The sequence below is a fragment of the Sciurus vulgaris genome, assembly GCF_902686455.1.
Source record: "Sciurus vulgaris genome assembly, chromosome: 1".
NCBI lineage: Eukaryota > Metazoa > Chordata > Mammalia > Rodentia > Sciuridae > Sciurus > Sciurus vulgaris.
Genome location: NC_136461.1, coordinates 70,867,854 through 71,012,032, shown reverse-complemented (window position 1 = coordinate 71,012,032; position 144,179 = coordinate 70,867,854).

Here is a 144,179-nt window from a genome sequence, read left to right as displayed (position 1 = left end):
TAGTACACAATTACTAACTGGGCGAGGCATGCGGCATAGAGAGGACCCCCTGTGGACTTAGCTTTGAACACATCACAGCCAGTTAAAGTTCATAAAGTGATTGAAAGGTCCTGGCTTTTGCTTAGATGTACATATTAGTTTATAGGCATAATGTTTAAATAGTCATGAAAAAAAGCTACATAAATTATTACTCTGAAAATATAATTTAAGTTTAAAATATCAGCTACCTATCTTAACATGATTATCAACAGATTTCAATGTATTCACAAACCATCAAAAATCTCAAGAAAGTTGCAAAAAAAAAAAAAAAAACTTTTATCTCAAATAGAGTGGATACTGATGATTAGAGAAGATGATTCTATCCCACAGGCCAAGGCGATTTCTCACAACCATTAAAAATCTCTATAGATCCCAAGGGACCTAGATAGAAGCAGCCAGACATCTTGGCATCCATGCAAAATTAGGTATGACAATTCATTAGAAGTGTCTTTTTGAGACGACCGATGGTTCCATTACATTTGAGGTAACGAAACCACAAAAAAGCTGAATCCTAAAATCATGTTTAACTGCATGATATTCCTTTTTAAAAAAAATAAAGGATTTAAAGTGTCACAACACAATACGTATTGTCAAACCTAACATCAGTGTGTATGAATAGGAAATAAGTGGAGATGAACACAGTGTGAAGCAGGGTACAGATCTATCTCATGAAGCGGTACACATTTGCAAATTCTCCTGGCCCTGCACTTTGCCTTCCTGGTAATAATAATCTCTGGAATTTAAGACTGTTTGTTTATAATTTAGGAATATAGTGTTTCATTTTTCCTGAAACGAATGGGACTTATTAGTAATGGCATCATCTTATTGTGAACACACACATTTCTCAATAAATTCACAGCTTGGTGCTTTGGATAAAAGAAAATACCACTTAAAGGACAGAGCCTGCAAACCGAAATATGAGGCAGAGAAACAGCAGTGAGGAAATTATTGAAAATGAAACTCATCCCGCTACGAGTTGAGTCAAGCAGCATTATTGAACCAATCAAGATTGCAATTTGGGGGCTAATTTCACCTGCTAATGAGGAACCATCTCACAGGCACTAAGGTTTTGAACTCAGAGTTCTTATGTTTTATAAAGTTACAAGGTAAAGCAAAGAGTTGTCTGCTCTTCCCCACTCCTTTCTGAATCCTTAATTTATGCAAAACCTTTGTTAGGCAGACCAGGCGGCAGTCTTAAGTATTTTAGCTCTCCACTGCTAGATAAAGTCAAATTGCCATGAAGTGATAATTGCTCAGAAATTGAACTATAGGCAGCTCTGTCCATACTGAGAAGCATCAGACAAATATTTCAAAGAGAATATTGAAACTTTGAGAAGCAAAAATGATCTTGGCTGTGGAAGTCTTAGGATTTCAATTTCAATCAAAGGGAATAGGACCTGCTTTAAAAATAGTCATCTCCACACACATGCAGCCTGAAGTTAGAGCGGCATAATCATAGACAGTCCCTGTCAAGTCCACGGAAGGCTCCCCTTAAAGCAGGAATGCACACATGGCTGGCGAGGCAGCACATTTGGATGATTTGTGGCAAGGATCAGAAATTGCTTCAACTTATTTGAAAGGAAAGAGCAACATACTTTAGAAAAGAACACAAAATCCCTTGTGATCTCGATTCTTGGAAACACCTATTTTCTTAGTAAATGTAAAGTATGGAGGAGTGCATCTTGTATTATTTATTCCTGACCAGGAGTAGATGTCAGACTGGAAGGGCTGTTTTGTGCTGGCATACGGGATTGGACTGAGACAAACGGAGCAACACAAATATTCCATTGTTTGCTTCTGTAGATGGAGGGGCTGGAGACAAAGGCGCTAGAATGCTGGAAAAGCATTTTTGTAGAAATACTGGTGAGACGCATCAAAAACTACCCCCTCCTTTTCCCCAGCTTGATTTTATTTCTCCGGAGCTGAGACAAAGTAATACAAATTACAAAATATACTAAATACAATTTTGTTTTACAGAGTAATACAAATAGTAATACAAAGGTGATGTGCTCAGTTACAGATATAAACCAGAAGACCATTGTTATAACAGTTGCAAAATTGAGAACCTACTTGGGTCCCCCCCTCATCACCATGCATACACCCTCAATTAAAACAATGCCCCTGATAGCAGGCAGTATAATCTGCATTTTATTTCACTCATGAGCAAAATAACAAGTTACTCAGGCCTGCGGCACTCATGAGTGATATGGGGCGTGTAATATCCTTTCCATTGAGTTTCCTATTATTAAGCTTGAAATAAGGAGTTCAGAATTAACTGTGACAATGATTTTATCTAGTGTTGGCATCACCATTAGCTTTTGCAGTTTACTGCTAATAAAACTTTAAATTTGCTATTACTTCTAATAACCTTCTTGCCACCTTAGCTGTAGAAATTAGACAAAGAACCCTGCTGACATGTGGCTAGTGACATTTTCTGGAAGTGTGGAAAACTCTGATGACAACAGTGACTGTTATTTACCAAAGTATAATAAAGCCAGGCCCTGCTGGCCTTGGGCAGCCTAATCTAAAGCACCTGTTCCTGGGGGTTTGAAGAGACCCATAAAAGAACAAAGCATAAAATGTTGCTTTCTGTTACTGTTGTTCCAAGCACCAGAGTTTTATTTCATAGCAGTCCAGTAGATTCTAAAGTAGGAGAAATAATTTGTGACAAGGCCTACAAGAGTGAATGAAATGTCTAAGTTAGTCATTGTCTGGTTAGCACAGAAACTTATACTCACTGAAAGCATTAAAAAAAAAAAAAAAAAAAAAAAAAACCTTGATAGACACAACTGTGAACTTTGTCACTTTCTAAAGAATCTCTCATGCTGTTCACCCCTTCCTTGGTGATATTAGACCTTGCCTTCCCCAATGCATGCCCCTAATTTTGAGGATCTGAGTACTCTCACTTTCCTACACCATGAACAGAATTAATGTATGGGTGGACATGATGACTTCTGGTCATAGTGCAAATCTACCTGTTGACTTTGTCCCAAAAAAATGTCCCCAAATAATAAAATGAGACAGTAAGTTTCGGAACACAAAGAAATATACAAGTGAGTCATAAAGTATTTTTAAAGTATTTGCTTTTAATCATAGAGAAAGGAATTAGTCCTCAGACTTTGATTTGGGGGACCGTGTGTCACCTCCAATCAAGATTACGTCTGGCATGTCAAATCCTCATTGCACATGTTTTCATCCCAGGACGTGCTGCAGCCCTGGAAGTTTTGCTGTTTCCTCTCACTGGGCAGGGTGGTTGTTTGCTGAAAAAGCTTGAATTCCTCCAAATGTGGGAATCCAAGTGAAATTTGTCAGCCAGTTACCCTGTCACCCTTTTGCAATGATTTCTTTCTCTTAGGACTTAGTTACTCAACTCTCTTCTCATTTTGCATAATTAAATTTTATTAAGCACTTTGCAGCCAAGATGGAGAGAAGTCCCCCTACTCATGCCTGCTGGTCATTTCAACCAAGATATTCTCTTTGCCAGCAAGTGAGATGTCAGCACTTCTAGCAATGCTCTGAGCAAGACCGACTTTGTGTGGCCATAGAGAATCTAGCACACTCTTGAGTATTTCAGATCTGTGAATGAGTTGTTTTTAGTTGGAGGAACAAGCCCCAACCTTTTGAACCCTTCCAGAGTTGATAATGACTGCAGCATATTGCGGCATTTTCTTTCTCATGTAACTGCAGGGGTGATTCTCTACCCCTGGAGGACTGTAATCCTGAGTGAATGTCAGGTACCTACCCATTTCCCCTTCTCCTTCATTATTCTTTCTTCTGAGTTCAACACTCACTAAAGCTAGAGATTCTGCTGCTGCTTTAACTGGAGCATATTTTTTAGACCAGATAAGGGGCACATGGGTGCCAACACTGGGCATAACTGGGACTCTGGAATTGGGGTTTGGGGAGGATGATTGGAGGACAAGTGCTAAGGAAGCACATGGAACTGAGCAGGAATCAAGTGGTAATTTCTTGTTATGACTTCCTTGGTGACCCAGGAAGTATTCCTTATGGCTTTGTTTAAGTTTCTCAACTCCCTCTCAACCCTAGGAAATGCTCTTTTGGCACTCTGAGCCAGAAAATAATGGTATCTTTCCTTTAATGAGCCAGGACTTCATTCCCTGTGAATGTGAACTATTCTTCTCACATCTGGGATTCATCTGTTCAACCACAAAATGTCAGTTAAGAAAGAAAGAATTCAATAGAGAAAGTGATATTCAAGACCGGCCCATCTGAGTTGGCTGGAAAATTGTTTTGAAGAGATAGAAAATGTCTGAAGATCAGGTGAAAGCTACTGAAGGCTTATAATGAAAAAGGAAGCACATAGCTCCCGACCCTTATTGCTCACTGTTTTAGTGATTTTTTTCCTCCACTGCTGTGACCAAAAGACCTGACAAGTACAACTAGAGGAGGAAAAGTTCATTTTGGGGTTCACAATTTTCAAAGGTCTCAGTCCACAGATGGCCAACTCCATTCCTCAGGGCCTGAGAGGAGGCAGAACATCATGGCAGAAGAGTGTGGTGGAGGAAAGTGGCTGAGGACATGATGATCAGAAAGCAGAGAGAAAGAGCTTTCTTCACCAGGACAAAATATAAACCCCAAAGCCATGTCCCCAGGGACCCATCTTCTCTAGCCACACCCTGTCTGCTTATAGTTAATTACCATTAGGGGATTAATCCACTGATTAGGTTAAGGCTGTCATAACCCAATCATTTTACCTCTAAACTTTCTTGCATTGTCTCACACATGAGCTTTTGGGGGGTGACTCATCCCACACTTGCATTTAATTCTTCCTCCTTCTAGAGCCCCATCCCAAGTCCCTGTTTTGGTTTAAGTACCAAACTTCATTTTAAGAAACTTCATTTTAGTCCTATATTTGTTTTTTAATTTTTTTGGTGGTGCTGGGGATTGAACCTAGGGTCATGTACATGCCAGGTCCATTTCACTCCTTTAAGGTGTACACATGAGGTATGAGGAAGAAAGAGGAAGAGGATCTCCTACTCTAGCATGAAGGGTGCTTGCTCTTGACATGCATCCTCTGAGAGGTGTGAAAGAATGATTGCAATTTCCAAAGGATCTTCATTTAAAAGTTGTACTAGCATGCAGTCAGAACCATTAAAAGTTAGGTTGTCATCAGATATGGTATTGTTAATACAAAATAATCTATTTTGTGTTTCAAAAGTACCTCCTTTCCTCAGAGCTTTGGAAAATCAATTGATTCATAAATTGTTTTTGTAAAAATACTGATTGTGCTAATTTTTATAGATAGTCTTGGATTTTATTACCTTTGGATTACTATGAATGTTCTGTGTTTGTTGAAATCCTTCTTTCTTATTATTAAATTGTTAAAAAGTTTTCTGAAGTCATTATTTGCTCCATAAAACAGTACTAAAATTGTATTTGTCCCCAAACTGTTTTCTATTCTAGTTGTTACTGTCCTCTTAAACTATTCATCTCAATTGCTGAACCACAACAACAAAACAAAAGGTATTTTTGTTATATACAATCAGCCTTCAGTCTGCTAATTAGGGCTAATGAGAGGGCAATTGAACTTTACTCTTCCTGTGTTGTTTTCTCTTTAGACTTTAGTATTTTGCAGACTAATAGAATGAGCAGCCTTCCTAAGCCTAGTGCTATTTCCACTATGTTACTGGCACTGCACACTTCTTGTCAGCTTAGGTATACAGAAACTCTAGGAGTGCTTCCTACAGAAATCACTCATTTAAAGGTGATTTGCTGGATGGATGTTGACTGGTTCTAAAGAAAATCTTCAGGGTAGGATAGAAAAACAGATGGGATTAAGTAATCCCCTAGGATTCACTTGTTCTCTGTTACTTAGAGATAGTTTTCTCTCCTAAAAGTAAAGATACAAGACTTTTCTATTACTGTGTCCTATAACTAACATGGTTTCTCTTGCTCCTTTTATAAACCCTGTGGGATAGATAGTTTCTAGACCCATCTCTCTGAGAAACAGTGGCCTGGAGCATTACATAAAGAAGGAATACAAGATAGAGGGTTCTGGAAGTTGGACAGCCATAATTAAATGGACTATAGGGAAGTGATAGAAACCACAGGAAGCAGGGCCTGGTTGGAGGAAGTAGGTCACCGGGGACATGCCCCGGAGGGTTTATCTTGTCCCCAGCTGTCTTTCTTGCGCTGTCTGCTTAATGGTCAGTGGGAGGTGTGTGGCTCTCCTTTGCCACGCTCTCTATCATGATGCTCTGCCTCATCACAGGCCCATAGCAATGGAGCTATGGACTCCAGCTGGCCTTGGACTGAAACCTCTGAACTGTGAGCCAAAATAAATCATTCATCCTTTAAATCCCACCCCCGCCCCCACACCAGGTATTTTGAGAAGCTCACTAACATTGTAACAAAACCACAAGACCATGGAATAGCACCGTCCTAGAGATGATCTGTATGGAGACTACAGGAGGACAGAGGTGCAGACTCAGCTTGGGGGAATTGAGGAAGCCATCCTGGGGAAAGTGATAATGTCAGTGAGACTTGAAAGAAGGAACCAGTTAGCAAAATCAAATGATGAGTGAAGTTAGGGCAACAATACTTAGGAAGCAAATTCGTACTGGTAAGTGTGTGTAAAGGGAATTCAGGGAATTATATAAGTTGTGGATGAGAACACAGGATTCCTCGTAGTAACCGGAGAAGTAATTGATAGGGTTACGGTTAGGGTAGGTTTAAGATAATAATTAAGAAAGGGTAGAATCAAATTTAAATACTGATTTTCTGATATCAAATCTTATCCTTTGTCATTAAAGTTCTATACCAGCTTCGCACATGTGCGCACACACGTGTGTGTGTGTGTGTGTGTGTGTGTGTGTGTGTGTGTGTGTGTATCTGTCTGTCTGTCTGTATACTCAGATGCTTTACAAATGTATTTGTCACTTTAAAGCTGGGTTTTTTCTTTACAACCAGTATGTGTATGTACTTATAATATGGTTCTAATTGAACTGAAATGTCAACATATTTTGAGAAGTCTTCAGTCATATTTTACCTAGTATTACTGGTACTTTAGTAAAGAAAAAAACCCCAAAAAGACAGAACCATTCAAGTCACTGGAAGCTGTTTGGGAAATTCTCAAACTTTGAAAAGTTGTCTCTGGTAAGATAGTGTTCAAGCACAGAAGGAAGGCAAAGCGTACTTGGGCAGCATATGGTTATCATTTTATTCGAAGTGAGAACCAACCATCCTAATGGACTTGAAGAGCTGTAAATATTTCTCCAGTGACTAGCAATTTGTAGAGAGAATTCTGCAAGCAAGCGACTTTTTTTTCCCCCTTGAATTACTGTACATTTAGCTTCAGAAATAGATTGATAATGGACAGATAGACAATTTACCTATGTATAGAAGAAATTGTTAGTTTTTCTTTAAAATCACAATTAGTATGTGTAACATAAGACCTGTATTATGTGTAGAATGTAAATTTTCTCACTAAAGGCATTACTTTCTCAATGACAATAAGTAAATTTGTCTATTTTAAGTGAGATCTGGTGCTATTCTAATTCTTCAACACAAACCATTTGATTGCAGAAGCCACAATGAAACACTTATGAATAAAAAAAAACACAAAATAAAAATAATCTAACCCATACCTAGTACCTAAAAGATTTAAATATTTACAATAAATGGCCTTCTTACAAGGGTGTGATTTAGAAAAAATAGCCTAGAGTTCATAAACTTTTTAATCTTGTTCTGGAAAACACATGACTCTGATATTTCTCTCTTTATGAATATAATGCTTTATTTTTAAAATACGGTTTATGAGCAAATGTCTTTAAAGCAAATTCTAGTTTCCCATTGTTTTTCTTATAAATTATAGGACATATTTCCGCAGTCTGAATTAAAGATTTATTTATTTATTTATTTTTGTGGGAGGGAAGGGAAATGGAGGAGGTAAGGAAGAGGTTAGTCATTCCCATATCTCTTGGGAATGTTATCATAGTATTTGCAGTTACTGATGTTGTATTTGCTGAAAGTAGAAGGCAGAGGTTAACAGATTCCCATCTTTTTTCGAATACTTTGTTTAATCTTGCTTAACTTCTGTTTCTCAAGGTCTTGACAATTTCTGTGACACTTAGAGATATTATTATTTTGTATTCATACTTCTCTTAAACTTGGTCAAGGAATGTCACATGTGGGGCAAAAAGTTGTATTTTCTGTTAATTGTCTTCTTCCTGTAGTTGAAAAACTGCAATTATAATACTAATTCTATGAGCATAGAGCATATATCTAAAGTACATATGACTATATTTAACCCTAATGACAGGGTATATTCCAGTTTTCCCTTTTAGATTATTCTGGAGCTTCCTTTCACTGCTTTTCTATATCCCAGGATGTTGACATGAAGGGATTGTGAATCTAGGAGTCTTTTCTTTCACTTTCAGTCTGGTAGGAATGTGAAGGATATGAGGAAAGAAAAGTTGGGGTATTGGTTACTGTGAACCCTCCTGTCCCCCTGGTTCATGGGTGGGCAGTGCCTGAATTCTTCCAACAACCATAGCTCCTGTTGGGTGGCAAGACTAGACCCCCTGGGCTCTCTAAACATTCTCTCACTTGTGGTCTCAGACTTGGTGCTGGCTGGGGGACATCAAAAATGCTTGCTTCACCCTGCTTGGTTGGTTTCCCTTAACCCTGCATATTCTTTGTGCCTTGGCTAAAATGCTTTCTAATCATGTCTTTTGAATGTGCCATCTATTTCTTGCCAGGATTCTGACACAACTTCCTAAAGCCAAAAATGAAGAAAACAGTGGAAACAAATGCCAAATTTGGGCACAGAATAAGCTGAAATTCGTTTTCCTGCATCTCAGCATACTGTGTATGAATATAAAGCACATGATCTCTGTAAAAAGAGTTCTAGTTAGGAATCATAAATTATTAGTATCATGCCCTTGTTCGAACTTACTATACATCGATAATGCAAAAAATAGTACCAATTTGCACTGGAAAGCAAACTGCTTTTCTTCTGACCTGAAAAGCTAACTTAAAAAAAAATGTCCAATTCTTTTTTTATGCAAAGAGATGTAGAAAAAATGGAATTGCAGATGAATTCCAAGTCATTGTATGGAGTGTTTTATGGTTTCTTCAAATCTTATCTTAGTAGTAAGACCCTGCCCATGAATGGACCTGAACTTATGAATGAGACAAACTTCATCATGTAATGACTAACTACTAACTCCATTAACACAATTTGGGAGGTTTTGTTTTGTTTCATTTCGTGGCTCATTTCTTACTCCACACTTCCTTGGTCTCCAGTGCTGCTTTCCACCATAAGTTAGAAATGAATTTTTTAAAATAAGCACTTGTACTTTGAACCATAAAACAAAATCTGAAGCTGAAATCAAAGGAAGAAGGTAAATTACTTTTAGTGTTCTGCAAAGAAACTTTCACTTGGCTATTTCCTGTTGTTTTGAAACTCTGAAAATCAATACAGAAACATATCATATTCTGAAGGCAGGTCATCTGTGCACTAGGTGTTTTTAACAGTTGGCTTTGAAGGGGATACTTATGCCCCCTTGACATGAATCTACAGTTCTTTGCACTAAGTGTCCCCATGAAACTACATTTTTGCTCGGGCTATCCATCTCGATGGTTATTACTTTTTACTGTTCCAGTCTCCCATCTTCTATTATAGATTCACTGATAGATCAATATGACAGAGGCAAGATAAAAGTCAGTTAGCTGTACATGTCTATTATGAGCTTGAAAATTCAGACACACATTTCTCCTGACAGAAGCCAGGCACGTAACTGAGCCGTTACGTGTCTGGGTGGTTTTCTAGTCCTTTCTGTACAAACTCACATTTCTGGACATCTTTCTTAATTTTGAGGTCCTCATGGCCTGTCAGGGAGTTAGGAGTGAGTGTTTCCCTAGGGGAGAGAGTGATTTTAAAATACAATCTTCACTTCTGAAAGGAGAGAACAAAACACATTTGCTGCTACACCGAGGCAGTAAAAAGGAATGCTGACATGCTCAGTTTCCAAACCACAGGCAAGTGGACTGTAAACCAAGTGATGGTTCAAAGTCAAGGGAAAAATCTTTGTAGTGCTCTAGTGGGTAACAGGAATGAGGAAACTGGCTTTGGGTTGGTTGGAAAACTCAGGTTCCCACTGGGATTGATCACTTTAGCTATTAATCAGCAACCATTTTGAGAAAGAAATAAAAATCTGTCAAATGTTTAAGTTGCTGTCTACTAGATGGTCTTCAATATCTAGAATCAGTAGGAAAAGAATGCTTGAGGGATGTTTTGGGGGAGGAAGAAATGCACAGAGAAAGAGGTTGAGATTTGAATGTTCATGTTTTAAGATTTCTATCCTTATTGCAAGTTCTCATCATTAGATTCCTGACAAGAGATTTGAAACTTGAAAAGTTTACCAGAGGTCATTACAAAGTCAACTAAAATTTAGCCCTTTTCCTTTTTCATTTGTTGCCTTATGCATGGATTTAATAATAATTTATTGAGTTATTTCTGTGTATCAAATGCTGTCCAAGTTGTTAAGGTTGAGAAAAGACTAAGTTCTTGCTGTGTTAGTCAACTTGCTGTTGCTATGACAAAATACCTGAGATAAATAGCTTAATGAATTAAACAACTTAACTTGGTTCCTGCTTTCAGTGGTTTCAGACCTCAAATGTTTGACCCTGTGTCTTTGGGCCTGTGGCAAGGCAGCACATCATGGTGGGGATCATGTGGTAAAGAAAAGCTGTTCACCTCATGATATCTGGGAAGCAAGCAGAGTGAAAGAGGACAAGGTTGCAGTATTGCTTTCAATTGTGTGCTCCCAGTAACTTAATTTCTTCTCATTATGCCCTAAAAGATTCCACCAGCTCTCAATAGTACAATCAGCCAGGGATCTAACCTTCAACAGTAAGTCTCTGGAGGTTACTTAAGATCGAAACCATAACAGCTGCTCTCACATAACTTTATGATCCAGTTGCAGAAAAAGATAGTTGTATAGGCAATTAGATAGATAATATGTACAGACACGACAATGACATTTTCCTAAAGATTTGTCACAAATCAAGAATGTATACAGGGACTGGGGAGATAGCTCAGTCAGTAAAGTGCTTGCCTTGCAAGCACAAGGCCATGGGTTCAATTCCCAGCACCACAAAAAAAAAAAAAAAAAAAAATAGAATGCATATATATTTAAGGGTAAATCTAAAGATCTGATGCACAACATGAGGACAATTGGTTTACAAAAACTGTATTTAAGATTATGCTAAATGAGTAGATTTTAGGTGCTCTTGTCATGAAGCACAACAAAAATATAGGTAACCGTGTAATATGATGGATAATTTATTTCATTGTAGTAAACTTTCTACTATCTATAGAACTCAGATCATCATGTTTTAGTTCTTAAATATACACAATAAAGTTATTTTTTTAAAGAATACTGTACAGTGGATGTTATATGTGAGAGAAGGAAGAATGGCAAGAATTAATAAAGGGCATGCTGAGGACTGATAATAATCTGCTATAAGTTAACATTAAAAAGTAGAAAACAAAACCTAGAAATTAAAATGCTGTGTGATATGTGCATGCTATGCTGCTGGCAATTCAGAGGAGTGGATTGTGGAGTTGAGGAAATGTAGCTTATGATCTAGTATTTTATGATCTCATATCTTATAATATGAGACCATTTGAATCTCAGGTATTAAAAAGGCCTCCTTCCAGCAAAGTAGGCACACACGTTTCAGAGTTCAAGAGGGGCATGTCAGGTGAAGAGAAGTCTCTGAAGGTGAATCTATATAAGTATTCATGTACTTATCTCTTTTTTATTATGGTAAAATGTGCATAACAAGACATCTACTCTCAACAAATTTTTAGGTGGAAACTATAGAATTTGAGCGCTAAGCACATTGTTGAACAGCAGGTCTGTGGAACTTTTCATCACAAATGACTAATACTTTTTATGCATTGAGCAGCAGCTATCCATTTTCCCCCTCTCCAGTGTATTTAATTTATCTTTAATTTTAATCTCTTTCCCTCCACCACCCATAAAGACAAGGGAGCACTTACTGAAGGCCTTGTAGGAGAATGGCACATTGTTTATTACATCCAAAGGGCAAGGGGTTGTGAGACTGGTGTGGTTGTCAGATCATAAAAGGCCCTACCAGTAACATTGAGGACTTTTGATTGTATCTGGAGTGATGAGAAGCCAATGGAGTTATGTGCAAAAGGCATGAAATAATCAGTATATCCATTTCATAACCCTACCATGGGGGCAATTAGGAGAGGGCATTGGAAGAGGTGACATCAGAAGCAAGTCACCCATCCTAGGAAAATGCAGTAATTTAGACTCCCCACCCCCAACAATCAAACAAATAAAAAAAAACAACGAGGCTCTGGACAGAAAGTGTGGTGAGGAATGGAAGTGCAATGGTCGAAGGGAAGGATACCAGAAGAGGCAGGGCATGTGATAGCCTGGAGATTGTCCTTTTACTCAGTTTCATGTGACCAGGCAAGTTCAACTTCAAACCTGCAGCTTGAGAAGGGGCGGTGAAAGTTAAATCATGGGCTGCTCCAAGTGCCCCTTGTGCCGCTGTTGACACACTGAAGCTGGCCTCCATGTGCGTACCTAAGAAATGGTAAGTGCTGCCCTTTCCTTTAAACAGATCAATTTCAAGAGCAAGCAGAGCATGAGTGAGTATCACAGAAAGCAAGATAAGGAAAGACAGCTGGAGCCCTGTGAAAAATCAGTGCCTGGGACTGAATGCCAAAGATTCTCCGTCATTTCACTTTTTAATGTGTCGAATATAGTAAATAAGCATGCAGCTCCAAAGAAATAATAGCAAGAGTTTAGTTTTCTCTAAAAAGCTCTTCCAATCAATACCCACATTTCTGTGAGCTAAAGAAAGAATAACCAAGGTCCAGAAATTTGAAAGAGAAGAATAAAAGGGAGACTAAAATAAAGATAAGCCATACTTTGGTCAGAAGATGAAGCATAAGTGTTTCTGTATATTTTTAACAGATTTATTGAGATATAATTCACACACACACACACACACACACACACACACACACACATATATATATTTCTAATGGGTGGTCACAAAAATCAACCATTTAATATTGACAATTAAATGAGTCTTAGTATACTCGAGGAGTTGGGTCAACCACCTCATGATCTAATTTTATTTTTTTTGTCACCAGCAAGGAAACCCTTTGATTCATTAACAGTCATTTGCCATAACCTCCTCCATCCCCTCAGTTCTAGGCAATGATCAATCTATTTCCTTTCTCAATTGGTTTGACTATTCTGGGCATTTTATATAAACAATCATGCAGTATTGGGTCTTCAGTGACTGACTTATTTCACTTACTACAATGTTTTCAAGATTCAAAAATTGTCATACACATCATTCTACTGTTGCATACTTCATTGTATGGTTATGCCGGGTTTTGTTTATACACTTATCAGTTAATTGATAATTGAGCTCTTTCTTTTTATTGGATCTTTGTGTAACAGTTATTTGAACAGTCTTGTACAAGTTTTTGTATGGGCTTGGTTTTCATTTCTTTTGGGCACATGCCCAGGAATAGAATTGCTGTGTTTAACATTTTCAGAGTCTGATAAACTGTTTTCCAAAGTGGTTGCATCATTTTGCATTCCCACCAGCAATGCATAAGCGCTCCAGTTTCTCCACATCCTCGCTAACATCTGCCATTGTCTGTCTTTGATTATAGTTATTCTCGTGGTTATGAAGTATTATCTCATTGTGGCTTGATTTGTGCATTCTTATATGTTCATATTTCAAGTCTGGTGAATTAATGAATAAATTTTTTCATTAGTTATGGAGTATATTTTTCTTCCTTTTTTAATCTCATAAAACTTTGTAAAAACTCTGTAGTCATCTGTTAATAGACATCTCAAAATTCAGGGGGTTAAAACAGGTAACATCTATTAACCCTCTGTGAGAGGGTGATCTGGGCTCAGCTAGGTGGTTCTGATCTGAGGTCACTCAGCTGTCTGGAGTTTGGTTATGTGTGGACTGATCTATCTTGGCCTTGACAAAACAACCTGGATCTCTTCCACTTCTGCCATCAGTGTGCAAAGTCAGAAATATTTTACCCAGTGTCTGAGTAGCATACACAGGTGTGGCAATGTACAAACCTCTCTCTGCATCTACTTCAAGCACTATAGCTTGTGTCCCATAGCAAATCATATGACCAAACTCAGACTGAGCAAGGAACATACTCCACAGTGTGAAGAACAGCCATCTCAGGACAGAGGACATGGATATCATGAGGTATGCAGTGCTGGGGTCATGCATGGTATCAACCTACACATAGGATGTACTGTCGTTCATAGGACCAAGGATTTAGACTGGTGGATCTGCAACCATTAATTCATTGACTTCCTTCACTAAAGCCACATTGTTCTGAGGTTTGCCTGTATGAAAAACAGATCCATTAGGTACCCTCTAGGGTTGAATATTCTCCTAGAAATAACTCTTCTATTTTTTAAAAAAGAGGAAAGGTACTTGGGTGGCAAATGAGCATTCTATTGTTTGAAAACATCTCCACTGCCATAATGAGAATGCAGGACAATCTGATCAAACAGCAGCAGGTATTCTGAAACTTTCTGGGAAGTGTTTAAACCTGGGATATGCGACATTATTTAAGTATTTATAAATGTCATCTCATCTGTTTTAGGAAAAGCTAATAGAAAGTCTTGCAGACATTTCAGGTCCAAAAATTGCTTCTGTAATCTCTTTCTATAGAATCGGCAAATGTGGAAGCAGACGTATTATGGGTCAATACCAGTGAAAGGACGCTCTGCACAGACATAGGATTCACAGTCCATTAAGCATCAGGTCTGCCCTGATGCGGATTCCTCTGATATATTACTATTATATCCTATTTTTGTTGACTCAGTTACTATGTCAGCAAAACCAAACATTTTGGCTTGTGGCCCAGCCTCGAGCTGTCTATGGAGGATATGTTTTTGCCTTTACCACCATGACAGTAATGAGCAACTGGCATTAGTTTGATTTGCATAATTGTGTGCTTCCAACTTAGACTCTGTGTCAGTAGGAGACAACTTATTGTGATGATACCCACAGCATATTATCTGTTTTGTGCTATCAGCATTTATTTATGTAAATTCCATCATTACAAGGGGTCATTTTCCAACCTTCTACCATGAAATCACATTCTCTGCCAATAAGAAAGAAGAAAACAAGAGAGGAGAAGAGCTGGGCATATTTTGTCATTCACAGCTGTTGGTCAAGGAGTTGGAAAAGGTGTTTGTGGCAGTTACTTGCTTGTTTGCTTTTCTAGGTGAGTTTGCTTTAAGAACTGACAGGCAAGATGACAGTCTGGTAGTCTGTCTATCTGATTTAAAACTAATGCCATCAAGCAGACACGCTCCCTTTGTCTCTCACAAACACATATGCATACACCACAAAGGGTGCCCGACTCATCTAAGATTTTCTTTAAGAATAATTTATGGTGTAAAAAAATATTTTGTGTTCCCTAGATGATGAGTGAATGTTTTCTTTGATAAGAAGCAGAGCCCTGTAATTTATTCATACAAGAGATAAAAAGATAGAATACCTAACTAGGATATTCTACTTGTAAAATACCTGAAAAAGCAGGCAAGAACCATGTGGAACCTGAGATTTCATAGACCAAACTTCACAACTGTTGAGAAAAATATAGCCCAGGTCGATTGTACATCTATCTTGTCATTAAAGGCAGATGAGCCTGTTGAGCTTAGTGTAACTGGAGCTGTAATTTATGCATTTCTTTGATAGTTATCTCTAGTTAAGCACAAAGGGATGTCAGCATTTAACCCTACTTCAAGACATGACAATGTGGAAAAAAGCAAAAGAAAGAAAAAAACCCAGCAGCCAACCACTTAAATCTAGTTGACACCTGTCAAGAAGAACCCTTACTAAGAGGCGAATAATTAGGATATTATTCTGTGGCCAGCTTGCAGCTCTTTCTGGTCTATATTACTCTTCCGGCTGGTTGGAGAAGAGAAAGAGTGGAGAAAAATAAAAACGAATAAAAGAAAAAAGCCACAAGGAATCACATTTCTTGTTGTGATCACACATGAGCAAATGCATGCTTATGAGTTGTCTTTGCAGAGGCTCTTTGCAGAAACCTCACTGGTCATTCAGCTCAAAAGGAATTTGGAAATGCTCTTCTCAGAACTAAACCCCATGTTTGAGGAAGTTTGTATAGAAGAACATACACGGGCTTTTCATAGACACCTTTTCAAGTCTTAGTGCTAAATCAGAATACAACAGAAAGCTTTCCCTGGAACCCAAACTCTTCAGTGCAATTATCCTTTGAAAGAGCACCTTGTTAGGTGTGCAGATTTTGTGCTTGTTCCATTTTAAAAATTCCATTGAGTTTTTGCACTTTGGCATGTAGAGTGGCATGGATTCCCAGGTATACAATAGATAACAAAAGCATGGGACATGCTTTCCTTTGAGAACTCAGAACTGAATTATGTTTCTCACAATTTTTTCCCATTATCTCTTTTTCAAATGCCTTTCTCAATAATATTATCATTGAGTTTGTGTTTTATGAATGAAATGTCTCTCTATAAAACATATGCAATTTGCTGCCACTTTTACTTCTATTTAGAACACTTAATGGCAAGTGAAACTGGGTCAGGAAGCAGTGCTCAAATGGGAGATACTGTGATGTGCTGAACAAAGCATGTGATTAGGAGTTAGTAGACAAATTTAATTCCCAGCCGCTTTCTAGTACATAGGTAACACAGGCCAGCCTTTTAACATGTTGAGTCCTCAGTTTCCTCACTCATAAAATGCAATCAAGAGCTATTATGGCCCTGCTAAGGCGATCTTTGAAAGAGCCCTGTGTTTCTGTTACCATTTGCTCTCCTGTTTGCATTTGGAATAGAACTAGAAATGGTAAAGTTAGGTCTACTGATGTTATTCCTCACATAGGACAAGTTCTCAAAGGGAGAGAAGGAAGTGCTCAAAGAAACACAAAGCCAGGCAATCAGAACACATGTTCCCTTAGGATACCCACTAACAAAGAGTTCAAATGAGTGACAGAGGAAAAAGGAAGCGCTGGCCATGGAAGAAAGGCTAGCAGAAGCAAAGGTCTGGCCATTGCTTCATCTACACTGGGGGAGTTACACCACACGCATATGTCAAAGGGAAAAAGCAGCGTTTCTGAAGAGCCCACTGTGTATTTAGAGAAGTGTAAGGTTGAAAGTCAATGTGAAATGTTACCTAAAAGCCAGAGGGGCAGAACAGTAATGCTGGGAAAAAGAATACCAACCCCCAAATGGGGGCAAGACAACTGAAGGCTGTAGTTTAAGGAACTGGGGGAGACCCATGTGAGGCAGCTGAGGAAGAAGGACTGGAGGAAATGACAGTAGCAGTCAGAAGAAAGTTAATATGTTTGACCACAGGGACTGACAGAGGCATCTGGAAACAATGAAAAGCAGAATTTATTTTTCTTGAGAAGTTTTCTTTGAAAATAACTCTCCAGTGAAACAGAAACCATAATAACAATATCCTGAACATTTCACTTCTTATATTTTAAAAACTGATCTAAGAAACAAACACAAAACTCTGGCTTTGTTAATTAAGGGAAATTATGAGTTACAAAACAATCTTTTGTAGCCCTTCTGATTTCATGAGGTCTAACTTGTCTTGGAAGAAGCCTGGGGCATAAGAGGATAACTTAATGAATGCTTTTTCTATATTCCCTGTAGCCACCCTTGACTCTGCTCACCCTCTTTTGGACATATGGAAACATAATGCAAGAAATGAACAAAAGACTCAAGGATGTCTTTTCTTGGCTAATAACAAAGAAAAAACCCATGCTGATCATTGATAATATGTAATGTACTCATATCAAAGATAACATAATCAGAGGAGAGTGGGTTACAAACTACCCAATTGACTCAGCAGGTATCACCAAAATATTTGCAGGTTGCTTGGTAACCCAATTAAAAGTCTCTATTTAAATCCCAGATCATTAGTGACTGAAAATCACTATCATTTGATGGCTCATCTCAGTCCAGTTCTTAGGGGAGATTTTCCTACATCAAAAACCCACCAACATATTTGGCACTAATTGGCTCCCTTGGTGGCAATCTCAGCCTATAGGCCAGGAATTGAGTGGACCTGGGAGGATAGACTATTCCCCAACCTGAGAGTTGGTGCTTCTCAGCACAGGCTGAAGGACACTGGTGGGTTATGATGAGATTTTTACACAGATATTACCTGTCTTTGGATAAATTGAGATGTTCTATTTGGAAGAATATTACATTGGTGGCAAGTACTTTTTTTTTTTTTTTTTTTTAAATATGTTCTATGTAGGACTTTCTTATTAAAATATTTCTGTTTTCCCTCTTTCTCCTTCTCCAGGTCCTCCCCCAAGCTTGAAATGTTTAACAGGAATAATATTAAATTTTGTCATCTTAAAATTAGGAATCTTAATTAAGACACTTGATGTAATCTGAAAGATAAGCCTAGAGTAAAAGAGAAATTGTTTTTCCATTTAAATTAGCTGGTTGATAAACTTGCTACTTTATTGGCTGTGAGAACTTCTGTAGAGACAGACAGATTTATAGAGTATTCATGTAAATTTATAGGTGCCTTAGTATTATTTGAGAACTTTTCTGTTGCAAATTGGTCTGAGATTAATCTTAGAGGTAATGGATTTCCTACACATATATGGCACTGAAAATAATAGTCAAATTCAAAGTTATCAGTGAGGAGACATAAACATGGAAAATATGAGAGAACTCTATGTTTGAATCTAGAAATGATATTTGAAAAAAACAATTTTGGATATTTGACCACTTGATATTTGGCTGTAGCATGATAGTACTATAAAATAAATTCATCATATTTATAGTTTAACATTTCACATGCACACAGAAAATAATGAGGGCTGTAGATAATAAAACAAAGTTACGAAAAACAAAATCTAATACAAGAGAACTGGGATAAGATACAGAATGGGCTCCAGTCACATTACTGTCACCATTTTGATCCTACTTTTATTTATTTTTTTAACCTGTGAAAGAAATAAGGAGATAGAAGACCACTTTTTAGTTCAGGAATTGTGAGATTGCTTAACGAGATTTCTGTATAATATTTTTTTCTAGATGTCTACTTTTGGTGTACTAGGGTTGTGAAGAATCAATTATATTTTACCTTTAAGTTTTTTAATAAAAATTCTAAATGACAAAACCTGCTGAAATTATTGGACTGCAGCATTTTCTAAAATGAACCACAGAATCTATATGAGAAAAATTTTAATATAAGATAGTTTTAGTTTCATTTGGTGACAGGGTCATATAAGAAGACAGATCTATAGATTTGCATTTGAAGAAATAATAGGGAAAGTCTCTAATATTTTTATAAAAATTAACTTCTTAACACAGAAGTCAAGATGACACTAAAGATGTAGTCTGAGTTGATCAATTTTACTAACTTCCAATCACTTACAAATCAGAAAGCTGGAGATTATTTCCTGAATTATTAACTAAGAGTAACAAACAATGTACTGGTAAAATCACAATGATTTTTTTGTTGTTGGTTTTCCACTTCTATTGTAAATAGTTTTTGTTGGATTTAGGACTAGTATTCTGCAATGTATTTAAGGCTGACAATCTTTCATTCAATTACTTGTATTTCAAGGAGGCAAAGTCCTGAGCACTATTCTTTCCCTTGTTTCTATGTGAATGTATATGATCCACTTAAGTCTCATAGCATTCAAATAGACAAAACTCATTTTCTAAGGCTTCTGTGTACATGCTTGGCTCATAGTGGCCAAGATAATCCAGTTCTAAGAAGGCACCCAAATGTGTCCTGAAATCATGAAAGAGACTGCAGTGGTTATCTCAAACCACTCTCTGATGTATGAATTCCCCATAAAACACAGCAGTTTACCCAGTAAAATTTGTAAAACACCAGTCGCAAGGGTATCTAAATGAAAAAAACTAAAGTTTAGTGTTCAATTAATTTAGAAAATTTTGCATGCGGTATCCTTGCTTTAGAAAACACAGAACCATAATAAAATCTCCAAGAAATCTTGCAGTGGGAGGAAAACCCTGTTAAATTACTTAACCTAGAGTTTCTTACACAAATTTAATCATAAATTAATTTTCAATTTAATTCTTACTTCCTTGTATTCTAAATAATAAAGTCTCCAATAAAGTGGTTAGCTACCCTTCGTATGAAAACCCAGAGATTTTTGCAGAATTTTATTTTACAGAGTTCTTCCATGTACTTATTTGTGTCTTCACTTATTCATTGTTACCATGAATCCTAAAACCACATAATGACTTTTGACCTTGTGGCAATACTGCAAACATTTCAAGTGGAGAAAATAACTAATTTTGTTCCCATGACTCCTCTACTGCACATTAAACATTCACAGATCCTTCAGACATTTCTTCTGTGCCCCAGTTTTAAGAACACTCTGTCTTCGAATATGCTCCAATTTGCTACTGCCCCTCTTAACAATAGCACTGGAGAGTGATACTGTGTTCCCAGGAGCTAGGATGGAGCAGAGCAGGGAAAGACTTGCTTCCCTGTGAACACATCAGTAGTTTATCATTTCATCAGGGATCATTTGCTCTACAAGTGCCAAAGACAACTTGTGACAATGTCCACTGAGGTAGGCAGAATTCTAAGATGGCGCCTGAGGTTTCCCACCCACTGTGTTCATTATAGGTACAGTCCCTGGGGAATGAATATGACAAATTTTATTACCTCGACTATGTTATGGCATAGTTGATCTTAAGAGAGAGTGGGCCTTATATAACCACACAAGCTTCTTAGAAGTATAATTTCCTCTGCTTGCTCACAGACAAATAAATCAGATTCAAAGCAAGAAAAGAACTCAAAGTGCCAGTGCTGGGTTGAAGATGGAGGGGGTCACATGACATGAGATGAGGTGACTTTTAGATGCTGAGAGTAGCCACTGGCTTATAGGAAGGAAATAGAGATCCCAGTCCTAGGATCATAAGACATTGAATTTGGCCAAAATTTTGAATGATTTTGGAAAAAGAACCTTTTTTAGTGTATTAGGATGAAAATCCAGTTTAAGACCTTTATTTTCACATTGAGATCTTGAGAAATTAACCTAACAATAGTAGCAACACTGAGATTTCTGAGCTATAGAACTCTGAACATATAGGTGTTGTATGCATGTGTGTGTGTGTGTGTGTGTGTGTGTGTGTGTGTGTTTGGAGGGGAGTAATTCATTGTTGGTGGTAATTCATTGCATTGCAATAGAAAACCAATAAATCTAGATAACCAAAGCTTACCATCTTACCATATTTTGTTTTTATATGTGCTTTGTGATATATGTCAGTAATGCATTTTCCATTTTCTCTGGCTGAACAGCTTTAAGTATCCCACATAAATAAATATTACTTGCATGCCTTCTTTTCTTTGCTTCCAATAAGATGCTGCCAGTTTGCAGCCATTCTCTGATTCATGGATTTTCCTACAAATTTATATTTCATGGACATACAAATCTATCTCACTTTATATACTTGCTGTGGACTTTTTTTTTTTTTTTAAGTTATACCCTTTCAATTCTGGATTTTAAGCTTGAGGCACTCTACATAACTGATTAAATATTCATAATAAATATTTACCTTTTTCTATTAAGATTGTAAATTTGCTCTGTTGATTACCCAAACACTAGAATTATTATGTTGATTGACCTCAAGGATTGATTATGATATCTTTTCTCATTTTCTTTTCCTTATAAATTATAAGGCATAGTCTTTCTGACTCATATTTTTTGCCCTTTGTGGTGACTGGTAAAAGAACATATTCGATTTATTCTCTTGCTTTTTAATCTTCAGCTTAAATATTTCTTGACAACTTAAATAGTCTTCGACAACTATCTTAATCCATCATTGCAATATCTTGAGGCAAGTGCTAAGACACCTCTGTGTGTTCTATGTCACCCTGGACATAGATAGCTATTTCCTGCATATAACCTCATTTCTATTCTAGAATTCCAGCCTTAAAATGAAAGATAAGGTGAAGTTTTTAATTGTCTGGGGGCCCAGATCCTTCTGTATTATATCTGTGAAGATGCTTATTAGTTTTCTTCTGTTGTTTTTTCCTTGTCCTGCATGAATAAGGAGCTATAAATAGATTCTGGTACGCCCCAGAAGTCCATTGCATTTCATCAACCCTCTTCAGAAAGTAGCCAGTTCCTGAATGGACAAGTCATCGTTGAAAACTCCTAATTCTATTTGTGGAAAATCTAGCCATTTGTTCTCAGTCTCCTTTGTTGGCTCTTCTTCCTCCCTTGGTTCTTGCTAGGGGCTCAGTTGGGCTTGAATTTAGACTTGACTGTGAAGTGAAAGACAGAATACTTTGGATCTCATGTATATTCTTGGCTGACAACACTAATCTTTAATGAAATGTCCCTCAACCTTTTGTACTTTTATGGCTTCTCCAGTATCCTGAAAATATGATTCTGACTACCTAATTTTAAAAAGTTTCATCATCTATACTACTAAGTATCAGAGATTACTATCTAATGTAATTTACCTTAAACTGCCACAGGACTCATAGAACTTGGGAGAGTAAAGGGTTTGTCCGATTCTCTAGATAATGAACTTCAGAGTAAGTTTTCTCTCTATTCTTGCTCTCCCGAGTTCAAGAGACTCCAACAGTTTCTATCTCTTTATTTTTTATTTGTTCTAATTAGTTATTCATTTTGATACATCATGCATAGGTGGAGTATAATTTCTCACTCTTCTGGTTGAGCATGATGTAGAATCCCACCGGTCATATATTTATATATGTACATAGGGAATGATGTCTGATTCATTCTACTATCTTTCCTACCCCCCATGTCCCCTCCCCTCCTTTCACTCCTCTCTATCTAATCTAAAATAATCTATTCTTCCTTGGCCTTCCCCTCCCTTATTGTGAATTAGAATCCACATATCAGAGAAAATATTCGGCCTTTGTTTTTTTGGGATTATCATATTTCATTTAGCATGATGTTCTCCATCTCCATTCATTCACTGGCAAATGCCATATTTTTATTCTCCTTTAAGGTTGAGTAATATTTCACATTTTCTTTATCCATTCATCTGTTGAAGGGCACCTAGGATGGTTCCATAGTTTAGCTATTGTGAGTTGAGCTGCTATAAACATTGATGTGGCTGTGTCACTGTAGTATGCTGATTCTAAATCCTTTGGTGATAAACCAAGGAGTGGGGTAGCTGGGTCAAATGGTGGTTCCATTCCAAATTTTCTGAAGAATCTCCATTTGCTTTCCATAATGGTGGCACTGATTTGCATTCCCACTAGCAACATCTTGTCAGTACTATTATTTTAATTGTTCATTTACTTTACTTCTGAAAACATTATTAATTGGTGGGTGGATGTGGTGTGTGCAAATGTGTACCAGGTGGTTCTCTTTGATAATCATGTTTCCTCAAGTATTTTTCTAAGCTTTCTAGTTTTAAGCATTTATTCTTAAACTTATAATGATTATTTTGCTTTTCCCCTCCCCTACAAAGATAGTAAATGCACTTGATTTAGTTTTAGAAATTGTTCAATTAATCGTATGTCCCTAATTAGCTCAGCATCTACTAATGCCTACTCTTACTGTCTGTCCTTCAGTTTCAATTCCAAAACACAAGGTCTGAAATTATTTCTTCAACCAATACAAATTTGATAACAATAAGCAAAACTTATCTGAATATATATACACACATAAATATAGTATTTTTTACTGCTTTTACTTTCCTGTATGGTCCTTAACAATAATACAATGGTAAATTCTATATGTACTTAAATTTTAATGCAATATTGTGACAAATTAAAAGTAAATTAAACTCTGAACTTAACATGAGAAGAAAATTATATTTACATTATATATTTTTTATGTATATAATAAATGAACAAATGTGTGTGTATATATATGTATAGATGTTAGTTTCTCAGATATATATATATATTTTTGTATATTTTTATATATATTCAGAGAAATGACATGTTGAAGACTAGAAAACCTATTCTTTCCTTTAGCATTGGAACAGATTGTGTTTCCTTGGTAGAGTGTCAGACAAAATAGTTGGAGAAGAATTTAAGTATAATATTGTAATGAAAATAAATATTGTTAGATGATAGAATTGCTCTCCATTTGATGATAAGCAATGACTGAATGGAGAGCCAAGTCATGTGTTCAACCTCTTGCCTGATGGGGTTTTTATGCTCCACTAGTGAAATGGTGGGAAGAATATTCTGGAATTACTGAATTGTTCTTTCTCACTTTCTCTGGTTTGCTTAACTCTCCTTTTTTTCAAAATACAGTTGAGTTTACTAAGTTTAATGTGTGAATCAAATGAACAAACAGTTCTTCTAGATAATGTATTATTATGTTAGCTCTTTGGTTTTTAGTTGACTAACCTTAGAATGATGCGACAAACTAAAATATTCTTTATTTTACTTTCATAGTATAAATATTCAGTTTTGTTTTGCTGTCTGGAAATGAGCAAATGTAATAGGAAGAGGCAAAAGTAGAAAATTGAAATTTATTGAACAGGTATCATATGTCCACAATTCTCCATGCATCATGTAATAAAATCCTTAATTTCATGTAAATGCATTATTTCAAGGGTAAGAGAAGAAGTCCAGGCAGGATCCTTTGCTAGACCATACATCTAGCCTGCGTAGATGCTACTCTGCTAGGAAATACGGTAATAATAGTCAAAGCCATGTCTAACTCCAGAAAGCCACTCATCTGCCTGTCATCTGTTTTTATTCCCACAGTAAGACAAAGGGTTTGGGGGAGCAGGTTGAGGTTACCTGGGCCTTGGTAACTGACCCCATGGTCTAAGTGCAAGAGTTTTTATCCCATTTTCAACAAACAGGAAATTTACTCTTTGGGATTCTGATTCATTTATACTCTGCTCACAGAGAGATCTAGTGTTTTATTGAGAGTTATTTGATCTGAAAGCCAGAGGACTTTTTTTTAGTGTTACTGGAAGTAAAATGTTGTTGGTATAAACAAAAAGGAAGTACCTCAAACTGGAGGATTAAAAGCAAAAACTTAAATCCCTAAGTTTATGCTCACAATGATGTGCTGTAAACTTAGCAAAATATATTTAATTGTTTATATTTTGATTGTTTAAACTTGTCATCATAAACACAAAGTGTGTTTTCTTCCCCTTAGTGCTTATCAGATGTGAGTGTGTGTGCATGTCTAGATCTACCATTTTCTCTTGAACACTGGTAGAAAGCCTTCTTTTAAAGGCTACCAACCTCTCTATGTGCATTTCCTATGCAAATCAGTGTAGTACATAGGCTTAGAATTGAAGCTTTACTGCGTAAATAAGGCCAATAATTTCATGCAAATTTAGATATGCTAGTTTTTAATCATAAGAAGTCTGGTAGTTCAAAAACATTAAAAGTGAACTTCCTAATCTCCTTAAGAATAGTTGAGATTGTGGAGAAACAAAAATGGGTTGGAACTTAGTGAACTGAGGAAATAAATCCCACTCTGTAGATTGACTTCCTAATGTCACAAGTCAATTTAAAAATTATGCACAAGATAAATCTCTTTCCTCTCATTGCACCAATGTATTTAGCTTAATCACGAGCATCGCTGGAGACAGATTGAAAAATAAATTGTTCACTGTCTCCAAGACAAACTTCAAATAAGAAACTTGATATTCTGCATAAACTCTGTCTCTGAAATATGCTTTTGAAATGGCATGGTATAATTATGTGTAGCATTATAGAGATTCTTGTGTTTATAAATATTTTCAAAAGGCTTTGAGATTGTTTGTAAATCCAAAGTTTATAAATGACTTATGAAATCCACAAATTTACTAAATATGTTTCTGTGTTTTTGTATTATGCTCTGTGATTTTTCTTTCTATGTGGTGTAAGTCAAAGAAAATGATATACAATAGGGCTAGATGGGACTAAAATTTCCAAACAAAAGAAGCATCTGTTTTTCTAATTTAGTTGTTGAATTTATGTTGGTTTCACAATTGGTTACACTGCAAACAATGTGGTTCAAATGACAAAGACATTGATTACAATTCCGCTTTGCACTGAGTGCTTTTTATCCAAGATTGTCAACTCCCTTAACTAACAATAACTAAGCCTTTCAGCACCTCTGCACCTTGGGTATTGTTTTACCCAATGTGAGGCAGATTGAACTGTAACTGCAGAAGGCTGACACAGTTTTCAGGAAGCCAGAGATGCCTAGAATGTTAAAGTCACTGGGATGCAATATCTTATCTTTTCATTTTAAAATTTTGGTGCAAGTTAGCTTATGAGGGTGATTCCTCCACTATACTCTCTTACTAGTACTTTGAAATGATTACAACATCAGGGACCATGAGGCAGGTGAGTTTTGCTTCACAATAATTTTTATTTTCTATCTATTTTTATGCAGTGTGCCTGTACCTCCTCTTTTTGCCAATCTCATCCTGCCCTAGAGAACTTTGATTCCTGAAGGAGTTCCATCAATTGTTCTAGTTCAAAGTTTCACCTTGAAGGTCATTTAAATATTCATGTCTGCACATTGATTTCTTAAAAGTCTTTTTATGATATACTGTATCCAAAAAGACTGAGTTTTTTAAGACAGAGAAATTTCCATCCCCTGTGTCTTCATTCATTCATTTCCTTCTTCAGGAAATATTTATTGAGCACCTGCCATATGAAAGACAATGTGCCAGGTGCAGGGACAACTGCACTTGTTTTCCTTAAGACAGTGATTGTTTCCATGAGGCAGGAACCCCACTGGAGACCGAGTTGACCGATGTGTTCTTCTGACATGTTTTCATAATACTGTTATTGCCTATAGTATTATGCCCAAGATATAATATTGGAAGATCCATACTTTAATTTTTACAGTTTCAATGCCTGTCCTGAAGACTATTCCCGTTTTCCCTGTTGAGTGGGAATCCTACTCTCCTATGAACTGGAAATGGAAACTTTTGAATCATCTTCCAAATATTTTGCTTTTGCTTTGGCACCTCGAGTGATTTCATTGGTGGCTACTTGAGCATTAAATACAAATTTTTGTCTTATAAGTCAGATAAATTTAACTTTTAAGAGATATGAATAAGATATTTTAACAAGGTATTAAATGGAAATTATTTCTCAATAATGAAACCAAAGTAGGTTAAATATCTGCTTTATCAAAGGGTATAGTGAAGAAATTTTCAGCTGAAATATTTAACTATGACTTCACTGAGGGAATCAAAAATGGCCTATTACCTGATTCCTTTTATGATGCTGTTTTTTGACGTTAAACAGCCATGTATACTTTGCTTGAACTTCCTGATAATAGGATAGATAAGTAACCTGTTTCCAGAAGTAGGTAATTATGGGTATAAAACTTGCTTTTAGTTCTCAAAAACTGTATAGTCGTGGAGAAATAATTTTGGTACATGTAAAACTCAGTTTTGCTATCTGCAAAATGGAATAATATAAGTATTTTCATATCAAATATGCCAGATTTATTGGAACAGATAAATCAAGTCACACAGGATCACTGATAAATTAAAAAGTTATTATTTACTGGTTAGGAAGAAATTGATCATTTTGGTGATTCTTTGCTTAACCTTATTAAGCCTAATTTCCACACATTTTTTAAGTGATTACAGGATCAGTCACTAACTTTAAGAGACGTATAGTTATCACAACATCACAATAGCACTTAAAGGCAGGTAATGTACCCATTTCACAAGTTTGAAAACTGAGAGTCAGTAAGAGAAAATCATTTTTCAGTATTAATTGTAAAGAGGTCAGGACTTGACTACAGCTATCTTTACTGTATGTTACATGCTTTCCAATAATTCTAATTGGCATTATTTAAATGTGAGTAGCAATTATTTCTGTTGAGTGTTTCAAATTTTCAGTTTATCAAGATGGTGAAATAGAGGATGTCACATTCCTGGCTGCTCCATGGAGTGAAAACAAGAAAACTGACAGGCAGCTTTTCAGCAAGATGGGTGAACAATAAGAACAACAAAAAGCTGGGAGAATTTAAAACTGGACATTCAAAGCAGATCAGGGACTCTGGAGTTTGGATATAATAAAGTAAGGAAGAAATCCCCAGTGACACAGTCACTGCCACAGCCAGGCTGGGTGCTCCAGCCAGAGAGATCCCTCCATGAACATAATGAAATGATAAGGGAATTAAAGGAGCCCACATTTTGGGGAGACCCAAGGTGTGTCTGGGTATGGAGCGTTTAGAGATCAATGACATTGCCCAACAAACCTGAAAGATGCAAGTCACAATATTGCTGTGTGGGGAAAGAAGCAGCCATCTCTCCATGTGGCATGCAAAGGACAAAGGAAGGAACCACTTTGCAGTGACTGTGCAGGGGGCTAGCAGCTGAGGGGGCTGATTCCTGGCAAACCTGAGTTTGGCTCAAAAATACAGATCCGGTAAACACACACTGCATGACGGAATGTGTTTAAGTGACCAGGAGAAAATCAAATGTGGAGAGAGTCTTACACAGGGGACAACTGGTTTCTGAAACCTACCTGGCTCCACCCCACCACCTCCAATCTGACTGCTTGCGTTACTGGCTGGGAGAGACATATCTGACTGGGAACTGAGAAGGGCCTGGGTGGGAGAAATTGTTTGGAGACTGAACCCAAGACCAGAAGATGTGGGGTCTGCAGGTGATGGAGGAAACTAAGAATTGGCTCCCCGACTACATGAGCGGAACCCAGAGGAGATCCCTGGAATTAAGTCTTCCAGTGTGGATCAGTAAGTATTGGGCACTGGAGGTGCCCTAATTTTAAATCTCCAGACCAATTAGCATTCAGCTAAGAGCCAGGAGCCCATCTAAGACTAACCCTGCCTCCAGGAACTCCGCCTACAGAATTACCTCTCTCACTCCAGCAATAAAGAGGGTGGAGCATCACACTCCAGAAGACCCCACCTAAAATTGCTGAGAAGAGGTGCTGAGAATATTTTGAAATCCAACAGAAAGAATTCTTTAACTTTTCAGCTATATTTTTTTCCTTTTCTATTTTTTCTTTTTCACTAATTGTGACCTTAATGTTACATGGACATTTATACAGTCTCCTATTTTTTTTCTTCTAATCTCTAGCATTTTTGAAGTCAGTTATGGATTAGTTTTTTGTGAACTAGGATGTATGACTAGTATACTTTAGTTTTGTGTTCTTTCATTTTTATTTTAAGTTTTTAAAAAGTTGTTGCTTTATATGTATATTTTTCTCCTGTTTCCTTTGATTCTCTCTTTTCTTATGCTAACAGCTAATCTCTATTGTTCTTTCTTTCACTCTTCCTTTGTTTACTTCTGTCTTCTTCCTTTTCCCCCATAATCATCACATCATATATCACTTCTGTTCACTCCCTCTCCATCATTTGAAAATGTAAACCCTTTTGCAAACTTGCTGTCTTTATTATAGGCAATAACTGATCATATCATTTCTGTTTACTGTGATAATTAACATTGTAGACATCACAGTAGGAATTATTTGGCTTAATGTTGTAAGTTGTTTGCATTGGTTGTTATTATCTCACCCTAAACAGTGGGGTACTGGACACTATAAGTCCACAGGATAGAAACTCTACTGCCTCAGTACTTTTAGATGGGTAGACACACAAACAACATGAAAAAGCAAGGGAACAAAACACCCCAAGAAAACCAAGATACTCTAATAACAGAATTCACTGACACCACAGTGGAAGAAATGTCAGAGGAGTTTAGAATATACATATTTAAACTGATCTGTGAAGTAAATCATGATGTAAGAGTGCAAATACAGGTAGTAAAACATCACTCCAATAGAGATAGAAATTCTGGGAAAAAAATCCTTGAAATGAAGGAAACAATAAACCAAATTAAAAATGCAATAGAAAGCAGCACCAACAGACTAGACCACTTGGAAGGGAGAATCTCAGGGGATGAATACAAAATATATAATCTTGAAAACAGAATTGACCATGGAGAGATGCTGTTAAGAAATCATGAACAGAACTTCCAAGAATTATGGGATAACGTAAAAAGAACAAATTTAAGATTTATCAGGATAGATTAAGATGTGGAGATACAAACAAAAGGAATGCACAATCTTTTCAATGAAATAATATCAGAAAATTTCCCAAATCTAAAGAATGTAATGGAAAATCAGATAGAAGAGACCCACAAGATCCCAAATGTGCAAAATTTTAACAGACCCACATGGAGGCACATTATAATGAAAATGCCTACCATATAGAACAAGTATAGAATTTTAAAGGTTTCAGAAGAAAAATATCAGATTACATATGGGGGAAAATCAATATGGATATCAACTGACTTCTCAACCCAGACGCTCAAAGCTAGGAGGTACTGGAATAACTTATATCAAGCTCTGAAAGAAAATGGTGTCAACCAAGTATCCTATATCCAGCAAAATTAAGCTTCAAATTTGAAGATGAAATAAAAACTTTCCATGATAAATAAAAATTTAAAAAATTGCAACCAGAAAGCCTGCACTTCAGAATATTCTCAACAAAATATTCCATGAAGATGAAATGAAAAAAAAAAAAAAGTGAAAACCAGCAAAGGGAGAAACTACACTAAAGGAACAGTCATTCAAAGGAGAAACTAATTCAAATTAAAAACTAGGAATAAACCAAAATGACCAGGAACACATATCTTATTTCAATAATAAACCTTGAACATTAATGACCTAAACTCATCAATCAAAAGACATAGACTGGCAGATTGGATTAAAAAACAAGACCCAACAAGAAGCTATCTCCAAGAGACTCACCTCATAGGCACAGACATTCACAGACTAAAAGTGAAAGGATGGGAGAAAACATATCACTCACATGGATTTTGTAAACAAGTAGGGATCTATCCTCATAGGAAATAAAGTGGACTTTAAAGTTAATTGGAAGAGACAAAGAAGGATTATAGTGCTTAAGGGAATTATACATCAACAAGACGTAACAATCATAAATATTTGTGCCCTATACAATGGAGTATCTACATATATCAAACAAACCCTTCTCTACTTCAGGAATCAAATAGCCACAACACAATAATACTGGTTGACTTTAACACACCTCTTTCACTACTGCGTAGATCTTTCAAACAAAAACTAAACAAAGAAACTATAGAACTAAATAATACAATCAATAATTTAGACTTAACAGACACATATAGAATATTTCATCCATCAATGACTAAATACACTTTCCTCTCAGTAGCACATGAATTATTCTCTAATATAGACCATGTTATGTAAGCTATCACATATGTTGGCATACAATTGTAATGTTACCTTAATATATTTTTAGCTTCTGTAGCATTATTTTATTTATTTATTTTAATTTTTAAAAATTTTTACAAACTGCATTTTGATTCATTGTACATCTTGTTTCTATGGTTGTGCATGATATAGATTCATACCATTCATGGAATCATACATGTACATAGGGTACCCAAAAAACCAAAGGCTGAATGTTTTCCCTGATAAGTGGATGATATATAATGGGGGTGAGGAGTGGGGGGTGAGAGAAGAAAATAAGAACTTTAGATTACATAGAGGGAAATGAGAGGGAGGGGGGTATGAAAAATGGTGGAATGAAATAGACATTATTACCCTATGTAGTGTTATTTCGATAGCTCCCTTTCCAATGATATTAATTTTTATGTTCCCACTTTTTTCTTGATTACACTTTTTTGATTTGTATCAAATTTTAGCCCTATTATTTCTTCTCTATTGCTTATATTTCTTCTCCTAATATTATGTTTTCCTTCCTACTAAATTTAAAAATAATTTGTTAGTCTAGTTTCTTTCTGATATAAGTACCTTAATTTATAAATGTTCATCTGAGTACTGTTTAATCCCAGAGATTCTGATATTTTAAGCTTTTATTATCACTTAGTTCAATGCACTTTTTTTTTTTATTGTAAACAAATGGGATACATGTTGTTTCTCTGTTTGTACATGGCGTAAAGGCATACCATTTGTGTAATCATAAATTTACATAGAGTAATGTTGTTTGATTCATTCTGTTATTTTTTCCCTTCCCCCCACCCCTCCCACCCCTCTTTACCCTCTATACAGTACTTCCTTCCTCCATACTTGCCCCCCTCCCTAACCCTAACTCTAACCCTAACACTAACCCTTCCCTCCCCCCCATTATGTGTCATCCTCCACTTATTAGCGATATCATTCGTCCTTTGGCTTTTTGAGGTTGGCTTATCTCACTTAGCATGATATTCTCCAATTTCATCCATTTGCCTGCAAATGCCATAATTTTATCATTCTTTATGGCTGAGTAATATTCCATTGTATATATATACCACAGTTTCTTTATCCACTCATCAATTGAAGGGCATCTAGGTTGGTTCCACAGTCTGGCTATTGTGAATTGAGCAGCTATGAACATTGATGTGGCTGTATCTCTGTAGTATGCTGATTTTAAGTCCTTTGGGTATAGGCCAAGATATAACAATCATAACCATCTATGCCCCAAACAGTGGCTCATCCATGTATGTCAAACAAATCCTTCTCAATTTCAGAAACCAAATAGACCATAACACAATAATACTAGGTGATTTTAACACGCCTCTCTCACCACTGGACAGATCTTCCAGACAAAAATTGAACAAAGAAACCATAGATCTCAATAACACAATCAATAATTTAGACTTAACGGACATTTATAGAATATACCATCCAACCAAGAGCGAATACACTTTCTTCTCAGCAGCACATGGATCCTTCTCTAAAATAGACCATATATTAGGCCACAAAGCTAATGTTAGCAAATACAAGAAGATAGAGACACTAGCATGTATTCTATCAGATCATAATGGATTGAAGTTAGAAATAAATGAAAGAGTAAAACACAGAAACTATTCCAACATCTGGAGATTAAACAATATGCTATTATATGATGAATGGATAACAGAAGATATTAGGAAGGAAATTAAAAAATTCTTAGAGGTAAATGAGAACAAAGAAACATCATATCAAAATCTCTGGGACACTATGAAAGCAGTACTTAGAGGGAAATTTATTTCATGGAGCGCATTTAATAAAAGAAGTAAAACTCAACAAATAAACGACCTAACACTACAGCTCAAAGCCCTAGAAAAAGAAGAACAGAACAGCACCAAAAGTAGTAGAAGACAGGAAATAGTTAAACTCAGAGCTGAAATCAATGAAATTGAAACAAAAGAAACAATACAAAAAATTGACAAAATAAATAGTTGGTTCTTCGAAAAAATAAACAAAATTGATAAACCTTTAGCCACACTAACAAAGAGAAGACGAGAGAAAACCCAAATCACTAAAATTCGGAATGAACAAGGAAATATCACAACAGACAGGATTGAAATACAAAACATAATTAGAAGCTATTTTGAAAATCTATACTCCAACAAGATAGAAAATTTCTAAGACATCAACAGGTTTCTAGAGACATATGAATTGCCTAAACTGAACGAGGAGGACATAAACAATTTAAATAGACCAATTTCAATGCACTTTTGATTTACTTTTCTTGTGCCTTCTTCCTTGACCTCAGAGATATTTATATGTGCACCATTTAATTTTGAAATAGTTGATGTGAGGGTGGGGTTCTATATATCTTAAGGTGATTGAATTCTAATGTAATATATCATGTAGGAAATGCCATCTGCATGATTTAAATTTTTTTTTAAAAGTAATGGAAAGGTTTTTATATAGATTGTATTGGTTGCATACATGTCAAAACTGATCAAATTGCATACTTCAAATATATACATTTTATTATATTTCAACTGTACCTCAATAAAGTTATGAAAAAAAGAGAATCAAATCTTCAGTGATGATTTAATAATATTTAATGTCTATTATATGCCAAATATTATGCAATGGTCTATAATGAATATTTTAATAGCCTAGTCCTTTAGTCATTATCCCTATACTTACTAGGAAGAAACTCTGCCACTGTGCTAGCTACAAGGGCTGCACCAAAGAAGACACATTTCCAGACTCAAAAACTTTTTTATTTTATTTCTTATAAAAGACTTTATTCTTTAGACCACTATGAGGTTCATGGGAAAATTAAGATGGTGGTACAGAGATTTCCCATGTATTCCCCTGCATATATATGCATAGCTTCACACATTATGGACCACACCCACTACAATGGTATCCTTGTTATACTGTCATCATATGGAATCCATGATTTACATCAGGGTTTACTCTTGTGTTGTACATTTTTTTAGGTTTGGATAAATATATAATAATATGTATCTACCATTATAGAACCATGCAGAGTACTTTCACTGTCCCCAAAATTCTTTGTTCTCCTACTGTTCGACCCTCTGCCATCTCCTACCCCAAACCCTGACAATCACTACTATCTTTAGTGTTTCTATAATGTTGCCTTTTCCAGAATGTCATATAGCCGGAGTCATACAGCATGTAGCCTTTACAAATTGACTTCTTTCACTTAGCAACATGTATTAAAGCATTTTTCCACATCTTCAGGATTTGATAGGGCCTTTAGTTTTAGCACTGAATAATATTTTATTGTCTGGATGTACCACAGTTTATCCATTCACCTATGGAAGTTCAGCTTGGTTGCCTCCAAGTTTGGTCAATTATGAAAAGAGATGCTAGAGACATCTGAGTACAGAGAAATTTTTGTGGACATAAATCTTTAGCTCCTCTGGTTAAATACAAAGAAGAGGTATTACTGAATTGTGTGACAAGAATGTGTTCAGTTTAGTGAAAAACTGCCAGATTGTCTTTCAAAATGACTGTAACACTTTTGTAGCAATGGATGGGAGTTCCAGTTGCTCCACACTCTCCCCAGCTTGTGGTGGTGTCAGTGTTCTGGATTTGGTCATTTTAATAGACCTATAAAGACTTCCTGTGTTATTTCAACTTGCATTTTCCTGTTGACATGTGTTGTGGAGCATCTTCCCAAATGCTTATTCTTCACTTCTATATTTTCTTTGATGAAATCTCTGCTAAAGTCTCTCTCTGTCCTATTTTTGAAAGGAGTCGTATTATTTCTTTTTGTTCATCTCTGAGTTACACTTTACATAGCAGTCCTTTACTAGAAGCATCTTTTGCACATATTCTCTGTCAGCCCATGGCTTATCGTTTAGTTCTCTTGATGTTGTCTTTTGCAGAGCAGAAGCTTTTCGTTTAAATAAAGTCAATTTATCAATCTCTTTCCTGAATTAGTTTGCATTGAAGAAATTGTCGCCAAACCCAATCACCTCAATTTTTTTCTGTCATCTTCTAGCAGTTTGTTTTGTGTTTTTTATTTAGATCCGTGATTCATTTTGAATTAATTTTTGTGAAAGTATACAGAAAATGGTTGTCCAGTTTTTCTAGCACCATTTGTTGAAAAGATTATATTTTCTCCATTATATTGCCTTTGATTCTTTATCAGAGATCAGTTCTTTTGCCCATGCAATACTATTTTGGTTACTGTCTCTTCATAGTAAATTTTAAAGTTGAGTAGTCTCAGTGCTCCAACTTTGCTCTTCTTCTTCAATATTGTGTTGGTTCTTCTGGGGGTTTTGCCTCTTAATATAAACTTTGGAGCAGTTTGTTGATGTTCAAAAAACAACTTGCAGGGATTTTGATTGATATTGCATTAAATCTACAGATCAAGTAGAAAGAACTGACTTCTTAACAATATTGAAATTTCCTATCTGTGAATATGAAATATATCTTCATTTATTTAGCTCATTGATTTATTTCATCAAAGTTTTATGGCTACTTTATAGAGATCTTGTACCTTTATTTTAATTGTATACCTACACATTTATTTTAGGGGATGCTAATGTGGATGTATTATCATTTTAATATCAATTTCAAATTCCACTTGTTTACTGTTGGCATAGAGGAAAGAAGTTGACTTTTATGTATTCACTTTGCATCATGTAACATTGCTATAATGGCTTATTAATTTAAAGAAAAAAAAGTTTTAATGGTTCTGGAGATTTAACCCAGGGCCTTCCACATGCTAAGCAAGCACTGTACTGCTGACTTGCACCTATACCCTTGAGATTTTTTAATTGATTTTGTATTTCCTATATAGACAACCCTATTATCTGCAAAGAAAGAGTTTTATTTCTTCCATTTTGATCAGTACACTCTTTGTTTCTAATGCTTATCGTCTTGCATTAACTAGGATTTCCAATGTGAAAAGGAGTGGTAAGAGTGGGCATCTTTGTCTTGTTTCTAATCATAGTGAGACTACTTCTTACCATAATGTATGATTTCTCAGTGTAGGGTTTCCTTTTACAGATGTTATTCATGAGATTAAGGAAGTTTCCTTCTTAATTCCTGGTTTACCTAGAGTTTTTGTCATGACTGGGTATTAATCATATTGGAGTGTGCCAAATTCTTTTCCTGTAACTTCATGTGATTTTTCTTTAACATCCTATTGATGGGATGGATTACATTAATTGATTTTCAAATGTTGAGCCTGTCTTTCATAGTTGGGATAAGTACCACTTGATCATGTTGTATACTTCTTTATATATGTATGTATATGTGTGTGTGCACATATATATTATATATATAAAGAAGTGTGAGAGTGTGTGTGTGTGTGTGTGTGTATATATATTTATGTATAACCTCACTTTATTTTTACTTATATATTGTTGGATTCAATTTGCTAATTTTTTTTTTGCATCTATGTTCATGACAGAACTTGATCTGTACTTTTCTTTTATTGTAACATCTTTGGTTTGGGTATTAGGGTAATATTGGTCCCATGAGGATGAGTTAGGAAGTATTCCTTCCTACTTTGTTCAGAATTCATATGATTTCTTCCTTAAATGTTTTATAGAAATCCTCAGTGAATCCACCAGGGCCTGATTCTTTCTGTTTTGAAAGATAATCAAACATTGATTCAATTTATTGTATAAATATAGGTCTATTTGAGTGCTCTATTTTTTTAATCAGTTTTGGCTAATATGTGTTTTAAGGAAGTAATCCATTTCTTCCTAGAAAATATGTGGGCATAGAGTTGTTCATAGTATTTCTTTATTATTCTTTAAATGTCGATTGTGTCTGAAGTGATGTCCCCTCTTTCAGTTCTGATATTAGTCAGCTGTGTTTTGTCATTGTGAAATGACACACTTTGTTCCTGGTAACTTTCCTTGGTCTGTACTGAGTTCTTTGTGAAACAAATTAAAATTAAAGCTTATTGGTGTTAGCTGTTTTAGCTTTCTCCATGCATTGTTATATATATATGTAACTATACTTTTTGGAGTTGTCTCACAGTCCTAGATTTTTTTCCTGTTTTTGTTCCCATTGCTTTTCCATTTTGGTAGTTTCTACTGAGGTGTTCTCAAACTAAGACCTATCCTTCAGCTATTCTAGCCTACAAATAAGTCTGTTAAAATCATTCTTCATTTCTGTTATAATGGTTTTGCTCTCTAGTATTTTTTCTTAGAATTTCCATTTCTTTTCCACATCACCCACCTTCTCTTTCTTTCTCTCTCCTTTATCTATCATAGCCTTTTGTGTATTAATCACTCTTGTTTTAAATTCCCTGCTTGATAATTCTAACATCCTTTCCATAGCTGGTTCTGATGTCTGCTTTGTTTCCTCAAATAGTACTTTTGCCCTTTCAATATTCTCTGTAAATTTTTTCTTGACACACAGACATGATGTATTACTTAGAAGAACTGCTGTAAATAAGCCTATAATAATATGCTGTTATGTGTGGGAGAAGTGTTCTCTAGTCCTGTGGCGGGGCTCAGTCTCTTAGTGTACTTCTGAGTCTGGACTGAACTTCACATGTGCTTCTCAGCTTCTTTCTCATCTTCTACATGGGACAAGATGACTAGAGTGGGCTGGACTTTGTTATTTCCCTTCTCCCATATGGAAGATTAGAGATGACAGGTGTCAAATATTTACTTTCCTTCAGACTAGTCTCTGGTAACATACCATTAAATTAGGAGCTGGGTAACTAGCTTCTTCTCAGGGAAGGTCTTCTAAGAACAGAGTGTTTTTATGTATTGCAAAATGATTCCTTTTGTTTCACCCCTTCTGGAGGCATGAGGGAATTTTTCTTCAATATTTACTGCAAGAACCTTGTCAAGCTCCTTGAGGCAAATATGACAAAAGTGTGGGAGGGTTATAACTGGGTTCTCCTGGAGTTTTGAATTCTCACACTATTCACACTGAGCCTCCCAGCAATTCATCAATTATACTTTAGGTTTTTCTACCCCAGCACTGGTTCCTGCAATATTTTACTCTCACATATCTCTCCTGAAGTAAGTCATGACTCCCTGTGTTTTCCTGTCTCTCTCTCCAATCTTGGGGCTATGGTTGTGTGTGTGTGTGTGAGTGTGTGTGTGTGTGTGTGTGTGTGTGTGTGTGTGTCTATCTTCACCTTTCTTACAGATACAAGAAGAGTTGTTGATTTTCCAATCTCTGGTATTTTACTTATTGTTAGGATAAAACAGTGACTTCTAACCTAACATGTAGAGCCAAGCCATGGAAGTCCAATGAGCTTAACAACGTCATAAGGGGAAAACAAATATAATCGGATTATTTGAGAAAAATATTGTGTTGCCACAAAGGATTTTTATCTCATTATTTTCAAACTCTAGATGAAGAAACTGAAGGTTAGTGAGAAATATAAGTAGCTGTAGGACCAAAACAAACTTGAGGAATTTCCTGGATTCAAAATCAAATCGACTTATCACTTTTCCTTTTGAAGGTTTTTTTTTAATATGCCATATATATATATATATATATATATATATAGTCATTGTCAGTGATGAATATAAGATGTTTAGAGACAGTTCTTTGCATCTTGAATGGGTATAGTTCTAGATTTGATTTGCTCTGACCTGAGGGAATGTCCTGTGATGTAGAATAAGGACAGAATGTAATAAATGGTGTTGTTTGCTTATTACTAATATTTTCCACCTTCTTCTTCTACATTAACAAAAGCACCATTTCTTTTAGATATGTCATATATGTGAATTTCTGTGATTGGACAGTAGAGCCAGGAAAAGCCTATTCTCCTTAGCAATTTGGTTTGGTCCTGCCATGCGATTCTGGCCAATAAACTGAGAAGAGACATTTGCTAAGAGCCAATGTCTTGCTAAGAGCTTCATCTGAATAAAGTACAGTAAAGAAACATAAAGAACGAAAGACTTTATTTTGTGCTTTCCTACATTTGTAACCAACTTAAAAGGAAAAGAACTTCATTGAGAATGATATATTGTAAACACAGAAAATACTTAGGTCACTGGTGATGTCATTATGCCACTGAAATATTCCATTCTTAATTGTCTCTACCGACAAACTTCTTAATATGTGAAATAATAAACTTTACTTGTTGGCTGTTCTGATCCTTTCAGGAGAAAGGTATAATTTTTTTGGAGCATTTCTTACACAAGATCCTAAAAGATGTTTCATTTTTCTTTGATTTTTCTCATGTTTTCCTCCTTCCCAACACCATAATATTTTAGTGGCCATAGTCATATTGTATGCTATTAGTCATATTTATGTCATAGTGTATGCTATTCAACTTTCTATTACTGTAACAAACACCTGAGACAATCAAGTTAAAAAGAATAAGGGTTTCTCTTGGTTCAATTTTGGTGACTGTAGCCAATAACTGGTTAGCCCCATTGTTTGTGGTTCTGTGGCAAGGCAGCGCATGAAAACTAAAAGTGCACAGTGGAGCAAAATCATTCACCTCATGGTCAGGATGTGAAAAGGAAAAAAAAGTGAACAGATCTGAAGTCTTACTGTCCCCCTTAAGGATATGCCATGGTGAACACATGACCTCACACTAGATCTTACCTCTTAATGTTTTCACCACCTACCAATAGTTCCAAACTAGGACTAAACTTTTAACACATGGGCAACTGGGGCACATTTAAGATCCAAACTATAGCATATTGGAAGGTCTACATTAAAGTTTAAATTTACTTACTGTGTCCAACAGTCAGTATCTGGCATTAACTTGTGGGGGAAAAAAATGTAGGTACTAGGCAAATACAAGGCATTTAGAGACACTTACAGACTATTTAGCTCCAAAGACAACCTTTCTCGAAAAGTATCTGACTGTCAAAGCACAGAAGAGGAGCAGGGGAGGAGTCAGTGACAATAAAATCATTTGTCATATACAAACTTGGATGGCAAATCAATATAAAATCCTTTTTTTTCCAATTGTTTTGTAGGCATAGAAGGATAATGGAAATAAACTAGGAAGAAATAAACAGCAAAGAGAATGAATAGTTGGCTAGGTCAATGTGCTAAACTGTATTGTTCTAATATTTAGTCAGCATTTAGCTGTACAAAAGAGGTTATAAAAAACATATTTTGTTATCATTGTTTGCCTAGCACTGTAACAGATGCTTAATATATAAGAAGAGGACTGCAGCATAATCTTGCCCACCGTGGCTATTACATGGAGAGAACAATTGGCAGACAAGTAGCTGAACAGTTACAATGTGCAGTCATAAGAGCTAACTAGAGATGTGCCAGGCCGTACGTCAAGGGATGCCTAACTGTCTGAAAAGTGATGGTAGTGGATTGTGAGTGGGTGAGAGCAAAGATGTTCCACAGAGGAGACTCTTGATCTGAATCTTAAAGAAGGTACTCAAGTCGCTGCAAATAGCTTAGAGTAGCTGGAATTTACTCTCCTTGTGGAAGCGTGGCAATATAGTAACTATTTGACTCATGGAATGTATTAATCCAAACTGGAATAATTATTTGAATGAAAGAGACTATTTTAGGTGAACTAGAATTCACAGTCACCCTAATCAAGTTGGAATAATTGAGGAACTCTATATTTGATCAAATCTACAGCATTTAGTGGGTGGTCGATCTCTCCTGATCTGGTAAGCAAGGATCAAGAGCCCAGAAACATTCTCAGTCTTCTGATGTAGGCAAGATTGACAGTTGTCATGTTCTCTGTAATAATAAACATGGGAAAAAGAACATCTTGCATGGAGATAAAATGAGTTATACTTTAGATATGTTGAGTCTGAGATGCTTGTCAGAAATCTTAAGTTGTGACATCTATAGAAATCTGAAATGTAGATTAAGAAATCGAGAGTAAGGTGTTCGGTACTAAAACAAAAGTTTGGAAATCATTGAAGTAAAGAGGAGTTCCAGGTTGCAGGAGGGTTATGTTTTCTTTCTTATCTAACTATTCTAACTTTCTTATCTAACTCAAAAAAGAATTATCAGCAATAACATCAATGTCATGTTAAAATCAGAGAAGTACTGGGGGAAATTTGGAAAAAGTCATTAAAGATAGAAAACAAAGTAGATAGAAAGAAAAGATGAGAATTAAAAGATGAATGCTGGATAATTTTACTTGTCTACCAGAGTCCCATTCCTATAAAAATTTTATCCCCACCACCAACCTATACATACAGCCAAGATAAAGATTAAAGGATACCAAGACTATGGCTAAAAGAAGCCATGGCCTAGAAATGCTCTTCATCTCAAATCAATAGGAATATTCTTGGCTTATGCTCCTGTTGTGGGTAAATTATTATTATCCCTTTCATTCAAGGTTATTTTGGTTAGAATGATAAATTATATTGTCACCTAAGTGTTGTTCATGCGTTGACTTCTTGGCTATTTACATGTCTAAAGCCACAATTCTCAGTTCCCCCACCCATCCAGTACCTGTCATTTTAGCTAAATCAGTTTTCTCACACTTCATCAATGCATCACAATCTCATATTTGTGGCTTTATAGATTATATTCTTTCGGTAGCTATCTTTATCACTTTCCTTTCTAAGTTAATCCTATGCATTTTTTAACCTCCAGCAAATGAGTGATCTTTCCAGAGCCTAACCCAGCCTCCTGCCTGGCTCATGTCTGTCTCTGTTCTCCTGCTGCAACCAGTACCTCTGTGGACTTCCATAGCTTTAATTTGTTGGTTTGTTATGTGGTCCTGGTCTCTATCATGAAACTTTGCATTTAAGTTGCATTTGTCTTTGTTTTCACAGGACTGAGACCATCTGCCTTCAACAGCATGATGTTCAACAAATGCTTTCTGAATAAATGAAAAATTCAATTAGTATAGAATCTTCGTCCAAGAAAATTTGATGTGAAAGAAATGAATGTAGATTGAAAATATAATAATTTGTGTTAACATTAATTAAGCTCCTCTTCTGTTGAGGTCCTTTTTTATGAACATTCATTGAATCTTTAACACAATCACTTAATGTGATTACAATGATTATCTCCAGTTGACTGATGAGGAAACTAAAGAAAAGGAAAGTTAAGTAACTTTCCCTGATAATACAATTAGTAAGTGCCAGAACAGAATTTAGTTCCAGGTAAAGTGGCATCTTACCCATTACTTTGTACTTCCCTTCTTGAACATGAGAAACAAGGTGTAAAGTCCATTTTTAAAACAATTTTTAATTCAAATGCTTATTGCTATAAATAAAAAGCCCAACAGGTTATTTGAGATTTCTTTCCCAGCTAGTTGTTCTTTTTTTTCTTTTTTCTTTTGCACGTATGCTATCTAAATAGCTTATTTGTACTTTAGTGAGCTTAGATTTTAAGCTGTTGATTATTTATAAGACTAAAAAAACCTTTTGTATTATGTCTGACATATAAGAAAATGCCAAAATAAATCAGCTTATAACTCAGGCAAATATTGCCATAAACACTGGTTTAAATTTAGTGATTTTTTAAAAAAAAAATGTCATATAAACATTTTTGACAGTGATTACATAGACATTTTTGGTAAATGTAGCACTGTTGTTTCCTCAGACATAAGTAACCTTAGCTACATTAACTGGCTAATGCCTACTTTGTCTAAACTTTTGATTAAATAGCTACAATAACAAGTTTCATTCTGAAACTTTCTCCCCCAAGTTCATAGGTTGAAATACTAACTCCAAAGTTGGTGATATCAGGGTGTGGTATCTTTGAGAAGCAGTTGGGTAATGCGGGTAGAAGTCTCATGAATGGAATTAATACCCTTATAAAAGGGTCCCAAGGAATCTACTTCATTTATTCACCATAGGAGGACACATTGAGAAGGTGTTATCTATGAATCTGAAAGCAGGTCTCACAACACTGAATCTGCCAGAACCCTGCAGGTGGATCTCTCTGCCTTCAGAACTGTGAGAAATAAATTTCTGTTGTTTATAAACTACCCACTTTATTGTATTTTGTTGCAGTAGCCTGAACTGACTTAGATAGTCCATATAATTTTAAATTAAACTAAACTGATTAGCAGCAAATTAATTTGAATTTACTGACTGAGTTGACTAGTTGCTGTCCTGTGGAGAACCTTAATTTATTTTCTGAATTTATCAACCTTCAAAAATCTATCTACTCTTAACATTGATTTTAATAACATCTTGAACTATTCTTTTTAAATCTCTCTCAAATTGCAAAAGAAATATACAATCATTGCCAAAAATTATGAAACAAATAAAAATTGGCATTTTGAAATATTTTACACTAATTTTTAATTTTGTAAACTTCAAGATTATAGATACATTGATAGATGAGCATACTTAGACACAGACATAGATGGACTGAATGAATATATTTTTAGATATCTTCATTTTTTACTTAAAACAAATTTTTCCATATTATTAAATACTTTTTAAAAATGAGAACATTTCATGGGCATATCTCAATTAATTAAACTTGTCCCTTCTTGCTGTACATTTACATGATTTTCAGGATTTATTATTATACCCAGAAAATGATAAAATCTCTGTGCATAAATCTTTGTCCATATTTATGATTATTTCTTGGTGATTATTTTTCGTAAATAGAACTGTAGGGCCAAAAGAGGTATAGGTTTTTAAACTTTATTGATATATAATTTAAAATTGATTTTCAGAATTACTGTCTCACCAGAGGGTTATGAGAATGTCCTTTTCATACTCCTGCCCATGATGAGAAATACGAGAATAAATCATTTACTGATTTGGATAGTACAATTTTTTATAATACTTAGAATTTAATTTTCATTTCTTTATTCGTGAGTTCAATTTTTCACCAATTTATTGACTGTTTTATTCTATAACTTATATACTGATTATATCACTTGTATTTGTTGTAGTATCTACATGTATTATTTATCATTATTAACACTGTGTTCATTCTTTTTGACTGTTTTTATGAAGTTATTTTAATTTCATGTATGTATTTTGTGTGGTTTTTTAAAATTTTCTCATGTCAAAATTTTAGCTATCATGATAACCTGTCTGAGTTATATCACCAAAATTTTGCCAATAATATCTCAAATAATCTTTGATCCTTGATAAATAACTGGATAACTAATTAAATATTTAATTTCTTATTTGTAAGATCAGCATGTTAAGTCCTCACTTTAATGTTTAAAAATTCAAGTATTTTAAAACTTATGTAATGAACAAATATTGATATAAAGTAAGGGAATTCAACAAGAGCCCCCTTTATTCATTATGTATTGAAAACATTCTACAGTCCAAGTCCAGACAAGAAAACAGCATCTGGCCTTCAGTTTTCTGTTTCTATTATTCATTTTCCTTAGAGGAAACTTCTAAGCAGTTAAGATGCTTATCAGTCGCAGGATGCATATCAGCAAACCTCATGGCCAATTATTTTGCTTTTTATTTAAGGACATGGTCTGTTTTCAAAGAGACTCACACTTATGAGAACATTGGCAAATTTCTTACCTTGAGCCAAGAGAGATAATTTTCAAAACTGAAAAATACAGGTTTTTCAAAAAAGTTTGGAAGGAATTAATTTGGTGGTATAAGCTATTAAAATTGCATTCTAAACTGGGCAATAATTTAATTAGCCTTAGAAAAAGAAAATTTAATAAAATAAATGATAAAATTTGACTGACAGCTTTAACATGAGTATTATAAAAATGTCTTCCATTGAATTTCTTTAAGGATGATCCTGAAGAGGTGCTTGAAAAGATATTGTATAGAGGGATTTTTTTTTTCTCCCTATTATGATGAAGAAAAGAACATTGCGTTATTTCAGGATCTACTTGCACAAAATTGCCTACCAATACTGACTTGATCAAAAGCAGGGTGATCATAACATTTATTTCTCAAACTGGGGCACTTTTGATAGAAAAAGTGGATGACAGCATAATTTAAATGGTAGAATTTAAAAACAATAGTAGCTGGTAGCACATCCTTATAATCCCAACAACTTGGGAGATTGAGGCAGGAGGATCACAGGTTAGAAGCCAGCCTCAGCAATTTAGCAATGCTCTAAGCAACTTAGCAAACCCTATCTCAAAATGAAAAATAAAAACAAAAAGGGCTTGGGATATTGCTCAGTGGTTAAGCACACATGGGTGCAATACCTGGTACCAAAAAATAAAAATAAAAATAAATAAAAACAGTAGTAACTAGAGTTATATTGGTGAGATTATTAAATTAGTTCTTATAAAATTATTATTTGGATACTACTAACATTACGCACAGCTTGTTGTCATTTTATCACAGAATTTCTCATTTTCATTATATAATGGTATATAATATAAATAAATTAAAAATAGAAGACTTTCAAAATTATTACTGAATGTTTAGATTATTTCAGTCTTTTTACAGACATTAAGAATTGTTTTCTATGCCACTTCCTTTCATCAGCTGATCAATTTATTCTTCGCTTATTAAGTGATTTTAATATCTTGATGCAATTAGGTTTATATTCTGTAAATGTAATTTGGGTAAGCTTCAATAGTTGAAACATTGCACTTGAAAATTTCCAAATAATGTTGAAAAACATGATCAGAATTGTGAGGGCTCTCTTACAAAATACTTTAGTACTTTGGTAGGATAAGTAAATTTACAAAGAAGTTTTTCAAAGGCCTAATTATTTTTAAGTTTTAATTGATCATGGGCAGCTAAAAGACCAAGTGCATATTACCATGCTAAAGTAATTTTAAAAATTAATTTAGCCAGGCACAGTGGCTCATGCCTGTAATCCTAGCAACTCAGGAGACTGAGGCAGGAGGATCAAGAGTTCAAAGCAGTCTCAGCAAAAGCGAGGTGCTAAGCAACTCAGTGAAAGCCTGTGTCTAAATAAAATAAGAAATTGGGCTGGGAATATGGCTTTGTGGTCAAGTGCCCATGAGATCAATCCCTGGTACCATCTCCCCCCAAAATTAATTTATCTTACTAAAATTTGTAATTCAACTACAAATGCATATGCAAATATACATAAATATGCCAAAAGTATTCATAAATTTTGACAGCTAAAACTTTTGTTTCTTTTGGTATAAATTTGTGTAATACTGAGATCCTCTTTTCACCAAACGCACTTTGCTGTGCACAACACATTTCAAATATATGTGTTCCATAGACTTCATTTCTTCCACTCTTCTCTCCCTTTCTTTTGCCCTGGGGTGGTCAACCAGATGTTCAGTCCTGACCACACTTTCTAGCCTACATGGTTCCCTTTTCTTTTCTCATCTGTTATCTCTCTTGTTCTCCTTAGCTCCTTGGGAGGCTAAGGAAGGGTGATCTTAAGTTCTAGTTCATCCTGGATAAATCAGGGGACTCTATCTCAAAATTCAAAAAATTAACAAGACTAGGAATGTAACTCAGAGGAAGAGTGCTTGCCTAGTATGTTTGAGGTTCCTCATACTAAAAACAAACTCCAGATAATTGTGTTCCACAGATTAATTTAGTAATGAACAAAAATTAGGTTTAACAATGATGCTGTACTGTCAAAATATGTATTCCTGTCATAACAAAAATAATGAATAATTTTATCTTCAATTCATTAATCCAACTTGTAATTTCCCACACTTTCCACTAACTCAGTTACCATGCCCAAGACTGTAAGAACTTGACATGGTCAAATCTCTTTTTTTGTAAGTTCACTTCATTTTGTGAGTGAGTTCCATGTGAGTTGTCCTTGAAAGAGAGGTGTTGGTTGTATTGAATTCGAAGTGGAAAGAAGCAAGTTACTTCTTAAAATTAATGATCATTTAAAGTGAGAATTCTATTCCCTGTACTTGTCTCACATACTACTAGACAAGATTATGCAAAAACAGAGTATGAACTAGAGGATTACCAAATCCATCCTGGCCTATTTTTATTAACAACAACAACAGCAACAACAATAACATTACTATGTTAAAAGGTAAAGCAATCAAGGACAGAATGGGTCATTAGAACATTTATTAAAGTATATTATTCCAGGAAACCATAATGTGAGGTCACCCGATTAAAGTATGTTGGTTTTGGCAAATTATTTTGTGCATTTATTTTTTATTATGCAATTCTATTCATTGTTTTCCCTCTTATTCACATGAAGTCAAATAATTGGAAATTACAGAACTTTTAGAAAAATTGAAATTGTTTAAAATTGCTATTAGTGACAGTTGTAGCAGTTAGAAGGGATGTTTTGAAATATCAATAATTTGTAAGTGGTTCGAAAGAAGTATTTCAAAGATGGGAGAACTTGTTTGCTTATTCATTAACTATGTGTATTTAGATTTGTAGTACAAGTAATTTGTTTATTATTCCAAGACCGAATATATAATCCCATTAAATACAGCCTAACTTCTTCCAATATCACATACTTGTTGTTCTTACATTTTATTACTTACATATTTTATGTATCATGTCATTGTACAATGTTAGAATTAATATTTTTTTACTTATCTTAAGTGGCAGATATTTTTTGCTAAACTGCTCATTTTTTGTTTCAAAAGATATTGAACCAAAGCACATATTTTCCTTTTTATTGCATCTTCATTTAGACTCCTATTACAACAATCCTATGTGACTATTTGGAAGAAAACATTGGAAATGTCTGTTGGTAAGTCTTATGGATACTGTCAATTTTATTTTACTGAAATAATAATTTACTATATCCTAACATAATAATAATATGTTGTGAATATGAGATTCAGGTCACACAACACAATTCTGCATGTTCACAATACAAGCAATATAATCTTAACAGGTAGAATTTATAAATACACTGTATTTATTTACTTATCATAGCAAAATAATATTCTTCCAATTATTTTTAGAACCAAATATACATAATCTCTAAAATAGGAAGAATGCCAATAGCATGTGCAGTACTGTACTCACAATGCAGTTGGTGAACCAATCTAAAATGGCATAGTGATAATGTGAGTATTGTTGGAAAGTGTAGCATATGTTTATGCTCATAGTAGATGCATTTGTTAACACTGGATATTTCAGAAGTAAGAATGACAAGTTTGCATCCCCAAAGCCTGTTTTCCTTAACTAATTTGACTGACTGAGAAGGTACCCACTGGTCTTCAAATCTCTGTGGGTCACATTCCCAAAGTTACATATTTAATGGGAGCAAATAACATTTTCTCATTCAGTAACTTTTTGTTCTTCCTCTAAAATGCATCTTCTCCATTGTAATCCCTACCACTTGTCTAGTTTAAAATCTTAGTAACTCTCACCTAGATTATTGCAACAACTTTCTAAATGGTCTTGTTATTTCATCTCATACCCAATAGTTACCAGACTGATTTGTTTAAATCTCAAATCCAGTCATATTATCCCTCTAATTGAAACTCTTCAGGAAGAAGTAGAACCTTAAGACATTGCTGGTGGGAAATGGTGTAGCTAGTTTGGAAAATGATATGGCAGTTTTGTAACCATTAAGCATAAATTTATCATATGACTCCAGAATTCTATCCCCAAGTACATACCCAATAAAAATGATAGCATATGTCCATGTAAAGGATTTTATTCTTATGTTCACAGCAGTAATATTCATTATAAAAATGAAAATAACCAAATGTCCATCAAACTATGGATATATGCTTCAGCTATATACTCAAAAATCACACTAAATGCAAGTAGTCAGATACAAATGACAACATAATATGATCCATTCATGCACAACGTCCAGAAAGGATAGATCTATATATACCAAAAGCGAATGAATGTTTGCCTCAGTCTGGCGGGTGAGAGTGTGGATTGGTGACTGTAAGTAAGTATGAGGGAGATTTTGGAGTGATGGAAATACCCTAAAACCTGAATCGTTAATAATTGCATACCTCTGTAAATTTAAAAGTAATCACTGAATTGTGCATTTAAAACAAAAGATTTTAAGATATATAAATTAAACCTCAATAAATCTATTTGAAAAGTGAAAATACAACAATTGGCAATAGCAAATTCTTCAGGAGGTCCTGACCACAGGATCAGCCTAAGCTCTTATAGATTGTTCACAGGATACTCCTCACTCTTCTCTCTTGCCTACCTGTTCACTCAGTTCTCATTCAGCTCTAGCTTCATTATGGAAACTCCTGTACTGGCAATTCCTTGAATGTTCTAAATTATTTTTGGAATCCATGCTATTACTCATTCTACTCCCACTGTCTCCCTTCCCCATCCTCTTTACCAAGTAAACTTCTTATTCCTTCTTAAAACCTCAGCTCATGCCCCATCTCCAAAGAAATGTTCCTTGTTCTTCCCTCTCACCAATAGCTTAGAATAAATCACTCTCCCTAATGCTCCCATAATACATTCAAATAAAACATTTAATCCACATTTTTTTACATCTTTCTATTTGAATATATTCTATCTTGATTCACAGTCATCATTAGTATTAATTTTTGCATCTCTAAAATCAAGCATGGTACTTGGCATGACTATGTGTTCAAAATATTTGTGTAATAATGAATTAATATGCCAGGCATAGTGTCACATGCCTGTAATCCCAGGGACTCTGGCAGCTGAGGCAGGAAGACTGCAAGTTCAAAGCCAGCCTTGGCAATTTAGCAAGGTCCTACACAACACAGGAAGACCCTGTCTCAAAATAAAATATATTTTAAAAAAGTACTGGGGATGTGGTTCAGTGGTAAAGTGCTCCCTGGTTAAAAAAAAATAATAAAAATAATGAATTAATATGTGGATTGACTGCAGGAGGTTAAGAAATAGTGTATGTGAGGGGTTCTCATTTAATCTGACATGAACTACCTCTTCAACTGTATTTTTGGCAGCAGAATTTCAGGAGAGATGACATAATGACATCTGTATGAGATCACAGGTTAAAATATTTCACTTGTGAATTCATATTGGTTCATGTTTCCCAGAATGTGAAATGGCAATCTTTTGACCAAATCTATCACTTACAGGTAGATGGATCATGAGTGTGCGTGTTGTGACTGGTGGCTCCTCCAATGATGACAGATCACACTGACTAACAGGCTGTCATTTCTTGACAGGATTTATAGTTCACAACAGCGACCACAAGGGAAGATGGACAGCCAAGTGGGGACCACCTGTTACAGGTGAGTAATGTAGTATCACTTTCAGTTATTCTGAAATCACCTCATCAGGAGGATTTGGAAGCTAGTCAATAGGCAGTAGGTAAACAAATATTCCAAGCAAACTAAACACCAACAAATGATGGGTTTCAGGCATGGGAGTTCAGATAAAGCTAGGAATTTCATGCTGCTTCATTCGGTATTACTAGAACTGTGTAGGGGATTGTGGTATTACTAAATTCTGCTGTACATTGAAATGAAGCCACAAAAATGAACACTATTTCCTAGGGCAGTAATACCAAGCAGATATCATTCCATACAGTATAAGTGATTTGTTTGTTTCAGGGCTCTAAGAATTATGATTGAAAACAAAATACATAGCAAACGTTCTAAATACAAACTGTGAACAGAAACATGTAATTTATTCATAACCATACAAGAAAATATAAGAAGAGAAACCATTTAGAAAACAGTGAAGGAACAATATGTAGCCTTAAGAATTTTTAGAGTAAGCTTAAACATCGGTGAACAACTCTACGTACCCTTGTAGCATTATCTATCTCAGGTTTGTGGAGAGGGCAATGATAACCTCCTAAAAGTTCACAGAGTTTCTTAAAAATGCAGACAGAGTCTAACTACACAAGAAACTGGAACTACTTTTCAGGTGTAGCACAGATGTTTCATTGATCTTTCTCTGGCTGTAAATTAAAAGTTTATTAAAGAGTATAGGAACCAATTAAAAATGGCAGAGTAAAGGTATAACTGTCCTGGTTTTTGGAAACAAATTTAAAACAAAAACAGAAAACAAAAAAGCAGAAATGAAAACCTGAAGGACTGCTAATGGGTTGTAAAATTTACATCTAGTTCAAATGAGGAAAACAACAGGAGGTTTCTGCCTGCATGTGCACAGGGAACATGCAGAATTGTCAAAAGGTAAGTTGCACTTACTGCTATGTCAAGTCAGTGACCTCTTTTTTGAAATAGCAAGAACTCAGATACTTTGTGGTATGTTGGCCTATTGGCCAGAAAGTGGAGCCAAGTGAAGTGACTACTTACCACCTTGTTATGAATCTTCATTAACTAAATAGCACATCACTGAAGTTCAAAATTTTCATCAAATATACGTAGTAGGCAGAAATACCACAATGGCTCTTGGCAGCTGTACTAGACAAATATATTTAGTAATGTTCAGAGGAAAAGAATAGTTAAAATAATTATTCCTTTTTTTTTTTTTTTGGTACTGGGGATTAAACCCAGGGGTACTTAACCATTGAATCACATGCCTAGTCGTTTTTAAAGTTTTATTTAGAGATAGGGTCTCACTGAGTTGCTTAGAGTCCCACTAAGTTGCTGAGGCGTGGCTTTGAAATCATGACCCTCCTGCCTCAGCCTCCCAAGCCTCTGGGATTACAGGCATGCACCACTGCACCCAGAAAAATAATCTTTCTTGATGAACATCAAAATTTGTACTTGCCATTGAAATTTGTAAATTGGCCATGTTTCATATCACAAAGAAAACCCTCAATAAAATCTAACAAGTAAACATTATACATACCACATTCTCAAACCAAGAAAAAACAGAAAACAATACCAACTGTAGGAAACCAACCTTAAACCACATAGAAATTAAAATACACATAAAACAACATTTGGAAGAGAAATAAAAATTTATAAGTAGGAATAATACTTGTAAAACTGTGTAACTATCAGAGATTATAAAGGTATGCATAATTTTAGTGCACAATGTAAATGTACTGTGCTGAACATGTTACTGAAGCAGTAAATAATGACTTAAAAATTTAATGTAATGACTGAGGTAATGTCTAATAAAACACAAAATAAAGCAGAAAAAATAAATGAAAGTAAATTTAAGATAATAAACTAGAAATACAATATACTAATATTTACTATAGAAATATAACAAAATAATATATAAGACAATAAACTATCTTTGAGATGAAAACCTCAATTTTAAGAATTATCTATTAGTAAGTTAATTATAGACAAAAAGAAGAAAGTGAGGTAACTTGAAATTCAAACTGAAAATAGGTAAGTAACCACATTTGCAGAGTTACAAGGCAATAAGTTCCTAAATACCCTATAAATAATTTTGAAATCCTAAATGAAACGAATGATCTTCTGGGATAAGGATAAATTAACACACCTAATGACAGAGGGTTTAGAAACTCTAAAAATACTGCTTATAATAAAAGAGAACTGTCATGGCACTACTTGTAAAAAGAACACCAAGCCAGGCAACTTCCCAGATAAATTCTATAAGAGCATCCAGGCAGAGGCAAAGTTGTTAGAAGTGAGAGAGGGAATAGGGGTGGGGGCCAGCAGGAGCAAGAGGGAAAGTGAGAGGAAGAAGAGCAAAACCCTGCCACCTTGATCTCAGGCCTGACAATCAGTGCACACACACACACACACACACACACACACACACACACACACAGGCTACTAACAAACGGCAGAGGAACAGCCCTGCGAAAACCCTAAAACCCATGTCACAAATAGAATCTTTAAATTTGAGTAAGATGATGAAGAAACAACTTTGCCTAGGAATGCAAGAATGGCTCAATAATGAGAAATCTTAAATTTAATTTTTGATAAAAAAGAAATAATAAGTAGTTACATCTATGGATTCTGAGAACAAATGTAATAAAACTTACTTTTTAATAAAAAAGGATATTTTAGAAAAGCTGTAATAAAACTTGTATAGATAAATAGAAATTGCTTGGACAAACACACACACACACACACACACACACACACACAAACAGACAAACATGACAACATATTTATAGATAAAGCATAAGAAACATTAAGTTTGAGACAAACACAAAACCCAGAAACCAAAGAACATGTTATTATTAAGTTCAAATATCCAAAACCATATGATCATATCAACTCATGCAGCAAAAACTTTTGAAAAAAATCTCACATCCATTCATGCTCAAAACACTCAACAAGTTAAGAATAGAGGTGAACTACTTCAACTTGATAAAGAACATCTACCAAAAAACCTACATCTAATAGTGGTAACTAATGATGAGAAACTGAGTGGTCTCCTCCAAAAGACTGGAAATAAAACAAGATATCCGCTCCCATTTCACCATTCTTATTTAACATAGTACTAGAAGTTTCAAACAGCACAATGAAAGAAGGAAAGCGAAAGCCATACTGAGAGAAAAGAAAGAAATCAAATTGTCTTTATTTGTTGATTATGAGGAAAATCACAAGAAATAATATTTAAAAAAAAAAAAGAACTTATATGTGAGTTTAGCAAGGTCCCTTGATACAAGATAAACATGCAAAAATTAATTCATTTTTTTGTTCAACATCTCTAGCAATTAGAGAAATGTAAATTAAAACAACACTGAGATTTCATCTCATTTCAGTCAGAATGGCAATTATTGAGAACACAGATATCAATAAATGTTGGCAACGAGGCAGGGAAAATGGTATACTCATACATTGCTGGTGGGACTGCAAATTGGTGCAACCACTTTGGAAAGCAGTATGGAAATTCTTCAGAAAACTTGGAAAGGAGTCACCATTTGACCCAGTTATCCCACTCCTCAGTTTATACCCAAAGGACTTAAAATCAGCATACTATGGTGATGCGTCCACATCAATGTTTATAGCAGCTCAATTCACGATAGCTAAACTATTGGACCACCTAAGTTCCTTATGTATTTTTTAAAACAACACCTTATCAGATGTATGGTTTGCAAACATTTTATCCCACTCTTTAGATTGTGTCTATGTCCTATTGAGCATTTCCTTTACTATGCAGAAGATTTTTAGTTTGATGTTGTTTCCAAAGGAAATGAAATAAATACCTCAAGGAGATATCAACAGTGCCATGTTCATTACAGCAGTGTTCATAATAGCCAAGATATGGAATCAATCTGTGACAATGAATGGACAAAGAAAATGAGGATGCACATCTATATTATATACATATGAATCTACAGATAGATATGCATATATGATGAGATAATATTTAGTCTTAAAAAAAAATCTGTGATAATCTGGGTGATTTTGAAGGGCATTAGGCTTAGTGAAATACTCCAGGCACAGAAAAACAAATACTGCATGTTCTCATGTATAGAGAGAATCTAAAAATGTTAATTCACAAATCAAAGAGTAGAATGATAGTTCCCAGAAGCTGGTGAAGGGGGACATGGGGAGACATTGGGGAAGAGTACAAATTTCTATTCATACATGTGAATAAGTTCTGGAGATACTGTGTATAATAGTGACTACAGTTAAAAATAATACCATATTATATATTTGAAATTTTCAGAGGGAACAGATATTAGTTTTTACTACAAAAAAGCAACTATGTGAGGTGATGGATATGTTAATTAGCATAATAATAGCAATTATCTCACAATCTATACATGTATCCAAACCTCATATTACATATCTTAAATATGTATAATTTTTATTTGTCAACCACACCTCAATAAATCTGAAAGCAATATTTGTAAACAAGATGTCCAACAAAGGATAAGTATACAGAATACATAAAGAACTCTTAAAACACAATAGTAAATAAAACAAATTAGAAACAATTACAAAATGATAAAAAGGTATGGAGAGATTTTCACTGGAAAAGATATAGGGACGTCAGTAAGTTCATGAAAAGATGTTCAACATTATCAGTCTTTTGGGAAATTAAAATCACAATGAGATATCATTGCACACCTATCAGCATGTCTAATATAAAAATAGTAATGAGAACAAATCTGGTGGGTATGCCACAAAGCTGGATCACTCACACACTGCAGAAGGAATGTAAAATTATATAGCCACTCTGGAAAAGTATATGGTGGTTTCTTAGGAGGTTTAATATGTGCTTATCGTTTGACAAAGTCATTTTCACTCTTGAACATTTAGACTAGAGAAAGGAGATTTATGCTCATGCAAAACCTTAAACACAATTAATTACTCATATCAGCTTAATTTTTTATCACTCCATACTGGAAATAACCCAAATGACAACATCCTTCTGTGGGTGAGTGAAAAAACAAAGTGTCACCTATCCATATCTTGTATTATTACTCAGTAATGTGAAGAAACACACTATTGATATAAACAGCAACTTGAAAGAATCCCAAGAGAATTATTCTGGGGAATAAAAATGGCATAGTGTGTTGTTTCATTTAGATAACATTTTGAAATGACAAAGTCATAGAAATGAAATACAGATTTGTGGTTTTCAAGGGAAGGACAGAGGGAGGAAAAGGGTTTTTGATGGAAAAGAGCAGTATATGAGTATCCTTGTGATGAAACTGTTCTGCATCTTGACTGCACTGATGCTTACAGGCACCTACACATGTGACAAACACACACAGATGAGTGAACGTAAAACCAGTGACATCTAAATGAAGTGGATAAATTGCATCAATGTCAAATTCCTAGTTGTGATATATTGTAGTTATGCAAAATGTAACCAGTGAGGGAAATTGGGTAGAAGCATATGGCATGTCTGTATTATTTCTTTAAATTGCACATGAATGTGCAAAAATTTCAAAATTAAAAATTTCTAAAAATGTTAACATAATTTTAAAAAATAAAGTCAAAAACATAAATTTTTGAAAAACGTCAAGGTGTATGAAAATGGGCTGATTGCTTCTAACTTACTACTGTTTATAAAAGGGAAACAAAAAAAATTTTAAAGACAAAAAAATACTCAATTAGCTCACAATAAAACCAGTATAATTTAAATTACAATGAGATAGCTTTTTCAGTTATCATATTTGTAAGGCTCAAAAGACTTATAAATAGCGTTGGTCGGAGGTGTGCAGACAAAAGCATTTGTGCACTGTTGGTGTAAATAGTAAGCAGAGGTGTCACAATAAAGGCTTTTTGGCTGTATCTATCGATGCTAAAAATTCTCATGTCATTTGACATAAATTTCTTTTCTGGTAATTTGTTTAATAGGTATATCAGCTCATGCATGAAGCACATTATGTACAAGCATTGTATATAATAAGGAAGTAATGGGACTGCATAAATGTTCACTGAAGGACAGTGATTCAATACTTTATAGCCTAATTTTGTAATGCAACATGATATAACAATGAGATAAACTCTCTATATTCTGGTATAGGGTAATCTTTAAATTTCTGTGTTAAGAGAAAAGAACAAAGTCATGAACAGTGTACACGACATATTCTCAATTGTATAAAATACACACACACACACACCCCTACACTTCAGTGTATACATGTTTCAGGAAAGTTCACAAGATACATAATAATGGAAGCAAGGTTAACAATTTGGTGAATTTCATCTCTTCTTTTTGAAACCCGTTAACCTGCTTGAAAATGGCAAATGTACATGTCTGTCTTCATTACTGATGTGTCCCCCTGGAATCTAACATTTGCTTAGTACATTGTAATGGTGAAATGAAGATTTGTTGAGTGGAATTGAACATATTTCTGTTTTTTTACCCTTAAGGAGCTTAAGGAGCAACTCTTAACATTGTAACCATTAGTTTTATTTGTTGAAAATTCTATACTTTTAAGAAACAGTTTCTAATACATAATCTTATTTAGTCTTTAAATATTTTTCAGATTCAGCAAAGTATTTGTAAGTTTTACATATATTCATGTATCAATATATCCTCCAAGTTATTGGTACCTCTCCAACAACTGCACTCTATATAAGCTCTATGTTCATCTATTCTGTTGCTTTCCCCATTTAGTTTCCAATCCTGTAATACCTTTTGCTTTTCTAATCAGTTCTTCCTTTGACATCTGTGCATAGATGACCTATCACACTATTACTCCATTTGTGATTTAATCTTTCTTTCTGCCTCCTTTTTATTAATAAAGCACTCCTCAAGGAAAAGATACTTATGCTAGTTCTTTTTGTGTTCTTCCAGTTTGCGCTGGAATCTATTAAGAAACTAAATGCTGCAGTTTACCCTTTCCACCCCCACCCATCTTTCTGCAGGGAAATGATTCCTTCCCCAGCCCAAGAATTATTGGCTCAGGTCAGCAGTTTGTCATAAAAAATTCTACATGACATCCATGCTTTGTCCTAGCTCTTCTATTTCCTGCGGACTCTTAAAGATCTTTTTTAATATCCTTATTCTCAAATCCATCAATTTCCGTGTTAGGAGAGAAAGCCTTTGCAATTATTCTATGTAATGCTTTCCTGACTTCTTTTTTAAGGACCTCATCCTGTATTCTTCATTTAATGTATTCTTTCGAAAGTTAGTCTTTTTTCGCACAGTCTATTCAATAGAAATGGTGAGGGTCTGCAGCCCCACTGTAGAATGAGTAGTAGTTTATCCCCCTGGCAGTCCCAACTCCTGCTCTTCAGTGAGGAGTTCACTTTCTTCAGTGGTCCTTGTTTTTGCCCTTTGAAAGGATTTTCCTTTCCTCTTATCCTCTGGCCATATCTGGGATGGGTGAGCACTGAGGTGCATGTCTTTCCTAAAATTCACACAATATGTTACAAACCACTTCCTGCGGGTGTGGGTTCTTGATTCAGTGGATTATTTTTGAACAGCATGTTACCCCCCAAAATGTGGTTGGCTTTCATCATAACTGTTCTTTGGTCATTTCCAAATGTGAGTAAACAGAGCCAAAAATCTTGGATAAATGGAATTTTAAGCTTGAGGACTCTGCTCTTTTATTTATAGACCTCTGTACTCTGCCCATCCAAATAATTTTCAGCTTGCTGTTTGCTGCATGGAAGACATCTGAAATAATGCACTATCTTTGCCAACAGGCTAACAACTTTTGTATGGTGTAGCACCAGTCATATTTATTGCTAAGACTAGAATTTTTGGGCACTTCTTTTAACTGTTCCAATTTGAGGAATAAGCAATTGGCCTTTCAACCCTAAAAGTTTTCAAATTACTAGACTCTCACTCAACTGAGATTGCAGGTTAAAGGCAAAAAGTGCCTCCCTCAGCCAAGACACATGTCTTTTCATTTCAGCACAGACTAGCCCACTAGTTTCACCTTGAATTCATTTTTTAAATTTAGGATTGTTCTGATAACCCATCCCACTATCCTGCATATTTACCATTTGTCCTAACACTGTATATAAGCTTTGTCAGCATTTGATAGGCCTTCCAACATGTAGCAGGTGAAGATTTAACTAAATTTTTTGTAGGTGTAAAAAATTTTCAGAATATTTTCAGCTTTTGTTGACTGAATCGTTGTTATGCACCTACCCAGCTCTAATTCTACATTTTAGTTTCTGTTACTTGAAGCACCTCACTTCCCAGAAACAAATCAGCTGGATTAGGTTTTGAATATAACCTGAAAAAGAAATAAAAGTGGAAATGACCGTGGCTTTATCAAGACAGAAGTTTATTCCTCTTTCATATGAAAGAGAAGTTTGAAGATTAATCATTCAAGGTGGTACCAGGATGTGAGCAGGAATTCAGTCTATTTTTTTTTCTGATAATCCATTTTTACCATGAAGCTTCCTTCTTTGTGTTAATCCGTAGGCTAAAATAGCTGCTATGACTCTAGCCATCACTTCCATGGTAATAGGAAGAGGTGGGGATGGATAAAAAAGTATCCCTTCACCTTGAATTAGGTGGTTTCCTTTGAGCAGACTTCCAGAGGATTGTCACAAAGTAGAAAGTTTACATCTCTTTGTCCAGGACTTAGACAAGTAATGAAATTTTGCCCCAGTGGATGATGGGGAGTGTAATGTTTTATTTGCTAACTACATGCAGTTAAGATTTGGTTAACCAAGAAGGAGATCACAGGCATTGGATTGTGCAATTAACAATTTCTACCAGAGAGGTAAATTCATTCTTTGACTTGTGAGGTTTATTTTCATTTTTTAAAGCTTTCAGATAAGCTTTGACATCTTGAAAGGACAGAAAATATTCTCTCCTTTTTATCATCCTCATGCTATAATTTAAGTCATCTCTATTATAAAAGCAATTTGCTCACCTTCCATATACATATGCCACATTTCCAACCTTTGTGAAAATTAATTTCAGTCATTACCCCAGTCTTATTTTAAAAAACATGATCTTTTTCTTTATATAGCACAACAATAAGTCTTTTATATAAGCCTTGTCCTTCTGATGGGTCCATTTCTTTTTCATTACAGTACATCGTGGACTGCTATTCTGTTTATCTAAGTTGAAAATAACCTTAGAGGTCATCTGATCTGATCCTCTTGTTTTGCAGATGAGGATGCTGAGTCCTGGAGACAGTGTACTAAGTCACTTGTATCATGCAGCCTATATTCTTGAATTTGGTTCAGTCAACTATATCCACATATTACTTTTCATCCTTCCCCTCCCCCAAGAAAAACAAAATTCCCTTCTACCTTTGTTTATTTAAAGACTCCTTCCAACCATTTTTATTATATGTAGGAGATAAGTCAAAACCCAAGATAGTATTTCTTTTTCAAATTTCTCTTATGGATGGGGACAGAGTGTAGTGTGTTCATAAATCTGATATTTCCTCTCACTGAGGAAATCACACGTACAATCATATATCTTCCACCTCAAATCTCACATATCTTTGAACATTTACATTTGTGTAATCGATAGTCCTCCCTTGGTGAGTTTCTTTTCCCTTTTGGCCAGTGGAAAGAGCCCTGAGTCACCTTCCTACCTATGCTAAAGTAAATTCCCCTGTTGTTACTTTTTCTAAAATGAATCTTGCTCCTCCTCTGTTCATTCTGTTTATGGATTAACAGAATTTATAGGGAAACCTTGACATTCAGGGCACCAAGAAATCTGTCTATGACTTAAAGTTACGAGCATGAAACACCAATAACATGAAAACATATATTTTGCTTGATCCCAGGAAGCTCCTTTTCAACTTCCAGGTCCCTTTTCCTACTGTGATTTTCCTCCTACTGCTTCTCTTTATCACTAGAACCCAGCAAGTAGTAAGAAGTCATAAAATATTTGTTGCATTTTGTTGAACTTCAGACTCTGTGCTGCTTTCTTCTCTATCCTTTAGTGTCTCACACACCTTGTGGTGGTTGTCTGGTTGGAGAAGGGAAGTTTGGATTTGGAATTCATAGGGCAAATTCCAGGTTTAGCAATTTCATGCCTATAGGCTATGACTTTGATACTGTCGCTATTGAAATTTTGTTTTTTTTTTTTTTTTTAGTAGTAAATTTCACATGTGGAATACCATACTTTTATCTTTTCATCCATATACTTATCTTGAACTTCTGTGCTCACTTTCCTAATTCTCCTTTCCAAGTCCTACCTCTACTCCCCTTTCCCCCAGACAGCAGCACTGAATTCTTTGGAAATTGCACTGTTGCTTTCTACAAGAGATAATCATGAATGTAAAGCCTGTTATGATAATATTCTGTAAATGAAAATTGTTCTCATCTTTATTAAGTAAGGTGATGGTTTAGACATGAGATGTCCCCCAAAAATTCATGTGTTAGATAAAGAAAGAAATTTTAGAGGTGAAATTATTGGGTTATGAGACCCTTAACTTAATCAGTGAGTTAATTACCTGATCGAGATTAACTGGGGTGGGGCAGGAAGTAAGTGTAGGCAGGTAGGGTGTGGCTGAAGGAGGTAGGTCACTGGTGGTGTGTCTTTGGGGTTTATATTTTATCCCAGGTGAGCAGAGCTCTTTCTCTGGTTCGTGTTTGCCATGTCCTGAGCTGCTTTCTTCCGTTGTGCTCTTCTGCCATATGTTTTGCCTCACATTGGGCCCAGAACAATGGAGTCAGATGACAATGGACTGAATCTCTGAAACCATTAGCCCAAATTAACTTTTCCTGCTCTCTGTTGCTCATGTCAGGTCTTTTGGCCACAAAAACACAAAAGCTGACCAAGACAAGTGATCTTCACCATATCTCTGCATGGTGGATATGACTGGCATAAAATGATTTAACCAAACTTTAAGATATTGATACGGTTAGTAAAATGTTATCCAGAAAAGTATTATCACAAGACAAAGTCTCCTTCATTGACTTAGACTAAATAGAGAACATGATTTCATTCTTGAAAATTATACCTCAATCACAGAATTCTACTTCACTTTAGTTTTCACCGTTAACATGAGAGAAAAAGAAGGAAAAATTTGCAATAAAACACACGAGTTTAAGACTCAAGTATCGGTATCCATTGTATGAAATCAGGGCAAGATCCTTGGACCTTTTGTTGCTCAGTTTCTTTTAGGTAAGAATTAGGGAAGATCACATCGAGCTCACTGGGATGGTGAGTATTATATTGAAATACCCATATGCATCTTGTTTGGTTATGAAAACTGTTATGAAAGTTAGTTTGCTTCCCCCTTTTCTATGTCACTTATTGGATATCAGACCACTGGCAAGTAATGGGTACTACTCTGGAGGTAGTATCTTTATATGTCTTTCTTACATTTATTCATAAAAATCTTACTAATTGTTTTCAATTGCATTCTTAAGAGTCTATAAATGAAATAATATTCTTTCCCATCTTTCACATCAAAAGAAATCAAGATGGAGAAGATTAAATTAGCAATTTGGATAAAGAAAATAAGCGTTAAGTCTAGATTAAGTCTACTGCTGGGCATACCGATTTTCTTGAAAGTCTGTGGTAAAATATGTTGATTCCTGGTAGAAAAAATTGATGTGATTTTATTCTGAATAAGCTTTGGAGGGGAAACTATATTTCTTCAGCATTTTCTCATTTTATCAGTACAATGTAGCAACTGACTTAGATAAAGATTCTTCAGAAACTGGTCTTGTAAACTTAACTCTAATAAACTAAATGTCAATGTGATAAAAAAAAAAATCTTTACTAAAGGGGAAAAAAACCACTTCATGACAATTCTGAAAAATGTGCTTTAGTGCAGCTCTGAGAGACCCTTTGGTATCCTCTTAGGGTCCATTCACTTAGTTTTTGCATAGCACAGCCTACTAGGGAGAGTTTGTGTGAAATAACTATGGTATTTCTCTCAGTAGATGTAGGCAATGAAACATGAGACAGCCTTGTGATCATTTTGCTCCATGATGAGTCCTTTCCTTCAGAAGATCCAGTGTGCACAGATCTGAGGAAGAAGGGCTCCTGCCCTTCATGTTCACAGGTGACAATGATCTAGGACTTTCTAACATAACGATATTTTATAGCGAATACTATAACCTCCTTTACTTAAAGGTGAAAAATGGACTCCACAAGTACATGGATCTTAATAGTGACAATCAATGGGAAAACACCCTTTTATTTGTTTTACTCCTCAGGCTCCTTCCCAAGCTGTGGAATTCTCTCCAACAGTGATCTGCCCTTTGCCCTTCATTTTTCTCTCATGGCCTCCACTCACATCACACTCAACTTCTTTGTGCTGATTTGACCATGGGGTTTCACATGTTATTTCCTCTTTCTGGAATTTTCTTCACCCTCCTTTCTTCATGGATAATTCTTATCCATCCTTAGTGATATTCTCAGATTAAATGCCTGGGATAACTACCAGTCCACCACCCCTTCAGTGGGTGTACTTGCATAGCACCCACAACTTCAGCTATTTTATAACCAGGCCTGCCAAATCAATTCCAGATACCAGTGCAATATAAAATGCATAACCCTAGCTGAAGTAGAATAAACCAATGTCATTGGCTGCTACTTGAACACAGGTATATAGCAAACCTGAAGGAATTATAATATCCATCCTGAGAAATGTTTGAAAATGTGTATGTGAGCAGACACCAAGTTACCTTCCAAATATGTCACCTTGAGACAGGGATGCCCAGTGCTTCCATCTTTAACCCAAGGTGTGCAACAAGGCACCGTCAGGTGTGCATCCACCCTACTTTCCTTGTGCTCATGCCAAGTGCTCCTTGGAGGCCACAGCAGAGCACAGGAAATCTGGTTGCTCCTAGCTAGAGAATGACAGCATTTGAGACAGAAAGGAGAAACCAGGCCCTAGGGCACAGAAAGCAGGCAGGTGAGAACCCTCATGGAGAGGCGGGGGGCGGGGGCAGTGAAAGGCAGAATGGCATGTGAACTGAGATTCTAAGCCCCTGACACAAACTCCATTGTCCCATTGGACTTTAATTATGAAACAGATTTAAGATAAAATCATTAAACCTTTTTAAATGGTCACCCCAGGATATTAAACTCAAAAACCTTTGCTTTTCTGAGTATGCATCCCTGTGTGACTGTACAGGCAGGGTACTTGAGAAGCTGGCCCTATTTATAATTTATCTTGTATTACTTTGATTTTGTTTAAATTGTGTTGTTTGCCCCACTACATCACAAGCTGCATAAGGACTGGAAGGGGACTTATAATAAACATTAATAAATATATATTGAATGAATACATGAATGGACTGAGGAAGTCCTTCTATTATTTGGTGCAAGTTCTTAATCTCAGAGGACTCATGCATCACCCTAGATGTGCTGATCCCACTCTTGGTTATTTCAGTTACTTTCACCTCAGTTCCCCACTTCAGAACACCAATGTTCTTGTTCAGGAGCTCATCATGTTTCTTCATCACAATTAGAGAACACTTATAATGGGTTTCTTAGCTTCCAGGTTTTCCTTCTGAACTGTAGATATATCCCTGTAGAAAATTTTCCTGGCCATCATTATCTCGAGGTTAGTATACAAACCTCTTCATGTTATATCCCAAACATTCCATATTTATGGTCCCAAAGTATTTTGTAGGAATCTCTAACTGCTTCTGCTTCATATGTAAGGAGAATTGTCCTTCCAGTTCCAAATTAAATAACCGTTCTCCTGCCTCCTCTCTCAGAAAGTCTCTTCAGATTCTACCATGGGCTTTGAGAATAGTGTCTCCCTTTTCTCTGTACATGAGAGCTCTTCCTTTTACCACAGTATCAACTGAACAAATAATCAAGTTGGACCGTAAGCCACTTTACTCTAGAAATTGAATTTTTCTATTTAACATCAACTTTTTGGATGCTGCTTGGTGTTAACAGTTAACATTTTAGTTTACTAATTCAACATGTTGTGTTAAGAGATTTTATATTTCAAGATTCATTTTAGGTCTCAGAGAAACAAGCAAGAAATGATGGCATGACATCCTTCCCTAGGAAGAGCATAATCTAGGAGATAAAATCAAATGTAGTATTATAAGCCTTCTATCAGACACAAGGAAAAAGTTGTCACTGACAGCTAATCTATTACCAAAGTTAAGAAAATCATGAAGATGAGGAGACTCAGAACTGTATACATTGAGTGTTTCAGAAAGAATTTCCAGAAAATAGTTAAGAATATGGAGTAACTGAAAAGTCATCCAGTTGAACAAGAATTTCGCTGATGTTGCACATTCTTAAAGGGCAGAAATAGTAAAATAAAAAATGGAAGTTATGAAGGGTTGATTTTAGATAAAGGAGACCTTTCTAAAAATGAGAATATTGAAATATATTATGGTTTCTTCAAAAGGAGATGTCCATAATGCTGGATTTACTCAGGTAGATCTGGAATGACTAGCATCCCTATTGACTCTTTAAAGTACAATGAAACCAGAATATTTATGGGAAAGTGATTTGGTATAGTAGATAGTAATGTGGAACATACAAAAATCAGAATTTTAGTCCTGACACTTCCTTTTTCTGATCATACTACACAGGCGTTGATTTTATATTCTCATCTGAAAAATGGACATACAGAAAAATCTGTTTCAGAGGTTGCTGCATAAGTTAAATAGGATAAAGTAGTTGACAGTACTTTGTAAATTGTAAAGCACTAGTCTCTAAGAGTCGTTTTTATCCATATTGATAACACCAAAACCAGAATAATTATCTTTTCTTCCTACAAATTAGAAAAGTATCAGATTATAAATGACCTTCTCACAGTAATGTAACTGGCCAATGAGTGGTTGGACTGGGTTATGACTTCAGTTCTGGATTTAAGAGTGATTTTTCCTGCAACACACTGCCTTTAAGATGAAGTAGTCTGTGGCCTTTTACACTTCCCAGAGTGCTTTGCTTCAGGGCAAAATCACTCAAGAAATAAGATCCTGCCTTGACATCATTCTCTTATGATATGCTTATATGATTTTTCACTCAGGATACTAGGATGAAAATAATAATGGTGACCGGGTCTATCCTTTAAGTAAAAAACACCTTTCTTTAATAAATCTTGATAGGAATTTTTTTTTTTTTCAGAAGGAGCTTTAACAAAAGGATTAATCAAGATGGACCAAAGACCCACTGTACAATACCACAGACAGACATTAAATGATAAAAGATATGCAGAGAAACTGCTGTCACTTCTGGAGACAACTTTCTGTTAGTGTAATAAATATCTGAAATAAATTTACTTAAAAGAAGAAAAAATTTATTATGACTTACAGTTTCAGAGGCTGCAACCATGGTTGCTTGGCCCAGATACTTGGAGCCTGTTGGGCAACAGTATATCCTGGGAGAAGCACAAGACTGAGAAGTCTGTTCACCTCTTATCAGCAAGGAAGGGAAAGGAAGAGGGAAAAAAAGGGACTAGGGTCCCAATATCCTCTTCAAAGAGTACACCCTCAATGATATAATTTACTTCCTCTAGGCCCGACCTCCTTAAAGGCTCCACCACCTCTCAAGCAGTGCCTCAAGCTGTCAACCAGGTCTTCAACCCATGGGCCTTTTGGAATGCTCCAGTTATAAACAATAGCAACGACCACTCTCCATAATTCCACTAACCAACTGGATCCCAGCTTTGCTTCTGTCCTCTTCACTCATTCTTCTTGTTCTCCCTGTTTTCTTATTTAAATGTTCTTGTTCTTACACCCATTGTGGAACATCATGAACCAATCATTTCTTTGTGACAAAGAAGATATCTTCTTTACAGGATGTTCTCAGTAATGATTCCAGTGCTCATTAATATAAATGCAGATGCTTTGTGCGTAAACTATTAACAACTTAGAAACTATTTTGATGCTTATTCCCAATTGCTGTTACATAAATGTTTCCAAGAAGGAAATTTAGGAGATGTGATTCTCTTTGTTCTCTATAAAAACCTAATGTTCTTTGTGAAAATTTTCTGGGGCTTCAATAGCAGGTGTTGTTATGGTTTTCCTTGCATTTAAGGGTAGAAAATGAATACCTTCTAGGCTGAATGCTACTTTGTATACCCTCTGCTATCACTCAAATGTTCTTTCTTCTGTCTTTTCCCATTTTCTTACCATCAAAAGCTCCCCTCCACCCATTTATAGAATTTGGAATTAAAAGCCCTTTTGCTGCAACAAAATGTTTTCTCAACAGGAGCTTGTTATTTAACTGTTTGAAGACCACCACACATGGGTTACTCTTTTATCTATTTAATCTTATAAATATGCACCAGAAAAATTGAGGAAGTGGTTGTATACAACTAACCCTTGAAAAAAAATGCTTTGATTTTCTTTTCGTTTTTTTTTAAAGCTCACCATTTGCTAGCTAAGTAGTTTGTGAATATTTTTGTGTTCTTTTTATCTGTCAAAATGCATAATTTTAAAAGACTTATGAATTTTTTAATCACATGGAGTTTTAATGCCAATTCTCTGGGCTGGTGTGCATTCGCATAAGAAGTAGGTCAGTAATGAAGCTTTAGCCCCACCTGCAATTCACAATCCCAGTAAACTGGAAAAATGCTCCTCCCCAGGAAGTCACAGCAGGGATCCTTGTCCCTCATATCTATTACCCATAAATTAGATGTTCTATGTATTTTTAATGGAATTTGGAATTCCATTGAAAGAGGACCTAACATATGCATCCTAGCAGTGAATCTAGCCATTGCTTTTGACTTTAGAGTAGAAAAGGGAAACGAGGTTCTTTTATTTCAATTAATTTGGTAGGAAAGGAATACAAATGGTCCCCGTCACAGAGCCATGTCTGCTCTTTCATGAAAGCATCGAGACACGCGGGAAAAGGCCGACTTCCCCCTCTGGGCGGCAGTGCGGCTCGTTTGCCATGATTTTCACTTTCAAGCACAGGGACATTACAAGCACTATCCACTTATATTCCATTACAATTGATTGAATATTATACATCAAAAAGTAGAAAGAAAATGTTTAAGATTTTATGAATGCCAGCAAAATGATTAGAGCTCACAAAAGCTTTGAATTCTGAAGCTTGGCTTCTATCTTGTCCTTACATACGCATCTTTGATCTCCCCTTCACCCAGCTTTTTGGATGACTTTTATGTGGTCTTATGATTGTTTTATTATTTTAGGAGAATTAGTCATGTAGACCTTTTTTTTTTTTTTAATAGAAGTTATTTTTAAAAGAAAAGTTTATATTCCATTACAAGTCAGGGGATTTCTCAAACTAGACGGAATTCATATTTTCTCTTGGGTGAGTTGTAATAGAAGTTGGAAAAGTTAGGTTCTAATCCTTGGTCTTCCATAAAGTAATTCCGTGACCTTGGGCCAATCCTTCTGATCAGGTTCGTTTCCCTTTCTACAATAAAGATATTTTGTCATTCTTTTCAGAATTAATATACTTAATGTAGAAGACCTGAAAACTATTTTACCAATATTAGGTATTATTAATATCAAAATCACAGTTTCAGGGTTAGCTTAAAATAAGCATCCTTTAATAAGCAAGAAGAAACTGTACAAAGGACAGTCAACCTGCTTTCAAATCTTACTGTCTTCCCGTTAATAACCACCCTTGACTGTGCGTCCATATGCAATGGCAGGTTGCCAAAGCTGTGCTTTCCTGTGGAAAACCCCTTAGGTGTAATCTTTCAGAATAGAATCACGATTCGGAAACACCTGGGAGTCCTTGTTTCCATGTGTGCGTCATCCACTGAAGTCTCCAAATGATGTAATTTTAGTTATTGTAATTCTACTTTGATTTATTTACTATTTGTCCTACTTGATAAATGATTTTTAAGTACTTTCTCTGTAACAGACACTGTTCTAGGCACTGGATTCACAGTATCATACAAGAGGCACAGCCTTCTTTGAGGGAGAAGGGATGTAAAGAAAATAACATTTTTCCAGAAAGTCAAGAATATGTTTTGTTCCTAATGCAGCAAAATTGACCTTCACCTTCTTTCTTTCCTTGCAGCCATGCTCTCTGGCTAGCGTTTTTATACATTCCTGTTTTCATCTCTCCTGACGGGAGTGATGCAGTCAGTCTCCAACCACGTCACCCCCTGTCACACTCATGATAGTCTCTGCCATGTTTGGCATGTGTCCTTTCCGGCCCTTTGAACAGGGCATTTAAGCCCAATTTCCCTAAAGTTTATGAACTCACTAAAGATGAAGAAGTCCTACAGTAAAGAACACTCTTACCCTTGAAAAAAGAATTTTCCAAACCTATTTTTGAGCACAAACTGTGCTCCCCCAACCAACATCATCTCATCATCTCTCAGTATTTATTATCTCATTATTAGATGCTGGGAATTGCTGTATTAAGTAAACTTCAAAACAACCTTATAACTTTTGTTCTATCATTCTCTTTCAAAGTCTGGGTCTTGGTAAATGAGTTGAAACAAGAACATTTTTCCCCTTAGGAACAACAAATCACAGAACAAAAATGTAACTAGTAGATTGTTTTAATTACTGAAAGATAACAACACAAAGCATTGTTTTTCTTTTAAGATTAACATATTTAGTCAAATTAAGAATAGAATTAAATAAATCCATAATCATCATAGTATTACAATATACTGATGGTTTGAAATAATAAAAAGGTTAATTGTGTGAGTAAGGTACTAAAATGATAACAACTTTTGCAATGTTGCTAGGTGAATTTAATAATATTTCTAAACCTTTTGAGGGTCCCACCTTGAGATAAAATGTCAGTATTTAGAACATTAAGACATGAGTCGAGACCTTGAATCCCTTTTCTTATTTTCTATTCATCTGTTTTTGTTTGTCTTATTTGCTTTACTAAAACTCCAAAAATTTCTTGTTTTGAACTGCCATCTTAGTGACTCTTTATATTAGTATTGAATAGATGTTATTGAACTTTCACTGGATGTGGCTTTTTTATAAAGCTGCCTGCAGATATGTGGTCCCATGTTTCACTGTAGATAAGGATGTACTTGGTAAGGGCTGGACCTGTATTTTTCTCTCCTTCTTCTAGGTCCTTAAGTCTCTCTTTTCCCAGGTTCTGCCTTCCTTGGGCCCTTTCTCTTTTCACTCCATACTTTCTCTCTGGGTGATACACTTCAAATGATAGCTATTAAACTTGACTACAAAAAGTATAATCTCTAAGCAAGATGCATCCCCTGAGTTTAAGGTCCAAATTCAACTGGACATGACCCTTTCTTGTGCCACGATGAACTAACTCGGTCATAACGTATTGAAACCGAACTCTTCACCATTTAACTTAACACACACTGACATTCAGCAAATAATATAGACCTGGCTCTTTGTGTATTTGTTTCATTTCATTTTTTACAGACCTTGATCTCAGCATCTATTGTACCTCACTCTTCTTATCTGTTCTTTGACTATCTTTTAAAAAATACAGTCCAACCTTGTCAAGGGCAGAACACGAGCATGTGTGTTTGTCTCAGAGCATAACATAGGGTTTGGCAATAGAAAATTCTTGATGTATATGTCCATTGGTAGGCAAGTCTAGTGAAAAAGATGAAACCACATGAAGCATTGTCAGTAAGATGTGACAGTGGGAATATATAGAGTCTGGAGGAGATGTGCCTTTAAGGAAGGAGTGGTTCCCAGTGGAAAAAAAAGCAGTATGTGAAAGTAAAACCAATAGACCATTGTTCAACCTGACTCAGACTGGTGTAGTAAAAATGGCCAGAGGGCTTTGCCTCTCCTGGCCTCTGCCTCTAAAACTGTACCAAAATTGTCCATTGCTTCTTTTCTTTACCAGACCAAGACCTCAAAGAAGGCAGAAGCCTTGGAGAGTACTGTTAGTTCTTTGTGTCTGTGGCTTCATGACAAGAACATACTAAACCCCTAGAAAATACAGTTAAATAAATAAGTGATCTAATAAGATAGTTGAACTTTCTGAGTATCATTTTCTGAAAGGTAATGTTGGGATACTAGTAGCTATTTTAGTGATTATTTTAGTTATTAAGTGGGTAGTACATGTAAAATAATAATCATAGCCAGGGGCAGTGGTGCATGCCTGTAATCCCAGTTGCAGGGGAGGCTGAGGCCGGAGGATTGCCAATTCAAAGCCCGCCTTAGCAAAAGCAAGATGTTAAGCAACTCATTGAGACACTATCTCTAAATAAAATATAAAACAGGGGCTAGGGATGTGGCTAAGCACCCCTGAGTTCAATCCCCAGTACCACCACCATCATCATCATCATCATCATCATCATCATCATCATAATAAATAATCACAATGCTTAAATGGAAAGTATTATAAAGATATCACTTGGTACCTATCTTTTTCACTCTAAAACCAGGATCATTTCCAAATTTTGGAAGTGGAAAGAAAGAAAGGAAGAAAAAAATGATGAGAAGGTGTTTTGAGAGCCTAAAATATATCCATATGTGTTCATATATTTATTTTAGGAACTCTTTTCCTCGGCATTGTGAAAGAGGTAGGTATTTTGTAGGTGTTGCCTCATGGAATTAAACTTGCCCAAAATCAAAGGAGTAGAGATGTGGTTGTAAATTATAGTCTGAGTCTGATGCACGAGTTCTTTGCACTGCAGCAAGTAGGAACCAAATGTCTTCAGTGTTGGTTAGTAGGACAGGAAGTTAAGAGACAAGTTTGGCTTCATGTGCGAGTTAAAATGATTATGTTAACTGTAGAGAGGCTATTGCATCCTCAATCAAGACTTTCCAAATAAATATCCATTATATTTAGCAAATATCTCCTCCACAAATCACAATTCATCCTTCAATATTTCTACACTTCTATTAACATCTTTGAGCTTCCAAAAAATTCATATCAATCACTGGAAGGAAGAGGTGGTATTGTTAAGAAGTAGCATCAATATGCAAAATTCCTTCTCTTGGAGAATCTTTGCAAAATGGTTAGCATATTTCCCTTCATCTAAGGAACATTTTGGTTCTCTTTGTTTGATAAAGATGCCATTTTTTGGTGCATGGATGATAGCAAGTTGGTCTGTAATCATTCCCATCCTTACCACTATCTTCTCCTCTCAAACTTACTTTCAGTTTTTCTTCTTGCATTCTTCTACGTGAGCAGACTTGGTAGAGCAGCTTGAAACATCTCTGGGAGCAGATTACCAGCAAATTTAAATGTGTACTGAAATTGAGGAAATGACACAGTTACACCCACTCTCAAAGGTGACAGCAATGCCACATATAGGATGTCTGAAGGGAGTTTAAGGGAAGTTTTAATATATTGCTTTCTTCTCTTGAGTCTGAAAGCCGTAAACTGATATAATGTTCTGGGTAAAATTGCACAATGGATTATCCCATTAGCATGTGAAATGGAGTCATTTCTGATATCTTATAGTCTGCATGCCCATACCGTCACACAGGAGGTCTTCTTAGGTGACATTTGAATAATAATTTAACTATGCATTAAGTAGACCCCAGAAACAATTTTTTCCTCATTGACTCCTACGGAAGACTTAAGACTCATGTGATAAAAACTGCTTCATATGTCTCTGGAAAAATGAAGAATGAGGACTTCTTTCTTTTTGGTAATTAAAACCTTAAACAAAACATACATCATTTTCTCATGGAATAAAATTAGTGATGAAAGCATCTAATCCTTAGACATGCTTGTTATGCATGTTCTTTATCATTTTAATGGAGTTTGAAAATAAGAAGTGATTTTGGGTAGCATAAATGTAAAATTATGTTGACTGTGTAATCAATAAGAAATCACCAGCAGTCACAAAAATACTGTGGAATGCATGACATGATATAGACATAGTCTCTATTGTATTTAAAAATGGAAGCAAATATTTTTATTGCTGGCTGAGCTTAAAGAGAGCATAACAAACTGTGAGCTCCTTGAATGCAAAATCAATTTCTCATCATCTCCTTCCATTTATAGCCCCACAATAGTTGACATTTTAGGTTAGTGCTTATAAAAGCCCTAGCTTTTTTAGGGTTCCTATCATTGTTCAAATAGGCTTTTCCATTTAATGGCAGTATGACCTTGCACAAGTCATTTAATCTTCTGTGCCTTGATTTTCTTATCAGTAATATTAAAAAATTAATATTACCTATTTCATATGTGTATTGAAGGAATAATTTCATTTAGTTTCTTACACTGTTTCCATTGTATAGTAAGACTTATGTGATATTATTATTGGTGTTTCTATTGTTGCTACTATAATTATCACTCATATTATTGGTATAATATCTTTCAATTAACTGATGGCAAATAATATGTACTCCCTGTATGAAAAAAAATTAATGAATGCAGCTCAATTTTATTCATTTCCATTTCTTTTCTCTTCACTAAAAAAATACAAGAACAAAATTCTTCCACTACAAGGTTGAAAAATAAAGTGTTCCTGTTCAGTAAATCTGAGAGAAATACTGTCACTGTGTGTTACATTCTAGCTCTAGTCCAGCCTGAGCTGGTGAGGGAGGAGGTTGACAGGCATGCTCTTCCTACATCATTTGAAGACTACCCTATAGGGAGGGTAACAGATCATCCTGCTGTGTTCCAAAAATTGCCTTAGAAAAAGCCTACCTGATTTTTTTTTCCCCTCCTTCTACCTGTATATCTTGGGCATTGTATCATTTAAGGTGAGTTCTACAACAAATGAAAGTCAAATTTAAATTGTCTAAGTCTAAGCAAATATTTATTGTCCTCCTACCTGGAAATCTATAAAGGGCATGATGCAGAATGGGCTTATTCTAGGAATGACTCTTCTTTCTCCTGAAATTCCCTTGGCTCTGCCTTCCTCTGAATTCTGGTTTTGTCTTGGGATGGTGACCAGTTTCTGATCTCACAACTTTATGTAGCAAGATCTAGAGGTATTTTTTCTGTGTTCCTTACTTAATACTGAGGAAAAATTTTTGAGCATCTCTCCTCTCCTAAAATTTCTACTTGCATTTGGACTGAACAAGGTCACATACTTATTTCTTTAGACAATTCCTTGGATTAGGTAGGAGATCTTGAGAAATGACCTTCACTGGTTCAGGCTAAAAAGGGTTCCATCTGAGCTAGATTCACCCTGCAGCAGGCTTGGCTGTTTGGACTGGGTAACAGCAGGTCTTCCCAACATCCCCTGCAAACACCTAGAACTCCTCCCTCACCCTGGCACCTTCAGTAACCTAAAGCAGATCCCCATCTGGAGAGAGGAAACTTTTTCAACTTGTGGTATTTCCTCCAAAGCAATCCCAGGGTCTTTCCTTAATTCAGATCTACCTTGATCTAAATTGAATGTACATCTTGGATTTAACAGCCTGATTAAATTGATTTTGAGCCGTATTGTTGGCATTATTTCAGAGTGATGTTTTACATCCATCCTGAAACACTTGGTTAGATGATCTGATATATTAAAATATGCCTGAAACTAGTTTTCTGATTCTTCGGGTTTGATTTTCTGTAGTTTGCTGCATCTCCTTATTTTCACTTTGGTCCCCAGGGTTGCCCCTATGCCATAGTTCTCCCCTTTCTTTTTTATTTTTTCTCTCTGCTTTGTTTTTCCTTTATTCTCAAAGTACCCTATAATTGATACCAGATATTCAAACTTCTCCTGGGACTAACACTGACTTAACATCCATACCGTGTATAGAGTATCAGTGTTAATACAACATTAAGCTTATACCTCTTTAAAGATTAAGAAGGTAAGAACTGCAAGGTTTTTGTTGCCAGAAAAATCATTAGTCAGGAGTGGTATGATTATTTTATGATTGTTACCTAAACATGCAATTGTTAAAATACACACACACACACACACATGCACGCACACACACAAAGTTGTGATGAATTCTTTGAAGGAAAATAATATGGAAGAGACTAGAAGGATATGGGTGAGAAACTAATCTTAATTGGATTTTCAGGAGAGGCCCTTTTGGAACAATGACATTTAAGGTGATTCTTGGTGGGTGAGAAGGGGCCCAGATATGAAGAATGGAGGGAAGAATTTTATAAAGCTAGAAAACAACACACATAAAGAAACATCTAAGAAGTCATCTGGGGCAGAGTGAGCGTGGGCCACAAGAAAGAAGGGTACAGGAGGGCCCGATCTGTGAAAGTCATGGAGGCAAGTTAATGAGAGTGGATTTTTTTTACAGTTTCAATAGGAAGGTCTTGGACAATTATAGGTCAGATAGTGACATTCCCAGCGTTTAAAAAGTCAAAGTTCATTACAGATGTTTCCTAGATACCAAACTGGAGATGACAAGAATGGAAAGAATGGTAGAGACAATTTAAGAACCTTCCAAAATACTCCAGCTAGAGATGATTCCATGACTGGAATGACCATAGTGAAACCCAGGAGTCAGACAGAGGATTCCTGATGTACTTGAGGGGGTGAAAGCAACTTCCTACTGACATGCTTCATTTAGGAACTGAAAGAAAACAAATCAATAACTACTCCTGTGTTTCTGATGTGAACAATGAGTTTTCCCAAGATGAGGACTGAGAAAAGTATTCTTTGAGAGTATGCTTTTACTCAAATTAAATTAAAATACAACTGTCAAGAAAGCAGTTAGACAAAAGGCTTCACACACAAAAAGAGAAATCCTAACTAGAGAGAGAACTTAGGAAATGGTAAATGAATGGATGGTATTTAAAAGCATAAAATGGGGATAATCAGAGGTAAGAGTGGATAGAGAAGAGAGGAGAAGTTGAGAGGAGGGAAAAGGTTCTGGAAGATTCCCACATTCTCAGGTCAGGAAGAGAAAATGTCTGTGAAAGGGCATGAGAAAGTGAGTCGTCCTGAGAATTCTGGTAAAACCAGAATTGAACAATGCTCTATAGTTTGCTATGTGAAAAATTATTTGTGACTTGAAAAAAAAATAGTTTTATCAAAGTAGTAAAGGAAGATGCCAGATTAAACTGTTTAATGTTGACAGGTGAGAGACTCAGAGCCATTGGTTGTAGATGACATTTGCATTTATAAATATCATTCTTCCTCATTTGTGGAAACACCTTTGAAGTCATGTGACCAAAATCATGTTGAAGAATGCAGTATTTATTAAACCACCCACTCCTATGATAAATATTTTAAATATTTTTTCCATTAGGGACCCCTCTCCTCTCCTTCTGTCTCACATCCTGCCTCCCCCCCAACAATAAAAGATACATATTAGAATCGCCATATGGTGAAAAGAAGCAGGCAGATAGAAAGATGTTTATAAAAACAAAATAACTCCCTAGAGACACAATGTAAGCCAAAAGAAAAGGGGCAGATGGATTGGCTTACACAAAAGAATGCGCGCTTAGCCTCTGCACAATCAATAAATGTTGAGTGGCTATTGACAAGGAAGGGGACAGGAGAGCAGAAGGAGCCCATTGGAGGCAAAGGCGTTCTTCACAACAGCTGCTGTGACACCACCAACCAGCTGTTCAGGCCCACCACACAGAACTCCGATCCCCTCACGGCTCCCCAGCTCACACCCCCACACTACTGTTGTAGAAGAGATGTCACGCGTGATTTATATTGTATCCAGCCAGAACTTGTTAAATGACTGAATACCAGGGGAGAAAACTGCCTCTGCATGGAACGAATGAAGTTCATACTTTCCTCTCTCCATGATCCTCAAAGCCATGGTGATAGACAAAGAGAGACACAGACTTTCCAGCTGAAAAGAAGAAAGCATATTTTAGAGGTTTAAAGGGGGAACATAACACACTCTCATCTCCTCAGTGGGATTAGACTTAGGATGGTCAAGATGAGGCTAAGTCTAGCTTATCATATCGTAAACTCAATCATTCATGTCTATTGGAAAATAACATTTTAAAAATGAATAAATAAATAAGAGATTATAAAACAATGACAAAAATATATTGTTCTTGATTTTCTTGTTAACAGACAATCTAAGAGTGTCTTGCTAGTGCTTTCTCATGCCTTGTATGAAAAAATTCCTTCACTGTCCATTTGCCTATGAGATGTGATAATAGTTTTCCCTGTCACCCACAAGGAACTGACATATCAAACAAATTCATTTCATTTAAAAAGTGACATTAATTTATTCATTATTTAAGGGTATCCTGAATAGGGGCAAGGATATTTCCATTGCTATAAAGGCACAGATCTCAAGTCAGGTACCCAATCAACTGTGTCAGTCATCAGACACCTGCTTTGTAAACATGGATAAAGAGTCTGCTTTTTTTTTCTGGCTCTTGGAAAGAATGAACAGCTACCTACCCCACAACAGGTTATCACTCTGTAAATAAAGCAATGTTTACCATTTAAGTAGAATTGTTATTTTAATATGAGAGAAAAATAACAGCAATAAGCATTTTGTTATTTTTTTTCATGCAATACCAAGCATCACTCACAATACTAGTATTTTCTGACAAATGGATTCAGAATTTATGAAAATTTCTAAAAACCAGTAAAACTAAGTGTTCAATTCATTTCAACCTGAACATTTCTCCACTTCGATTTGGTCTTACAAGGTGGATAGGGACAGAGGGAGATGGGAAGCGGTCAATGACCTGTAGGAAGAGAGTTTTAGAGAGACTAGGAGAGCTTAGGCTGAGGATATCAGAGTTGGGAGTGGTAATTGGGAGCTAGAGAAAGATAAGAACAGGAAGATAGGAAAAAAAGAATTAGAAAAGGTGAGCAAATGTCTGAAGATGAGGTAAATGTCTGAAACAAAAACACTGCCAGTTTGATTCTTAGAGCAGCACAGGGTTTCAGAATGCCAGTATTCTATTTATTTAAGAATCTACAGAAACACTGGCAATTGTTTGCCTTTTTCTTCCCTTTCCTTCAAGACTTAAGGAAGACCACCCAGAAAACTCCTTTTTATTCTGAGTCTATAATTACTAGGTTTCGTCTTTACTTATTGCTTCTGACAAATAAAAACATATGTTAACGTGCTCTAGTCTCAGTACTGGTGTTCAGCACTAATGATTTAATTACCATGGCATGCAATCTATGTACACATTTATTCTATTCATTTCCTGCATTAAGTAAATCGCCCATGACCCAGGCTTATTTGGAAAGTGACAGTGAAATGCAAAAATTGAATCCAAAACATGGAATGTTTCATCTGGAAGAATCGGACCATACAGACAACAAAAGATGGAATTTGGGCGATGGGATTAATTCGCTCCATGTACGTTCGTTGAGCAATATTCTACACATGGGGAAAGCAAAAGTAAACATGACACAGGCTTTGCAATGGAGGAACTTCTCCTTCAGTAGGGGTTGGGGAGCAGTGACTGTTGTAACAATTGAATCACAGTGTGTCAGGTGCAGAGTGTAAGAAGGTGCCATGGTGCATTTAGGAAAAGATCTCATTCCAGGCTGGAGTGTGAGAAGGGAGCGTCCATGGAAAGGGTGTGAAGAATGAGTCCTGGCCTGGAGCAAATCAGGAGAAAGGCATTCAAGAGCAATATCCTGAAGTTCAAGAGAACAAGACAGTTCAGGGAGGTAAGATGAGTTGTTAGTGTGGTAAGGTCAGGCTCAGAATCTGTATCACGAGAAAGTAGAGAGGGATGGATGGAAGGAAAACCCAAGAAAAGTGATTCCAGGTTTTTCTTTTATGCTGTTTGAACTTTAACTGAAGTCATGTAGGATCACTGGAAAAAAATTAAGAAGGGAGGAATGTAAATATAGTTGGATTCTAGAAAGATGAGTCCAGCAATATGAAGAAGAATGAGACTAAGAAAGTAAAAAGAGAGGGAGCTAGACGGCTATTATAATATAATAGAAAAATTAACATAAGACTTCAGAGGTAAGGGTGACTAAGGGTGTGGGGAAGGAAGTAGAACCAGGTTCCTGGTTTGTCAAATGCTGCTGAGAGAATTATTCCTTGAGCTAAGACACATTGTTGATTGATGCTTTCATTCAGACAAAATTTATTGGAAGCCTATGAGGTACCAGGCATTATTCCAGGTTTTAAGGATAGATAACTAAAAATATGGACCAGATTCTTGTGGTGGGAGAGAGACCAAGTTTCCAGGAAGGAAGCCAGTGGGTTTCATTTTGAACACAAAGAATCCAAAGTACCTGGGAGAACATACAGAAGGAGTTTAGGAGGAAGGTGGTGATTGCAGCTGGAGTTTGTGACGTAGAGCTTATAATGGTTCTTGAAACCAGGAGAGTGAAGGTGAATACTTGGGAAACTGCATGGAGAAGGGGTCATAGATGGATACTGGAAAACTGGTAAGCAAACCTGGGCTATAAAATTGGATGTGCATATATGGAGGAAGGGGAGCCTTTATGGGAAACTCAGCAGCAGCAATGGGAAAATTATTAGAAAAAAGTAAAATTCTTGCATTGAGTGGCCCCGTGAGCAGAATTTCAAGGAGGAAGAAATAACTGATAGTTTTCAATGCTGCGGAAGTTAAGAAATAAAGAGAATTAAATAACTGGATTTAACAGTAGAGACTATTGATGGCCTTAGTGGATTTGAAGTTTTGGTGGAAGGATAGACAAAAGCTGTACCAGGCTGTACCAATGAGTTGAAGACAAGAGAGAGATAAGAAGGTGGAGACAAACCAGTGCAGTGGTACATGCCTGTAATCCTAGTGACTCTGGAGACTGAGGCAGGAAGATCACAAGTTTAAGGCTAGACTCAGCAACTTAGCAAGGCCCTAAGCAACCTAAGGAGACTCTGCCTCAAAATTTTAAAGAAAATAATAAAAAAGAGCTGGGAATGTGCTCAGTGGTTAAGTGCCTCTGAGTTCAATCCCCAGTAACAATAAACAAACAAACAAACAAATAAATAAATAAATAAATAAATAAAATAGAAGAAGGGGAAGGAGGAGGAGGGGAAAGAGAAAGTGAGTACAGACAATCTCTCAATAGAATTAGGATGTAGTTACAAAGAGAGAAAAAGGTAATAGAAAGACACATAGAATTAGAAGAGGTTTGTTGATTCTTTCTAATATAGGATACACTTAAATATGTTTAAGTAACAACAGAAAAGACCAGGGTACAAGTATACTTCGGAAGTCTAGAGAAGGTGATAGTTGAAGGATTCAAGTCCCCGAAGATTCAGGAAGCAACACAACCCAAGGTATGACATTGAGGAAGAACGTAGGCAACATTTCTGTGATGGAAGAGGAGAAGCGAGGAATGTCTGCAGATGCGTGTCTGTGGCATCAGGGCTCAAGCATGGATCTGGTTTCAGTGTTACGTCTTCCATTTCCTCCTGAAGCACAGGAGAGGGTGATGGGATTCAGGACTTGAATCATGATGACGTGATAGATACACTGTGGGAAGGGGATATGTTCACTGACAGATTAAAACTCATTTGTGGTTGGAAGTCTTAAAATTTTAGTGGCATCGATTTGTGCAAATGTGATTTCCTTATTCAGTTCTCAGCAGTAGAAAGAAAACAGTAGATTTATTGTAAGATGGTGTGTTCCAGGATTGCTCAATGATAAAAGGGGCTGCCTGTGTTGAAAATATTAGTCTTAGTTGCATATTGATCAGATGATGAACCATGAGTTTTAAGTTAAGAAGAGAACAGAACAAACAGGTGAGCAGGACAGAACTAGGGAGTCAATCAAGGACCTACGAACTCAAAGAACAAACCTCACAGAATCAGAGAGATGATGTGAGCCTGGTAGGAGAGGTGGAGTTGCCAGGGCAGGTGTGGAGGTGGGCTGAGGTAAGAAGTCAAAGGGAGAGGATGTTGAAACCGGAAAAGGTGGGAGAACTTAAGAATAGAGAACTCAAAGGAGAAAAGATACTGCGTATATTTGTTGTTTGAAGAGGAGAAACAGCCGAACAAAAGTTATGCTCAGAGGTAAAGATAGTTCTCTGAAGGAGTTTAATACTGGGAATTACAAAAGGAGACAGAGAGGAGAAACATGTCAGGTCCTCTAATTACTCTTATGTGGTCACATAGGTGGCGGGCAAGAGAACTGGGCATTATCTCTGCTTTTTTAATTGTTGAACCTTGTCTATTTTCAGGCCTATCTTTATGTAGTGTTTTTTTAATGTAATTTTTAATTTCAAGATTTATCATAATAAACAAAAAAAGAACTTTCCTTAGAAAATGTTACATCTAAGAATTTAAAATGTTTTTACTCCATTTTTTTAAATTAGAAGTATTAACATTTTAATTAAATGCAGCTTCCTCTTCCCCATATATAAACACCTTGAAGAGAACTAATTATACTCTAAATAAACTAAAAAGGGAAGAATTCCTTCAAAATTACAGGTATCAAAGTAGCTGACATATTTCTAAAGGTTCTTATTTTAAACAGTATAATTGGTTTTAATAATTAAATTGCTTTAAAAAACTTTACAAGAAAATGTTTTCTAGACTTCCAGGTAAGGGTGACTACATGGGATTAAAATCCAATTTTTAATGACAGGTGGTATCAAAATAGGAAAAACATGGTGTTTGTACTAGAAACTGGAGAAAGTTTCCTTCCTCAAGGAAAAGTCACAAAATGTATACAGAAGGGGCCAACTGAATGCTGGAGTTCAGGACTGACATACAACACCTTCTACTGCAAAGCAACTCCATCACCATTAAGTCAAATGAGGACTCCCTCTCTTCTGATCCTGTCTGAACACCCTGCATCCTCATCTTTTGTATTTACTTGATCAGCAGTTATGTCGAGTACTTCCTGAGTGGAATTTTCTTCTCCAGTGAACCCCTTGTGTCCATAGTTGGTTCATGTGGTAAGATAAAGCCAACAGACTTATATATAAAAGAATTGAACTTAGTTGAGAATGACAGAAAATCCAAGATAGTAGCTGAAGCAGGTTAAAATTTATTTTTCATTTAAATTGAAACTGAGGAAAGAGTTCCCTTTGTGTTAGTGATATCAGCCCCACCACTATTATTGTTTTACCATCCTCCCCTGTTAAGTTCTCTTCTTTGAAATGGCACATATCACTTCTTCTGAGGTACTATTGATCAGAACACTGCTGTAGGCACCTGGGTGTAAACGAGGCTGGGAAATGCAGCCACAAGGGCCAACTAAAATCCAAGGGTGGCATTTATACAGGAGGAAAGGGAGAATGGAATCTCAGTGAAGTCATCGATCCAGCCCCGCCACTCCTGGTTTTAGAACAGGCAATAGACCATCACTTGCCTTGTGTCAGCCGTGGATGATTCAGAGATGCGTTCATGTCCAAAGCTGTGTACTATAGTGTTTTATTATCCCCTCACCACAGAGATTGTAATAAGAATGTAAATAAATTGAGCCAGGCAGATATGACTGAATTCTGGGAAACTCTTCTTCCAGACTTGATCCTAGGTGCGTGTAGGTACAGAGTGGTGGAAGTCCATCATTAATGTCAACAGAGTAGAGCACAGATCCAAGAGATAGATTCAGTGACTGACAACTTTGTCTAGAACAGAGCTATTCCTAAAGACTTATCTAATTGTGGATATTTCAATTAAGAGTCCATATATATGTTTTTTGTTAACTAGAATGAAAGCTTATTAACTATAAGAGAGAGTTGGAGGTGAAGGAAATACTAAAGGATCACAAAACTTGAATGCTATTTTACTACCATGCATCAACTTCCTTTAAAAATTGAATTTAGTACAAAACAATGTGATTCCATTCACAAAAATAAAAGACAGAGAGAACAAAAAAGAATAAAAAGATAATAGAGAAGAAAATTGGTTAGATGTGAAAGCTAATGGATGGGATTTTTCAATACCTTCTTGAAGGACAGAAAGTAGGTGGTTTAACTGTGCAAACATGGCTGCAGAGAAAAGGGAACCAAGTAACCCAGTGGAGGCCCTGAGAGACTCTGACCTCACCGTTAGCCAGTAGGGTAGAAGGTAGCAGCAATGAAAATCAGAACTAAATGTGGGAGTTCATTACAGGTCTCTGTACGCAATAACCACCCTCATTGAGTCACGTTTTTCCCCTCCCACATTCCTGCTTATAGAGGCAAAACGGTCTAATATTTTCAAAATTCTGAAACTCTCTTCTATAGAAAAATTAAATAGCCATTCAGGAAAATTTAAGACTTTTAAGTGCGGGTGTTGGTGTCTCTTTCATTTTGTAATTTAGGGGAGCAGCATCTGACAGCCACACATCACTTACATTTCCCATTCTTTTGGTTGGAATAACTGCTAAGGAAGATGCACAGGAGGGATGGTGAGGAAATCAGCTCCTTCCAGCAGTACAAAATAGCTACATGGTTAGCTAGTCCTCATTTGCGCAAACTAATAAAGATCATGATATTTGTATCAAAGAATCATAAGATATAAATAGTATAATAAATCAATCAAAAAAGAATTTTTAAAAGTTACCCCAAGTAAACTAGGAGTAGAACATATTTTACATCAGTAAAAAATAAAAATTATCTCTAATTAAAATATTCACACACATTTGAGATTATAGCACATAAAGTAGGTTTGGATGACATGAAAGGAAACTATTATAACATAAGGAAGAGTTATAAGACATTAAAAAATATAACTGCTATAATTTCAAAAAGTCTTACATGTTTTAAAGTATATGAAAACTCCCAGAACCTAGAGAAAGAAAAGAGGAGTTTTAAAATATGGGGAAAAGTATAAAACTCAAAGAATGAATCCAGAGATCCTGTATCTGACAACTACATATATAGAATAAGGAAAATGTGCTGAGAACATTGCCCAAGAAATGATGGCGGACACTTTCTCTGAATTGCAGAACAACATAGATCTTCAGGTTACAGGCCACTGAGGGTGAGGTGCAATGAAAGGAAGCGAACCAGCAGAAAAGCTCCCACCTCCAGACACATTACTGTAAATTTTAGAACATCAAGAGAAACTAAAGGATTCTAAAATTTTTCAACAAGGGATAAAAGAGTTCTTATCAAGTAATAGAAATCAGACTTGTACCAGATTCTTCTTGACAACTCTCAATGCTAGAACAGAGAAATTCTCACAACTTTGAGGACAAGTCATTTTCAAACTTGAATTCCATAAATACCAAAAGTAGTGTCCAAGTTTCAGAGCAGATTTGAGATACTTTTCTATGTTTAAAAGTCCAGAAAGTTAAAAAAAAAAAAAAAAAAAAAAAAAGTCCAGAAAGTTTACCACCATTTTCAATCTGTAATTTTATTCAGTAGCTAACAGTGGAGGTCAAAAATGGCAGTTAAGGGGTGAGGGATGTAGATCAGTGGTAGCTTGATTGCCTAGCATCCACGCAGTTCTGGGACAAATTCCTTTCTAAAATACGAGTAGCCAATAGTCCTACTTGTGGATCTAATATATTGAAGCAGGCTGGTAAAATAGTTCTGTGGTATGAACAGGGATCAGACTTCCCTGTCTTTTTTGTTCTCGCCTTAGTGCACGGCTTCCATTTTTCAAGATTGTCTCATGTTTCAAATGGCTGCTGGAGTTCCTCCCATCACTTCTGCATTACACTTAGAAGCAAGTATATGTGTGTCTAAGGAGTTATTTTACTCCTCTAAGCAGTGTTCCTTAATGTTGCCTCTAACAATGACTGAATTATTGTACATATCTACGTGAGTGATAGGGTCTTCTATTTGGGCATATGGCAGACTGAAAAGAGAAAGAAGGAAAGCAAAGGCAGAGGAAAAGAAATTGGATTCCTTTTTTTTTTTTTTTTTTTTGTAGCAGGAATTGAACGAGGGGCATTTAAGCACTGAGCCACTTCCCCAGCTCTTTTAAAATTTATTTTTATTTTGAGATCTGGCCTTGTCAAGTTGCTTAAGGCCTTGCTAAGGTGCTGAGGCTAACTTTGAACTTGTGCTCCTCCTACGTCGGCCTCCAATGATTTTCTTGATGTTCTACCTTGCCTGGCACTGGATTCTGTCCTTAAAGAAGAAAAGGAGAAGGCTGGGGATATTGCGCAGCTGGTAGAGTGCTTGCCTTGCAAGTGTAGGGCCCTGGGTTCAGTGCCCAGAAGAAGGAGAGAAAGGGTATTATAGAAGAGACAATTAATCCCACCCCATGAAATGAACAATTGTACCTCCCAAATCACATTGTTGTAAAGTCACAAGAGTTCTACTCTGGCAAAATGAAGGAGTAGATCAAGAAATAAAGGACATGAGTAAAAGAAAAGAGAGCACCAAAGGCAAAGGGCAGGGTGACAGGGGCCATTAGGCTTGGAAGGCGACTGAGTTGCTTGAGTGCAGCAGGAGCTCGGGGAGAGAGCACCCAAGACAAAGAGGATGCAAGGGATTCTAGGACTGGGGAGGACCCTACCGTGAGTTGTGATAAAACACCGCTATTGGCAAAAATTCTCAACAAAATTTTAGCAAATCACATACAAAAATATATTAAAAAGATAGTGCACCACGATCAAGTGGGTTTCATCCCAGGGATGCAAGGTTGGTTCAACATTTGGAAATCAATAAATGTCATTCACCATATCAACAGACTTAAATCAAGAATCACATGATTAGTTTTATTGATGCAGAAAAAGCATTTGATAAAATACAGCACCTCTTCATGCTCAAAACACTAGAAAAAATAGGGATAGTGGGAACATTCCTTAACATTGTAAAGGCCATCTATAATAAGCCCATGGCCAATATCATTCTAAATAGTGAAAAAATGAAAGCATTCCCCCTAAAAACTGGAACAAGGCAAGGATGCCCTCTTTCACCACTTCTATTCAACATTGTCCTTGAAACTCTAGCCAGAGCAATTAGACAGACCAAGGAAATTAAAGAGATACGAATAGGAAAAGAAGATCTCAAACTAACCCTGTTCACTGATGACATGATATATATTTAGAGGAACTGGGAAATTCCACCAGAAAACTTTTAGAACTCATAAGTGAATTCAGTAAAGTCACAGGTTACAAGATCAATGCTCATAAGTCTAAAGCATTTTTATTCATAAGTGATGAATCTTCAGAAAGAGAAGTTAAGAAAACTACTCCATTCACAATAGCCTCGAGAAATACTTGGGAATCAATCTATCCAAAGAAGTGAAAGACCTCTACAATGACAACTACAGAACACTAAAGAAATAATTAAAGAAAACCTTAGAAGATGGAAAGATCTCCCATGTTCTTGGATAGGCAGAATTAATATTGTCAAAATAGCCATACTACCAAAAGTGCTGTACAGATTCAATGCAATTCCAATTAAAGTCCCAATGATGTACCTTACAGAAATAGAGCAAGCAATTATGAAATTCATCTGGAATGATAAGAAACCCAGAATAGCTAAAGCAATCCTTAGCAAGAAGAGTGAAGCAGGTGGTATTGCAATACCAGATCTTCAACTCTATTACAAAGCAATAGTAACAAAAACAGCATGGTACTGGCACCAAAATAGGTAGATCAATGGTACAGAATAGAGGACATGGACACACACCCAAATAAATACAATTTTCTCATACTAGACAAAGGGGCCAAAAATATGCAATGGAGAAAAGATAGCCTCTTCAACAAATGGTGCTGGGAAAACTGAAAATCCATATGCAACAGAATGAAACTAAACCCCTATCTCTCACCCTGCACAAAACTCAACTCACAATGGATCAAAGACCTTGGAATCAGACCAGAGACCCTGCATCTTATAGAAGAAAAAGTAGGTCCAAATCTTCAACTTGTTGGCTTAGAATCAAACTTCCTTAACAGGACTCCCATAACACAAGAAATAAAAGCAAGAACCAACCACTGGGATAGATTCAAACTAAAAAGCTTTCTCTCAGCAAAGGAAACTATCAGTAATGTGAAGAGAGAGCCTACAGAGTGGGAGAAAATCTTTGCCACTAATACTTCAGATAGAGCGCTAATTTCCAGAATCTATAAAGAACTCAAAAAACTGTACACCAAAAATACAAATAATCCAATCAACAAATGGGCTAAGGAAATGAAGACACTTCACAGAAGAAGATGTACAAGCAATCAACAGATGTATGAGAAAATGTTCAACATCTCTAGTAATAAGAGAAATGCAAATCAAAACTCCCCTAAGATTCCATCTCACCCCAATTAAAATGGCGATTATCAAGAACACAAGCCACAATAGGTGTTGGCGAGGATGTGGGGGAAAAAGGTACACTCATACATTGCTGGCGGGGCTGCAAATTAGTGCAGCCACTCTGGAAAGCAGTATGGAGATTCCTCAGAAAGCTTGGAATGGAACCACCATTTGACCCAGCTATCCCACTCCTTGGCCTTAAGGACTTAAAATCAGCATACTACAGAGATACAGCCACATCAATGTTCATAGCTGCTCAATTCACAATAGCCAGATTATGGAACCAACCTAGATGTCCTTCAATTGATGAATGGATCAAGAAACCGTGGTATATATATACAATGGAATATTACTCAGCCATAAAGAATGATAAAATTATGCCATTTGCAGACAAATGGTTGAAATTGGAGAATATCATGCTAAGTGAGATAAGCCAATCTCAAAAAACCAAAGGACGAATGATCTAACTGATAAGCAGATGATGACACATAATGGGGGGTTGGGGCAAGAATGGAGGAAGGAGGTAGTGTATAGAGGGAAAAGAGGGGTGGGAGGGGTGAAAGGGTAGGGGGAAAAATAACAGAATGAATCTAACAACATTACCCTATGTAAATGTATGATTGCACAAATGGTATGCCTTATTCCATGTACAAACAGAGAATCAACATGTATCTCATTTGTTTACAGTAAAAATAAATTTAAAAATAAATAAATAAATGAAAAGAAAGGCAATGTGGAATTCCAGAGAACACATAAATTGTATATAAACAAAGGAGTATTTCAAGTCATGTTGAGGTATAAGAGAGTCTATCCTTGCATTGACGATTCTAACATCTCATTTAAGTGGTTCAGAAGTGACAGTGGTGCTCACGCAGGGAACACTATACAATCCTAGTGCTAATTTGAAGTCATTTAATAATGTTCAGAAGGTTTTCAGCTTTAGTCAATCCTGGAATAGATTATGTAAGACAGTCGTGGATCCAAAACAGAGTGTAATATTAGCACAAATGTAAGAAATAAATGTAAAAAAATAACACACAGTGGGAAATGAAACAAGAATTGCTAGAGCAAATATAAAGGCACTAATATTTGAAATGCAAAATGTAATCTAATGACAGAAGAATCACAAAAATGCTTCTATTGAGCATTGAGAAATGGACTAAAGGTGTACTTAGTGAAACTTTTTTTTTAATTTTAAGGAATTAAGCAATACTTATATGAAATGTTTTATAAAAGTCCAGAGACACATGAATTATCTAGGATTTTGAAAGTAATAGAAACATGTTGAATAGGTTGTTCTGGGTGAGTAGCACCAAGTTTAAATGTGTATATGAAGTGGAGAGGCATAGAAATTTTGATAGGCTAATCTTATTATTTGATTATTCACATAAGCATGCAGTATTTTAATAAGACTGAATGTTTTTTTTAAAAAAAAAAATCAAAAAGGACTGGAAGTGTTGATGCATGCCAGTAATCCTAGCAGCTCGGGAAGCTGAGTCAGGAGGATCACAAGTTCAAAGCCAGCCTCAGCAATTTAGTGAGGTCCTAAGCAACCAAGTGAAACCTTGTCTCAAAATGGAAAAAAAAAAAAAAAAAAAAATCAAAGTGGTAGATTTCAAGTTTTTCTGGGGAGGCTCACAAAGCACAACTCCCAGCAGGGAAGCAAGGGCTTTGTAGGAGAGCAATAGGCTTTTCTTTGATGTGACAGGCAATACGTAGGAGACTCAGTACAGACACAACTGTGCTCCAGACCAAACAGAAAAGACCTTTGGTAAAGTAGCTTTACTGAACACAGAAGAAAGGGAGTTTAGAAAATGGTTCTCTTCTGGGATCACTCCCTGTATATTTGTTTATTTATTTATTTTGGTGTGGTACCAAGAATTGAACCCAGAGGCACTTTACCACTGAGTCACAGTGATAAAGGGTCTTGCTAAGTTGCTTAGGGCCTTGCTAAATTGCTGAGTCTGGCCTCGAATTAGTGATCCTCCTGCCTCAGCCTCCTGAGTCACTGGGATTACAGACATGCACCACTGTGCCCAGCCTGGGATTACTCTTTATTTGACTTCCTTCTCTTAGGTTGTTGCATAATTTAATTATTGATGTGAATGAAGATTTGCCAAATTTCTTAACTTGTTTGAAAATTTTAACAATAACTAGATTTACAGCAAAGGAGAGCAAGGATATTTGCCATTTAAGGATATACACATGTTAGATAAAAATCACGTTAAGCCTATGGAAAGATCCACAAAATAAGAAAATAGATAATAGGAATTTATATAAAGAAACAGATTACAAGTTTGCAATAATTATGAAAATAAACAAATAAATTACTCATTCACATATAAGGAGAAGATGAGGAATGACTATGTGGTGTATCACTCAGAATAGGCAAGATACTGCTGCAGTGATAAAAGTTCCAAAATCTCCGGCAGTTTAAACAGGAATACTTTATTTCTTGTCTATGCCACATAAGCATAATATCTAACATAGATAATATCTAGCATTGGTGGACCCTGGGTTCTCTTGTGGATGTCTTCACTTTAGGACCCAGGATGGACAAACAATGATATAAAGTATTGCTGATTACCAAGGGGCAGGAATTACAAGAGTATGATAAATATTTCCTGGCTCTTAAAAACTCTGTTCTTAAGGTCCACATTTGTCTTTCATTCACATCTCATCAGTCAATTCAAGTCACATGGTCATGAGTGATTTCAGGTGGGGAGGGGCAGTACAATCTCTGTGACCTGAAAAGAAAAAGAAAAGTAAATATGTGTATAGAGTCATAGTGACGACCACATTAGGAAAGTGAAATGCAATATCAGGGTGAAAATCACAGGTAACAGAGATTGAGAAGTGAACTGATCACTCTGAAAATCAAGTGCATAATTTGAAAGACTAATGGCAGTCACTCCCAAAGTCCAGCAAAATATTTAACGACATAAAAGCAGTAAGAATGAACATGGCAGAAGGGACCAGGCCTGTTGCTTAGTGGTGGAGCACTTGCTCAGTATGCATGAGGCTCTCACTTGACTCTCTAGCACTATAAGAAAGAACGGATCTGGTAGATATGGAAGACTGAGGGAGGCAAGCCAAAGAAGCATGCAATATTTCTTATATAAGAGAAGAAAAATGGTGATGAAACCTTCCTGGTTTGGGAAAGGCCCAAGTGTACAGATCAAAGCACTCATGAGCAGTAGGAAAAGTTAATGAAAAGACAAAAATGCACAAAATATATATATCCTGGTTCAGTTTTTTTTTTTTTAATTCAGGACTAATAAAAGATTCTTGCATATCTAGAAATGAAATGTTAGATCCCGCTTTAAGAAATAAAATAAAATATGACGTAGAAAAGTGCATAAATCATAATTGCAAAGTCTAATGAATTATTCTATGAGAAAATCATTGTGGGACCACTACTCAGGACAATACAGAACATGTTCTATTCCCTGAGGGCATCCTAAGGCACAGCCCAATTATTATTCTCTCTTTTCCCCAAAGATAGCCATTATCTTGAGTTCTAAACCTGTTTTTTAAATTTTGCCTAGTTTTAAACTTGATCTAAATGGAAATGCACAGTGGAGCCTGTGCTATCTGACATTTTTCTCATTATTTTATTGAGATCTCAGTGTATTACTTTATTGTGATTGTGGTATATTCAGGTTTATGGTTCCATATGATTCCATTGTGTGATTTACCGAGTATGTATTTATTTTCATGTTGACAGACTTGAGAGACAAGATGGTCCTGAGTTGTTTATTGTTACAAATAGTGATTCTATAAATGTGCCTGTTGGGTCTTTTTCTGTGCGTGCACACACACACACACACACACACACACACACACACACACTCTTCTATTGATTGTGAAAATGTGAAATGTAAGACCCTGTTGTTACATTTGTGTAACCTTCCTCATTGCCATGTTTACAATTACAGTCCTCTCCCTCCCTTAAGATTTCCCATCCTCCTTCCTCTGCTTTATTTTCTCCATTGCATTCAATCTTCAGCTGAAAAACTGTGCAATTCTCATTTATTTTGTTTATCATCTGTTCACTAGAAGGTAAACTCCATGATCTTTGAGTTTTATGTTTATTTTGTCAATGGCTGTCTTCCCAACAGACAGAAGACTCAATTTTTGTCAAAAGAAATATTTTATATAATTGTGAGTGTGAGTGGGCTCTGTATCTCTTCATACATTTATTGCACTTTTACATTTAATTTTCTGTTCACTGACCATTTGAAGTTCTTTGTGATATGTCTTCAATACTTTACATATGCATTTGGAAAATTTGCTTTCGTATGTGTCTGTTGCATATATTACAGAATTGTTATCCAGTTTGTTATGCACCTTTTGACTTTATGTCTTTTTTTTTTCTATTTTTGTCGTTTGTTACCCATCTTCCTTTTTCTTTAAGACTTCTAGGCTTCGTGTTCAATTTAGAAATGCATTTCTCTTTTCCATTTTATGAATACACAGTATTTTTTCTCAAAAATTTGTGATCCTTTAAACCTTAACTCCATAAAAATGTGTTTTGAATAGAATTATCCTTTTCTTCCCTGCTAATGTGAAATGCCATCGTATTACAAACTAGAGTCAATCATATTTGATTCTATTTCTTTTTCTTTTACCCTATTTCATTGGTTAATAAAAATTAAATATCGTACCATTAAAAACATTTATTCATTTTCAGGGTTAAATTTTTTTTAAAAGTTTACCTTTAGGTTTTAAAATTGTAGGACTGTTAGCCTACTTACAAGATTTTAAAATTTTTCTTGTGTTCCCTAAAAATTAATAGCTATCTTTCATATTTATTTTTCAACATGTAATTAATGTAACTGTTTCATTCCATACAGGAAAACAAAACCGAAGTCAAAAATAAAATGTAAAAAGAAGTATGCAAACATCAACAAAATTCTCTTGCATGTCAATTAGAATTGTATTGAATAGAGATTAGTGAGAAGTGATGTAAGAATGCAATTATATCATACTATCCAAAGTATAGGATTTCTCTTCAGTTATTTAAGTCCTTTGTTTCTTCTTTAAAGATTTTAAGTTATGTCTTATTCAATACTTGTAAAATTTATATCTAAATACTTTATCACTTTCCTCACATTTTTTCCATCATTCTGTTTTCTGACCTGGTATTGTTTCAACATTGGCCATATATGACCTTGTATATATTAGTTTTACATTCCCCAGCTTATAAAATTCTAATTTTTTTTTCTCACAGGTTTATATTATAATGGTTTATTTGTTCTATTGTTTATAAATATAATTTTATTTAGGATAATTAAAGTTGATAAAAGTAAAAATTTTATTAATTGCAAGAAAGAAAAATTGTAGAATTAATTTAAAAATCCAATATTTAAGAATAGTGGAAAATCTGATATAAATATATATACTAGATAGGTACATATGTTATGAATGCTACCAAAAGAAAAGGAAAATATAGAGGAAAAATAAATGATATAGCCTCACTAAAAGACTTAAAATATCATTCAAATATTAAATACCACTCTTTAATTTCTGTCATAGATGCCAATGTGTATCAATAGGAAAAAATAGCATTTTCAATAACTGGTGCTGAAACAAATGGTTATTCCTGTGGGGTAAAATGAACCTTAACCCTTACCTCAAGTCATTCACAAAAATTAACTCAGAATGAATCACAGATGTCAATGTGAAAGCTAAAAATACAAAACAGATTAGAGAGGGGGAGGAAATATCTTCAGGATGTTAGCATAGGCAAAACACTAACCAGGAAAGAAGCTTGAAAAATTGGATTATACCAAATGTTTCTGCTCACAGAAAGGCATTCACTTAAAAGAAAAGTGAACATAGAGACAATATTGAAAATACATATATCTGAAAAAAGACTTCACACACATTCTTATAATTCAATAAGACAACAAAATGTAATTGAAATAGACAAAACATTGAAAACGTAGTTCACACAAAAAGATAGATCTGCAGGGCACGGTTGCCCAGTGGCTCCAAAGGCTGAGACAAGAGGATCACAAGTTCAAAATCCAGCCTCAGCAACTTAACCAGGCCCTAAGCAATTTAGAGAAACCCTGTCTCAAAATAAAAAATAAAAAGGGTTGGAGATGTTACTCAGTGGTTAAGCATCCTTGGTTTCAACTTTTCTACTAAGAAAAAAAAAAAAAAAGTGTGATCAATTATCATAAAAAAAGACATCTAATATACTACTTATAAGGGAAATGCAAATTAAAACTATGATTGTGATACTACTATATACCCCCCAAATGGACAAATTTTGTAAGTTTGGCAACGCTGTGTTAACAAAGGTATTCAGTAAGGGGAATCTCACATAATGTCACTGAATTTATAATATGGTACAACCATTATGAAAAACTGTTTGAGAGTTTCTCAGAAGCTAAACATACATTTACCATCCAATTCAGTAATTCTACTGCTAAATGAAAATTTAAAATGTATAGTCACCAAAAATCTTCGTCACCAATATTTACAACAGCCTCATTTATAATCTCCTCTACCTTGTAAAATGGACAGAAAAATGGTCCCACAAATATTTCTGTGTCCTAATCCCTGAAGACTGACTCTTACTTGGCAAGAGGGACTTAACAGACATGATGAAGTTAAGAGATTACCCTAGGTGATTCAGGTGAGCCAAATTTGATCACAAGCATTCTTATAAGTGAGAAGGTAGGCAGGAAAGTCAGGGACTAAAAGATGTGAGCATTACTTCTTTGTCTTTGAAGGTGGAAATAGCCCAGGAACCAAGTGATACGGGCAGCCTCTAGGAACTAGAATAAAGCAAGCCAATTTGCCTCCAAATGTCTAGCAAAAGTTCAGTAGTGTCTGTGTCTCAATTTTAGCCCTGAGAGATCTATTTTGAACTTTCAACCTGTGGAACTTTAAAATAATAAATCAGTGTCATTTTAAGCCTTTAAGTGTGCCTATGTATTTCAACAGCAGTAGGAATATCAAATATTCATTAGCTAATGGCCTCTTTTGGAAAGACACTATTCAGAATCAACTATTGATATATGCAACTACATGATGAATCACTTTAACACTACGTTCTGTCGCATATGTGCCACAAGATTCCATGAGGTTCAATTTATCTTATATTTTAATTTAAAGGCACCAACGTAGTCCGTGATTGCCTTGGGCAAAGGTGTAGGCAATTGTCTACAAAGGTGTCTGAGGGTATTTTTCTGAATAGAAATGTTCTGTTTTGTTTATGGTGGTGAACATATGGGCCAATGTATTTGTAAAAACTCATCAAATGGCACAACTTCATAAATAACATTTTATCATATTGCAATAAAATCTTTAAAAATAAAAAATATTCACCAAAGTTAGAATTAAGAAATATGAGATAGTTTAACACACATTTAAAATGAATTGGATACTTGAAAAAAATCAATTACCATGAACAAATTCTTAAGAAAATTAGAAAACTCCTTGCAAGAAAAGGCCAGGGTAAAAATAGTTTCTCAAAATGTTATGGCAAAATTAAATCCTAAAGTGGCTAACTGAATCCAGGCAGTGTAAATTATAGCAGGAAAGGCTGTTATAAATTATGATAAATCTATACATAAAATAAAATTTAGTCATTAATATATTTTTGTCACATAAAGATACTAATGACATCTCATTTAATGATTCTTGATTTTATTTCTGGTGCTTGTTGAGGAAGTCCGTTCCTGAACTGACATGATGGAGAGTTGAACCTACGTTTTCTTCTAGTAGGCTCAGAATCTCTGGTCTAATGCCTAGGTCCTGTATCTACTTTGAGTTGAGTTTTGTGCAGGGTGAGATGTAGTGTTTCAATTTAAATCTACTGCATATAGATTTCCAGTTTTCCCAGCACCATTTGTGAAAAGGTTATCTTTTGTCCAATATATGTTTATGGCGCCTTTGTCTAGTATGTGGTAACTGTATTTATATGGGTATGTCTCTGTGTATTCTATTCTGCTCCATTGATCTTCAATTCTATTCTTGTGCCAATATCATGCTGTTTTTGTTACTACAGATCCGTAGTATAATTTAAGGTCTTGTATTATAATGCCTCCTGCTTTACTTTTCTCACTAAGGATTGCTTTTGTTATTCTGGGATTCTTATTCTTCCAAATGAATTTCATGACTGCTTTTTCTATTTCTATGAAGAACGTCATTGGAATTTTAATGGGAATTGCATTAAATCTGCATAGAACTTTTGGTAGTGTAACCATTTTGACAATATTAATTCTGCCTTTCCAAGAACATGAGAGATCTTTCCATCTTACAAGGTGTTCTTCAATTTCTTTCTTTAGTGTTCTGTAGTTTTCATTATAGATGTCGTTCATCTCTTTTGTTAGATTGATTCCTGTGTTGTGTGTATATACTATATACATATGTGTGTGTGTGTGTGTGTGTATACTATATATAGGTGTGTGTGTGTATATATATATATATGTATATATACATTTAGAGACTATTGTGAATGGGATAATTTTTCTGATTTCTCTTTCACAGTAAAGGAAACAAGAACATGAACAGAGAGCCTACAGAATGGGAGAAAATCTTTACCACCTGAACCTCAGATAGAGCATTACTCTCCATGATGTACAAAGAACTCAAACAACTCAACACCAAAAAACAAATAACCCAATCAATAAATGGGCAAAGGGTCTGAATAAGCATTTCACAGAAGAAGAAATATGAATGATCAAAAAATATGTGAAAAAATGTTCGGTATCTTTAGCAATTAGAGAAATGTAAATTAAAACTATACTGAGATTCCACTTCACTCCAGTCAGAATGTCAATATCAAGAATACAAGTAACAATAAATGTTGGTGAGGATATGGGGAAAATTTTTCACTCATACCTTGCTGGTGGAACTGCAAATTAGTTCAACCACTCTGGAAAGCACTGTGGAGATTCCTTAGAATACTTGATATGGAAATATCATTTGATCCAGTTATCCCACACCTCAGCTCATAATCAAAGATCTTAAAATCTGCAAACTACAGTGATGCAGCTACATCAATGTTTTTAGTGGCTCAATTCACAATAGTCAAGCTATGGAAACAACCTTGGTACCCTTCAACAGATGAATGGATAAACTATGTACTATATATACACAATGGAATATTACTCAGCCATAAAGAAGAATGAAATTTGCAGGTATATGGATGAAACTGGAGAATATCAAGCTAAGTTAAATAAACTACTCCAAAAACAAAAAAGACTGAATATTCTCTCTGATATATGGATGCTAACCCATAACAAGGGAGGGTAGGGAGGAGAAAAATAGAAGTTCATTGGAGTAGACAAAGGGGAATGAAGGGAAGGGAGGGAGGAAGGAAATATGAAAGACAGTAGAATGGATTGGACATAACTCTCCTATGCTAATATATGAATACACCAGTGTAACCCCACATCATGCAAAACCACAGATCAAAATTGGAATGCACTTCATGTATGTATACATATCAAAATATACCCTACTGTCATGTGTATCTAAAAACAACAAATAAAATAAAGATACTAGTGTCATATTTTTGAGTGAGTTTTAATTTTAGTCAATACTCATTGTCTACCATGTTCTAGTCATAGATAACAGAAAAGACCAAAGGTGGTTCCTGTTAAATACGTAAGTACTATTTACTATGATACATGCTATAGTAAGAAAATTGTCTGGGCCTGCATTTGTAGAAACAGTGACTAATTCAGAGTTGAGCCAGTAAGTATAGAGGAAATTAATGTGACAAGGTTTTCCACAGAAAAAGAGATTCAGATTGGAAATTGAGACTACACATTCAGTTATGAAGTCCTTTGTTCACCATACCACACCTATTTAGCCACATTATCATTTTTTATTAATGAAGTATCATATTTTCTATAAGAATCCCCCTCTTTAGCCTTCAATTCACAACAATCTGCCTGTATTAGTTCATTAAAAATATTATTGCCAAAATTAACAGTAACTTCTTATTCCTGATCCAACAGGCATATTTCCAGTTTACTTTCCCTCTCTGCAAGCACTTCTCACAATCGATCACTTTCTCCTTTTTGAAACCCTATTCTTTTGGTTCCATTACTAGTCTGCTAAGGCCACCATAACAAAATACTATAGATCTGGTGGCTGAAACAAGAGAAATTTATTTCTCACTGTTCTGAAAGTTGAGAGGCCAAGGTCAAGGAGTCACAAGTTTGATTTCTCCTGAGACTCTCCTTGGCTGGCAGATGGCTTTCTGGTTGTGTCCTCACATAGACTTTCCTCTGTTACTGGCATCTTTTCTTCTTATGAAGGGTTTTAAGTTTTTTGGTTTACGTCTTCACCATTATGATGTCATTTAACTTCATTTCTTTAAAGTTCATGTCTCCAAATACAGTCACATTGAAGAATGGAGCATAAATATTTGAATCTGCAAGGGGGGCTTATGTCTATAATCGTTCCCAATTCAGGAGACTTTTTCTTCCTATCTTTAACTGTCATCCTTTTCTTTATTCTATCTCTTAAATATAGGAGTAATTTAGGGCTTAGTACGCATCTCTCCTTTTTTTTTTTTTGATTCTGCTTCTAGCTCTTAACACTCTATCTAATGATTCCAAATTCTATCTATAGGTTATTGATTTTCAAATTACTCAAGTCTATCACATTCGTTTAACCACAGAGACACAATAAGTTCCCAAGTGGTAATATCATATCCAAGTAGGGTATCATAGCCCATTGAAGTAGTGGTTGGATATGGGACAATCTCCAAGGTGACCATCTCAAATTATGTTAATGTCTTCTTTTACATCTCATTACACCACAACAGTTAATCCATGTTGAGAATTTACTAATATCAGACACACTTCCACGAGCTTTATACATGCTGATTTATCTTTGTAATCTCATGATAACTTTATCTTCATATTATCCCAATTTTATAGATTGGAAAACTTAGTCATAGGATGATTAAATAAATTGCTTAAGGTCATACAGCTTGTAGGTGTCTGTAATTACCTTGTAGCTGACTCTGGGCTCACACTTTCAACCATGTGATAAGACTATCATTATGTACCTAACCCTTATGATGAGAATGGCATTTTCAAGTTAGAATGAGGAAGATTTAGTCAAAAAAAAATTAGGATAATTGAAATAGTACTGGAGAAAATCTAAGGTATTTTTTTTCTTCATGGTACATGTCAAATGAACTAATGACTTGAGTGTAAAATGCACATCCTTTAAAGGGGAAAACTTCATCCATGAAAATTCCTTTTACAGGTATTCATTGTGGCTTAGGGGCACTTTTATATGTGCCATTATAAGCTAAAAAAAAAAAAGATTAAAATATAGCAGATTTCATTACAATCACTTATTTAAGAAAATTCTATGCCACAAAACTACAAACAAATGAAAAGATGGACATAAATTTGGGAAAATATATCATGGATTAACAAGAAAAACAAAAACAGAAAAATGGAAAATAACATAACAAATATTTCACAGACACACATATACATATCTCATGCACATAACATATGAAGTCACTATAGAAGTAAAAATTAAAATAATATTATTTTCCACTCAAATTGGTAAACTTTTTAATGCAAATTCTCTGTGTGGGTGTGGGCAATTTAATATCTCTACACTGCTGGTTTGGTGGGTATATAATCGGTAAAATCTACCTGGAAAACACTTTGATTATAGATATTTTTCCTTAAAAGTTATTAATTTGTCTTGCAAACATTTTTTTTTAATCTTCTATCTCAGCATTTCAATGCTATGTGCAGACAAATGTACTAAAATGTAACATTTGCATTTATACATATTTAGTTTTTAAGAATATTTACTCTAGTTAATTATAGCACTTAAATATTAGTAAAAATCTACATATCCTGTATGAGAAGATTGCCATACTAAATTGGAAAATTAATTTTATTACTTTTTCCTCAGACGCAAAGTCCTGCACTGCTGAACTCAGGTTAGCTTCAAGAACAGTCTGGCCACACTCCTGTATCAAGGCTGCAATTGCAAGCAGAGGGTAGTACATTCAGAGGCCTAAGAAAATTCTTGAGATGGATTCCAGGGGTGTGCGTGGGAGTCTCATGACTTTTAGCATAATGTGGATCTAGTACATCACATAACTGAACTCTGTGACATACTAATTTAGTTGAACACACTCTGGGTAATGGAAATCCTCTTGCTATGCGTACCAGAACTGCCAACAAGAAGTTTTCCTTAAGAAAACACCTTTATCATCACGATCATCATCATCATCACCATCATCATCATTGTCACCACCAAAATGATTTATACTGTGTCAGTTTGGTTAAGTTAAATTCTACCATTCCAAGAACATCATGCTTTATCCAGTTCTGGGTTATAGCTGCCTAAAAAAGATGATTGTTTGAGAGTTCGATGGTCGAAATGAAGCAGCAGCCAATATCCTTCCAAAGTTGCTAGAGTCAGATGTATGGATGAACAGATGCAAGCAAGGGTTTCTGTTTCTTCTGTCTTTCTTTTGTCTCCCATCCAGCTTTTCTTCCAAACTACTGACCTTGTTGAACAAGAGCAGCCCTAGACTTGCCATTGAATTCTGGGTTGTGGACCTATAGGTTAGACCAACACAGAGAAGACACATTCCCTTAAACCTCTCTAAGAACTTCCCCTTCATCAGTCAGAGAAGACAGATAAAAGTTCAGGCCACTCTTTAAATTAGGATTTCAACAAATACTTGTTTTGTGTGAGTATGCTTCAAACTCAATAAAAATTGATTGAGACAGTGAAAATACTTAATTTAATATTTCATAATAAAGATAGTCTTGGATGGATTGGAGACTTAGTCTAGACATTTTATTATTCTTTTTTTTAATTAAAGCATTATAGTTATACATAGAAGTTGGGGTTCATTTTGACAAAATCATATATCCATGGAATTTGATTTACTCCATTTCAGCCTTTGGTGCCCCTCTTTCCCTCTTCTCCTGTTTCCCCCTATTCACCTTCCTCTACTCTGCTGATCTTCCTTTTATTCATTTGTTTATTTATTTTGCACTGGTGTTTTCTGCATATACATAATGGTGAAATTCCCTGTGATGTATTTGTATATGCATATAACACGATTTTGTTAAATTCATTCCACATTTTCTCCCCTTTCTTGTCTCTCCTCCCTTCCTCTCCATCTTCTCCTACTCTGCTGATCTTCTCCACACATTATGGTATCTAATTCCCCCCAATTCTTTCCCTTATTTTGCTCTACCTTCCGCATATGAGAAAAAATATTCTATCCTTGATTTTCTGAGAAAGGCTTATTTCACTTAGCATGATATTGTCCATTTGCATCCATTTCCCAACAAATGTCATAATTGCATTCTTCTTAAAGGCTGAATAAAACCCCTTTGTGTATATATATATGTAGATATACCACATTTTCTTAGTTCATTGATCTATTGACAGGTATCAGGGCTAATTCCGTAACTTGGCCATTGTGAATGGTGCTGCTATAAACATTGAAGTGGCTGTATCTCTATAGTATTCTTATTTTGGTTCTTTTGGATAAACACCAAGGAGTGAGGTGGCTAGGTCATTTGGTGGTTCCATTCCTAGCTGTCAAAGATATTTGCCCATTCTATAGGCTCTCTTTTTACATTCTTAATTGTTTCCTAGTTTTCATGTCCATTTTGATTCCACTACCATGCTGTTTTTATTACTATAGCTCTTTGGTATAATATGAGTTTAGGTATCCTGATACCTCTAGCATTACTCTTCTGGCTTAATATAAATTTGTCTATTCTGGTTCTATTATTTTCCCAAATGATTTTTAGGATTGTTTTTTATAGTTCTGTGAAGAATGTCATTGATATTTTGATGGGAATTGCATGAATCTGTATATTTCTTTTTGTAACATGGCCATTTGACAATATTAACTGTGCCTCTCCATGAACATGGGAGGCCCTTCCATCTTCCAAGGTCTTCTTCACTTTCTTTCTTCAGTGTTCTACAATTTTCATTGTAAAGGTCTTTCACCTCCTTGTTTAGATTAATTCCCAAGTTTTTTTCTTTTCTTTTTTTTTTAAGGTTATTGCAAATGACATGATTTTCCTGATTTATTTCTCAGCAGAATCACTGTTGGAGTATACCTATTGATTTATGAGTATAGATCTTGTATCCTGCTACTTCGTTGTGCCATAGACATTTCATCCTCAGACATGTAATCCTCTATTATTGGGATATACTTACCCCGAAAAATAAATGTTACCTGAAATTCAAGTCTAACTGGGTTTCCTGTACTTAGTGCTTACTGGGTCTGGCAATCGTAGCAGTGGCAGCTAATTTGCTTTGTTCTGGGATTGATTGATTGATGACTATTTCTATAATCCTCCAGATTCATTCACAAATTTTAATTTCTCCAGTTCCTTTTTCAGTAATACAAGGTCTGTTTTCAGAGAGATCCCCTTCTCTGCAACAAAGTGACTCTGCATCTTGACTTCTGATTTTTATAATAGTAATGATGATAATAAAACAACAGTAAATGCAAAGGTTTACTGAGGCACACTATGTTTCAAACTCATTGTTAGGCACTTAGCAATAATTCTATATTAGTTTTGTTATTTTACCCATTTAAATTTAACATGTCTTAAAATTCAATTAATTCATGGCACTTACATGCCAATTTTCATTAATCGCAGATATTCTACCCTCTATTCTTTTCATTCTCTGTTTTTCCTTAAGGAAAGTATGAATTGAATTAGTTATTTCAGATATTTGTGTCTGATAAAAAAGGAGACTGAGTCACCAAGGGGTTTAGAGAAGTGTTCAAGGTCATATATTGAGTTAATGAAGCAGTTGGGAGAATTTATGGTCTCAGATTCCGAGCAGCTGTTTTGACTGTTGTGCTAAGCAAAAGTTATGTATCTTTGAAGAGAAATAAAAATAAATCAATAGTTTAAAGAATCAGTCCCCATCAGGTTTCCATATTCTGCTTAAAGATATTTGTTCTCAGATCAAAATTTCCAAATGTAACTTATTTCTTATGTTTTAATATTAATCTTTAATCTGAGAAGCTTACATGTTCCTTTGTTCTTCTTACCAAATAAGATTTTAGTCCTTATCAAACATGTTTATGAGTTCAGTTTCTGACTAAAACTGATTTTTATGCAAGTACTACGTAAGATTTGAACAATGGGTTTCACATGTAACTCAGAGAAGATATTTAAAATAATCTCTTGGAATTTCTTACCTTATCAGAAAGTAAGAAATTTCTTCCTTTGAGATCAAAAACAAATTTTGCAAGTAAAAATTTTCCAAGAAAAAAAGAGAATGGCAAATATTTGAGGGAAATGAAATGAGCCTGACTGATGAAAGATTTAAATTAAAAGTGAAAATTAACCATTTATCTTTAGTAAATCACACCTACAAACAGTCCAATGGAAATTGCAGTGTCATTCCAAGCATTGCTGTAAAATCTTAGACATGATAAAAGTGTTCATTTTTTTCTGTAATTGATTAAAGATTTTTAACAATATGTGTCCATTTCCCCTCCTTTTCTATTTGGGGGATATTTTTTATTTGGGTCCAAATGCAACATTTGCTACTACATATTAAACTTTCATATGTTTGCTCCATACTGTTTACATATTTGTTTTGTAGGAAAAAAACTCTTCTGGTGGTACCCTATCTGAAATCCAGAAGTGGAATAAGTAAGGAAGAGGAGAAGTTCTGTAATATCAGGACTGATTTCAAGTACCTGATTTTAGTTTCATTAATTTTATTGTTTCACAGCATTCAAACTATATTCTTTAGTTTAAATTGGGGAAAGGGGTTAATAAGGTTCTCTTCTAATTTTTTTTAGCAAATCTGCCTTACAAATTGGCCCACCATATTTCAACAACAAAATCACATAATGTGGGATTTAGAACAGTATTGCTTGAAATATCTGAGCTGAAAGACAAGGTTTTATTCTTTTTAATCTATTATAGACTTTTAGTTTGTAAAATATAATAAATGCAAATTAATGTTAAACTTCTCAGGCACTTGGATTATCCAAAGGCTATAGAGGTTTTAAAATATTTGTGCTCAGTTTCTGCACTTATCTGCTGTGGACAGGCAATAATTGATTGACCATTCTGAGAACATTTTGTTTTACAGGATAGTCTTTTTTTATTTCTGTGGGTTCAAATTCCACCTTTGCCCTGATTCATTTGCTTTATAACCTTGTTCAAGTTACTAAAATGTACCTATATGTGAAATGAAAGCAATGTTACTACTTTCCTCAAAGTTTGCCATGAGAATTTAAGGAGATACTGCATGCGAAGTACTGAGAAGAATATCTAGCATACACTACAGACTCAAAGTAAGTCATCATAATTAAAGCATTACAATGTACAAAATGCTTTGCCATACATCATTTAATTTATTCCCCAAGAAATCTCTGTAGGATTAGGTAAAAGAAGTTATGATTATCCTTCACTGTGCAGTTGAGAAAACATGGGTCAAGTGTTTAAATGGTTACTCAAGTGTTTAAGTAATTTCACAGCTGCTGAATGGTTAAGTACGAGTTAAATGGTATTCTAGTTCTTATTCCAAGCTTCCCTCCCAGAGCATGTCAAAGGCTACATGAAGTAGTTCTCTTCATCCAGAGCAAAATCTTCCTGCTCATTTCCTGAGTCTCTTGGTCCTGTATCATAGATTGCTTGACAAGAAGCTGGACCATTCCAGCAACTTGAGGATCTCTGATCCTCTCTCAATTAGTAGACTTCTTTCATAAGAGGAGTTTTTGTTGACCCGGCACCTACGTTTCCTTTTCACAGCTACTGAAGAGCAAGATGTGTACAATTTATGCTTTCAGCTCAGAGTGCTGTAGATCTGTTAATGTGATGGCAACTATATTTCAGAAATGTCAAATGGAAAAGTAATTTTCAACTCTAAGATGAGCTAAATGACCATCTCTTTTCAGGTGTTGGTGGATGGTCTGGCTTACATTTTCTTCGTGATGTTCTGGTAATATGAAGGCTTCTTTTGTTTTGAATATTTTGCTTTTTGTAAAGCCAAAGAAAAGTTTATTTCTTTCCTCCATGGTTAAATCATGAATATGAATTCTCAGAGAGTAAAGCACATAAGAAATTCATATGGGACATTAGTGTTCTAATAATTACGATCTCTATTTGATTCAAAGACAAAGAAAGGAAGAACCAAATCCAAGATGTGTTAAGAGAATAAAATTTCCCTGTGTTAGTAAATTTAAAAAGGAATCCCAAGAAGCAAATGCTGCAGATGCATTTTCTCCAATAATGCCTTCAGGGAAACTTACATTCAGAAACAAAAACTCTTTAATTATATGGCAGCACAAAATGAGCTTACTGTAAACAAACCATTGTCCACTACTGTAAATAAGGTAATGAATATCCCATAAGCTCTCTTTAAAAACTAAATAATAAAATGAGTTAAACTTTGTGTAGAAAAAAAGAAATATGGGTAAAGGAAAACCTGAAGCATTCAAAATTATGTCTGAGTGCTACACAGTATATATCAAACCTCTGCAGGATCTGGTCCTTCAGGACAAAACACTCTCTCTTCTGTCAAAAGTGTCAAGTAAACGAAATAACTCAACCACAGTTTTTTGGGAGCGGCCCTGTGCTCTCAAAATTCGGGGCTAAGGTCAGGAGTGCTATAGCAACCATGATGAAATGTTGAGGCTCCATTGAGCCCTGGACTCTTGTTTACTGCACATAAAGAACTAGATAAATATAGAGTTCCAGGTATTGCATTGTTAGTGGACAAAAACAAATAACCTTTGGTAGAAAAGCGAAGCTGTCCAAGACCTAATAGATAAGGTTGAGAGCTGCCTGCACTGAGCATGGTAGAAACTCAATTTCATTAAAGGTGAAGGGAGATTACCACAGTGGATACAATATCGCCTGCAATCTGCTTAAATATTCTCTTTGCTGTATACTCTCAATAGGTGATCCAAAATTTTGAAGCCAGAATAAAAGCATGGATGTACATGAGAAAGAAGAAACCCATGATTAATTTGAGTTTCCTCTGAAGTAGACCCTGAGGCTAGTGTTTGAGAAGTAGAGTTTATTTGGCAGGTAATCACAGAAAACAGGGTTAGACAAGTGAAGAAGTGAGGAAGGAAAGAGAAGGTACAAAACAGAGGGTACATTTTTTTTAGCCAGTTTTTATTGGGGCAAAAAGGAGTCATCTCAAGTGGAAACTATGGGGTTCATCTTTAGCAAGTGCCTCAGAGCTCAGCCTGGGGCCAAAGAATAGGGTATGTGTATACCTAATTCGTCATTAAAGAGATACTTGAGTGTTAGGTTTTAGTTCTTCTGATCCATTGTATTATCACCTTTAGGCAGTTGAATGTACAGGAGTACCTTAAAATGGTGAGTCTATAGGAGATAGACCTGGGGCACCTGCTACAATTCCTGACATCAGATTTCCTTTACATTTTATAGCAATTCATTCTATATCCTAAGGGTGGATCTCTCTCTTTCTCTCTCTCTACACACACACACACACACACACACACACACACACACACACACATGCAGACACCACATTTTACTTAAGAAAATTAACTCTGTTTGCATACATACGACTAACTTAAAGATGAATAATCCCAGATGACTAATGCACAAGTGTCAAGCCTAAGTGCTTAGAGCTTAGTAAGACCAAGAGTTGAATTCTTGTCTTATCAGCCAAGTGAATTTGAAAAAAGAAACATTGCATCTTTCTTTTTTCATCTAGAAAATGAATAAATAATTTGTGTTTTGTGGAATTGTGATAATACAGTTCAAGTTGATAGCTAAGTCCTGGGAATGTTGTGACATCTTAATGAAGAATAGTCATCACCAACACCCTCACCAGAACCACCACCTGGGCATTATCAATGCCACAACCATCACCACCATTTCCTTGCACAAATCGCCTAAAGTTCTCTGCAAAAAATGATAAAAACTTCCTTCAATGTAATGGCAAGCTAATCAGAACAATTTTCAATCATCAAAAATAGGTGAGAAGGACTCAAGACTTCTTTGAAATGAAATGTGTCATATTTTTATTGCACTTAGTGTCGGGTGTATAGCTACTTACTTTAGAACATTTAGACAGGTACTAATTAACAGCACTAACAGCTTCAAGGGAAAAGAGTCATGTAAATACTTATTTAGAAAATATTTAAAGTAGTCATTACAGAGGTTCTCCAAATTGCCATATATTTTATGGCAATCTATTTCCTAAAATGAATCAACAGAACAAAGTCATTCCATTAAGAAGCCATTTAGTGACACCTCCAAACAACCACCATGCTATTATACGGTCCCAGATACAAATTTAACACAGTAATTCTTTTTCCTCTCTTCTGAAAATTATAGCACTGAAGAAAATACTAGTCACTGACAAAATAGAAACTACACTAACTGGGTATCACTGACTGAGTTTATGTACATAAAGATTTTAGGAATTTAAGTTCTGAAAGGCACAGTGACCTAAATGTATTGTTAACTGAGGAGTTTTTGTTTTGACACCTCAGGAACTTAGACATGAAAACCTCAGGAATCATTCTACTTTAACTAAAGAATCCAGTGACTCTGATAACAATAACTAACTCTCCACTTTATTGAGTTCATCAAGCTTCATAATTGTAAACACCACTGATGTGCTGATAATTCCCAAAGTTTTATCATCAGTCTTGAATTCCTTCTCCAAGTGCCTCCCATTAGCCCACTTCCACCCTGACATCTTTTATCTTGATGACTGATAAATATCCCAACATTACATAAACAAAAACATTGGGGTTTATTTCCCCTCTTCTATTACCAACTTGCTCCTTCTTGAGGCAAATCTTAGAATTATCTCTGGTTTTCTACTTTCTCTCTCCTCTTATTTCCAATCCATCATACAGTTCTAGAAGTTTTCTACCAAAATAATTTCTGATTCTATCTACATATCCTTGTACCACTGCTTCCATTTATCCTAAAGCATCATTTTTTTTTTTTTTTTTTTTTTTTTTGCTTAAACTACCACAATGGTCTCTGGACCCCTTGCTTCACACCCTATAATCCATTATCAACCAAGAGAGAATGCTTTTAAAAACTTAAATCAGATTCTAGAACATAAATTTTATAGTGATTTTAGTTCATACTCTAAATGATAAAATTCAAAGTCATTATGAAAACATGTAAGTCCCGACCTGACTCTTCCTCTTGGAACTCTTTTCCTAGCAGTCTCTCTCTTACTTTCAAGGCATAGTAGCTTCCTGCTTTAGGGAGACCATACCATTCTTTCTCACTGTGGACTTCTCTTCTTGCCATCTGGAATATTCTTCTCCCAATTATTTTTCTATGTGTAGCTCCTTATAATTAATTTCTGAGCTCAACTATCATTTTCTAGGGGACTGCTTTACAATCTTATTTAATATCTCTCTTTCATCTTCTTTAATAACTGTCTGTAGAAAACTGCTTTCATAGTCCTCACAATTCTTTAAAATGATTTTGTCTATTTATTAATTATACTTATTATCATACACTAGAATATAAGATCTATGAGAACTTCCAGTGATAGAACCTCTGGACCATAAATGGTTCTCTCTAGATGAAATAATTCACCCTTTTTAGTTTGTTTTTCCTGTGTAAATAAATGATGTTCCCATATCTGCCTCAAGAGACTATGACATGCTTGCTGAAATAGCCACCCTGAGTTTTCCAGGACTTGTTTCAAATAATCTACCTTCCTGAAGGTGGGGTAATCTTCACCCAGTGTGCTTAATACCCTCTCTAGGTTTTGCTTTTGGTCATTCTGCAATGACCTCCCTGATCATTTTCTTACAGTGTTCCTAGTTTTTAGTTTTTATCAGTTGGGGTTAGTACAAAGAAACTACTTCACCGTAACTAAAAAACAGGGGTCTCTCTCTCTTTGTGTTAGTCAGGATTCTACAGAGAAACAACTCATAGGATAATTTTTGTAGGGATAATTCACATGATTATAGATGCTGAGAAGTTCCAAGATTAGGTGGCAGACCAGGAGAGATGTTGATGCAGTTCCAATCTGAATCTGAAGGCCTAGGAACCAGGAGAACTAATGATATAAGTTCCATTCACAAGCTGAAAGTTCTAACCCATAAAGAGCAGAAAATCCAGAGAGTTCTGTGGTGACAGGCTGGTCATGTAGCACGTCCATCTCTCACAGTGCTTTGTCCAGTGGCAACTGGCTTCATGAGCAATTCTCTCCAAGTTATCTTTCACACCAGGTAACTCAGGAGAGAAGGGTTTATGGGTTAGGATGTAGGGGCAGCGAGGTAGTAGCTTGCTGTGTCCCTTTGTATAACCAGCATTCTCAGGAACTCAGCACACATAAGAAAAAGCAGTTTCTATAAATAGCACTAGTGGCCTTCCTTTCCAGTGTGTGTGTTCTTTAAGATAGTACTCATCTGGACATTTCAGTTTGGGCCCACTTTTACTGTTTCCTTGACTTGACTTGATTCTTGAGAATAGAAAGAAATGTGTATTTTACTGTTCTCCTTTTTTTCTCATGAAGGCCACTAACTATGACATTTTTTTTAACACCATATAGTTTAGCTGTCACCAACATGCAAATTCCATTTTTTTTTTAATATTAAAGAAGGTTTAAGAGGGTATGGCAGACTTCAGGCTAACTCCATTTGGTGCTGTGACAATATGTCTCATGAATCTTCTGCCTCTGTTCTGCATGGTGTGTCTACATTGTTCTCAGGGTAGCTTATTTTATAGACTTGATGGCTAATGAAATTCCAAGCTTCATATTCACTGTCACAAAGAAGATGCTGTGTCTCAGAATTCTTCTATAAAGTTTTTAAAATAAATATTCTGATTAATCTATCCTGTAGCAAATTCCTTAAATAAGATAATACATGAAATAAATATTACTGCTTGGTACATATTAACACGTTAGCAGTTGGTACCACTGTTACTTTCCCTTCTAACTCCTTCCATATCATACGTCACACTTATGTGACTCTTCCAAAGCAGAGAAAATCATGATGATAAGCTTTCCTGTCCTGTACTTGTGTTTGTGTGTGTGAATGAATTTTATTTGTTATCTCTGCTAGAAGTAATTTTTTGGGAATGGCACCAATTGATGGTGATAGTAATAGTACTCATTCTCAGTTCTTGAATGAAAGATTGGCTTACAAACTCCATTGATATATGTGATTTTACGTAGCCCTTATAACCAATCATGATAAAAATGAATCTCTTTTGTGGACTATAAGATACTTTAGAACATAACTATTTATGGAAATATAAGAATAGCATAGTACCTGTCAAGTTAGAGGCAGGCAATTACTTATTCTGCATGTCTAAACAATCTCCTGTTTGATACTCCAATAAATATGAGAATCCTGAAAGTAGTCCCAACAGCTTGTGATTTTTCTTAGAATCAGCACATTCTTTGAGTGGTACTCTGGATTCAATTTTGTCTAAGACTAGTGGACTTCCATGCTATCTGATAATTCAATCTAAATTTAGGGTGAATTACTATTCAGTAATTTTGGAGGGGGGTAAAAACTAGTGGAAACTCGCATTTTGACATGCCAATAAGAAAAATAGTTTATTTTATCTCGTATATATATATATATATATAAGGATTTTTTACATATACCACTGGATCTTCACAATTGTGTCAGACAGGAGGAAGGAATAGAATAAATATTTTTAACTGCATAATATGTTCCAGACACTAATACAAATAGATATAAATAACTCTGTAACTCTTACATAGTCCTCATACTAAATTATGACTTATGAATTATTGATTTAGGCTTTATGAAATAGGAAGTTAGGGCTCACAGACAATAAAGTGACTGGCCCAATAGCATGCAGCTAGAAACACGTGGAAGCAGAACTCAATCTGAATCTTCTGACCTATAAGTCCTATGGATTTTGCATTATTACCCTTGCTTCCTCTGACACTAATTATACACATTAGAAATAAATTTTATCAGCTTCTTCTCTTGGTTGGCATTTTAACATAGACCCAGATGATAATTTATTTTCTCCTTCCCCATGTGTGTGCATGTGCACACACACCATCTTTCTCCATTTATGTAAGCTTCTGCTTGCAGATTCATAGTCTACACAGCTACAGCGGTATTCACTGGTGGGCATTATGATGCCACTTCCTTTTTCTCACTAATATCATAAATGGGTGTGAGGTTTGATAGCTCTAAGTGACAGAAAAATATTTTTATAGGTATAGCTGAGCCCATGTCCTTGTAATTAAGCTCGCCTGAAATAAGACCAAACGTGTCAACATATTTAAGCCTTGCATTGTGCAGCTTCTTTTCATGTTATTTTATTAGCATAAGGGGTGACTTTAATTATACAGAGCTACAAACTGCATTATTGATATTCTATAAACATTAACTACACCCGCCTCTAATGAAGCCAAAATTAAATGCTGTCTCTTATTTTTCAAAATTCTTAGAAAGTCTGTGGTATAAAATCAAAGGAGCTGGTGGCATTATTCTCCTTGAGTCATTATGAGATGAAGTCAGGATGCAATCATTTTTATTGTTGGAATTTCCTAATTCCATATTTTTGGTTTGAATGTTTCTGAATTGTAGTAATCTTTAAAAAAAATATACTGGATAATGGGGACTTGTCATCTTATTCTATTTGGCACACTTTTATTTTTTTTAACAAATCTTATTTTATCTAGTCCACTAGCAAGTTTATGAGAGTATCTCCAAAGGGTTGACTTCTACTTGTCACCTGACTTGGGACTCTGACACCTACTAGTTCATGTTGAATTCTTATCAGTAATGGTTACTTTCCTGGATCAGGTACATTTAATGACTTCTCAGTTCATTTTACATTACTTTGTATCACTTTGCCTTTTGAGTTCAATTAGCCAATTGAAGTTACACAGTCTTAACATTCATAGTTTATTACAGATGATTACATAGGATGTATTGCTATTAGAAAATATTATAGAAAAAAAGAAAATATTGTGGGTGATTAGGAAAAAAGACTGTAGGCATTAAAAATGCTACCCTCCAGGTATAGGGAAATTGTAAGACTCTAAAAATCACGAGGTTTCATCTTGCTTCACTCTGTGCCATCTATGTCATCACCAGCCCAAAACTGCTTCCATATTAAGATCAACTATAAAAAATTAAAAATAGTTTGAGTAAAATGAATTCCACAACTATAACTATGGTAGTGAAAAATACATATGCCTTTGGAACCATGTTTATATTTTGAGCTTAGTTCAAAACTTTGCTATAAGTTTATTTATGAGCACTTTTATGGTATTGATCTTGTGAAGCTTGTGGTGCTTAGGTGGTCTGATATTTTATCCACTCCCTCAGTCAGAAAATGTATAGTAGGTATTTTCTCTCTGTTTAAAGGACAGAACAAATCAACAGGACAGAACAAATCAGTCATTATCTCTGTGTTCTTAAGTTTTTGTTCTACTCGAATATGAAGACATAGAGAAAATCACTGAAATAATTGCAGATGTTATGATTAACAGAAACTTTAGAAAACTATTAACTGTATTAAATAAACTATAGAAAAAAATACATATGATGGGTGAAGAGATGAGGAATTATAGGGAGATGGAAACTTTTCAAAAGAGAACTAAATAGAAAGTCTTGAACTGAACAAATACAATTCATGAAATAAAAATAATCCATCCATAGAGATTAAAAGCAGATAGGAGGCTACAGAGAAAAATAATAATATGCTTAAAGATATATCAGTAGATGTAGTAGACTATAGCCTAGAGACCAGAAGTATAAGAAGGAAATAATGAACAAGAGCCTGTTTTGACCTATGAGGCAAAATCAAGCAATTTTTCCATGTGCAATTTGAGTCTTAGAAGAAAAGAGAGATAATGGGGCAGAAAAAATATACATAGAGAAGAATAATAGAAAAAAAATTTCCAAATTTAATCAAAATTTCAAACCCCAGATACATAAGACCCAATAAAACATGATAAATATAAAGAAAATCACACTCAACCACCATAAAGTTCTGAAATTCAATAATAAGGAAGCAAAGAGGAGGGGGATGAAGGCAAATGTTACTGGAAATGTTCTTTGTCCAATGCAGATAAAACTATAATAACTCCTTTCTACTCCCACCAAAAATAGTGAAGATAACAATGACAATAATAATATTAACTAGTATGTATATAGGTATTATATACATATAGTTTATATTCATACAGTTTTTACATTGAGTGATATAAATTTAATTTTAAACTTGTACAAATTTAAAGTTTTATAAGTCATTTCTTATGGTCAGTTTTTCAGAACTGTTGACAAAATACTTCTTATTAATAATAGTGTATTAAGAAACTAGTTTCTCCACAACTTCATTAAGTATGTGGTTCTTGTTAATCTTTCTAATAATTGAATCTCTGAAATTTGTGTTACATTATTGATTTAATTAAAGTAAGTAGTTACCACTGAAGTGGAACATTTCCCCCTAAATTTATTGAAAATGTAAATGCCTTCCTCCAGGAGGACTCTTTAAATCCTTTGTCTACTGTTTATTTTGAGCCAGAAAAGAGACATTAGGGTTTTGGTTTGTGTGTTTTCTAGAAGATCTTTGAATATTAAGAACTTTAACCCATTATATCACATGTGCACGTCCTGTATTTTACTGGTGTGCTCTGTGTTTTGATGGTTCATGGTGGATATTTGTATGGTAACAATAGCTTGTTGCTTTGTTTTTGTAAAATAGAAGTTTTGTGATGAACTTCCTATTAATTTGGTATTCACAGAATATCTTCAGCCCCTAATAATCTAGTACTTTGATTATTTCTTTTATCAGTATTTAAGTTTTAACATAGATTTATTTTTAAACATATTATGAGGTAGGACTTTAGCAATTTCCCCCAACATCTATTAAGAAATTTGATCCCCTTCCTCTTGATTTTTAAAAACAACTCAGTTTTTTGTTTGTTTACTTTTACTTGCTGGGAATTGAACCCTGGGACTTGCGACTCTGCATGCATTTCTATTTCCCTGATACTTATTTCTGCGCCAAATTCTAATTACTTGAATTACTGTTTTCTTTAAAGAGGTCTCCCTCATCTCTCTTTTTTCCCCCTTCTCTCTCTTCTCTTTCCTCCCTTTTAATTAAGGATTAGCAAAAGGAAGATTTATTTGAATTAGTTAAAAAAATCTTTTCCCAAAGTGAGATTTGAAGGCAGCATCCATTGTGTACTCCAACCAGATTTCTCATCATGTTGAGATAGGAATTTGGGAATAAAGGGGGAGACACTGAGTCTCAAAGGAAACACCCATGAACTACTGAGATGCCAAAACACCCAAGAACAATTACAACTCCCAAGCTGCACACCCTTGGTCTACACCCTTCACCCCACACCCTTGTAATGTGTGGACAATGCAAAACCCTGGGAAAACTGACATGAAATTTTGCAGCTCTACCCTGGTTCTATCTCTAGGCCAGTCCCCAGCACAGGCCTCTATAAGTATTAATACTCCACACCAAGGGGCTGCTGTCTCTCCCTCTGTCCTTTCTCCCTTCAATAAGTATTCTTTGCTTTACTCAAAGGTGTCTCTCTTGAGATCACCCCATTCTTCCTTAAATGGATATCTGCTTTCCTAAATAAACTTCTGGCTATGGCTTTGACTTGTGCATGCTGAAATTCTTCTCCATCATGGATGCCAAGAATCCTGCTGGTCCTGAGTCAAGTTCCCCTCTCTCTCTCTGGGAACTCTGCAGATCCTTCTTTGAAGGCATGTCTTGTCTGTTAATGTTTCCTTGATATGCCTTGAGTACTTTATGTGTTTCCCCTGTGAACTCTACTCTTAGGTGATTTAGAAGCAGCCTTGAACAAGGGATAAATTTTGATATTCTATGAAACAGCTTCAAAAAAGTGAATAGAAGTTTGGGAGGAAAAGACAGGTTAGAGGAAAAGAAGGATGCACAGAGATGAGGAAACTGTTTTGTTTTGCTTTCCTGGAAGAGAATTTAAGTGAACACTTGTTTTAACAATATATTTCAGTTTTATTTATGTGCTAACACACACACCCACAAACACATTTTATCTAATTCTTAGATAGAAAAACATTGGGTTAGACTTTCATACTTCTGTTTTCCTGAAACTTCAGTCTTAGTTCTCTTTTTTCTGAAATGAGAGATGAAGCCAATTTTATAACACTTTGTGTAGATTAAATGAAATGATGCATGAAAAGGCCTAGTCCATGATAAAATCTGTAACTGATATTTTTTCTTTTATTATTTCCCAAAAAATAAATATTTTAACATATCCAATCCACTCATTAAGTGACTATTTCTCTGCATCAGGACCACATGTAATTTCTCATCCTTAAGTCTTCTTTGGTTCTCACCAGGAGCAAGAAACAAAACTTAAGGGAAAACAATTTCAAAGTCTCCCTTATGTAAGAAAGCAAGACTTTGAAGTTATCTCTTGAGACAACAGAGATCTGAAATAAAAGTGAGGAAAACAAGCAAACTAGAAAAAAGAGGGAAACAGAAAACTGTGGAGAAAGAACAATAGTGACAGACATAGAAAAGGGGTAAAGAGACAGAATTTGTGATTGAAGCACACTGAATAATTCTGGTTTAGTTTTTGTCCTAAGGCTACAGATAGTCTGTCCTAAAGGAAGAATGCATGATTTTCATTGTTCAAATAGGAGCCATTTGGGTGACAGAGGAATGGATTACTGGTGGAAGTAGATACTTCAGGCCTTACCTCTGTGTATGAAATGCTTTAATTGGAAATAATCTGAATATACAAATGATGGAATAATTCAATCTGAATTTTTTTTTATTAAATGTCCCATTTAAGGAAAAAGTCACTTTTTAAATTATTTATTTTATGGCAGAAGCAATTTCAAATTATGCCCCAAAAATATGTAATAAAATTTTTATTTTACTCTCAATGAGACAAAAATATAAATGATATTTAATTGTTTTTCTACATATTGGAATGACATAGACTATAAGAAATTTTATTAGCTAATGCTGGTGAAGAATGAGAAAACAATTTTAAACATTGACACTGAGTGTATAGATAGGACAAGAAGAAGAATCAAATTCAGGGTGGAGTGAAGTGGGATTTGGCAATGTCTTTCTATGTATATTCTCTTAAACAGGGAATTTATCTTAAGGAAATAAATCACAGCCTAACCCCACAGTGAAACAAGAATGCTTGAGAATCATGTTGCATAAGAAATTCTTATGAATGGGGGAAAAGCTTACAATTCTGTTTAATAAAATGCTTTCTTTCTTAGGTGTATCTGAATTTATGTACATGTCAATATCAGCTAGATAAAGACAGAGATAAACCAAAGAATGAAAGGTGACTTTGGAATGGCAGGATTGCCCATGATTTTTATTCTCTTCATTTTAGTTATTTTCCCCATACCTCCTGCCCTGCACTGCCCACAAAGTTTCCTACTCTGAAAATGAGTAAGTTCTGTAATCATGAAAACATATTTTTCATAAAGAGAGTGCCTCTATTTGGCCTTTTAACCTGATTTTAATATCCTACTTAAGTCTACTTGCATTATTTTTATTTTAACATGTTTCGTGTAATTAATTTCTGCAAATTGGAATCCCTGTAAACATGTGGAAACAGAGAGCTGTTGGTGATTTACATAGGCTGAGAGAATCCCCCGCAATTTCCATAAAACAAGAACCAAAGACTTACTTTTCTAATCATTCAAGGAAGTGATTGTTCACAGAAAAAAAAAAATGCTATCAATTCCTGCAGAATTGGGACCTTTAATGGAGACCATGACAAGAAGCACAAAAACGTGGAACAAGAGCCTGCAGTGTGTCAGTGAAATGCCAAGGGACATAAAGCGACAGCATAATGAAATCTGACGTGTCTGTGCAATGACATGTCAAGTGGGTACAATTCAAAGTCCTGCCTTTGCCCAAAACCTTGGCTGAAGCATGGTTCCAGTTATTTCCATGTAAGGGATCTTCAACATTAAAAACTGTTTATTAACAAAATGCTTTCACTATGGGAAAATCTTCCTGTGACAAATATTTCTAGTGGAGAAGAATGGTTTGAATTGCCCTTCTATAAATGAAGCAGATCCCCCAAGGACTGCATTCCAATTAGGAAGCTTCAAAGCAAAAGGAGACACCATAATTTCTATCTTTGTGGTGCCTTTGTCAACATATTCTATCAACCTGATAAGAATATCTGTTGCCTGTCCTATCTATCTGTTTTACTTCGAGGGCAACAAATCCTGTGAGTTTGCTTTCTTGATTGTCTTAGACTGCATTAATTTTAAATCAAATTCTTTTATTCTAATATTAGTATTCACCCTTTGGGTTTTGTTAGTTTGTTTTTGTTTTAAAGTTTCAAAAACAGTGGGAGAGATGGAGTTTATTCCTTTTTCACTTGTGCATTCACATTAAGACTTCTTTTACAGTTGTTTTATAAGAATATGCAAGGATCCCATCAAGTGATAAATGGATACACATTTCCCCCTTCTGTCTACTATCTATGTTCATGGGAGTTTCATTTCATTGTTCCCAAAATATAACACTTTGTTGAAACTGTTAAAGTTAGTGACTTTTTCATTCACTTGAAGTTTCTACAGGCATTTTATAATATGGCCTCTGGTTATTAAAGTGAATACTGAACATTTTCAAAACTCCAAATGAAAAATGTCCATGTTTAAGTTTTTGGAAACATCTTTTCCACTTCTGATTCTTTTAATGTGGTCTTTAAAATATATGTAACAGACCACAAGGAGCATGTTTCTTAAGAGTATGCACATTAAATACTCAGAAGTGAGTAGGTAATGCTATGCAGATGTTGTCATGGTAAATACTCAAGATAGCTAACATGAAAATGGCCAGAACTCAAGTTTAAATCTAGCCCAGTCAGACTTAAATTACTGACTGTTATTTTTCAAAACGTTTTCCTTTATTTCAGTCTTAATGAATAAATGTTCTCAGATCTGATACAATAATGTTTGAATTCTGTTGAAACCACAATTTTCTTCTCTTCGACACCCACCATGAGTGCTATGAAGACAGAGCTAAGAGGCTGTCATTCCCTAGAGACCTCCTTTTAGTACATTTACATAGTTTGTGTTATTTTCCTCGAAATTTCAAGTTGGTCTGCTAAGAAAAATCTCATAAAATGGTCTGGAACCATTTTCTTAAAAACAAGACCTTTTCTCTTTAAATGATTTTTCATCCAGTTATTTTTTGTAAAACTGGAATGGGATACTAACTAAATGCAGAGTTGTATTTAATTCATGACAGACCCTGTGTCTTTTCAAAAAACTTATTTTAGAAATCACTATCCAAGAAAGTTGCTGAGGTTCTATCTTCCTGAATCTTTCCTATGGCAGATTGTTCATTTACTACCTAAATTGCTTGCTATTTCTGTTGTTTACACAATATAATATTATATAGAATAATGTATTTCATCTTGGCATCACATATAGTTCCAAGCACATAGTAGGTAGTTGGCAAAGTTTGTTATGATTGCGGGTACACTGAAGCTCACTCTTCACTTGGATTTCAGAGAGCAGTGTTGTGGTTGACATACATTAGCCTGCCTTATCTAAAATGAATGCTTTTTCTTGCCTTTAGTGATAACATGCTGTTAACAGCATGCTCTGTTACCTAATATAATATGTGAAGTTTAATCACCAAAAGTAGCTACTTCAGAATATACCTAGAGGAATGACCTGATTAATGGGGCTTATTCCCAAAGCAGAAGCTTTGCCTTCAACACATTCTAAAATGCAGAACACCAGTTTACATGAGCAACAAGCATCAGAATACAAGTCTCCATTCTGTTATTCATTTTGTTCAATCACCTGTGAAAAGGGCCTTATTCTGTGATTGTTTATGACAAAACATATTATGGTATGTTTATGTCCTTCAACTTCAGCACGTGCAAGCAGTCAGTCACTTTGTCTCGGGCAATCAGTGCTTGTAAAAAGCAGCTGAAATATTTCCCTTCACATGAATGCAAAAGTCCTTCCGAAGAATCCCCTCTGGGAATGTGCACAATAATATCAGAACACGGGCTAGCTTGAAGTCACAAATGCTGACAGTTCCTGCCTTTGGGGAGAAAAGAGACAGTGGAGACTTCCTGACAAATGTGTGCTTGACTTACTTCCCCTTTATCTGTTCACAGAACAAGTGTCACACCAGGGATTACAAAGTCAATGGCGATTTCCCTATTAAAATACCCTATGTATTAGGCTGAGTTCCAAGACGGGAAGAACCAATCATTCCCTAATGCTTCATGACTTGTCAGGCCCAGAGCAGCTCAACCCTGCAGTTAAAGTAGTATATATCATGGGGCACTGGTTTAATGCAAATAAAATGGATGTGTTTAGAAAACAATAAGTAGACAAGATTGCTGAATTGACCCAGGAAGAGTGCTTTTCTGCAGACTTAAGTTAATTAGGGACAATGTTAGAATGCATTGTGGAGAGGTGTTTTTTGTTTGTTTGGTTTCATTTGGTTTTTTTTTTTTTTTTTGGTTTTCTGTAGAAAAATATAAAATAAATTAAAATAATAAAATAAAAACAAACAAAACCACAAAGAGGACAAAGTAGAATGCGTGACTCAACAGGCTCCTGTACTTAACCAACCTGGTGGTCTAGACACCCAGGGTAGTCAATGTTTTTCTCCTAGTCCAGTTGTACTAAAAGTGTTCATTTGACTATTGAAATATATATAAGGATGGGAAAGTTTGCTGTTGAGTGAAAGTCAGTAAGTAATACTGTGGCTTCTTTTTGATGGCTTACAATTTCATAGGTATTTCGACCTTGCAGAGCAAAGATTCTCCTTTTTAATAAAATTCATTCATTCTGCAAAACTTATGTAGTACAAATCTCCCTGAGAAAAAAATGGTTAGAAGTACAGCGACTTACACTTCTTCCCCAAGTGTATTTGGAAATGCATCAGAGTTAGAAACCAAGGAAATACTTACCATATGTTGGGGAGGTGCAAAATGAAATTGGATGTTTTTCATATGTGATATAGTTTTGCTTCAGTTCATGTAAAAAAAGGAAAACATGGTGGAACCAGTATGTTTGTATATTTCATTTAAGATACCTTTTTGTTTAACAGAAACCTGCCCTTAAGCTTCTACTGAGCAGTTGTATAAATTTTCATACTTTATGCTATAAAACCAAAGTTTATAAAATTTCCTCTTGGGAATGAACACCTGAAAAGCATTGCAGATGGGCTTGGCCTTACCATTCATGTTGCTCATTAAAATCAAATAAATAATGGTTTAAGAAATATTTTTTGAAAAGACAGGTGCAAAGCAAACCAAAAGCACTCTAGGCAGAAGATTGCTAGAGTCAGGAGATTACTCTTTGTCTTTGATTTCTGCCCATGTGGGCCCTCCTATGGTGTGAAGCTCTGATGATTTGAATACCCACATAGCTAATTTACAGAACCTTGGTGTGGAACTCCCTTATTCAAAAACCCTAAGGAAATGCAGGCTTCCCTGGTGAAAAAAGCTATAAAATGACTGCTATTTAAATGAGCTAATCTGGATCTCTTTAAAAGTATGGATGGGATTCTTATTGCGAAGCTTACACCTTCCTCAAGGTATTGGCTCCTTTGTAAAAAACAAAATCCTCTCCTTTTTTTTGAGTAGGTACATAATAGTTCCAGAGCATTACACTTTTAATTACCTTTATTTAAATAACAAGCAATTTTATTAAATAAAGTCACAGCTTCTCAAATGTTTTCCCATTTCTAAACCTTTTCTTGTTTCAAAGAATTGGCTTGCAACAAGTAACTTGCATGAAAATATTTCAGTCTGCAAACTCCTTACTAATTGTTAAACACACTGCCCATTTGATGCCTAGCCTGACACTCAGATAAGACATTATCTGACTTCATTACCACAAAGCTCACCTATTTTATCAGATGAGTTGAGCTTCAGTAATTCAGACAATGATTAGATGAAGAGCAAAATAGCCCCCAGCAATTAAGAAGCATATTTAAAAGCACTTTAGACCAAATGTACCTCTTGCAGGATTTTTTCCTTCATTCTCTTTAGAGCATTTTCCAAATTCAGTCTTATAATTGAAAGAAAATTTAATCCTGCATTAACCATATAATCATTTTGCAAACTAGGTTCTGAAACTACTCTTTATTGAAGTGGGTTAGTCTGGAATTTGTGGATTAATGATATCAGACCCTATTTAAAATCTTGTAGATTTAGCGTAACTCACATAGTCTATTTTCCTTCTTATTAAGTTACTTGAATACTAATTCTTGGCATTTAGCACTTTTCTTCTAAAAGTCAAAAATGTTGTAAGAACTTGAGCTAAAGAAAGTGAAAACTATATGCTGAGGTAAAGGGAATAACATATTCTGCTTCTCAATTAGCAACTGTATAATGTAGAAACAAATCCAGAGTTATTAAGTTGGCTTCTTGACCATGAGATAAATCAAGCAAGCTTTCTTAAAGCATCAAGGAAAATAACACACAAAAGTAAGTATTACATAATAGCTTTTGATAAGAGTGTGTTTGGGATAATACCAAATGTAACCAAATGCGATGGGTTCGCCTCTTGGTGAGTGCAAAACTAGTAAGCACAACCAGGAGATGAAAGAGTCAGGAAAGGTCTTTACTTGGATCAAGTAAAGAATGCACTGGAGCTGACTCTTGAAGCAGTACTCTCCCCAAAGAAAGAAATCAACGGGTCTTTACTGGGAAACTGACATGCATTCACCTAGGAAATACTCGTCATCACATGTAGAAGTGGATGCACTTTCAGTTTGAGGTCATATATCACATGTTTGAAAAATGACATATGTGAATGCTTTGGATGGAGGGTTTAGTGTTATGTGAGTTAAAGTGAATAGACCATTTTGACTGGTTCCTTATAAGTTTCTCTGAAGGGTTTTAGCAGAAAGAAAGAGAGAGAGAGAAAGAAAGAGAGAGAGAGAGAAAGAGAGGGAAAGAGAAAGAGAGAGAGAGAGAGAGAGAAAGAGAGGGAAAGAGAAAGAGAGAGAGAGAGAGAGAGAGAGAGAGAGAGAGAGAGAGAGAGAGAGAGAGAGAGAGAGAGAAAGGAAGAAAGGAAGGAAAGAAGGAAAGAAGGAAATTTTGAGGCACATTAACAGTCTCGTAAGGGGCAGCTCTTTTCCTAAAGTGAGTATAGTAACTTTCCCCTTCAATGCCTGCTTAGCAGTTAACAAGACCAATAGAGTTTTGTTCTTAAATATAAGTGCTTTTCTATATTTAATTATAGAAAAATGAATAGAAATAATACTAGCAGTAATATTTTTGCATAGTTTTCTGCATTTTAAAAAGCTCTTTACATGCTTAATCTCCCTTAAAATTTTCAATAAATTTCAAAAACAATATATCAGTTAATGTTTTAAATATTAAGGGATGAAAAACCAAGAAAAATGACTATCTTAAGGAAAAAGAAAACAACACATTGACTTATGAAACAAGCAAACAAATAGGCTTTGAGCATTTGAATTTAGAGATTCAAAATGAATATTTTCTCTGTCTCAACTCTTAAATTATCTTCCTTTTCACACCAAGCAGTAAGCAAGATGGTCAAATTTCTCTCATTGCTCCTAACCTTTGAGAAAGGGAGTTTTCAATCTGGTTAACTCCAACAAAAGTTTTAGAAGGGCATTAGTTTCTATAGCCTTAGTTAGCTATGTGTTGTTTGTAACAACTGCCACAGTTAATCACTGATTGACTAGTCTAGGTCATGTGTCTTCCATGACCAAAATAGATCAATTTTTCCTGAACACTGGAAATAATGTCTTTAATGTGGAAGGGAGTTGTTGGGGTGGGGCAGAATTGGGGCAGGGGGAGTCATGGTTCTCCAAAAAGGAGCTCTAGAGAGAATATGGATGTATTTACCCATTGCTGACATTTTTCCAATTTTCTTTTACAAATGAGAAGCTTGAGGGTCAAAGAAATTAGGTAGTTTGATAAGTTCTACCATTTAAAAAAGTCATATCCAACTATTTAAAACCCTGTGTTACCTAGCTACAAAAGTGCCCAGTTCCCTCATATCGCCAGCGTGAAAACTAAGGCTTCCTAGGATGGGTAAAATTTAAAACTTACAGAACCAAAATTAAACCATAGGCTTCTTAGGACTCAACTGTGTATTCTTTCTATCATTCTAGACCATTATTTATTTATTTGAGTATTAAGAATCTACAATTGTGAACATTTTGGTTTCATATTGGCAAAATATATGATTCTTCAGCAACACTATACCATTATTATGATAAGTAGTTCAGGGTTTTAGAAAGGATTACAGAACTGGCCCAAAAGCCTGAGTTTTTTTTTTTTTTTAAATCCTAAACTGACATGTCAGGTGTTAATATGTATATATTTTATGACCAATAAGAGTCTTAAATGCTGAATTACACATGATCATCTTAACAGTTGTTCTGATATCTTTGACATCTAGAACAAAATTAAATCATATTGGAAGATAAATTTAGACTCGTCTTTCTTTTCCTCTGTTTGTGTTTTGTTTTGTTTTGTTTTTTTGCAGCATAAATTATCGAATAACAAATATAACTTAACATTATGAAGTTTTTCCAGAGTTCTTTCTTCTCTGGGTCAGGTATTAACTCCAAAATCCTACTATCTAGCAATACTTTCTCTATCCCAAGTGGATACTTAACAGCAGCTCTGTCGGTCTATCCAGAGCCTCACAGTTCTTGAATGGACCTTTTCCTCCATTTTTGTTCCAAGATGTGTCTTCTCTGAAAACTGTTCATTGTTCCTCTCTTGAATTCTTGGTTATGTCCTCATTCATGAGAGCAGGCCTGCTGCCTGTGGAGCAGTATTGTTTGGGAAGGAACTGGGGCAGGACCTAAACTGCATTAATAAATGAGACATATTCATTTAGACGAAAGCTCCTGGTCATATTTGAAAATTTATTTTGTAGATTCAGTGACTTAAAAATATCTACTTTATAACTAAGCCAAGTTTCATACAACTTTGAAAAGAGGAGGGCAATTTTTAATAGGAAAATATTATACTTTTTGCAGCTGGAATATGAGTCTTGGTGAAAAAGGAGTCTTTGCTGGGTAAATTCCTTGGTGTACTATTTGGAGGAGAAACCAAGAACTTATGGTCTTGGGAGCAGCTGCAACATGTCTGTGTAAAATTAGAAAAGAATTTTGTAGGTGACTCTAGATAGATGAAGGGAGGTAGGAAAGGAAACTGAGTGTGTGTACTGTGTCTATCAGAGATGTCCTCTTTCTGGGATACCCAAATCAGCCAGAATATCACCATCATGGAAAGTTTGCTAATGTTGTATGTGTGTGGATGCACACACACACACACACACACACACAAAACCAGTGGGGTATGATTAGAAATAGTGTGGCAGAGTTAGCAAGGAGTATATTAAGAAAAAATATTAAGAAAGAAAATTAGAACACTTCAGAAAATTTTGTGAGTGCATAGGTTTTCCAAATGTGGTAAAGCTGGAAACTTCTTTTCTATTTTGTTATTCTCTGATTATCTAACAGGCCTACTTCTGCATGCCCAGAGTGAAATTTTTGCCCATCTACATACTACATGACCATCTGCAACCTTCTAGCCTGTGTTGCATATAGTATTGTTCAATAATAAAGACCTTTTTCAGTGACTGTGAAGAATAGGACACTACCAGAAACTATGTTATCAACTAACATGTTGGTCCCTCTGAGGGAGAGGGAGAGAGGAAAGGGTTCAGACTGTTTCCCATAAGGAAACTGATTTGGAGCATCAACAGCACAAACTTAACTCAATGGTCAAAGAATAGAGAAGCAGGCACTTAGTTCACAAACCAACTTCTCAGTTCAGGTTTGAGAGGTCACACATACAGAGTAGTGGAAGCGAGAGATAGAAGCTAACAACAGGGAGGAATGTTCATGTCTTCCTGTAATAGGCAGAGACTTCTTGGAACTCAGGTGCTGCTTCTCTTTCTTCCTTATGGTCTGATGTTTTGGTCATGGTGGCTTCTAGGTGTGTCCTTTACCATGAAAATTAGACTATAACAAGATTAGAGGTCATCTAGCAGTCATAGATTCAACCAGTTTTGGCTAGCCTACCTGCAGAGGAAATTTGGGACTCCAGACATTCTGTCTTCAAAGATAAATGAGATTAGGACAGAGTGGATATTCAGGTAGGTAATATAGAAAGTACACTGGGTAATAATACAAGGGAATGAGAGGTGGGCAGATTTTGTGTTTGATCCAGCAGCTCAAGAACCTTCTCATAGGCTGTCTCTCAATATGTTTCATTCTGACATTCATTTCTTCACAGATTTAGGATGGATGTCAAAAGTAATGAGACTACATCTTGGAAACTTGGTAAAATAATGGCATTTCTGAATTGTTCACCCATAAAATAACAGAGCTACAACTTGAAACTTTTTTTTACTTATTGTTGTTTAATTTTTAAAATTTTATAGATGCATACTAATTACATGGAATGTGGGGTTTCATTGTGGCATATCTGTAACAGTAGTTCATTTTATGCTTTGAATATAGCCCTGGCTGCTCTGACACTAAGTTATTTTTAAAATAGACATGTTTCTCTTCCTCTCTCCCTCTACCCCCCTAATCTCTGCCCCTCCCTAATTTTGGGGAAACAGGATTACCTTTCTTCCCCATCCTAGGCAGTTATCTGTTCTTGGGATACCACAGGCATGGAGTCATTCCGACTTGGGATGGCACCAGAAGATCTAGGAAAGGCTATATCCTAAATTAACAAGTGAGTTACAAAAGCAGAGAATATATGGAATGTAGACTTTGAATCAGCTCTTTAAAAATCCCGTTCTCCCTGTGTTTCTCCTTTACTAGCAAAGCAATAAAATTTCTGTTTTCTTTTTCTCAACCAGGTCCTCATTATTGGCTAGGCATCAGGGACAAGGACCAAACCTCTGGTAACATATCCATATGTACATAAAAACATAATTTGGTCAAATTCATTCCCCAATACCTACCCACCCTTACCTCCTCCCATCCCTTATCCTTTTTTTCCTACCTAAATTGTCACTCTTCTACTTCCAAGGCACCCCCTTTTTCCTGTTTTTTTTTTTTTTTTTTTTTTTTCTTTTTCCTTTTTTCTCCTTTAGCTTCCAAATATGAGGGAAAACAGGAGTGGTATAGCTGGGTCATAGAATAATTCTATTTTTAACTTTTTGAGGAACCTCCATACTGATCTCTACTGTGACTCTACTAACTTACATTCCCACCAACAATTTATGAGCATCCCCGCACATCCTCAGCAGCATTTATTATTTGTACTCTTGATGACTGCCATTCTGACATGAGTTAGATGGCATTTCGATGTATTTTCCTGATGGCTAACGATGGTGAACATTTTTCACATCTCTGTTACTCATTTGGGCTTCTTTTGAAAAGTATCTGTTCAGATCATTTGCCCATTTACTGATTGTGTTATTTGTCAAACTCGAAACTTTGAATAAAGAAAGAAATTAGGAATGTTCTTGTCTATATCATATTCTTGTGCAGAAAGAAAAATGACCTTTAATGTAAAGAGAAAACGAGATGAGTATTTTTCTCCTATTTAGATGGACATTGCCTTCTTAAGAGAGATCATCAGGAAAGAAAATATAAATAACTGAGTATTTTCACAAACTAAAGAAGGAATCTCAAGGAAAATGCTGGGTAATGGTTTGATCTCCAACAACCACACTTTCTCTGATGACCGTTGGCTGCACCCATGTGTTATGGGTTTGTTTATTTTTAATCGCTGCACACTTGTCCTGGAGTGTGGGAAGTCGAGTTCCATTGAGCTGGCACTTCTAGTTTTAATTTATGCATGAGTATGTACATTGTTTTCCTCCTGCAGTTCTCAAAGAATTTTATGGGCCATTACTGAGTGACTAAAATGGGTGCAGATTTTGCAAGCCTCTGCCAGAAGATGTTTATTACTGTCATCATTCTTAGGAAAATCATGTTCCAGCAGGTTCAGGCAGTGTGCAAAACGTGGCACATGTGTGAATTGGCCATTTCACACCGCTCTTACAATATTGTCAGTAATAATAAAACCAAGGGAAAGACCTTGGGGAGAGGGATAAGCTATGCATTAATTTGGTCATGAAGCTTTGATATGTGATCTTTGTTAGACCCAGAGACACAAAGTGCAGCTTGCTTTGTAAACTTCTCACCAAGAGCTAATATAGTAACTTTTTTGAAGGTCCACTTTGGAGGGAGTTTCCTCTCCCAAAGTCTATGTCCAGAATGCTTGTCTTTGAAAGTTTCTGAATGATTCTGTCTATGTACTTGTTTTGTGAATTTTTAAAACCAACTTTTCACCTGTATCTAACATTGCCATGATAAGGAAAGCAAAAGCCACTCAGGGGTTCCACAAACTCTTTAATACTCATCTTTTTGTTTGAATCCCCACATTTCTAGATTCGTGTTTTGCCTTCTTCTGGGATGGGTGTTTTGGGAATTCTGGGCCAAGTTCATACATGTGAATTTGGACACATATCACCTGATATTGCAAGTCAATATTTTTTGATTCTTTCAAGAAATTGCTCCTATTTCCTCCTTCATCCAATATTTCAGAGCCAGTTATATTTTGATCCCTCTGAGTAAGTCCCATGATATGGCATTTTTTTTATATATCCTTAGTAATGTTTCCAATATTTATATATGTAAATATATAAAGTTTTATATATAATATATAAATTTATTATTCATCATAGTAAATTTAGAATGGGGAATAAATTTGATGTCATCCTACAAAGGCTAATATTTATTTCAAAAAGTCCATGTCAATAAACCCTCCAGAATTCATGCCACTGATATAAACAAGTAGCATTTATTGGCAGCCTCTTAGTGCCAGTGCATATAAATTAACACAATTGATCGGGGTTGAGATTTTGAAGGAGGACCTATAAACAGTACCTCTTCCCTTTCAGGTTCTGCAAATTAAGGGTGGAAAAAATAAACAGCACAAAGAAGTAGCAGATGGAACCTGGAATGTCACCCTTACTAGTTCTAAGATCTAATTTTAAGGGAAATTTTAAGAGTTCTGAGTCAGAGGAAAGCCTTAGGTATATACCTCAGCATTGGAGGGCCTTATCTACCCAGTGGAGAAGACTGGGCAAAGAGAATCCCAGCCTGTGGCAGCAGAGCCTGGCTTGTGACATGTGAGAGATAGCTTCCTCCTAAAAAGCAAACGGGTCAGACCTGAGCAATGGCTCCTGATCTCAGCAATCAGCCGGAGGCAGAGCGTCTCCAGCGCTTAGGGATGGGTCTTTCTCTTCCCTCAGAGAGTGCTGAATTGATCTTTCTCCCCCAAACGTTCATAAAACTGTTAGGTGTATCCATGGCCACTAACATAAATGAAGTCAATGTTGGGATAACATTAGCACTATGGAATGTAGGGAAATAAAAATTAAACTGGGTCTTTGATCATGATACTGAGCTGCTAAATCAAGCCAGGAGAAATCGTGTGAAAAATAAAGCCAGTATTATTTATTTTGTTTCCCACATAAAAACTGTTGTCTTCATTTTTTAAATATTGTTTTATTAAAATCTTTTTGTTTTTACAGACTGCATTTTGATTCATTGTACATAAATGGGGTACAACTTTTCCTTTCTAGGGTAGATTCACACCATTCATGTAATCATACATATACATAGGGTAATACTGTGTTTCAGTCTACTATCTTTCCAACCCCCACCCGTTCCCACCCTATTTTCCTCTACACCATCCAATGTTCCTTCATTCTTCTCTTCCCCCCATCACCCCTCCCCCCTCATTATACATTGTCACGCACTTACCAGAGAAAACATTTGGCCTTTGGTTTTTTGGACTTGGCCTATTTCACTTTCATGATATTTTCCAACTTCATCCATTTACCAGCAAATGTCATAATTTTATTCTTCTTTATGGCTAATATTCCATTGTGTATATATACCACAGTTTCTTTGTCCATTCATCAATTGATGGGCAACTCGGTTGGTTCCACAATCTAGCTATTGTGAATTGAACTGCTATAAACGTTGATGTGGCTGCATTACTGTAGTATACTGATTTTAAGTCCTTTGGGTATAAACTGAGGAGTGGGATAGCTGGGTCAAATGGTAGGTCCATTCCAAGTTTTCTGAGGATTCTCCATACTGCTTTCCAGAGTGGCTGTACCAATTTGCAACTCCACCAGCAATGTAGGAGTGTGCCTTTTCCCCCACATCCATGCCAACACTTATTTTTGCTCATGTTCTTGATAATAGCCATTTTAATTGGAACTAGATGAAATCTTAGGATGGTTTTAATTTGAATTTCTCTAATTACTAGGGATGATGAGCACTTTTTCATATATTTGTTGATCACCTGTATATCTTCTTCTGTGAAATGTCTGCCCATTTCCTTAGCCCATTTATTGATTAGGTTCTTTGTATTTTGGTTGTGAAGTTTTTTAAGTTCTCTATAAACTTTGGAGATGAGTGCTCTGTCTGACGTGTGTGTGGGAAAGATTTTCTCCCACTTTGTAGGCTCTCTTTTCACATTATTGATTATTTCCTGTGCTGAGAAAAAACTTTTTAGCCAAAAACTTACAATGGATGAAAGATAGCCTCTTCAACAAATGGTGCTGGCAAAACTGGAAATCCATATACAGTAAAATGAAATTAAACCCCTATCTCTCACCCTGTACAAAACTCAACTCAAAATGGATCAGAGATCTAGGAATTAGACCTGAGACCCTTCACCAAATAGAAGAAAAAGTAGGCCTGAATCTCCATCATGTTGGCTTAGGACCAGACTTCCTTAACAAGACACCAATAGTGCAAGAAATAAAAGCAAGAATCAATAAATGGGATAGAGTCAAACTAAAAAGTTTTTTAAATGTTTTGAATAGCCGATGAGGTGGTACACACCTGCCAGGAGCTTGGGAGGCTGAGGCAGGAAGACCACAAGTTTGAGGCGAGCCTCAGCAATTGATCAAAGCTTGATGCAACCTAGTGAGACCCTGTCTTCAAAAAAAAAAAAGTAAAAAAGGGATAGGGGTATAGCCTCTGGGTTCAATCCTACCCCCGCCCCCCACACACACACATTCACATAATATTTTAAATAACCCAATCAGTTATTGCAGTTTACATTGGATTTCAAGTACAATTTCACTTCATGGTACATACTTAAATAAATACATAAATAAACTGATGTTTATTAATTATTTATCTGAAACTTAAATTAACTCTTATGTATTTCTTACTCCATAAACTCATCAGCCCTAATTTCAAAGTTTATTTTTTTCTTTAAAATGTCAAAATTTATCCTTCCCAGTTCTAGTTATAAAGGTCTACATTTTTTTTTTTTTTTTTTTTTTTTTTATTCCCAAGATTAATTGTTCTTCCTGTTTAAAAGTAGCCTAGTTTGGAGTTAGGGAAATTATCTTACTCCAGGTCTCAGGGATGATTCCTGATAAATTCAATCCTGTTGAGGTACCTCCATGCCATTTAATGTAATGCTTGACTGAGGTCCCTAAAATTTACACCACTTGGGATATGGTATTTCTTTGTCCACAGAAATTTTTTTCTGAAATGGACATATTATCAACCAAAGGGGCCAAGTTAATTCAAGAGTCAAGAATTATGCTATTAGACTTCCAAGAGAATTTCTAGATTTCTCAGATGAGTTTCTTGTAGCCAGCTTTGGTTTCATTCTAGAAGATGTGATATATATGAGGTCTTGAACTGTTCAGGTATTTTGACAACATAAATGAAGTCAATGTTGGGATAACATTAGCACTATGGAATGTAGGGAAATAAAAATTAAACTGGGTCTTTGATCGTGATACTGAGCTGCTAAATCAAGCCAAAATCTTCCTCTGGAATTTCTGGCTATATTCCAGGCAGTCATCCATACTCCATACTATTTAACCTTTTTTATATTTTCCTAAATATTTTTAGTCATAGATGGACACAATACCTTTGTTTTGTTTATTTTTATGTGGCTGAGGATGGAACCCAGTGCCTCAGGAGGACCAGTCAAGGGCTCCACTACTGAGCCACACCCCCAGTCCACTATTTAACCTTTATTGTTAGCTTAAGATTTTTTAATTTTAATTTTTTATTTGAACTATAAAAGTCCTAACTTATGATAAACTTGGTCTCATTGAATACAAATTATTTTTGCTAAGTGATGCTAATATTATGAAAATTAAGAGAATAAAAGTTTCTATGTCATCAATGATGAAATATTTTTGAACACAAGGCTAAACTCTATGCTCAAATTGCTGAGTGGCTCATAGGCAGAATTTAAAGTGGAGTATTATGTCTAGGTGCTATGTCATGCTTACCCTGTGAGCAACTGCTAAATTGAGGATGCAGAAGCAGTGAATTATTACAAAGATAATTAAGGCTTAGTTCTCAAAAGGTGTAAAGACTAAATTGAATACCTTGAACCAAATTCAAAAGCAAGAACAACCCTAATTTGTAAGTGGCAAAAGAAAGAAGAGCTTCTATGAGATGTCAAAAACATGTCTGTAGACATCGATTTACTAAAACTTATTGAATACATCCTTTTACATTTTTGTTTTTGGACAAAAACCTTTGAATAGATGTCACATCTAATAAGAAAGGTTGAAACTTTGTTCATGTACCTTTTAGCTAGAATCACATAGTGGCATAAAAGGACATTTCTCGTGGTTGATTGTAGGAAACTTATTACTAGAGGGCTGAGTGGTCTGATATGAAAGGCCAGAGAAATCAACAGTGCCAATTGATGATCACATGAGTAATGGCTTTAATTATTTCATTCAACAACTAGTATGCATCAGTTGATATATGTCTGGTGGTCTCCTACACCCTAGTGATTAAATAATGGAAGATATGGTATCTGCACTTCAATAACTCACACTCTAGTGAGAGAAACAAAGAAGTAAAGAAATAACTAGACCATAGCGTGGTATTTTATCATAGAACCATGAGGGTACTGACTGCTATGGGAACAAAGAAAAAATACACCTAACCTAAAGCAAAGAGAAAAGGTGATACCTGAGCTTTACCTTAAAGCAGGAAGAAGAGGTAGACCAGTAAATGTGTAAGCGAGAAAGACAGCAGGTGGTGGTGGTGGTAAGGGTATTCTAGAAAGAGAAAATAGCATACTTAAAGGTTGAGAGATAAGAGGATGTGTCCTTTGGCATTCAGAATGGGTGAATTTCAGAATGCCTCTTAACAAATAAGATGAGATAAAACTATACCCATACAATAGTGTTGTGTGTTATTTTGAGAAATTGATAACTTATTTAATTATGGTGAGAATTCATTAAGGGAATTTAAGTGATGGAGTGATAAAATATGAGCCATGCCTTTCTGACCAAAATGTCAGTAGACAGGAAAGGAGCAATACTAATAGAAAAACAATGAACAGTAGGCTGTGACTATCTGTAATTTGGGTGAAAATTGGCATGATTGAAATTAAGCAGTTAAAGACATGAGGATTTTTTTTTTTTGCTTTTGCTTTTGTTTTTGTTTTTTTGTCACAGTCTGTATCCATAACTTTTAAAATTCTTTCATGTGAATTCTCTAGAAATATAATATATAATATCTCTCTCCCTACACATATTTTATATATAATATATATGTATAATATATATTTATAATATTTATATTTATAATTTATAATATATATGTGTATATATATATATACTATAGCAAAATAAGAAGTATGTGTTTTTAGGTATGATATAAGTGGTGAGTTTTATTTTTTCCTCATCCAATGTATTCTAATTTTAGTACAATGACCATATATTTCTAACATAAATATTTCATATTGAAGGTACTTCTGCTTTTGATGGTGAAGGAATAACTTACAGGACTGAAGTGTAGTCCTAATTAAATATCTAAGACTGAAAAGATTATGAAAATAAATTTTATATATTGATAGCAAGCAGAATATAATTGAAGTTTCTCATAGAATGCAAAAAGCTGAGTGGACTTTATGAGCACCACCCACCACTAACTACAAGAAGGGGTAGGAAGTAACTATTGTAAATTTTAAATATGTGAAGTGATATAGTAATGCTTGGAGGTAAAAATGGTAAATTAAAAATGGACATTTTAAATCCTAGAGCAAACACTCACATATACATACACATATACATATATCTAAATTATAAGTCACCATTGAAGATAATCATGAAAAGAAGGCAAAGAAACAAAGAGGGTAATAGACATACTAAATATCTATCTTCCCACTATCCCCCCACTTATCTATTTATCATACAATCACTTCTATTAATTACCTAAAGTATAAATGATCCAAAAAATCCAAATAAAAGGCAGAAATGTTTGAAATGGATAAAAAAGTGGTACCTAATTATATATTTACACACGAAATTTATTTTAAATAAAAATAAACAGATAATTTGCAATAACAGATAAAAATGACATAATACAGACAGAATAAGACTGTTGGAATGACAATATTCACATTAGATGATACTGCAAAGAAAATATGAAGGATAGTGCAAAGAAAATATGAAGGATAAATAGATACATTTCATAACAATAGAAATTTAAATAAAAAAGGAAAAAATAAATGTCTTGATTGGTTACCTGCATACTAATTCATGCACCTCGAAGTGCACGAAGATACTCTTGATAGACTTGAAAGAGAAAATAAACATAACAGCAATATATTTGTGGATTTTAATATTCCTATCTTGTCTCTGCAATTGATAGCACAAGTAGACAAAAAAAAAATCTGTGAAGATACAGATAACTTGGAAACAGTATTAACCAACTTGACCTACTTGGTAAAAGTCTGGATACTTTAGCCTATGATTAGAAACAAGGCAAAAAGTCTGTTCTCTTTACTTCTATCCAAAATTATAAGTTCTAGCCAAAGGGAGAAATAAAAAAGAAGAAGAAGGATAAAGAAATAAGAAAAATAAAGATCATGAAGAACTTGGTAAAGCTGTCCTTGTGAACAGATGACTTAATTATATATATACACATGCATGGAATCATTAACAACAATACAAAGTAGAGGAATACATAAGTTTAAACAAGATATAACAATATCACAGGGTGAAAAATCAATATATAAAAATCAAGTGTAAGGCAATAAGGCCCTGGGTTCAATCCCTAGTACACTAAAAAAAAAATACTAGCAAAGGAAAATTAGTAAATAAAATTTCAACTAAAGCATACCATTTATAATGGCGTATAAAAGCATGAAATATTTAGAAATTAATTTAACAAAATCCAACCAAGACATACATAGTGAATACATCAAAACATTGTTGAAACAAAAGGCATTTTAAATGTATATGTATTTACTGTATAAATGTATTTAATATTATAAAAAATATATATTTTATGTTATAAAAATGCATTTAATGTATAAATTCCATATAATTCCAATTAAAACCCAACAATCTTTTTAATATTGCTGAACTGATTCTAAAATTTATGTGAAATTCAAAGAATCTTCAATAGTCAAAATCATTTTTAGAAGTAGAATTTGCAGTGCCTGATTTTAATAATTACTAAAAAGCTACATTAATCAAGTTATATGATATTGGTATAAGGAGAGATCTAGATCAATAGAACACAGTAGAGAGTAGAGTACAGAAATAGACACATTTATTCATCATCAAAAGATATTTTTTGAAGTTATTGCATTTATTCAGTGGGGAAAAGATAATCTCTTCAACAAATGCATATCCCTATGGAAAAATGAACCATAACAGATGCCTCATACTACACAAAAATGAACTCAAAAATGTGAAAACTTAAAATTTCCAGAAGAAAACAGAACAAAATTGTTGTAATCTTATATTAAATGTTATAAATAATAATAGATTTAACCCATCAAAATTAATACTTCTATTTTTTTGAAGACCATCATTAAGAGAATGAAAATGCAATCCACAGATTGGTTGAATATATTTATTTATATACACCTGAAAAAAAAGACTTATATCCAAAATATAAGATTCACCTTTACAACTCAAAAGAAAACTAGTAACCAGTATGTTTCTTTTTTCTCTTTCTAATGAGAACAAGATTTGATCAGATATTTCACTAAAGAAGATAACATGAATGAAAGACATCCCTCAGAAAAATCATTCAATGTTTTTAGGTCATACAGAAATGAAAATTAAAATCACAAGGAGATATTGCTACATACCCCTGAAAATGGTTAAAATTAAAGATACTGAAAATAGAAGGCATTGGCAAGGTTGGAGAGCATCAGTAAATCTCATACATGGCTAGTAGGAATATAAAATCAAATAAACACTTTGGAGATCAGTTTGGCAGTTTCTTGACATGCATTTAAACAATTCTAACCTAAGTATTTAATTAAGAGATGTGAAAAGTCTTACACCTAAAAGTCTATAGAAGTTGAGAATTAATTGGCAAAAGATTGTAAATCACAGAAATGTCCACCGACCAGTGAATGAATAAAAAAGTTTAACCTCTTTATATAATGTCGTTTTTAAACGACAAAAAGCCTACTGAGATCCCCCAACTACATGAATGATTGGTGAATGGAAAAAGCATCATGGCGAGCTAAAGAAGTTGCACGCTATATGATTTCATTTACATAAAATCCTTGATTAGAAATAATGTATCAACAATGGCATAAAGTATACTTGTGACATCTGCAGTAAGAAGTTGGAAAAGTAGTAGAAAAGTGGTCCAGGGAAAGTTTTTGGGTGATGGAAATGTTCTGTACGTTGATGCTGCTGCTGATTGTAATGGCATAGTCAAAGCCCAGTTAACTGTTATTCTAAGTGAATTATATAAGAGCTCAACTGAAATAACATATACCACTTAAATTCATACCAAAGTTAAAAAGAACTGCGTGACTTGAGCTAGTGTCTCTTCTTTATAGGTCTTCATTTCCTTACACATTACATGAAGAAGAATTGATCTAGAAAACAGTCAAGATTCATTATTTTACATATTTCTAAAATAAATCTTACATTTTTCCTATCCTCCCCACTCATCACAGAAATAGCTGCTTGATACAGAGGATAGGAGACAGTCTTAAAGCAGGTAAACATTCAGATTCTTGTGTTTATGAGTTGGGTGTACAGAATCTAACTGTTATGGTTACTGTTTTTTGCTCAGGATAAACATCCCTTTTATTATTATTATGCTCATTTGATTGTGAAAATAAAATGGTTCAAAAACTGATGAAAATAGATGTGAAATTCCCCTCTCCTTTCACCAGAAAAAAAAGAAAAAGAAAAAAGATTCAACAATGAAAATAAAGTGAAATAGAACACCAACTATGTACCTTAATCAGCTGAATCCTCCAGGGGGGACATTTGAGTTTCTATGGAAGATTTTGTCTTTTACTAACAGCCTTTGCAGATGCTCTGAGCACAGCACCTGTCAGGCTGCTAAGGGTGAGAAGACAAGCATGGAGAAATGGCACACAGTGGGGATAGGATGGGCTGCCCCAGGAGCCCTCCCTTTGTGCTGCTTTCTCATGCTGAGCACCCTTAGACAGCTGAACCACATGAATCTTCTCTTACTCTCTGACTCAATGGAAGGACTCCCTAGTGAGCTATAAAAGTTATTTAGTGCATTTTCTTGGGTATATTTATTGTACATACATACACCCAATTTCGGACTGTTTGGGACATTCACATTTTAAAAATCCTATGTTTGTCTTGACTTTGATTGATTTTCTTCTAAAGTAAAAAAATAAAAATAAAATAAATAAAATAAATCTGTAGCTACTTCTGTTGATGAAAGCCTAAAGCTCAGGTAGAATGATTTAGTGTTTTGAGAGCCTTGTGGGAAACAGAATGTGACATTTTCTTAAACATACAAAAACCTTCTCTTTATGGGCAAAGACTTAAGGTTTTTACCAGATCACCAGGGGACAAAAGAGTTTAAATGAAACTTCAATGATATACCAAACCAGGTCAGAAAAAGGTAGATCTCTCTAAACTGGACTACCACCTATGGACACAGAACATTTCACGACCAATGTATCAGCCAACCACTGCCAATGGGGTAGATTAAACAACTCCTCTAGGGCCAATTTAAAAGGGTAAACATAAGAGAAGCTTTTATTAATGCTTCCCTTCATCACAAAAGCAATTTCCCACTGTCATCTGAGCTTTTTACGATGGCCCACTACCAGCACAAGCCACTTTAGTTTGCCTCTGACTGTGCACCAAGCAGAAAAGAAAACAAATCAAATAATTAAAATGGTCAAAAATTTACCATTCTAGAATGGCTCAATCCTTTTAAAAAATTTATAAGAGCTTGTTTTTCTAATGAGGGCAAAGAGTAAAGGAGCAGAACAATGACTTTCTCCTTTTCTCTAACTTTCTTCTTTCTAAGTCTTCTGTCATGGCTATTAAACCAGCTGCTGTATACCTTCATTTCTCAGTTCTAAAAAAAAAATATCTCTAGTTTTAATCCTGGGCCCCCATGCTTTTAGGATGAGAATGTTTTGAGACTGATTTAAACATTCATACTAGTTGATCATGGTGAGAAGTGAAGATCATCCCAATTCGGGCATAAGAAGGTTCTGGCAGAAATAGGGTTAATTTTCTTTCCCCTGAGTCAGTAGCTCCCACACCTGTCAACCATCAAGGCTGGGTTGCCAGGAACCTAGGAGTGAATGGGCATGGGCGCAGCTGTGGCAAATTAGAGTATCCTGAGGAGGTCCAGCATAAAAGATGTGAACCCTCACATATGTCTCTATGGGGTTTTGACGGATCCAAAAACAATGTTGCAATGGGGAGTCAAGAGTGGTAGGAGCTTCAGTGGTTTCAACCACAGTCTTTCCTTAATTATATATAACATGTCAAACTGTATGTGTCTGTATTTGTGTGTGTACTTGTGTCTCTATGTATTTTTCATAAGGTCATTTAGGATTATAGCAAGACAACTACATGCATTTATAATTTTTGTGAATTGTAAGAAATTATTTGGAAAGGGATATAATAATGAAAACAATATTTCAACTGTCTCCATCACCAGGTATGAATACTATATAATCATCAATGAAACAATATTTAATGATTTTCATAATGCCCTTTCTCTAGAGTGCATCAATGCCATAAAAATGACAATCTTTTAACTGTTTTAAAGAAAGTGACTAAAAGTGAAAATTTTGAGAAAAAGAGATACTTGGCCCAGTTTCGATAGTATCTTGATATCTGTAGATGCCAATTTCCTTATTATTTTGAATCGCTAATTCTGATAGATTTGTTCCTTAAATTTTTTAAAAGGCATGGGCAATACCTAATGTCACATAAAGTATTATTCTGATATCATTATATCTAATACTGTTCCATGAGTATAAGATAATCTAGGCCTTTGAGCCCTGCTCATTTTCAGCTTTGTACATAAAGTAAAAAGAATAAAATCGTAGGATGAATAGGGAGGTTATGCTGGATGGAGGGAATAAATAAGGTGAAGGAAACAGAGAGGTATAAATGGTATTTTGCATTCCTGTACTCATTAAATGTAACTAGTGGAACATGAAGTAGATATTTTAAACAGCAATAGAATAAAAAAACAGCATAGAATGTTGAGCTCTCTCTTTGCACTAAGCAGGAACTAAAAGAAAAGCAGAGGCACAGAGATACACCTTAGTGATTCCACAAAGCCAGCATATATTCTCAGTGAAGTAGCAAAAAAAAAAAAAAAAGCAAAAATACCTAATTGCTTATGAAAGTTAGGACCATTGACTGTAGTTTAATTATAGTCTACCACCAAATCCTACATTTTATATATGTATGTATATATATGTATATATATAGTTATATATATTGTTATATATAGGTATATAGTTATATATAGTTATATAGTTATATATATGAATATATATACATATGTAACTATGAAGAATTAAAATAAAATGACATCTTGGCTGATCAAAAGTTCTAGAATCCTACAGGGTTATAATTTAATATCTCACACACTATAACCATCATTAATAGCAAAGACATAATGAAATCAATTTTGAAGGAGACTTGTCTCCCAGGGCTCTCTATTTAGATGTGAATTTTTTGAAGGGGAAGAGAGTAATTGATGGGAAAAGCATTAAATTTGGCCCAGCACAGTCACTCAAAGCAGATTTTTTTTTTTTTTTTTAAAGAAAAAACTATCTAAATTGCTATTTGAAAATTTAAGGAACTTGCACAGATAATTGATTCAGAGATTTCTCAATTCATCAAAATACCCCAAGCATCTTAAGAATAGAAGTTGCTTTAATTACAGTCGCTATTATTGGACATTGCAGAACCCATTTCTTAAGGACCTGCAGAGTCTGCAAAGTCCTGCTGAGCAGAGTTCACTCTGCAATGAAGATGGCTAGCTGGGTCCTAACTGACTCAGCAAGAAATAAGTGACCTGCTGAACAGAAAGGGCGTACCCTCACTTTCTTCCCTTTTCACTGACACTGACCTCTGATTGCCTCTCAACTCTGCACTCCTCGTTTTCAAGAATAGAGGAGTACATAAGAAGAGGGTGTTACCTTTCTTATTCACTGAGATTACCCAGCGCACACCCTAGCATGTGCACACTGTAGTGTTTCATGATGTGTATGTTTTTGATCACCTTGAAATATTCACTAGGTGAGAAATTTATTTCACATATCCTTTGAGAAGGTTATGAGTTGGAAAGATTTTTTTTTCATTACTACCAGTTGCATTCAATATGAACCACTGACCTAAGTAGACTCAGTCTATACTTTGTCTTTCCCTTTAGGGTATTCCCACCTTTGTGCTATAAAATCATAAGTGAATAAAGGAAATCAATCTCCAAATTTGGATTTTGATTTCCAGCAAATTTCTTAAAGGTATGCATTGTTTGTTTACTAAATTTAATTGGCTTTCTATTAATGGTCTTAAACCTATGGTAGCCAATGGGTACTTATGATAAATCTCCTATGGAATAAAACAGATGTCTAAACATACTAACAATTTAATTATGTAACAATGATTATGCAGTTACCTTACAGAAATTTGAGTATGGCCACTCAGATAGTAATTATCACATCCATGCCATTATCCCTTTTGATATAGGGATAGGGTTCATAGTAAGGAATCAGCCTTTCATTTTTCTGCTCAGTTCTGGCATTAGTAATATCATTGTAAGTAAGAGGAACTAGGTATTATTAGTGAGGATGAGTGGTTTTCACATATGCTAAACATATGTATGAAAAAAGGAACATTCTGTTTTATCTAAAATTATTTTAAATTTTTCTAGGTTTGAATTTTCTTTAGTGCTGGTTGGAGCTCTTTGCTTTCATTGTTTTATTTTGTTGTGTTTTTGCAATGCTGGGGATCAAACCCTGGTCTTGCACATGGTAGACAAGCACTCTCTCACTGAGCTACGTTCCCAACCTTCATGGTAGTAGGAAAAATTAGGATGAAAGGGATCTTAAATGTGTTATTTAAAGATAACTCATCTCATTTTAAGTTGTTCCTGTGGAGACATGTACACTTTTCTCCTTTCTCCTATTCAAGATGGTACCTGGACAAAGCATGAATCATTAGAAAAATTAAAATTTGAGTAATGGTATCCTTTAAAAAGGCCCTTGTCCCTCTTGGTCATTGCTTATCCTGTTGTCATCTATTTTTGATGTCTGTGGCTGACTAAAGTTTATGTTTTATTTTGTTTTCTCTGCAGTCTGTTCCCTCATGTTCTTTTCCTTGTATGAACAGGCCCTGCTACTTGGACATAGCCAAGCAACTTGGCCTTTTCTGACACCACTGCTCTGCTGAATCTCAATCATGACATTCATCCAATCTGTTTTCATGACCTCTCCCTAATAAACCAATGACATTTTTCTTCTTCACCTGAAGCACATAGTGACTTTGAAACATTCCCTATACGTTCAGAAAGTGTGGCATCAAGGGTGAAGATAGAGTTGGGTGCTGTCTGCAGCCATTTAACTATCACTGCTTGACTGTAGTTGCCCATATTGTGAAAGATTGAGTTAAGTGGCCTCCTCCTTAGACTCAATAAGTTGTGAGGTCCCAGCCTCCTTAACTTTCTGCACCGCCTATGATGTCTGTTGGAGGATTTTCTATCATTGCCTAATCTCCATCTTGAAGCATACTGTGGTTACTTTCTTTCTACATATATTCTATGTAGTAAAACATATTTCAGAAGTCTGAATTTTTTTAACTTAAGAAAATAGGATTTATAAATTCTTTTGGCTTTCATTTAAATCAATTTCAGAATTATGGTTTTGGGAATGCAGAACCTTATTTAACACAAGCACTCTACATCTTTGTTCATATAAATTCGGAATTTCTCCCAAATTATGGAAACTGTTTGATTTAATGTACAGAAACCAAACAGTATATAATTTAAAGTGAATACAAAACACATGATTTGATCTTTTAGAAACATCCATATTCAAGGTAATAGATAACCAAATATTAAATATAAGGATCTGTTGTCAGCTTATAAACCAAGGAAGGAATTACATCTAAACTTAGAATCACCTGGACCAGAGCTCAACATACTCTGAGAAGCCTCATCTGTTTTTTCTGTCTTGTTCTTTATGTCTTTTTATGGTTTTTATTTTCTCTCCTATCAGTTTTAATCTTAATTATCAGCTTTTTCTACATCCTACTTTACAAACTGGAAACTATGAGAACCATGTTAAAGTTCTCTAGTCTTACATTTACATTTCCTCTTTAAGATTCTAGCTTTTTGTGGTAGATACTTGCCTGAAGTTTGTGAGGCCCTGGGTTCCATCCCCAGCACAGAAAAAAAAGAAAAAGAGATTCCAGCTTTAACTGGGATTGGAATCCCCTTCCAGTTTATTAAAAGGAAACTTCAATTGCTTGACCTTGGATCATAAACTCATCTTTCACTCAACCTTTGGCTAAAGAAAGAAAATAGGGTAACGTAAGCATAAAGTCATTATTTATATCAATACAGGATAGGGGTGAGGTTTCTTTATCTTCTCTTTCTCCCTCTCTTAAGAGGAAGGATGTCAGGAAAAAAATATACAAATAAGTTTTGGGGATACAGCTCAGTGGTAGAGTGGTGCTTCCTTAGCATGTAGGAAGCCCTGTAAATAATCCCCAATACTGCAATCAATTTACCAACCAATCAATTAATGTGAACTATAATTTTTCTGAAAGTTCTATTAACTTATTTAAATTTACTTATTAAGTAAATATGACAATTCCTTGTGAAACTTTCCTAAGATATAAGTGGACAAAGTTTCTTCGTCTTCCTTTTTTTTAATTTTATTGTATTTTTTTGGTCTTTCTGTAGAACTTAACTAAGTTTATTCTCCTTTTGGAATTTCTCAAGATAATGTGTGAAGGCATTTTAACAAATTCTTTATAATTAAGTCGAAAGCAAAAACAAACAAAAAATCCTCAGTGATAATTTATCTTTTCCAGAAAAAGATCACAGGTATTTATGATTCATTTTTTAATCTTCAAAATCTATGGCTTACCCAGGATATTTGTTTTGCACAGTGCATATAATTTTAACCAATTAATCTAGCTTACATATGGTCTGGTGTCACTTTGTAGTTTAATCTACATTTTGACTAATACAATATCACAACAAATACATATCTTCCACCTTAATTTACTGGCATGATGAATTATACTCAGTTCCTGATATTGAACCTTCCCTTCATTCCAGTTACACATGTTTTATGGGGCATTTTACTTTTAAAATACTGGTAGGTTTTACTTATTCATTAAACCTAATTTTATTTTGGACTGTGAATTCACATTCAAAAGTGAGATTGAAGTTTTCTTTGTTAACCTGCCTTTGGAAAATGTTTATCAATGTTCTGCTCCTTTCATAAAAGATGTTTGCATGCATTCCATTCCTTAGTTATCTGCAATAACTTAAATAGAATTTATAAAACTGGTTGGTTTAAGTTTTGATATAATTTGGATTTAATCATTTCTTAACCTTCAATTTTGGGAGGTTCCTCTCCCTTCGTCTAATTTTCTGATTTGTTTTCTATGAATATTTTATTTTATATTGATGTTTCAATGTTTTCTTAATTTTGAGTAATTAGTTTTTCCTAGAAAATCATACACTTTCTATAGTTTGTCATATTTATTTATAGAGTTATTCTTTTTAAAAAATTTTTTTTGTTTTTAACTTTGATTTAAAATTTGATTATTATGATATTAATAATGAGGAAAACATGACATTATTTATCATGATATTACTATTTATTTTAAAGGAAAAATATTTAAGACAGTATTAGAAAATAATACCAATATGTTGTCCTTAGTCCCCATAAAAATGCATAAATAATACATAGAACAATATGAATTTCTCTCTACTTTTCACGCATTTGTAAAATATGGTTTTTCATAAAAGGCTAAGGGTACAAAATTATGCTATATTTTTAAATATTACATTTTAATTAGATAAAAACATTAACTAAATTAAATATTAATTGAACATGTCAATTAAATGAAATTAATTAAAATGAATTAATTAAAATAAAATTATAATTGAATACACTTTTATTTCAGTTCTCTCATAATAATCAGTATAAAGGAAAGCAAACTTTTCTCTACAATTCAGTCTGGTAAAACTCAGCACCTCAATATCCTATCTTCACAAAAGAAAACTTTTTATTTCCTCACAGCAGAGCATAAATCAAATCTGGTCAGAAAGTGAAGAATCCTGTTATTCTCTTCTATTGTTTCTTTCATGGTTATATTATAGGTGCTAAAAATAGGAAATCTAGGTTTTCAATATAAATTACAGTTTAAGAACACGGTCCTGAGTTAATTGTGCTATGATAAAAATAAATCTGATTTGAGCAGTGAAATTATTTGATGCAAGAGGCAGGCTGTAGTAGGATATATATTGATAACGAAAGACCAATAGCATTCCTTGTAAATAAAATGGTAGTTCATGATACTTCAAATTTAGGAGGGTCAGCATTATGCATAACTACAAAGCTCAATATCAAAGAAAGTTAGACTGAGGGCCCGTGTTGTTGTGCATGCCTGTAATCCCAGGAACTCAGGAGGATGAGACAGAAAGATTGCAATTTCAAGGCTTGCTACAACATCTTAGCAAGATCCTAAGTAACTTAGACTCTGACACAAGAAATAAAAGCTGGGGGGACTGTAAGATGTAGCTCTGGGTTAAATTCACAGTGTCAATAAATAAATAAATAAATAAATAAACAAACGAATAAAAAAAAGAACAAGAAAGTTTGACTAAATGTCACATTGTCACATATTTTCTTTAGGACATACCTTTCGCAATCTTTACACGCATCCATATGCACATGTGCTTATACATGCACTTTTTGCCAAATGCACAGCCATCTTATTAGCACTGGAGATATTTCAGGATGATGACAGATTAATTAATTCATTAAAATATATCTAATGAATGCCTAATGTTCATTAGACATGAATCCTGGTGCTACAGATTTTAAAAACAAACCTTATGAAAGAAAGCATAATTTGTCTTTTTATTCTCTTTTGATCATCATCTGCAATCTAGATTACTACACTAGCTCCCAAACTACCTCTGATTTTCTCCTTTTCCAGAGCATAAAATTTACCTTTTCACATCATTTCCCTGCTTTGTTGGTAGTTACCCATTTTACTTAGTATAAAATTCATTGTCCTGAGTGTGCTTTACAAAATCATTCATGATATAAATACAGCATCAATTCAAGGCTCTTTTGAGTTATGTAATCTAATATTAAGAGTAATCTAATATTAAGAGCCAGAGGCTCTGGAGTCACCTTGTTTGGGTTCAAATCTTGATTAAATATCAAACAGCAGTAAGACCATGAACAAGTAAGTAACTTATCCTTTCTGTGCTCTTGTTTTTTAAACTTCATCTCTAAAATAGAATTAAAAATATACATATGTGATAGGTTATTGAAAAATAAATACTTTATGCCTAGAACAAGGTTCATACTAACTAATTAAGCTAAAAGTAGCTGTTCAGTTTTGAATCTTTCTCTAGCCCATGTTTGCTTCTGCAGTACTTGACAATCCAGCCGATTAACATGATAGCCTTTCCTTGCCTGTTCTAGCTGGCATCCCTACCCCTGGTGTGCAGTGGTGTGACCATGTCATACTGGGACTTCAGATCTGTATCCGAAACTATGACCAGTCAGATTGAACCCTACTTTCAAGTTAGCTTGCAATAGTTTTGTGGATACTATTGGAGGATAAGAAACTTCTAGGGTACAGATAAATGACTTTATTAGTTACTCATGGCAATAACAGTTGAAGACTCTGTACCCTAATACTGTTATTCCCAATTCCCACAGGCTGATGCAAAGGGGGTCAAGTGACCTCTGCACCTAATGTGGATCACATTACATTATAGGAACCCTGAGCTTAGGGAACCTAATTTTTATAATGGGCAATAAGCATTTCTGCTTTTGCAGCCAAAGGGCACTATGTCTTGTAAGACAATCAGCTTTCCCTCACTGTAACAATACTGAGATTATTAACTTATGAAAATTAAGGTTTACTTTGGTTCATAATTTAGAGTTTCCAGTCTACAATCAGGTGGACTCATACCTTTTAGGATTCTAGTGCCAGATGGCAATGGTGGAGAGTGTGCAATGGAGCAAAACCATTCACCTCATGGCCAAGAAGCAAAAATAAATAAATAAAAAGAGGAAGAAGGGTTGTGAATCCTATTATCACCTTTGAGGAGTGCCCCTGTCACCTAAAGACTTTTCACTGGGCCTTACCACCTTCAACCACCCCAAGGACCAAACCTTTTATGCTTGGGCTTTGAGAGGGACACTCAAGATCCAAACTCTGGAAAAGCAATTGTGCCCTTTGTTCTGAAAGGAGACACAATGTCTTCCAAGCATACTTTCTGAATAACCATCGTTGAAAAGGTACTTAGGACAAAGACAGTCCCTGCCTCTGTTAGCAAGATGTAGAGAAAGGCAAGTGTCATGGGAGAATGGTCTCCCAACAATCTCAGCTAGAATTCTGGCATTCTTTACTTCCTCAGGACAGGAGGGTGGAATATAAACTTCTCAAAGGCAGATTCACTGTATTCCTTATCATTTATCCTAATTCCTAGCATAGTTTCTTGCACATAGTAGGCACTCAAAAATATTTATTTGTTCAAAAATAAGAGAGTTGAGTATAAATGACTCTTTTTATTCCTTCTATTCTAGCCAGAAGCAGTTGGAAA